Below are 144,179 nucleotides of genomic sequence, written 5' to 3' on the forward strand. Positions count from 1 at the left end.
GCTTCACCAAATGTTGTTAATTGCATTCATTCTCAAAGCTTAAATTAATTAGAACGTATTGAAGTTCAACTATGACTAATGCTCTAGCACTAATATTGGTTGAAAATGATTTATGTATTTCTTTTTATACACTTTTCAAATTTAATTGATCGATTTGCTGCTCAGAAAGCTAAAAAAAAGTTAATCTTCAGTAAATTTTTTTTTTTTAAATGATTTTTTAAAAATAAATCATAATTTATTTGTCTCTAGATTTTTCTTTTTTCAAAATTAATTTTTATTTTTGGCAAATTTTGTTGTATCTGTTTTTCTTTCTTTTTTTTTTTTTTTAAATTCACATTATGTAGCAATTTTATAATAAAATGTCAAAATATTTGTAAATTTTTATGTGCTGGTTGTAGTGTGCAATAATGAAATGTGTCATGTTTTAGGAGAGAATAAATAAATAATAAAAATGATTATTTATCGACTATTCAAAAATTTCGCGCAGGGCCGCTAAAACTCTAAGCACGCCTCTGATTGTCATTAACATATTACTCAAATTTTATAGCAAAATTAAAAGTAATTTAAATAGGTTTTAAACACTTATTTTAACTTCCAACACCATGTTATTTGAAAAAAATATTTTGATCTGTTTCAAAAGTGTTAGCCAATAAGTATGTTGGTTTTTAAAAGTAAATTTCGTGCAATTTTTACTTCTAACACCGAGGAATTGCCTGCGAGTTTTGTGGTTCAACCATAACTGTTTTGAGCATTTAATTCAATCAGTTATTCTGTTTTTATTTTATTATTTTTTTAAGTAGAAGTTTTATTCGTAGATCATAATCAGTAGAATAACTCTTCAGTTTTATGTCAAAATACTGTTGCGAGTAAATTATAATAAACCTATTATATCAACTTATACGTATTCAGTAAATTTTAATCGCTCTTAAATTTTTTAAAAAAAGAATAAGGAACCACCTTTTCACAAATTTTTTCCTTATTTTTCGGGTGCACAATAAAACTGTCCATTAGTTAAGAGCAGTAAACTAGTAGACTGCAAGAGTAGCATGCTCAAGCTGTTTTAAGATGGTTTAGCAATTGGATATCCAGATTCGAGTTTGATGGTGCTATTCTTTGATTGAAATTGTATTTCAAGATCAGAAAATGGGTGCTATTTATTTTTTGATTGAAATTGTATTTCAGGATCAGAAAATCTTGGCAGAACCTTGTAATGTTAGCAATGCTTCCATTAATGGTGAAAGCTCAAGGCAAGTTGCTGTGGATGAGTATGCTGAAGATACTTCAGATGAAGAAGTAAGAATTATTTGCATTTTCTGCTAGATAATGCTTTTAGATAGTTTTTTTTTTTTTTTTTTGTATATGCTTTGATTGATGTCAAATACTCAACATTTTAAATTAATTTGTTGGAGCAGTACAAAAGAAAAGGAGAGGAAGCAAAATAAAGTCAAATAATGGCACTGTCCTAAAATGGTTGTAGTTTTTATGTTTTGATATGGAATGACTTCTATGTAGTTCTTAGCTCTGGCCCCAATAAATTAATTTTCTTACCTCCCATTCAATTGGTTTTCTTGTAAGACACAAAATTTTAAATTGTTTAATTGAAAATAAAAACTGACGTTAAGATAACTTAAAATAATTTTTTCTTCCTCTAATTTCCCTTAATTGTTATAAACATGATGTAAAAATGCCAAAAATTGAAGTTGTTCCATGAGTTTAATTTTCTGAAGTAAAAAAGATTAGAATTACCAGTCCATCACTCGCCTTGCCGTGTGGCGACTAAATTTACAAAATGGTGACCATAAAATATTATCACTTTCCACTTGTTCATCAACTTTTCCCAATTCCACCTGTGTTCTTGATTGATGTTAATGCTATTAATAACTTTTATTTAACTAATAATAGTTACATTTTATGGCAGTTTTAAAGCTGATTTAATTTTGTTTCATTACTGTTAGCTAATTTTTTATTGTTATGTTACTTTTTTTGGTTAACAAGAAAGTGGCGATAGCAAAAAAGGAGTGGCCGCTAATAAATTTATAAATTTTGCTTCTACTCCCCCACTAGTGACCAGAAAAAATTTCCAATTTTGATCTTTATTCTGAGGAATAGTTTTCAGACATTTAGATGGCAAACAGAAGGATGCACATTTCTATCAGGATATCAAAGAAATGAAAATTAGTGATTCTATGAGACTGGCTCTGTTTCATATGTCACTGAAGATGTTGCCACTCAATCAACAAAATCAGGGTATGTTAAGAAAAAAAAATGAGTAAATACTGAAATTAAACTTAAATTAAAAAGAAATTATTGGCAAACTGAAAAAAAAAAACTCCTGTTAACAGTCTTGACAAGTTTGAGCGATCCAAAGAAATTTCAATACTTGTGACAAAATTGCAAATATTTTACACGCTGACATCAAAATTGGATAAAGAAAATTTTTAAGCAAAAGCATTAGCATCATAAAATGAAAATAAATATAAATCTCATATTCTAATAAAAATAATTCACAATTAAAGTATAAAAAACTACAAAAAAGGCTCTTTGGTTTGTATTCTAGAAAGTTTCACTCAAGGTTACGGATACTGTGGGATTGTGCCCCGCACCATTTCCTTCTTTAAATCTCATACCTGTTTATATCAAATAATAAATACTAGCATAAGGCAGAAGATAAAAAAGGTATTTTAAGAAAAAAATAGGGTGTTTTAAAGTTACAATTTTTACAAATTTGGAATTTCCAAAAAATCCCAACCTGATAGAGAAAATAGATGTTAGTTTTAGAATTGACTATTATATAGGAATCAGTCAACAAATTTGGCATTGGACATCACTGGAATTAAGGAAGTTAGTGTAGTGATAGAAAAATAAAATTATTCCATTTTTAAAGATATAGCTTCCATAGAACTTCTTTAGTGGAAAATGCTGATGTAGTAAATATTTTTAGGTGCTTTTTTAAAGATTTTGAAGATAAATGTATCCAAAAGAAGAATTTTATTTTATATGTACGTGTTCAGAAAAATAAAGGAATCTTTGCTTCCATACGTTATTTCATTTTTTCTTCAAAAATTATTTTTCAGGACATTCGAAACACAGTTGGTAATATTCCAATGCAATGGTATGATGATTTCCCTCACATCGGTTATGATATTGAAGGTAAGAAGCTTATGAAGCCTGCAACAAATGATGAAATTGATGAATTCTTGAGCAAGATTGATGATCCTAATTACTGGTAATTTTTCCCTTTTCAATTCTTTTTTTCCCCTTCATTCCCCCTCCTTTTCATTGCTTTTACATTCTAGTTAAAAGATATCCCCCCTCCCCCCATTAAAAAAAATACATCTAGCAACTTCTGTGTTAATAATTACAATTTTAAACATTTAAAAAAATGCCACATGGAAAGAATAGAATGATATTTCATAAACATCATCTTCTTTATCACCTGCATTGACTTTCGAAATTGTCTGTTGGAAAATTGTTTTACTTCCTTCTGCATAGGACTATTGGAAAAAGTACAACGATTATCACTGGCAGTTTTATAGCTAAGCAGTTGTTAGGCGTATTTTGCTACCAAAATTTTCTATTTCATGTCTAAATTTCCAATCCTATTTACCAAATTTGACGTCTTAAATTTTGGATCAAATCAAACCTTTTGTGCATAAAACTTATAGCTACCATAACTCACAGCCAATGTGAAGAAAGATAAGAAGCATTTCTTCAGTCTTGAGACTCTGCATTTTTGCCTTATTTCTATATAGTATTTGATTTTTGGTAACCTCATACATGTTTATTTTATCAAAATTGGTATCTAGATTTTTCACTTTGACCCTCAGACAGCTTGTTTCAGTAGTCACCATGGCACCAAGATTTCAATTCTTATTTCTTACACTGATCATTGGCTAGACAGTCAGTGAATTTCTTATTCCAACAATGAGCTTCAATTTCTGCAAGAAAAAGTCCCTTGTGTAGTAAATTTTACTATTCTCTCCACTCACCTGTGGGCAACACTTTCTCTTACTGACTCTAAACACAAGGAAAAGGAAACCTTATCTTACATTGAAGTATACGAGGGCTGTTTTTTTATCAACTTCCGATGTCGCATAAAAATAAAACAAATGAGAGTAATTAAATAAATTTATTATCAAAAGTTAGGTACATTATTAGTTACTTTTCAACATAATCGCCATTTAAATTGAGGCATTTTTCGTACCTTGGTACAAGCTTCTTAATACCTTCTTCATAGAAGTTTGCCACCAGTGATTTGAGATGGGTTTTCACGCCGTTTTTTGTAGCCTAATTTGTCAGTTACGATACTGTATAGGGCTGACCTTGAATTCTCAGGAAACTGATCGGATAGGTCCGTAACCGTAAACCTCCAATTGCTTCTTACAGTTTGGTCAACTCGATCAGCAAGGTCTTCGTTTGCGACCGACTTTCGTCCTTGACCCCCTTCATCAAGAATATCACCTCGTCCATCTTTAAATTTCCTATACCAATCACCCACTGGGCTCATAAAATTTTCACCGTATACTCGTTTCATTCTACGGTGAATTTCTGCTGCAGATAACCCTTCAACTTGCAAGAAGGGAATGACACTTCGCAACTCACACTTGGCGGGAGACTCTATCATGGTAACCATGTTTATGTGTCGCTAGATAAACTGGTATTGGCGTTGGACGCCCGAAAACGAGTAAGGTTGTAGTGGGAGAGGTGCGCAGTCGACTGCCGCGCATTGCTGGCCGATGCAGCTCGCCCTGCCGTCTAGTGGCACGAAAAAAAACAAAAAAAAAAACAGCCCTCGTACATACTCGCTACATCCAGTTGTACCCAGTGACTCTTTATTTCTTTGAAGCTCAGTTCCCTTGATTTCAGAGTCTTAGTCGATTCTAATGGGAGAAGATAACATGAAATCCATAACATTTCATGTTAACATTTTTTGTTAACATGAACAATTGTTTTGTTTCATGTCATCCAATAACATTTTTTTTCTGCAATGGAGAAACTAAAGAAGTTTTGCCTCCTTTTTCATTTGCATTATTTTGAGTTCTTCATTTTGTAATTTGATTGAATTTCTATATGAACTAATTTTGGAATTAGAAAACCATTCACTGTGCAGGAGAATTTTGTCGTGATGTTTTTGCTAGAAAAAACAAGACTGCCTTTGAAAAAAATCTAATGCAAGAAAGAGAAAAACAGTAAACAAGGTAACTCCAACACAAATAAGCAAATTAATGCAATCAGTATGCTGATTTGTGCTTGAGTTATGCTGTTTACTATTGTTACTTTGTTGCACAAAAGTATTTGTTGCATAAAGACAGAAAATGTTTCAAATTGTATTTCCTGTTATGAAGTAGTCTCATATAATTCTGAATGAACTTAGTATTAATGCTGTCAAAATTCTCGACTGCAGTTTTTTTCTGTGTTTAGCGATACTGTACCTCAATGTTATCTGTATTAAAATAACATTTTTGTGATTTCAAACTTAGAATCCAAAAAAAAGAAAAAAAAAAACACTACCATATAAGAACAACAACGTTGCTGGTAACAATAATTTTTTTAAGGTATAAGGACAAAAAGAGCAATTGACTGTTTTGCTGTGCCACAATTTGAACAAATCTATTTTCCCCCAGAGATTGTAACCAAAAGACTTCAGGGCTACAAGAGTTTTTTAAATACAGTGAAACCTCTCTGGAGCGACCACTCTTCATTCCTGAAAAATGTGGTCGTTAATAAGGTTGGTCGCTCTTGGAGGTCATTTTCGAACATGCAAATATAGCACCCATAGTTGTTATTTACCTTCTTCCTGCAGTGTATTAACCAAGAACATTATCATAAGAATGTATTTAAATAAAGAAACATTTTTTTTAAATTTTAAATATAAAATATACTTTTTACATGATTTTTCTATTTCAAAACTAAAAATAAATTAAAATTTGCCTGCCAGAGTCTTTGTTTTTCCTAAAACAACTTTAGTTTCTAGTTTAGTTTTCAGCTGCAAAAATAAATTAATTAATGTGTCCTTATTATTAGTACAAGGTAAGATTATCTATTTCTGTTAGAGTTTGTTGTGCTGACAGCTTTTTTTTCACTGCTAATTTCCTTTAATTTCCTTTCTGATTTTCCTTTCTTGTGTAAGTTCAAGACTTTTGCATGTTTCTCGAGCGTGAGATTGCTCGGTTTTTCGAAATTCTGACTGCGATGTATGGTATGGTGATGAAAAGCAAAATACAAATTCACTGAAACCAATTCTTGAGCTTTCAAAGGCACTAAAAATAGATTTTGTCCACTCTGATGAAGTAGGAATACTCCCTTCTAACGCCCCTCTCCAGTAAGCAACCAAGAAACAACCTTTTAACAAAGTTCTATTCTTATCAACCTTCCTCAGTGTAAGGTGCACACTTGACTTGCCTTGAGATTTGCATGCGCCACTTTAGCTTCCCTAGGGTCCGAAAAACAACGCCCTCTTTTTTATGACTTGAACGAGGTTCCAAGCAGAGAGAGCAAGAAAGGAACACGTTTGGACCCACTGGAGAATAGATTTTAATCTCTTATTCTGGTTTCTTTCCACCTTTGTTGATATGAGAAAACTGTTATGTGTACATATGAACTTTATTTCCTATTGCTTTTCTTCTGTTGTCTCTCTCTTTTTGAGTTTTCTCTAACAAAAATTCCTGTATTTTTGAATGCTGAGGTTTAGGATTTGCCGGTCATTGTGAGAGGTTTCAATGGTCTTTCCCAGAGGTATTTTAACATTAGTCATATACAGGGGAAATCCGGTGCCTCAGAAAAGTGGTCGTTAATGGAGGTGGTCGCTATGTAGAGGTGGTCACTCATAGAAGTTTCACTGTACTAGAATAACAGTAAAGTGCATGTGGCAGTTCAAAAGTAGAAAAAGAAAAGAGCAAACAACTCTGCTATATATCTATTTAGCTGGAACAGTCTCCAGATATATTTCAGAATTATAACTTTTTCACTAGCTAACTTTGCTTTCAAATTACAGCACTCAGAGTTGGGTATAGTTCACTGTGGGAAAGTTTACAGAAAATCAGGCCCCCCCCCCCCGTCTGATGTTGCTATTCAGATTTCAAGTATTATCATGGGCTTTGACACCAATTTCAGTTGGATATTGTTGTCAAATGGTCGCCAAGCCTTTGTCCAAACACAAAACTTGACAAGCAAAATAAGTAGGAGCTAGCCCTTGTTTTTTAATTTTGCTTCTGAGGCTCTTTGTATTTTCCTACTAAATGTTTCCCTTTTTGGATTGATCAGAAGATTTTAAAATAAAACTATGAGCACTTGTTCAGTATTATTAGTACTGAAAATTATTTTAAGCATTACCATCTTTAATACTGTTAAAAATGTTAATGCTTAAAATACTTTTAAAAGCATTTTTGGTCCAAGGAGGGGGGGGGGGGAGGGTGTAGTATTTTCTTAAACCAAGATTATATTTATGCATTACTGTTATATTTTTTCTGGGTGTTTGATTGTTACTATTTCTTACTAGACATCACTTGAACTTTGTTAAAAAATGCTTTTAGATTAAGTCCTGCTAAATCATGTTTAAACTTTTCTATGTGTGTAAAAGTAACTTCATTTTTTATTTGGATAGGCGAACTGTCAAAAATAAAATGACTGGTGAAAAAGTTTTCCTTACTGATGAAGATGTGGATATTATTCAACGAATTCAGTCTGGCAGGTTTGCGAGTAAGGAAGATCAATATCAAGTAATTTTCTTCATTTTCCCCTTCTTTTTACATGATACATTTTTAGCAGTATTGGGTACTGCTTTCTTTTGCGCCTAGAGTTATTAAAACAAATGCTTGCCTGATTTTATTTTCATTGTATAGTTCCATTAAATTAATATTCATAGCAGTGAAAAATTTTATATTTAATTCAGTATATTTGTTTCTTTTTTCAGCCATTTGAAGATTTCTTCACTTATGAGAAGATGGAGCATCCAGTAACAAACTTTCCTCCCCACAAAAGAAGTTTTATACCATCAAAAATAGAGAAAGAAAAGGCATGTGATCTTTTTATATTTCTTTGCTTAAAATTTGTTCTTAAATTTTATTAAAATGCATATTTGCAGTTCTTTCCTCGAAATCCTCACATAAACTGCACCTGCACTCAAAAGTGCCCAAAGATTTTATTTAATTTTGAGAAAAAATATTAAATATTTCTTTTTGGTAACAATAAGAAAGCATTCATCATACTTTTTGTGCATCATTAATTGAATCCTTATAATTCCATAAAATAAAGTTCTTTTATAAAATTGTTACTATTTTAAACTTTTCAAAACTTTATAAGTATGGGCAACATTTTTTTTATTTATTAGTCATGATATTGTAAATATATATTCAGTTATTTCTAATCTGTAATTTAAAAATGTTTCTTTAATGAAGCATTAAAGCAAAATCTCGACTTGCAGTTTAATTTCAAGACTTTTAATTTTCTTGATGAAGTAATTGATACAGTCTGAGTTGTTAGTGCAAGTATCTATAACAGGAGGGCTCTATCATCATGAAAACAATCAACGACAAAATGTACTAAAGCGCCAGTTTTTATGTATGTGTAATAGAGACGTACCGAGTAGCACTTTGGCCTAGTTTCGAGTCATTTTCATTACTAGGCTGAGTTACTAAGTACAAATTATGTTTTGAGAAGAACCACCCACACACATGTGATGAATTTTGAACTTATTAGAATAGTATTATAGACCTCCTTGCCCATATAATATTTTTTAAAACTAAATTCCTGCTCAAATTTAACTACGCATTATTTAAAAAATTTTGTTTATGTAAAAAATTTTACAAAAAAATTATTTTTAAAATTAAAAATAAATAAATAAAAGGTATGATTAATCAAGTTGGAATAAAAAGAAATTATACCAATCTATTATAGTTCTAGTCTTCCAAACATAAATAATTTTTAAAAGCAAATAAAACAAATGTGCAGGAACACTGCAGACACGTGTTTCTGCGTCACAAGGAACGTCTTTTTCAGTGCATAAAATGTGAGCTAAAGAATGTAAAGATATTCGACAAAAAAATCCGACTTTTGTCGGATGCCTTTATATCTACGACTCACATTTTGTGCATTGAAAAAGGAATTCCTTGTAATGCCAAAACACATGTCTGCACTGTGCTTTTAACGTTGTTTTATAACCTTTTATTTTTTAAGCAAAGGTATTTTTATGTTTCTTATAACTAATTTTTGTTGGTAGCAAAAATCCATTTTTAATATAAAAATTCCATATTTTCTATACTTACCTTTTATTGCACAAATTTTAATAAATAAGTTTTATTAACTTTGGGGACATTAAAATAAAGATTTATGCCATTGAAGCATTGCAAAATTCATTATTCTCAAAATTTAAATTTGGCTTGTAAATTTGAATTGTAATGATTGCAGATTATTATATATGCTTGCGCTTTTTTATAAATTTTAATATCTGTCTTAGACAATATTCAATTTTTTGCAACTACTCGGTATTGGCAGAGTACCGAATACTCGGCAAATTGGCCAAGTAGGATGAGTATCGAGTAGTTACCAAGTACTCGGTACGTCTCTAATGTGTAATTATCTAAAAGTTAAAATTGTGTAAAAACAAGTTCATTAAAGTAATTGCTTTGTTCACCAAGTTAACATTGCGCATATCATTTCATAAAGATTTATAGTCAAACTTCCACATATCAAAATTTTCTATATATTGAAATCCCAGCAAATTCATTACATAGAAAAATTGTTTCTATATATCGAAAAAATCTCTATATATCGAAAAAAAATTTGAGACAATCGTAGATTTTTTTTCCACTTTAAACTGTTTGTCTCATGAAAAATGAAGGTTAGGGGAGAAAATTATGTTCACTAAAGATTGCTACAAAACTCTTAAGGAATCTGGGTTTGATGGGTGTGTAGGTAGGTCGTTGTTCCGTTCTGGAGTTCTTAAATTCCCTCAAGTTTATTTCAAATCTTAGTTATAATCGGTAACACCGTAAAATCAGTTTCAGGCTATCCCTTTTGTCTGTTGATTATCATTCCTAGTCTTTTTAGCTTCAGTAAAAATCATTCAAGTTAATAGATGGATTTTTTACTTTTCTCTCGATTACATTGTCAATATGAAAATCCCCATATGTTGCGGATCAAGTTGAATTGCCGAAGAAAGAGGATGTATAAAGGTAGAAAAATGCAATTTCTGTTTATTTTTCAATTAATAGCTTTCATTTAATCCGATGCTTGTATAAATTGGAAATTGGGTTAAATGCATGAAAATTAGCTTTAATTTTCATGTTTTAGAAGATTTTTATGATAAAATGAGATCGTTTCTATGTATCAAAAATTCTGTATATCAAAGTTTTTCCGGCAATTCGCTACTTCGATATATTTAGGCCCGACTGTATTTCCTGAAGAAAGGTTTAGGTATATATATATCTTGCCAACTCGCCTGCATTAGACAGGGCGTTCCTGCTTATGTGTTCATTCTCTGACCTCCTGCTGCTCAAGAAATTTCTCCTGCATTTTAAAAAATTTAAAAGTTGCAAAACTTTGACTGCTAAACCCTTTCTTTTAATTTTCACTATCATCTCAGTAGTGAAAACTTATTAAACCTGATGATTATTAGATTTGAAGAACCAAATGTTTGTTACAGTAAAAATGGCAAATTTAAGCAAAAAATTTCAAAAGGTTTTTGCTCGCTGCTGTTCTACAACATTTTTTTTCTTATTTAATTATTTATATTTTTCTTGAACATCTATGAAAGCTAGTTTAGTTAGATAATTGTCTTTATAAGGAAAAACTTTAAATACATCAAAAAGAAACAATTACCAGACTGAAAAAGTATACTTCAAATCATGTAGTGAATGATCTTAAAAAATAAAAATAGCCTTAATGTTATTTTGTTCTTAATCTTTTAAATTCAAAAATTTATTCGCTTAAAAACATAAATGCTATATATTGTTGATTAATTTATCTTTAATTCATATTTAAGAACTTGGAAAATTTATTAATTGTTCATCTAGTTCCAAGGCACCAAACATTTTATTTCTTAACTTTGCTTTTCAATTTTGTGAAGTACACATTTTGTGAAGGTTGCATGTATTATTGTATAAGCAGTTTGTCTAGAAATTTTTAGAGATGTATTTCAAACTCTGATTTAGTTTTATACATTGTAATATTTACTTTTTTTAGGGGGGGAGGGGAGGGAAGTGGGGAGTTTAAGGAATGAATGAACTTCCTTCTTCTAAATCAGAAATTTAGAAGTTGGAACTAATGTCATATACCCCACCCTTGGCGACTTTTTTCCTGATGGCGCCAAGAGAGCATCGCCAAGAAAACGATGTATGACGACATATGTCATGCATCGTTCTTAGTAATGCTTTTTCAGTGCCAACAGGAAAAATTCAGATAAAGAAACATGATCAAAGCACTTCAGAACACAATATATATAAAAACAGTATAAAACCACAGCAAAAAACATCGCAAATATTTGCTTCAAAAATATCAGAAACTGGAAAGTTTTTGCACACAAAGAAAAATTATTAGAAGGTATTTAAAATTCTTAAATTAACAAATTACTATCACTGCTCACCAAAGAAATATGTACCAATAGAAATAAAAGCTATTTTCGAACATGCATTTCATTGAACAAAAACTTTTCTCATATGCTACTAAAACAGAACAAAAAGATTCAATATGCTACGTTTAAAGTGGAAAACATCCACAAAATATAATTATTTCAGCCAAAAAAACGCTTAGTTATTCACATTTCGATGTATGAAAAGTAAAAATGTCTCAACAGAACATCCCAAACATAAACCATGCAAAAATTTCATACATTAATTTGCTATCCAGAAATGCTTTCAAAATACCTACCAAAAATATCTACTATATTTTACGTAAAATAACACCTTCATATTTTTATGAAATGCTAGTCCACTTATTTTCAGAAATTCAGTACCCAAAGGAGGCACGTTTACAGAATATGCCTGAATAGTTCTTGGCATCAATAAGAATTAACTTTTAGAATAAAATGACCGTACTATTTTTCACACGCTTTTATTAGCTTCACTTGTATGCTTGTGACAGGGTGGCGACAGATCAGGGAGATCAGGGAAATATCAGGGAATTTTGAAAAAATAACAAAAAATCAGGGAAAATTGATTTTATGAAGGAAAAAAAATGTTTTTTTTTTTGCTTTACAAAATTAAATACTCTAATTCCCTACACATTTTCCGCCAATTGTTTGTTCAAAAAAAGTAAAATTAATGAGGAGCGATTATACACTGCCCCATATTTGTGCATCTTTTTTCCTCAACGTCAAAGTATTGAATCTTACTTATTAACCACAGGATGAACTTATTAAGATCGCTTCTGTGTCTGTTAGGTTGTTTATTTTACCCAGCTTGAAATTTCCTTTTATGCTTTCAATGCTACGTAAAATAAACAACCATACAGGCAAAGAGGAAGGCTTCATTAATGCCTTAGCTCCGTTGCCTTTATCCCACTGTCTCGAAGTAATTAACGTACTGTAATCACGATTTCAAGAAGAAATCTTTGATTTTTAAATTAATACTATAAAAGTTTAAAAGTTATTACTTCTTTGGGTTTTTAATTTAATTGCTAAAATAGAACTTTCAATTAAAAGAACTTTGTTTTTTGCCGTTATACTATTTGTTGTCACCGCAGACAGTGGCGTAGCTAGACCCGACTTTCGGGGGGGGGGGGGGTTACTTCTTTTATATATATATATATATATATATATATATAGTACAGTAAAACCTGTAAAGTTGACCACCTGTCTAAGTTGACCGCTTTTGTCAGGAACGGAATTAGTCCAATCTTATATAATGAAGGAAAACCTCTGTAACTTGACCACCTCTCTATCTTGACCACCTGTCTATCTTGACCATTAATATATACCAGCTTTGGTTTGGAGTAGTGTAAAAAACCCTTTGTAAGTTGACCACTATGCAAAAGCATTAGATTGTACTAAACGTTTCATCATTTGTGCCTCAAATAAGTAACCAGACCCATTTTAGAAAAACATATGAAAATTTATGCTTCCATTGAAAAACATTGGGCTAATGTTAAGTCCCAGAAAATGAGCCAAACTTCAATAAAAAGTTATTTTGTTGAAAAATAGATTACCATGGTTACAAATGTACAAGGAAAAATCAAATGAAGAATTTGAGTCATTTTTGACTTGTTATGAATTTTTAGGAATTGTTAATATCAAGTAAGTACTTTTTCATAAGCAATGAGGCATTTTTTTTTTTTTTTTTTTTTTTGATCGATTCACAAAAGTTTTAATTTTGTATGATACTTAATGCATCATTTTGGTAAATAATCTCAAAAAATATTTAAACAACATTTTTTTCTTACTGTTTTAAAGTAATGTTAAACAATGAAAGTGACTTTAAAGTATTCCAATTAGTTAAAAAATGCATGGGACAAGAAATGACAAAAAAAAAAAAAAGCTTTCATTACTACCCTCTATAAGTTGACCACTAAAGTAGTGCACCGCAAGTGGTCAACTTACACAGGTTTCACTGTATGTGTATATATATATATATATATATATATATATATATATATATATATATATATATATATATATATATATATATATGTGTGTGTGTGTGTGTGTGTGTAATCGCTTGGAATTTTTTCCTTTCTCTTCTCTCTTCTTTTTCTTTTTTTTTTTTTGAGACTAACTTTTCGGGGGGGGGGGGGTTGTCCCCAAACTCCCCCCCCTTAGCTACGCCCCTGACCGCAGATTATAAAGGTTTTCTTTTCTTCAGACTTAAGTAATTTTTTAATTTTATAACCAAGTTGTATTCTTTTCTATATTTTGATATTAACTAATTGCTTTTTTTTTCTTGCATTCAAAGTTGTTTGTTACAAAAGCAATCTAAGATTTTTTTTCGTTACATACTGAAATCCTTTGAAATAGAGTTAACTTGTGAACTTAAGTAAATATTTTTATTTTTTTATTGTTAAAATGCTGTATTCATTCATTAAAACCTATATTTTAGATTAGAGAAAAGCTCCTTATGAATGGATGTCAAATGGTTTCATCTGTTTTGCATAAATATGTCAATTAGTTAGATAAGAATAACTACATTACTTCTATTCTTTCACTATTGTTATTCTTGCAACAATTATTATACTGTTTGAAAACTTAGTTCAAAATAATTTCAATTACTTTTTAGTTCTATCATAAATACACATATGTTTTTAAGAGTAATTTTAATAGTTTCGTAAATTTCTTATGCTAAGTGGTTTCTGGAAGTGAAGTTTTTTTTTTTTTTTTAATTTTCTATAATCTTTCCATGTATAAAAATTTAATATACTGTTTTGTTGGTTTTTCCTTCCTTCCAAAAAAATTGTCTTGTTTTTTTGTTTTTTTTTTTTTAATTATTTTATTAAAAAAGTAGCATCTTTTTAAAATATATCTTTAGTTCAACAACTTTACACAACTTAAAACATTTAAAATACTGCATTTAATACAAACATACAATGGATTTCAAGTAGAGCAAAGAAAGAAAACCATTATCATTGGTAACGTAAATCAGGGAAATTTGGTGAACTTAATCAGGGAAATCAGGGAAAAGTCAGGGAACTTTTTTTCACAGTTCCTGTCGCCACCCTGTGTGAGTAACTCTCCTTTGGACTAAGAGCTAGTGGCTTATTACTGTTAGTACATTCCACCACTTTATGAACATTCGTGGCCGAATGGTTTAAGGTGCGATTCTTTACTGACGTCCACCTCCGGGAATCATTGGGTGTGCGTTCGTATCCCGTCTACACCAAAATTAAATTTATAATCTTGCAACTCAATTTTCGCCCACTTTTTGGGTTTTCGAATTCTTTTAAAATTTGGAATGCAACCTCAGACCTGATTACGATTCAATAATAATCAAATTAATTTATTATAGATAAGTTATTAGTTTATACTTATTAGCTTAACTTGTATGTTTGTGGCTCCAACTTTCCTTTTTACGAATAGCCAGTGGCTTATTAGAATTACAACGTACAAATCAGAGCTGTGGAGTGTAACAATTTTTGCACATGCATGAATTTACCAGAAAACATTTAAAATGTCTGATGCAAATAATGCAATAGAATACTAAGATATATTCCATTATAAAAATCGAATACATGCACAAAGATTTCATTTAAGAGTTAGCAATATTTAGTATCTAAATCTTATTTGAAACAAAATGAACTAAAAAATAAAATAATAGTTTAAAAAACTAAAAAAAAAAAACATACTTTAGTAGCAAAATGAACTAAAAAGTTAAAAATAATCTTTGAATGACAAGTATATAAAGTAAATGACTAAACACTTAATTTTACTGTAATAGAAAAAAAAAAGCATGGGGGCTTCTTATCAGTTGTCTTAAATTTCTTCCACTTGTTATCCATGCAAAAATGTAAATAAGCAGCCCCCATGCTTTTTTTATTACAGTAAAATTAAGTGTTTTGTCAATTACTTTGTCATCCAAAGATTATTTTAAACTTTTTAGTTAATTTTGCTACTGAAGCGTGTTTTTTTTAGTTTTTTAATTGTAAAATAAATTTACATGCAGTAAATATAAAGTTAAAAACTACAAAAAACACACAAGATTTAGTAAAACATGAAGAATTTCGGAAGTGAGAGGTTTTTTTTTTTAATTCTAAAAAAAAAACTTACATTTTTATTGTATAAATCTTCATACTCAGTCTGAAACACAACATCAGCACAAAATAAACTTTCCTATAAGGTATATTGCACGAAAAAACAACAATCTATCCAACGTGAAACTACTAACAAGTAAACAAGTTTGAACAGATCTAAGATTGCCTTCGGGTTGCCAAACACAGGTTAATTTTACCAGGGATGCCATGCTTAAAAAATTATCGCCTCATTGGCAAGAAAATTATTTCAATTTTGTGCAAAAAATCCGATATCGCCAAATTGGGGCGGGGGGGGGGGGGGGGGAGGTATTAGCTTAAACCTCTGTACTGAAGTGTTAATCCACTATGAAATGCATCTGCATTGCATTTCAAGTACATAGCGGGAAAATATGTTTCAAAATTTAGCAATAGCTTCCTTTGTGTACATTTTTTTTCTTCTTAAGTTGAAAACATTCTATGTCATTTAAAAATTACTTTGGTTAAATTCTCTAAGCATTAATGGGTATATTTTTAAAAAATATTTCCAGCTAGCATTTCAATATCCCTTTTTAGATTAACTTTTGAATAGATCATATTTAAAAAAAAACAATTGAATTGAATATCAAAGATCCTTCAGTGGGGGGGGGGGCATTGAAGCATGTACGTCTTACTTAGAAATACGGATACACCAAATTACCTTCTCAATGTTTACTTTTTCTGAACATATATTTTTCATCTGCCACCTGTCCAAATCTTAATAATCGTCATTAACTATCGTCTAGACATTGTGTCAGTATTTAATATAGTTTGTGAAGTGAAATAATGATAACATTTATCGAGCAGGAAATGTTTTACTGACTGGGAAACTAGGTATTTTTTTAAATTGTAGCCAAACTTTGGTACCAACTAAAGTCGTCACAAAGATTTTGCTGTCATTCAGATTTTACCAGGATAAAATATGGTTATTGGTAAAAATGGTAATGCTCATGCCAATTTTCTAATTATTGAAATAATCTCATCAAGTCGGTGGATGAGGAAAAGCTAGCAAAGGACCAACTTATATAAGTTTTTCCTCGGCAACTTTAAAATTTTTTTCTTTCTTTTAAAGTGTTGAATTTATATCAAATGCAATAAAGCATCATGTGTTGAAACTGCAAAGCATACATTATTGTAATATTTTACACCAAGGTTTCCCAAACTGTAGTCCGCGGACCCCTTAAAGGTTCACCAACTTCTAGTAGGGGATCTGTGACTAACCAAGAAAAAAAATAAGAACATATGGTATTGAAATCTGTTTTTGCATTTGAAACTACAAATGCAAACCACTCGGCGAAAAAGCAAATCCTATTTCATTTGCAGCAACTTACATTTCTGAATCCGTATTTTCATTCTTGGAGCCCCTAAAACTAAATAAATGAAGCGGCTTAGATGATATACTTGACATTCGACTCTATATACCAAAAATTAAACCCAATTCATTAAAATTATGTCAGATAAAACTACGAGTCACTTATCAAATTAATTGGGTGCTCAATTTTGAATGTTAAGAGCCATTATTTTGAAATTCAGACAAAAAACGGAAATTTTGGCAGTGACCATTTTTGATTTTCATGATTTTTTTATATGTCAAAGTAGGTCATAAGAAGTGAACATTCTGAAATTTTCAGCCCTCCAAAAATTTTCTTTCGCTCGTTAAAAATTCCCAAAATTTGAGGTTTTGCAGCGCTTTTTTAGAAAAATTCTATAAGTCGCATTTCAGTGCGCTATAGCTCTTTACAGAAACACCACCTAACGGTCATGCTTATATTTATTGGTTATACTGTATCTAGTGATGATGACTTCATAGTTATTTTGGTTGGGGATTGTTGCTTTCTTCAGATAAGGGATCGCAAAGTATGGATTTTATCCGTTTTCGCGCAAGTTTAACCTGTGTTATTTCCCTCCAAAAAGCCACCCCTCGAAAAAAATGTGACATATACTGAAAGTTTATACTATGGAGAGAGTAAATAGCACAAAATTCGTTTGAGGTTTAATTTTTTTTAGGAGAAAAATGCCCTGATATTTTTCAAATTTTCAAAAATTGTGCTTTTTTGATTGCAATTAACTCAAAACAGCATCACTAGGAAAAAAAACCTTTTATATATTATGGTACCTGGCTATGTGTAAAACATCATGAAAAAGAAAACAGCATGGGATCTCTTCTTGTTTTCTAGAAAATAATTTTTTTTGTAGCTCATTTTTATGCGTTTTCTCGTGCGTAAAACGTGTGTCCAGTATGCAGATTAGATCTGCTAAAACTTAAAGGATGTAGTAAGAAATATATATATATATATATATATATATATATATATATATATATATATATATATATATATATATATATATAGATAGATAGATAGATAGATAGATTTATCGTTTTATCGTATCAATCCCAAAATAATTCTTTCTCATTTATTTATTTATGTCCATAGCAATCAGGGTTGCCAGATTTAAGAAAAGTAAATATGGGACAGACTTCTAGGAGCGAAAAGGACTGGGGGGGGGGGGGGTATTTCTGGGACGTCTATTCATTATGAATTGGAAAAATTCAATCACCAATTCATTGTAATTGACGATGTATGCGCACCAATATATATTTTTACACAAGAAAATCGTTGGAGTAAAAATTGCTTCAACATTTGAACGGAGCAATTGCCTGTTTGGGGATATTTTAATAGTTGAAATGGAAACCCTAACATCAGTGGATGAACCCTAAACTCCAGTAGATAGCGTTCATTGTTGACCACTCTTCATTCTCCTCAAATGACAATCTTACCAGTAAAACACTTACGTTATCGAATCCAGTTCAGCCCTGTCAAAATAAAGCATTTCCCTGCATGTCAAACATTACCAAAAAATATTATCAAATTATCATGCCGTGGAGCGAGTTTTATTGTTGATGACGTCAAGAGCGTTATTCAATTATGTGCTATTATATATATATATATATGAAGATTAGTCAATGAGCAAATACAAACCAAAAACAATTTTTGCGTTTGTTGCCACATGATTTTCTTATTGCTCATTATTTCATTTTTTGTTTTACATTATTGTTTTCCCTTAAAATAATGTCTCATTCGGTAAAATATTGTCATCAGTCAGAATACGGGACTTTAGCCGTCCCGTATGGAAGTTCCTCGGGACGTGGGATAATTTTTCAAAATGCGGGACTGTCCCTTGAAATCCAGGACGTCTGGCAACCCTGATAGCAATGGAAGAAATTTCATGAACAATATCTGCTTCACTTTCCTCTAAATGTCTATTTTTATGTTATCTTCAAATACCTCTAAAAGGCTGTCGGTTCTTGATAAATCAATATTATTTGCTTTTTTTTTGCTTTGTATATCGGATAAAAGCAGCTTGAATTTGGCTTTTTGTCAGATATTGTTCGGTTGGAATATTTTTATGTCTTCAATCATCTCTGTTCTCATTGCATGTTCTACTTGGTCGGGCGTCTGATTTCTCCCGGTTTTCTCACCACAAAGGAACTTTTCTTAAAGAAACTCTCTTTGTTTCATTGAAAATCGTGTACTTTTACGAGTTAAGAGAGCCCCACCCCTCACATGAGATTGACAAAACGTTTCTTCTTTGTTTTCTCCTTCTTGACTGGTAGATGCCTGATCAAGACCATAAGAAATAGAACTCTGAACAGGTATTTGAAGATGACATAGAAAATAGACATTTAGAGGAAAGTGAAGCTAAGCAGATATTATAACATAACCGTGGGGTGGTGTTTTCTGTAAAGAGCTAAAGCGCACTGAAATGCGACTTTTAGAATTTTTCTAAAAAAGCGCTGCAAAACCTCAAACTTTGGAAATTTTTAACGAGGCGAAAAAATTTTTTTGGAAGGCTAAAAATTTCAGAATGTTCACCTCTCATGACCTACTTTGACATATAAAGAAATTAGGAAAATCAAAAATGGTCACTGCCACACCTTGTCTGAACTTCAAAATAATGGCTCTTAATAGTTTTGTTTCCAATTGATTTCCGTCTGTTCAATTTGATTTTTGTACTCCAGAAATTCTAAATGAAGTTCAGCAACTGTAAAACTACCCAGCAAGTAATTTTTAAATAGCAAAAGTTACCCTCCAATTAGTACTGGTTCATTTGATTAAGTTAAATTAAGCACAAGTATCGATTCACTTTAATGACGGGTCCGCACTGAATATTCGTCTATAAAAGTGGTCTGCTGGTTAAAACGTTTGAGAAGCCCTGCTTTAAGCTGTTATAAGATCCAGAAATGTTTTGTGAAAACATAATTTTTTTATTGGAATGAAAAAGGATAACTTTTTAATAATGATTTGTTTTAAATTCTAGGTCTCAAAACTTGTTTATGCTATTAAAATGGGTTGGATTAAACCAAGAGTTCCCAAAGAAAAAGAAGAAGACTTTTATTTGATGTGGGACAAAGATGTGGTAATTGTGGTTTCTCAAGTGTGGTTATTGTGCAATTGATTTTTATTGCAGGAGCAGAAATATTTTCTCATTATTACCAGCAGTACATCTAACCTGTTTTGTTTAAATTTTTGTCATGTGTTGTATTTTTGTCTTTAAGCTAGGAGTTTTTAAAATCAAATTATGTGGATTGGTTTATTTATGGAGCTGATAATTTGGTAAAAAATATGATTTTTTTGAAAGCCGTACTTAATTGATAAATTGTGAAATGTCTGATAAATCGTGAAATGTTATCAATGGATTGATGAAAAAAACTTGACTGAAACAGTATGAGCTGTTTTTGCCTTTGAATTTATTGCAGCTGAACCTCTAAAATCCAGACATTTTAGTTTAATTGGAGTTTAAAATAAGATCACTGCATCTAATTCCCACATTTCTCGCAATGTGCAATTAATATCTTTAAACGGAAATCAAAATAACTCCACGCATGTATCATAAATTTCACTGAACTAAAATCAGTGCCGCAACAGCCTCCCCTCCCCCGGGCCTATCTCGGTTTTCATGACCGAGGACTCTAGGGTGCAAAGCAGGTGTTCCAGTAAGGTGGTTAGCCGAAGGCAGAAACCCCCAGGGTTTAGTTCCCAAGCACATTTGGCACTCAATTTATCAACCAACTGAAAGAAGGAAAGGCTGAGTTCACCATGTCCGACCCAGGAATCAAACCTGGGTCTGCAGCGTGAAAGCAACTGACCTTACATAAATTTCACTAACTATCAACAATATCAGTGTAGTTTTCATGCTGATTAAAAATCTCCTCTTTGCACAAGAAAATAGGATACAGTTGAACCTCATTATAAAGACACCTTTGGGACTGTCAACAAAGTGTCGTCATAGCCGGAGCAACGTCATACCCGGAATAATTTAAAAAATTCATATTTAAGTATTAGTTAACCATAAAATTAGATTTAACTAAGAAATTAATACTGTTTATGTTTTTAATTAGATTTAACTAATGTAAATTCGAATTATTGGTGACTATATTAAAAGTTATTCAAAAAAAAAAAAGAAAGCCCTTCACTTATTTTTTTTTTAATTCTACGACACTTTTCAATAAAATGTTTAATAAAATTTTAAATAACATTTGTCACACTCCTTCCTCCACGATTGTCACACTCCTTCCTCCACGAAATTACTAGCAAGAAAGAAACCAATTCAAAACTCTTCACTTTTGTCTGCAATTTGATTAGATTTTGACGGCTAAGCCCCATCTCTCGAAGGTGAAAAAACTCTTTCTAATCCTTTTATCCACTTTAAGTGTTGTGTGTCCCATTGCAATCTAAATGAGGAGCCCATTACAGCCTGAGTAAAAACTCAAAGGCCAGTAAATATTTTTGTGAAAATTAGAAAATAAAACTATATCGATTTTAATGGTGTTGTTGTTCTTGTCGTGTCCAAAGAAGTGCAGAGTGCGAAAGGTTTAAATGGCTCCAAAAGTCTTAAAAACAAGATCCGCTAATTCTGGAGCCCGATGACTGTAAAGGATTTCATGTGGTGGTGCTCCAAGTTGGAGGAGGGAGCAAATAATGGCCTGGCAATTAAAGACATGGTCCAGGGTTAGTTGTGAATAGGGACAGTGCTTGCAGATGGGATAGGATTTAATATTATTTGGTGGAATCTTCATGCCCTTGAAATGTCCAGTACGTAGCCTAGCTATTGTAGAAGAGAGGTTTCTTGGGCAGTGGAGGTTAGGGATTGTTGCCTTGCTGAAAAGCTGATTATAGTTCCTTCGCCTGGCTACAGCATTAACGTCTTTGAAGGTGGCTGTTAGTGGTTAGTCTTGGTCACGTGCCTCCTTTGCAAGGGCATCTGCACACTCATTTCCCTCGATTCTGACATGAGCTGGGATCCACTGGAGAATTCAGGTTGTCTTGAGTGAGTGGAGAAAAAAATTAATTTCTTGTGTCAGTCTTGTCATACCGTTACGTATGGCTTCAAGTGCTGATTCTGAGTCGGAAAAAATCACGATTTCTTCTATTAGATCTTCAGGAGTAGGGGAAGAAAGACAATGAGCAAGAGCCTCTTTAATAGCAACAAGTTCGCTAGTAAAGTTTGAGGCGATTTGGCCAGTGGGTATTTTAAGCTTGACATTATTTCCTGAGGGATAAATGATGGAGATTCCTGCGCCACCTCTATTACAGTCAATGTCAGAGGAACCATCTGTGTAGATTAATACACTGTTTTCTTTTGCAAGTGAACGAATAGTGTCTTCGCCTTTCTGTAATAACATTTGATTTGGTTCCTTCTTAGAGCATGGTTCAAGTAGGTAGGTATTGATTTTAGTACTCTGAGGAGGCCTAAAAGTAGAGAGTGGTTCTTGAGTTATGTCCAGGGAAGAATGGGCAAGATCAATGGCTCTTCTGATATCCCTGTCTAACTGCAGCGTTGATGATCTCTGAAGCCTTGATGTGCCTGTACAGGCGTTGAAGGCTCTGTGGGCAATGTGGTCTTTATTGTGGCTTCTGATTTTATTTGTGAACTTTACAGTAACAAGTTTCCGTCTGTTCTCGAGGGAAAGAAGACCACTTTCGAGTTCAGCCTTGGTGTTATTAGCAGAGGATACTGCACCAATGATGATTTTGGAAGCTCTATATTGGACTGAGTCTAAAGTCTCTTTGGCAGATTCGGATGCATGTGCCCAAATGGGGGAACAGTACTCGAGTACTGGCCTGATGACGGTGCTGTAGGTACTTTTTAACGTTGATGATCTTGAGCCCCAGTTGGTGCCGCAGAGTTTGCGGAGGATGCTCAATTTCTTTAGATTTTTGTTAGCTGTGATGTTTGTATGTTTTGTAAATCTCATTTCGGGATCTAGAAACACTCCCAGGTATTTGGGATTTTCGACGCGCTTAATAACGGAGTCTTCAATTCTTAAGTCCGGTTGGAAGGTTCCACGATTTTTCCGATCAGTTGAAAAAACACAGTAGTTAGACTTATTGGGGTTAATAGTAAGTTTGAGATCTGTAGCCCATGTTGCAATGCCCTTAAGACTAAGATTCAGAAATTTCTGGGAGGTTTTAAGGTCTTGACTTGTACACCAAATGGCAATATCATCTGCATAGCAGGCGATTTTGGTATTCTTATGAATATAGGAATCAACTGTGTTCATGTGAAGGAGAAACAGCAGAGGGCTCAAGACAGAGCCCTGTGGTACACCAGCCCAAGTTTTGCATGTCTTAGAGAGTGCTCCATTGAATCTGACTGCGAAGCGTCTGTTTCTCAAGAAGTCATTTATCCTTACAAGTGCATTGCCCTCGATGCCAGCTTCATGAGCGATGTTGTATTATTAATTATTAATGTTTATTGGTAAGAAATAACTCAACAGACAGGATTTGTAAAGTATGCAATTACCAGAAAAACAGTGATATATTCATAGTTAGTATTTTAGCCTGAGTTAAAACTTTAAGGACACTAGTTTTTTTTTTTTTTTAAACTGCAGGTACATATACTGGAAAAAATATAATTGCAGTTACCAAGATTGTGGAAACCCTTAAATTTGTAGTTTTGTCATTAATTTCTTCAAAGTTTGAGTTATCTTTGTGGAGATACCGAAAGGTAAAAAGTTAACTGTTCATGAAAGAGAGCAGATTGAATATTTTTCTTCAACATGGATGATTAGTCATACTATTGGGAAAAAAATTGGAAGATTGAAAATTGATGTTTTATTTATGCAGCAAAATTGCCTAAACCACAGTTACTGATTAGACACAACATAGGGCATTTGAACTTCAGCCAGGAAATCATAACCTGGGGTAACCAATGGCTGTAAATAATGTTTCTGACAAAAATAAGTGGAATTTGGATGGACCAGACAGATGGAAGCACTATTGGCATGATTTACGAAAAGAAATGGAGATATTCTCCTAGCGCCAATTAAATGGAGACTCTAGCATGACTTGAGAGTACTTTTGCTTAATATGGTGTGTGATCAGTTATGTTTGTTTCAGGTAAAATGAATTCATAAGTATATCAAAATGTCCTTGCAAGCCATCTGTACCAAATGCTGAATTTGCTGCTGGAAAAAATTGAAATATCAACAAGACAGTGCACTTATCCATTCGAGTAACAGTGCAAAAAATTGGTTCCAACTCAACAATGTTAAAACTTAGAAATGACCAACTAAGTCTCCAGAACTTAGCTTAATATAGAACTTATGGGGTAACTTAGATCATTTTATGCCAGTAGGAGACGTTTTGCTTCATCAAACAGAGCTGAAATTTAATAACAAAGATGAATGACATAAAATAGATCTAAATGTTGTCAAAAACTAGTTTTATCCATGAAAACAAGAATATTTGAATAAATGTCTCCTACAGAAGCTTATAAATGTTTAAATTTTTTGTTTTGATATGCTTTTTTTTATATGTTGGCCTTAAAGTTTTTACTCAGGTTCAAATATTGATCTGTAATATTTTCTGATAAAGAAACACTTACAAACGAAATGTTTGGCATTTTTTACTTGTATTTAAGGTTAATAATTATCACTCAAGTGGTTCTTTGATCTGAAGTTAAAGATGTGTCCAATTTCTTACAAAAGTTAACTGGCCTTAAAGTTTTTTCTCAGACTCTCTTTTTTGCTCTCTTGGGAGAAGCTTGTTGTGACCACCTACAGCTTAACATAGCTATGGTCTTATTCTTCTCTTGCTATTTCCCTCGTCCAGTGTGACAATCCACCTGCTTTGAATTCCTTTCTATTGTCTCTTGTCAAAGTACTTTACGAAGAACTTATCTTCTTGCCCCCCACCATTCTCGAGGTGTCATATCTGGTCAAATCTCTTGTCAGAGTTCGAAGTTCCTACAACAAACATTTCCAGATGTCTTCCTTAATTTACTGAACATTTTTCAATTGCAAAGAAATATGTGATCCAGTCTGCGCAGCTCAAAGCATCGTCGTAACCAGAGTTGCCTGAAAAAATCGTAAAATCCAGAGCCACTTAACATTAAAATTATATTGCATAAGTTCGGAACTTTGAAAAAGCGACGTGACATCCGGAGTGTCATGAAATCCGGGTGTAGCCATAATGAGGTTTGACTGTATATTGTTTCAATGTTTTTGAAATTAAATGGAGTATGACACATATGTTTGTGATCTCAAATGTAGTTTCAGTTTTATAGGAAAAGGTTTCAATTTTGTCATCTGAATTTTTGTTAAAGGTTTGTTTCCTCAATAAGACTATAAGTTAATGTTTTTATGCATTTAGATAGAAATTAAATTTTAAAATTAAGTAGGAATAATCACTGTATCCTCTGCAGAGTTGTACTCACATTTCCCTGCTTAATGTATTTTTCATTTTAATAAGTACTTCCCTCAATTTCAAAACCTGCTGCTAAAGTTTGAAAACACAGGAAACAAAGTATATTCTAATTTTAAAATGAATCTTTTAGCTTATATTTTTTAGAATTTATTTAGTTTTTCTAAGAAGCAAACTTAGTTTAAAAAAAATATATTTAAAAAAATTGTTCGATGAAGTAGTTCATGAATTTATAAGAGCATATTTATTCATAATGTTCACAATTTATAAACTGGTATTTATAAGTATTGATTTGATTGCAATTCATATTATTTACACTCATATTTTAAAGAGTTTTGAATTTGGTTCGATTTTTAAATGCATTATTCTTTTTCAGGCTGAAGAGTCCAAGCGTTTGCAGCATTATATACCTGCTCCAAAAAGAAAACTTCCTGGTCATGAAGAGTCTTATAATCCACCACCAGAATATTTGTTTACTGCTGAAGAGGTTTGTTTTATGGAAAAGGAAGTTTAACTTCATTTAATGTTTTTTTTTAAATCTTTGTGTAGGGATATAGATTTTTTTTCAGGGGTTTTTATAGACAATCATTGTTTAAAAATGAAACTGTTTCACTTATGTTACATAGATCACTTCAACATGTATTAAACAACAATTATTCATTATAAATATAAAATCACATCCACCCCAATGAATGGCATAGGTCAATTGAGGCAGAGAGAAGCAAAGGGATGTAAGTGGATTTTCAAGGTTTCTTATAAAATGCGTTTAAAGTTCATATCCTAGTTAGGCTTTCATGGAAATTTTATCTAAGTCACGCTGTACAGCAGCACTTACCAGAGCTATTAGTACCATCTCTTGCCCCGAAACAGAGGCGAGGTTCCCCTATTATTTGCACTGATTGTCTCCAACATTTTAATTTTGGTGCTGACATGCCTTTGCTTCAATTGTCTTTTAGTTTTGGTTTCATTTTTAAACCTGTACTGTATCTTTATTATGCAATGCTGTTTCCATAATCAATCAGAAAGTTAAATTGTAGAATTTATGAGCTAAAATAGCTCTTGTAAAATCCAGACAATGCTATTTTGTGTGTGTGTGTGTGTGTGTGTGTGTGTGTGTTTTTTTTTTAATTAAAACAAAAAGAAAAGAAAAATAATCAATTTCAGCTGATGAACTGGCTATGTTTATCTTCCAACTATTTAAAATGCACTTTTTTAAATTCAGTGACTTTAATTTTAATTTTCTAAATTTTAACATGAAACAAAGTATTTAAGTTCTGTTAATGCACTGTTTTAGTTGATATTGCATACCTACAACCTTTTACTCATTAGATGTAACATTTACATATGTTAATATTATTACGCTTTTGCGTGCCAGTTCTTTTATTTTTTTTGAGATCTAATTGTATCTGCCAGTGTACGCGCTCAACTATCCGTAACATGGGTCCCAGGGACCCATTAATGAAATCGATTTGGTTCCTTTGGTGGAAAAAATGAGTCCCTTAAATTTTAAACAGAAAATCTTAGTGCGTAAATGAATAATATAAAAATATTTATACTTGGGGGGGGGGGAGGCATGAAATAAAATAAATTGGTTATTTTTGCCCTAATTCTTTTGTGATTTTATCATTGTAAAATTATTTTCAAATAATGCACTTGCAAGACTCAGTTATGTGAGAAACTATTTGGTCAGTTACAATGAGATTAACTCAAAATTTACTTTAAAAATGGGTTTTACCATAAAATATAAAACAAGTGCCTCTGATTGATCAAGCAAAAAGCACTCCCTTAACTTTTGTTTTCCTGGAAATTTTTCTTAGGGAAAAAAGCAAACAGACCCCCTTCCCAATTATCATTGGCAATTACATAATAATAATAAATCGCTAGCGAATAAACCCAACGCAAAAATCGCGATCGCAAAAACGAAACATTTTCTCATATGAGTGTGAAAATTGCTCATTTGCAATCTTAAATCAGTATATTTGACTTTATTTTGACTTGTTCAAAATATCTGTTTTGATTTTTGTTCGATTTTTAAAATCGCGCCATTTTGAAAATGGCGCGATCGATTAATACCCGACTTTTGCAAGTCCAAATAAAAATAACCCATCAGAAAGAGATGAATTATTAGAAAAAGAACAAGGTTAAAGTGCTTTTGTATAAAATTCAAGTATTCATAAGCAATTTAACAAGAAAAATGTAAAGTTCCGAACTCTTTGTGTTTAGCGCGATCTGGAAAATATTCGCCATTTTTTCTCCCCTCTTTTTATTGGGGATGCAAAATGATGATTTTCAAAAGTAATTCTGGTTACATGAATACCAAATTGCAATATTTTTACTGTACAATTGTCTTGTATTAATCCTGAAGATTGCATTGAAAACCTCTCTCATTTTTAGTCTTCATTTCTGTTCTTAGGAATTTCCTCAAGACAAAAGTTGAGGGAAAGCTTATTCTTAGAATACAGTACAATGGGCTATTTGTGAACTTGCTCCCTGACTCTGCCCAGGAGGTCACTAAGCTCCAGTCTTATCACTAAAATTCCATTGACTGGTCCACAATTGGGGTGTGTTTTAATAGCTGATAAACAGATAGGGTCATTTTAGTCCCTTTGTTGATTCTCCTGGTCATTTTGAAGCTTAAAAGCATTTACTAAATAGATCTTTAGCATTTTCTCCCATTTTTTTTCTGGTTCTTATCTTTTGGGTTTTCTGGGTCCCTGGGACCCGATTTTTCGCGGAAGTTGCGTCCCTTTCCCGCGAATTTGCGTAAAAAACCCGCTATAGCGCGTAAACACGAACCCTGATCTGCTTCCTTAATGCTCAGTTAATTTTGTCTACAACGAGATGCTACTGCTTAGACATTAATAACTTTGTGTTGACCATTATTTTCAATCCATCCTATGTGTTGTTTTTTGTAATTACTAAAAACATTTTGAATGGTGATAGAAGTCAAGAGATTTTCTTCTGGGAAAAATTCGGCGAAACTCTTTAAAATTTGAGTTACTCAAATGCAAGGATTTTTTTCAGCATTTCTAAAAGTTTTAACAATCAGATCTGCTGTTGTAATTGAAATATGGTCACTTTATTACTAGGTTCCCACAGGCCCTCAAAAGCCTTTATAAAGATCCTAATTTCAAGTGCTGTTTGTAGGGTCCCCTCTAAAGTCAATATTTAGTCTTCAAAAACCCTAAAAGTTGATTAAAGGCCCTATTTATTAAGATATGGCAAACCCATTGACCCTCAATAAACAGCAAAAACATTTGCAAAAAAGCTACAGCCTAATGAACTGATAATTTAGGACATAGTAGGTTTAAGAAAGAATTTTGCTATTTATATACATGCTTATTGTAAACAAAACCTTACGATTGGTTATGAGGACATAGGTCACTTTCACGAAGTTTCAAAGAGTGGCCTTATAGCATCGAGCTCTGACTGTATATCTGTATGTTTCTATTATGTGCTTATAAGCGAAACTCCTTCCACCTTGAAAGGTTTCTTGTTGCGACACTGGCGTGAAGTGGTCCTATAGTTAAAAATTTGCCTTAAAAAGGCCATATAAAGGTCATATTTTTTAATCTGCTGGATGAATAGGGACCCTGTATTAGTAAAAGGAGCTCTGAAAATGTTTTGGAAAAAAAATTTTCAGGGATTTTTTTGTTTTGGTACATGTAAAAAATAGCTCAAGTCATAAAAATAACGAGGAGTGCAATAAAATTTGAAAAAAGTTTCTTGAAAATTGAACATGCAAGTATGTTATTTTCCTACATGAAAATTCACTAAATTAATTACTTTTGTGTGAAACAGTAAATGCTCAAAATGTGATTCTTAAAAATATATTTTATTATTTAAATTAGATATTTTGTATACATATGTTTAGGAAGAAAAATGGAAGGAACAAGAACCAGAAGAAAGAAAATTAGATTTTGTTCCCAAAAAGTTTTCTAGTCTAAGAGAAGTGCCAGCATATTCACAGTACATCAAAGAATGGTTTGAAAGATGCCTGGATTTATATCTCTGTCCAAGACAAAGAAAAATGAGAGTAAGATAATCTTTCGAATCTTTCTTGTTCCATTTGAATAATTGTGTTGTGCTATATCAGTATGATGACATTGTAAAAATGTACTTGAGAATTTGTGAAATTAATGTGTAGGCACTAATAATGTTCTGCATTTGTAAATAAAATAAATCTTTTATGCTCGTGAAAAACAAATCAAGTGATAACTTCAGTTATACAGTTGGGCCTGTTTATAGCAAAGTCGATAGGATCATGTAAAAGTTTAGTTCTAGCGATAATTTTGCAATAAAATGTTAAATAATGAACAGTGACATGTGTTGAAGCAATTGGGTTATAGCCATAAATTTGCTATACACAGTTTTGCTATAAATGGGTTCGACTGCATTACATTCCTGATTGTTCTATTACTTCTACTCCATTTCCAATCTATGTCGATCAAGTTTTTAAATGTTTATTTTCATATTAAGTCCTGATTTGTTTTAAATATTAAGTCCTGATTTTGTCAATCCCCTAGGGGATTGATGACTTTCCTTTATATTTTGTGCTAATTTATATAATTTCATATAGTTATAAGTTTGAGAGTTAAGAGTTATAAGTATTTGTGCCTTGGTATTAAAAGCATAATTTAATAGAAGAGATATTTCAAAAAAACTGTTATACTTGGTAAGTTCCTGACATTACTTTAAATGCACGGATGACACAGATTATGTATATATTATTAGTATAAGATATTTATGCTGGAGCTGATTAAAATGTTATTATTTAATGTATGCTTTTGTTTTTACTTTTAGGCCAATGTGGATCCGAACGATTTAATACCTCAATTGCCAAAGCCGAAAGATTTACAACCTTTCCCTACTACATTGTCTTTGGTAAGTTATTTTTTTCTCCCCATCACAGTACAAAATCACCAACATATTTTTATATATATTTCATCATTAAAACAGTTTCAACAACCATGATTTTATGTTTTATTCTGTCTCCAGGTGTTTTAGAATTACAGAACATTTTTTAACTAAAATATTTTTCAAGCTTAATACAGTAGAGTCTCAAAAATTCGAGGTAATTGGGGCTCATGCCACCTTGGATTACTGAAAACTCGAATTATCCGGAAAATTCTTCCAGATTATTTTTTTTCACTTTTCCGATGACATAAGGAGTAGCCCCTTTTACTTCCTTATACAAAGAAAAGCGGTATTGTTGTCGTGAAAAATTATCACTGAAATTTCAACTTAAATTTCGTTTTTATTTACCTCGAAATGAGTTTGGACTTCTTTCCACGAAGTCTGTATGTACGTATTTACTCAAGCAAATTTCTAGGCAACCAAACATATATTTTGACTGAATCGTTGTCTGAATCCATTTCAATGAGTTTTGTCATAACGTTTGTATATGTGTGCTTGCAAGCATATGTATCTCGCATACCACAAAAACGGTTAGTTGAAGAAGGTTTCTGTTTCGTCTTTTTAAGCATACCTTACTCCTGAAATGTCAAGTTTTGAACCTTCCTTTTTGACTATCATCACATATTCTAATATTCCAAAAGGCATGTTTACACATTCTTTGCGGCAAATCAGTGTTACTTTCACACATCAAGTCATCATCTTCAAGGCATTTCATAATTCATATTGTGCAGTTGAGGGCTACATGTATATCCTGCCTCTTAAGGAGTGTTGTTGGCAACAACCTCACAATGCCTTTTTTTATTAATTACTGTATCTAGTTAAATAAGTGTAATGGCAAAAAAAAAAAAATTCAGATTTTTATGAAAATAATTTTTTTGGAACTAAAAAATGTAAATGAAAATGTAAAGTAAGCACCTCGAATTAAGCGGAACTTTGAACTTTCGAGACTCGGATTATCGAGATTCGACATGTATACATGAGCATAATGACTATGCATGAGCATAAAATTTCTTCCTGCATTTACTGTATAGATATATATGTTACCATGGTTTTTGTACATTTTTCAAAAACTGAAAAGCCTGGGAAAGGGGGGGGGGGGGAGGAATCATTTTCAAGTGCTTGGAAACCTTGAAAATTAAAAATTGTTAATTCAGTCTTGAACTTCAAAATTTCTAACTGGTATAGAAGTAGAAATGAGCCCAATTCAATTTCTTGCTATGTGTTGGTACAAAGAATCCTGCTTTTATGCTTAATTGTACCAAAAATGTTTTCCGCTTCGAAAAATTTCTAATATATTTCTACAAATGAAATTTGTTTAATATTTTCTGAGTATTATAAACTGTATGCTCTTTTCTTATTATACAATAAAATATAATAATAAGTAACGAATGTTAAATTTTTGATTATATGAATTAAATAAGCATTTTGAAAATTCCTTGAATATTGCTTGAGTATTATTACTTATGAATCATGATTACTCATAAATCATGATTGCATAATCAAGGTAATCTGATACATAATGGAGTATTTGTGTAATTATTCTATCAGTCTTCAATATCAGTGAGTTTAGTTATCATACTAACCTTTTATGTTCTAATGGACTTCAATGTATGAATATTAAATAAACTCTAAGTTCATTACTGTGATAAATTTTTGCATGAAAGTAGTCCATTTCTAAACTATATAAGTATCTTTCCATTCTTTTATATTTTTTAAATGTTTTAGTTTTTAATTCTTTCTTCTAGGCTTCAAATGTCATTTAAAATGGCTTCATACTTGTTTGTTGACTATGTATCTGTATTTATTTACTGCCTTTCAAGCCATTTATTCTTAATGATTATAATTGTTATTCATTACTTTATTATCATATTCACGCTACATTGTTTTATAATACATTGTTGCAGCATTTTCAATTTTTTTCGTAGCTTATAAGAAACTTGATATAAAGTTCATAATAGCTTTTATTAATAATGAATACTATATATTTTGTCAAGTCATTAATTTATTTAAATGATTGAATGAATTTCAATCTTGTTGTAACTTTAAAAATTATAAGGCTTTTGTTGTAGTTTGCAAATAAACTGTAGTTTTACTGAGCTATTAGTTTTCCAGCTATTTAAAAAATCTTTATGTATTGTATATAAAGTTGCTATGCATATTTTATTTTTAGGTATTCACTGGTCACACAGCATTAGTTCGATGCATATCTGTGGAGCCATCAGGGCAGTTCTTGGCTTCTGGTAAGTGAAATTATTTCTTTTGTTAGTTAATTAATATTAAAAGCAAAATTTCCCCGAAATTTAAAAATTTGATATGGACTCCCACACTGCTTTGTTTTATGTCTACTGAATAAATGATGATTTTCAATAACTCAAAATAATGTGTGCATCTAGTCATGTAAGCAATGCTTCATAGTTGGGAACTCTTATGTTGTGTGTCACTTGGCTCATTTTTAATCTTGGCAAGCATTTTTCATTTTGTTCATTCATGTCATGTTTAGTCAAAGTTTCATAGAAAAACAAACAAGCTACTGAATAATGTGAAACTTTGGTGCAAAAAGTCTACCAACTTAATTTTAAAAAAAATCAAGAGCAAATGTTAAACAATATTCAACATTTTGCTACATGTATACAAATATATATATACATTTATAGTCATTAACTAATATTGAAAGTCCCATCAAAATGTTAAACCAGAAAAAGAGTACTGAGCATGGCAACAACATATCATTATTTTTCTATTTTTGCATAGGTAGAGAAATTAAAAGAATAATCAGCTCAAGTGATATATGTGTAACTAAAAAGTTCTGAGAATTGTACTTTCAAATGTAAAGAAAGGTTTTTTTTTTTTTTGCGCCTGTGGTATAAAGTTGCATAAAAACTATAAAAAACAAAATAAATGTGGGCAGCTGTCTGATTTTAAGATATCAGCTGTACATATAAAAAGTAGTTGAACTTGTTTTAAAACGATTTGATTTTATGGCTAATTGGAGTAAAAAAAAGAAAAGAAAATCCCCTCTCCTATTTATCATCTCATATAATATTACCCAATTTGTTGATTGTCCTCAATTGTAGTGTACTTCTATGCCATCTACCTATATAAAGTTTGATTTGATTGATGTGCATTTGCATTAAAATTGAGTTTACATCATACCGTGAAGTTTTTTGGTGAAGTAATCCTGAAAATGAAATACGATGTTTCTGTAATTTTTAAAATATCAATTTCAAGAAACTTCTAACAATTTAAATAAAATAAATAACATTTTCAATTTAAAAAAATCTGCTGAAAAATCATTTTTTTTATTCTCTGGAAGAGAGTTACAAATTTTATTTATCTGCAGTAAAAGGGGGACAGTATTGTCTACTCTTGGCAAAGCTCCCTAGAAGAATACTGAAAATGAATGATTTTCTTACTCTTCCTTTGTAATAGAGTAGTACTCTTTTTTTTGTGGTCTTTAAAATTGATATTTTTTAAAAATTTACAGCAAGTGATGATCAAACAATTAAGATCTGGGAAGTTCTAACTGGTAGATGTCTTTCCACAATCAACTTAGGTGGACCAATAAAAAGATTGACATGGTGTCCAACTGAGGCATTGTGTTTGATACTGGCTGCAGTGTAAGTATATTGATGTATTATTATTTTTTTCTTTTTTTTACAGTATTCTATTTTTAAATGTGGCCCAGAGAATCTTTCAATAATATTATAGTGTATCTAGATTTGCTTCAAATCCAGAGTTTTCTCTTTTTTCCTGACTGTATTTATTGCCACAGTTCTTTCATTCAAGAAACACTTAAAAATAAGGCCAAAATATCCGAGAAATATCCAGGCCATGGTTCAAAGAAATCGGGTTTGAGAAATAAAATCAATGAAATCTTATAACTAAGATGATTGAATTGCGAAGTGTAATAAAAACTTTATGTAGAAATTCTCTCATTTTTAAGCACTTTTATTATACTTGACCTGATTGTTACAGAGAAATCTGAAGCCTGGTTTTGCTTATATCTCTGCAACTAGACCACTTACAGACTTCGGAGTTTCACTAAATGATTTGCATAATCTTAAGGTACAACTTAGCGCAAAATTCTAAAATTAAATTATTATTTCAGTTACGATGGAAAACAGCAAAGTTCATTTAATTTCCCTATTAAATGTTTAAATATAAAACCCGTTGTTATAAATTTTGTTGCCTTGTAACAGCAATGTTAATAGTAATCATAATGAAAACTTTGAATCAGTGGCATAACTACGTACCGCGCGACCACGCAACGCGAGGGGACCCAGATTCGGATGGGGCCCAAAAATTTGTAAGCATTGTTTTCATACAATTTTGTAAAAAATTTGCGTAAATCAAACTTAGTTTGAAAAGCTTATATTGGTCCTGGGGCCAATATAAGTCCTGGAAGGTGAAGTTTTGTGATGGTAAAACTATTCTATTTCTGAAATATATGTACACTAAAAAGAATAAAATAACAGAATTATTTAAAAAATACAAAGGACTTTTCATAATGCACTCAAAAGGACAAAATAACTTTTCTGGGTCAGAAAGGACAATTTAAAAATTCCTGTAGTTTTCGAAAATTCCTGGAAAATGACACCACAAACGTAGAAAAGTGTGGTTCTAGTCATTTCAAACCAAATTTTCACAATAAGAAAAATATGCATGCTTCAACACTCAAAGTTATGATTGAAAACTAGATAATGATAAGAAATTCTTTTCATGACTTGAGCCGCACTTTTCTTCGTTTATGGAGTCATTTTCTTGAATTTTCGAAAACTACAGGAATTTTTAAATTGTCCTTTCTGACCCAGAAAAGTTTTGTCCTTTTCCATTCTGTTATTTGTCTAAAATGTGAGAGATAATTTGCTTTCTATTTTTTCCTACCAAAATTTTACTAATCATTTTATTGTTGGCCTGTCAGTTTATCATAGTAGAACTTAATTATTTCAGACCTTTTTTTAATGCTGTAATCTGAACTTTTTTTGTTGGAAGAGGAACATTTTCAGGTTAATCCCACTATATAGAAGGAAGTAGGGGGCACACATCTTTGCTTAGATTTTCTATTAATTGAAGTGCTAAAACTTTTTTGATGCTTATAGAGAAAAAGCTACATGCTTTATCCTCTAAAATATAAATTTTCACAAACATGTGTTTATTTTTTGGGTTTTTCTTACTCGACTAACACCTCTTTGAGAGAAGAATGGATTTTCGATTGGTTTATTCTCAATTTCAAAAATCGAATTCCTCAACAAAATGCCTCAAAAGTAAATTTTAAAAAATATAAAGATGTCTGTACTTCCATTTGTTTCATTTAAGTAAATTTTTATACAGTGTTAAAAAACTAGGGAAATTAGTTTGAAAGTCACTAATTAACTGGTAAAAGCAAGCGGATTTATTCTCGAGAAATGTGTAAGAGATCCATGTAATAGCATTCATCTAATATTTTCTGTAAATAAGTATCTGTATTTTGGTTCTCATTAGTTTTGCAGTGCAATCTTAAGTTGACTAAAAGTGAAAATTAAAAAGTGTTTGCCCCTTTTGATACAAAGCTGCTTGCAAAAAAGGACTATATAAATCATATTATGAAGTGTTCGACATTAACTGAAAAAATATTGAGTCGCCTCTTTATTTTTCCTATGATTTGTAACTGAACCAACTCCAAATTACCTCAAATTTTTCGCGTATGAAGTATTTAAAATCTTCTGATAAATAAACCTATTGTACATTCATTTAGACTTTTTTTTTCTACTTTTCTGAAATTAATTTATCTAGGGATTCAGAAAAACATATGTACAGTTGGCTGTCTGTTTAACAACTTTCAAAAGACCACAAAAAATCGTCTTTAAGTAAAAAAGTCCTTAAATAGAATGCTTTTAACACTCCAGTGGACGATCTGGGACCGTGAAAAGCCGTTGTTAAACAGAGAAAATCGTTAAACAGAGAGCCAACTGTATATATATACCCCAAGTAGAATTTTTTTTCAGCAGTGCTGCAGATCAAAATACTCTGTAAGATGAATCGGCACCAAGAATGCTTAAAAATAAGATAATAGTACAAATGCATGCTATCTGCGGATTTCTCTGAAAATACAGTACAAATTTTCTTAGCTAAAATTTAAGATATTTTTCCTTCCAAAGTTTTAGGTTTTTTGTCCTCCAACTAAGAAATAATCTGCAAAATTTCTCTAGAATCTGCGACATTCTTTGCATTAGCGAGCTGTTTCTGCTTCTAGATATACATATGGGTCATTCTCCTGCAATGTGGAATTTTGCAATCCTGAATTTTTAATTTTTAAACTTTTCAGGAAGGATGCAGTTTGACATTTTTTTGAAAGACTAAATATGTCTCTTAGTAAAACTACAATAGTTCATTAAACGTGTACATTTATTTTGTAGATAATGATGCTTTAGTTTGTAAAAAGGAAAAAAAGTGTCATTACCATCCCATGTTAAAAAATCATGTAGAAATTCCAAAAAAAAAAAAAATTTTGTTAGTGGTTTTAAGGTTTACAATTAAGTACCAGCAATAACCTGACAGAAAATAAGGAACAAATATATCATTTTAAGTCTTTTAATAAATTAAAAATAATTTTGAGATTTTTTTAAAATAAAAAATATACTGTGTATGAATGCATTACATCATTCATTTTCACTCGTTCAAATTAAATCTTATAACCTAAAGTAAATATGGAAAAAAATTGAACATTAATAGTTTGAGGACAAGCAATTCTGTAGTAAGGACGGTAATGACTCTGGAAGGATGATAATGATGTTGGTAGGATGGAAATGACGTATACATGTTTAAAATAACTTTAAGCAAACATACAGTAAAATTAATGTCAAAATGCTATGTTTTTTCAAAACAGAATACTATGACGTTATTATTTATGTATTTATTTTGCATTAAATACAGATACTGAGAGTTTCTCTATGAAATTATGTTTCTCTTTTGCTACACAAAAATATCTACGAGAAATGAGTATAGGAGGATCTTTAATGACGCAAAAAATGTGTTCTATGGCTATCTGGTGCTTGTCCTCTTCTGTGGACCAACAAAATTACTTTTTGTTTTTGATCTGGACCTAAAGTGGATTCTCAGTTTATTACTTTCGTTTGAATCAACAACACCTGCACATTAAGGTCTAAATTAGTTATCATCCTATGACAAATTACATTCAAAACCAATCAATTTAAAATATAATGTACTTTACAAAATGATAGTTAACTGGGAACCACTGACCATTAAAAATAACAGCACCCCACTACCCAACAGATACTTATTATATAAGATAATTTTAAAAAAAGTAAGTTTAAGAACATTTTGCATCTAAAATACGAGGCGTATCCGGAAAGTAAGTACCGTTTTGAAAAAAAAAAAGCTATAATTTTTTTTTAAAGATTATTTAATGTTTACATGAAAGATCATACCTTAAATTCTTTTTCAACATAGTTTCCACCATTGTTGAGGCACTTGTGATAGCGGCTCACCAGCTTATTTATACCTGTCTCAAAGGAACTTGCCGCCAATGAAGAGAGCCATAAATTTACAGCGTTTTTTGCGTCGTCATCACAAGCAAAGCGCCTACCTCCAAGTTCTCGTTTCATGTGCAGGAACAAGTGGAAAACAGACGGTGCCAAGTCTGGGCTGTAGGGCGGGTGATTAAACTACTCCCAACCGAACTGTTCAATTAGTCTTTGAGTGTCACAAGCAGTATGGGGCCGAGCATTGTCATGCAGCAACACAATTCCTTCACTTAGCATTCCTCTACGTTTGCATTCAAAAACCGGATCACAGAACGAATTTCACAGTCTGCGGGATCATCGGTTTTTTTAAACATTATATACGGCCACAGTAAACACAAGACAAATCAGCCATAATGGCGCGAGTTTGTAGCCGATGAACAGAGGAAACAAGTACGCATGCACTGAGCGCCGACAGCAGCGCTGCAGCGGCATTAGAACGAAACGGTACTTACTTTCCGGATACGCCTCATATTAAAAACAATTCAATGTACTGAATTTGAAGGTGAAAATGTATATAAAATTAAAAAAAACAAAGCAAATAATTTTATTCTACCCTCAGTCTGTCATTACCATCCAAATCTTTATACTTTGTGCTGGATGGTCATGATGTGGATGGTAATGATATTTCACTTTATTTTACCTGGCATGAGCTAAGCTGTAGCTACCATTCTAAAAATTTTGTACATTTTGCTCAAAGGTTCATCTAATGTAAGCAAATAAGAAACTAAAATACATAATAATGTTTAAAATAACTATCAATAGGTATGGATGACAGCAATAAGAATTTTTCTACTAAATTTGATAGCTACACATCTTAGCAAGACGCATGAAGATTTCCACCCAGTAAATTTTTGCTTTTCAAACAAACTTGAGGTGGCTACAACTAAAACTGAATACTGTTTGAGTTAATAGTACCACCAAGTGGTCATGAAAGAGTGTAAAAACTGTTGGATGATAATGATGCAAAATGTCTGGGACAAATTAAAACTGTTTCACTAAAATTTAAAAATTGCAATCAAACAAAAAAGAAACTTTGTTTTAAATTTGACTATGTGAGGTAATTATGAAAAAAAATTTTCAAGACATTTTTTAGTTTTATTTGCAGTTTAGTTAGATCACAAAAGACAAACATTGAGTCGAGGGGCAGTGGATGGTAATGACTTTTTAGTATATCTTTTTAGTCTCAACAAAAATAGGTATTGTCTATCACTGTTAAAACCATATTATTTTGTTTGGTAGAAGGTGACAAATAGATAATATTTAAAAAAAAAATTAATTTAAAAAGATTTATGAAGTTGCAGCGAACATGGGACGGAAAATTCCACATTTCTAGAGAATGACCCATATATATATATATATATATATATATATATATATATATATATATATATATATATATATAGAATTTTTCACATGTTGAATGCACATTCTCTTCCTACTCAACTGTACTCAGCTTTACCTATGTATTTTATTTTTGCTTCAAATGTTAATTGCTTTTATTTCTAGGGGAGAGAAAGTATTTATTATCAATCCAAGAGTTGGAGATAAAATTGTCATTAGTAACACAGACACTTTGTTGGCATCCATTCCTGAAAGCTCTGACGAAAAAGGTAAAATCTTAAGAATCAACAGTTTTGTCATTGTGATTTTCAAGTCCCATACATTCTTCAAATAAAAAAGCATCATGAGAGTTTACCAAGTGGTACATGGTGACCTTAGCAACATCAAAATAGACTCTTTCATCACACATATACTCACAGGTTATTATTGATGCTTAACTTTGCAGCATTGTTAGCGAATGTAACCTCTCTGCCACTGCTATCACAAATGTTTCATAAGTCTTTAGTAAGGAAAACAAATAGGTTGCATGACAGCTCCAGCATATTTCTAAATCCTGCATAATTTCTCATTAGCCATCTACAAAGGCCTTATTTTTAAGAATTGTTTCTAGGGGCCCTTCTAAAGGCTGTATTTAGTAGTCAGAAACACTAAATATTTATCAAACACTAAATATTCACTCAAAAACACTAAATATTAAAGGCCCTACTTTGTAGGATTTGTGTCATTCCATGCCAACAGGACTGCAGAGTCGGAAGAAAAATGATAGATTCTGACTCCGGGAATTTCAAAGCCTCTGGCTCTGAGTCCTTTACCCCAAAATCTGTGACTTCGCAAGCACTGGCATAGATGTAGGCTTTGAGGGAAAATTAGTCTCGGACTGTTTTTGTTGATGCTTGATATTACAACTTGAAGCAAGAGAGTAAGGGCAGCAGTTTGAAGGTTTTACCCCGGCTCATAGAACTTAAAGATCCGGCACTGCAAGCCAGGGGGGGGGGGGGAGTCTCCCTAATTTTGATAGTAGCTACCCCAACTTTTTAAATGCAAGCATCCCACTACTTTGAAATTTTATTAACTTATGCTCTTATTTGGAGGCGTCTTCCTACTTTTTCTGCTCTGACTATACCACTGTTTTTTTTTTTCCAGTTGGAAAACTAATTTGTAAAGAAATGTTTTATAAAGTGAATAAAAATTCTTTTTGACTTAATTTGATTATTCTGTAAGATTAATTTATATTAAGTAGGTAATTTTTCAGCATTCCAAACATGTCTTCTTTTAGACTAACTCACATTGAAGGATTAAAATGAAAACAAAATTGCTTTTTAGTTGAGCAAATAATCTATAAACTAACATTTTTTTTAAATTATGGAATGATTGATTTCAACATTTTGATTTTTTTGATGCGAGCAACATTCTTGCTTTGTGAAAGTGTTAAAAAATTTTACTTTCGGTTGAAAAAAAATCTAAAATCTCCTGTTTTTCACTTTGTGAGGTTGGCAACTGTGCTATTTCAATCATGACAATACTCTCTAAAAGTCTCCATTAGAGTAAAGACAACAATTCCTAAGTAACATCAGTAGTCCCCCATTAGGATAAGTACAGCAATCCCTGAAAATTCTCCTTAAAATAAAGACAACAGACTTAAAATTCCCCATTACATTAAGATCATCAATCACAACTCTACTGTGGGCAGGTAAAGGGCAGTAACTGCAAATTTATAATTCTTTCTCGTTTGTTTGTGATCAAGTTGTACGTTAGCTTTATTGTACAAGTTTGCTTATTTTTTTCTGCTGAAAAAAGAGTCAAAAAAGTCAATGTTTTCCTTTTGTCTTAGTATTGAATCCAAAACACACTTCTTCAAATAGCTTGAAAACTCATGTCTGCACATACTGTCATTCCGCTGTCCATGGCAGAACTGTTCATAAATTCTACTGTCCCTCTAATATTCCTAATCAGAAGAAGAACAATTCCTAAAGTGATTAACAGTTAATCAAAATATCCATTCAAATATGATCATCGTTTCCTAAAAATTGTGAGGAACTAGCTCTTTTATTGAAATTGAGTTGCAAAAAAAAAAAAAAAAAAATGAACAAAAAAGCATATGCTGTTGACAAAAAAAAATGTTTTTTATTCCGGGAAACTGTATGCATTCAGACCTACTGAAGTCCTACAGTCAGAAAAGAGAGAAGCCAAGCTGCTAAGAGAGAAAAAGGCCAGCGTGTGGAATATTTTTTATGTACAGCAAAAAAGTTATAATATTAGTCCTTGTATAGGATTGTCATATTAAAAATATTATTTTAAAGCTTTTAATATATATATATATATATATATATATATATATATATATATATATATATATATATATATATATATATATATATATATATATATATATGTTTCAATTTTAAATTAGAAATGCTTACTTTTTTCCTTAATGCATATAGTTAAATTTTACAAAATTAATGATGTATTCCGTTATGACTTATTTCTTTCTTCAGTTGCTGATTGGATGTTGCCCTCAGAAGAACAAAAGAAAATTGGAGTTCGTTTGATCATCACCCACAAGAAAGAAGTGAAGCAAGTTGTTTGGCATGCAAAAGGGGACTATATTGCAGTATTATTATCTGACATTGGTTTTAAGTCTATTGTGTTTCATCAACTATCAAAATTTCGTTCTCAGGTAAGTATTTTGCTTTTATGTCTGGAAAATGTTATTTGAAAGCCTTATGTTTTTACTCAGGCTGGACAGTCTATTACATGGATAAAGCTACTTTATATTTTAACCTATTTGCAAATTTAAATAAGTCACTATTATTATTAGATTTACAAAGAAAATGCTGTTTGCGAAAGTTGGTTTAGTTGTTGAAAAATTGCTGCAATGCATGTTCTACTCAACAAAGGTGTTGATTATTATGCTAACTATCATAACTACCCCCTTAACTGCATAGTAGTTATTGTTACGGTCAATGAGAGGGATCCATGGTAGACTACAACACTATTGAAATTTTTTGTAAGGTTGTTTTAAGTGGCCTTTTTCTCTTTTGGGGGATAGGTACTCCATGGCAGTTGAGGAAGTTCACCATCGCTCTTCGAAGAGATAGTTACCCTTAATTGTGATTAGAAAGCGCTTAAGTTTAAGTGTAGTATGTACTGGACATTTTTTTGAACTAAGTTTTTACAAAAATAATTTAATGACAATGCCATAAAAACAATACCCTTAAAGGCATAAAAGTTAAAATTTTTCTCAAGTTGTCCACAGTTTCACCCCCATATCTTAATGAGCCGTTAAATTTCCAGGTTTAAAGTTGTTAAGATCTAGGAGACGTCGATGGGCGTAACATAATAAGGAATTCTTCTAGTTATAACTGCTGTTGGTGGACTAGGGTATCAATTATACAGCACTTTAACTCCTGTTCCAACTTAATTTCTCTGAATTCTACTTAAAAATCAATGAAAACACAAATTAACCCTTGGGGAAAATGTTTAAGCAGAGACTATTATTGTAATTGTGGCGTTAAAAGCACAGTTGTTTGTTATTTGCAATATGCATTTGTCTGAACCAGACATTTATTGACGTTATAACTGATATGTTGTTAAACACAATTGCTTTTAAGAAATAAATAAATACCTTTTGGCTGAGAAATAACAGGAAATATCCAACGTTTTTTTAGCACAAATAAACAGATTACTGAATACAGTCGGATCTCGACTTAAGCGAGGGATGCGTTCCAAGATTCTTTGCATAAGTTGAAATTTCGTCTTGTGGAAAAGTGTTGTGTATGTGACATTTTAGAAAATTTTAAACACCTTTCAAACTGTTTTCGACCATTTTTTAACTATGTATTACGAATACTCACATAAAGAGCTAAATTTTTACCGTATTTTTTAAAAAGTTGCGTTATTTAAACACTGCGCTGTAAGAGTACTATACAGTAGATACAATAAGTTTCATTTATAACTTAAAAATTGAAGATGATGATTTATGCTGCGTAATCTGATCGTCATTCTAATATCTTTTTAAGTACACTACAGTAGCTTCGCATTTGCTTTTATAACATTTAAATCTATGGTGACACATCTCTTTCAGGCTCTCTGTTCTCTATAATACAAGAGCAGATTCCAATTTTATATTGTTTTCATTTTGCTTAAACATTACTCTGCGAGCTTCATATTAAAACTAAGGTCTGAACTTATATGAATTGCCTTCTCTTGACTTTTAATTATACGTATGAAAGATTCACTCATACCTTATTGTCGTGTTGCCTTTGACCCACTTTCTAGTTAAAGTGTATCAAGAATCTTAAACTTTTCTTATATTGTTGCAAATTTTCGCTTTTTGTTTCCATCTTCAAACTTAAAGTGAAACAGTGTGCTTAGGTGCTACAATATTTCGTCACCTTTCATACTTAGAATAAATAGATGAAAAATGAGGAGTGGTGATTATACGCACAAATAAAGCTATCTTATAGTGCAGTGTGTGGGAACTTGCGCAGTCAGTGAGGATGAAAGGATGAAAGTACATTCACGAAGTCAATGTTTAGTAGTGAATAACAAAGCCGAAACTTAGCATCATGATTCCTTTCCAAATATTTTCGTGTTGAGAGCTAAAAATTCGCTTTAGCTCTAAAATTTGTTGCTCCTGAAAAACTCGTGTTATAGCCTTTTGCATAAGTCGAATCGCGTTGTAGCGGGAGTCGACTGTACACGTGTTTCAAGGTTTCCAGGAACCCCTTTTTTAATTCTAAGTTATGAGCTTTCGGATGTAAAGACATCCGGTAAAAGAAGAATCCTTTTACCAGATATCCTTACATTCAAATATTCACAACTTTAAATTGAAAAAGGGGATCCCGGAAACCTCGAAACACATGCATTCATTAATCTGTTTACATGTACTAATAAACGTTGGATATTTCTTGTTACAATTGCTTTTAGTTCAGGGTTTCTTTTATTAAAAATTGGATCATCATTTAAGCGATTGCATCTTGTTTACTTTGATATTTGGCAATGGCTATTCTGATAAAGAGTGGGATTTTTTCTGTATAATGTATGCAAATTTTACAATATGTGGTAACTGGTTTAGTATTTGAGGTTTTTGCTATAATTATTTTGATTAATTGAATTTGACTGCTTTATTTCTTCTGCTCTTCAACCATTTTAAAATGTTGTTTCAGATGCCTTTCCAGAAATTAAAAGGCAACGTACAAAATGTGTTATTTCATCCTTTACGTCCTATCTTTTTTGTTGCCACTCAGAAGCATATAAAAGTGTATAACCTTCTCAAGCGAGAAGTTTCTAAAATTTTGTTTGGAAATTGCAAATGGATATCAAGTTTGGCTGCTCACCCTCAAGGTAAGTTGCTTTTTAACGATAGTTTATGCTTTTAAGGTTGAAGACAAGGAGCTATATTTTAACGCTGTTTTTGAAGAACATTTCTTACTTAATTATAAACAAGTTCCAACAAATCTCGAGTGACTTGAAAAGAAAGGACAAGTTCTTTTAGAGCCTTCTTTGAGAAGAGTGCCACTCTCTAGAGGAAAAATGTTTTATGTGCCATTTACAGTTTTCTCAACTTAGTGGAAAATATAAAAAAGTGGAAAAATGTTATTCATAGGCCGATCATTTGGTTTTTATTCGAATAGAGCATTTTTTTTCTATGTAAGTCCTAAGCAACATTCACATATCGCCCGCACGTTACGTCAGCGACGATTTTTTCTCCCTAAAACCAGTTTTCTGTCCCCATTGCCATGACAGCAAGCCATATTGTATGGAACCTGTCAACGTGACAAGAAGCTAGACATTTGACGTCCATCCAGTTGGTAGTCGTATTTCATTGATCTCCTCCACAAGATGAGCACACTCTCAATTGGATGAGTGTACTGTCATGTGCTTTATGTGCGTCCACAATATATTAATGCTTGTCCCTTTTCGGAAAACGTACGTCTGTCAGTTTAGCAGGCGAATGTGACGTCTGGATGATGTCTGAATTATGCTTGAGCAGTGGAGAAGCTCCATAAAGGAAAAGCTCTGCCATTCAGATCTCTAACAAACTTACCAAAATATGAGCTAAAACTCGTACTTAGTTCATACAGATCAGAGCAGGGTATTCAACTGAAGACAAGGTTAAGTCCTTGGCACAATGAACTTGAAACTTTTCTTTCCAAATAATTTTCAAGCAACATACCAAAATCTTTTTGACTGCCAATCATGCAAAGCACACCATCTGTGCAAAAAAACTAACTTTATCCACTCAGATTTTTTTAGTTACTTTTCTGAGTTTTTTAAAAATGTCTCCCTGTTGTTGAAACTAGTTGGTACAAATAAAATTCTTTTGCGGTGCTAAAATTATCAATTGTGTAGCTCAGAAATCTGTTTAACCGCGCATTGTCTGTAATGTGCAGTTAATATACAGTTACCCAATTAAAAAATGTTAATAAAACTTCGGATGCCACTCTCAATGCTCCGCCATGCCACAATGTGGCATTTGTGCCACGAGTTGGCCATCCCGGTTTTAGAATAAGTATCTTTCAAAAGCAGTGTCACCCATAATTTTCCTATAAACTCTTAAGAATGTTTTTTTTTTGGGCATTTAAAATTTTTATCCTGGCTCCTGAAATTTTACAATTTTTTTTGGGGGGGGGGGAGTCACTGGTTAAAATATTATAGCTTTGAGTTTTGTGGAAATATGTACACTCAAAATGTAGGAAAAACAAGATTAACAATAAAAAGTGTCAACTTTATTTTGTTAAGTCTAGATTTAAAAAAATGTGCTAATCCTTCTCCTTCCTCAGACAATGCCATTTAAGTAAAAAGATCAAGCTTTGACCACTTTATAGCATTCAAGCAAGCAATAATAATTGCGTAAGGTTGTAACTGTTACTTATGTGAACAAGGTTAAAAAATATATATTCTTTCATAATGAATCATCGTACAAATAATTTGAAGTACCATACGTATATCCTATTTCTCATCAAAAAGTTTTTGTCAAGAGGTAAGTCAGTGCCAACAACAATTAATTGATAGCCTACATTATTATCCAATAATAAAAAAATACAGTACTAATAAAAAACAGTATATGAGGATGATAAAACCTTTTCTGAGTTAAGCTCTTTTCGCTCAATACCTTCTGAAATATACGTATTTCTAGTTCAAAAATGTAATGGGGAAAGAAATCTAGTACCCAAGTTATTCAAACTAAAAGAGCATTCTGTGATGTTTAAGAAACACGTGTATTTAAATCCCTGTTAGAAATTCGTAAGCTCTTAGTTTTTTTAATATTTCTTCTCTTTTTATTTTTAAAAATTAATTGTGACTGTCATCTCAAAAACAGTAAAATTGAAATATTTTGTTGTAATTTACTGTATATTTGATATTTTATGCTAAATTTCTATTGATATGGGCTTGTATATTAACAATGCTTTTGTTTTTAGGAGACAATTTAATTATTGGTAGTTATGACAGCAGACTTAGTTGGTTTGATCTGGAACTTTCTACTAAACCTTACAAAACTCTCAGGTATGTTCACCCCCCCCCCCCACACCCTCTGAAAAAAAAAAAAATCCTATGTGAATTGGATTTTTGCTCCAAACCCTTTGCATGTAATTGATTGTAAAGTATTGGTTATGACTTATATACTATTTTGCAATAGTTCTTTTTTTATCTGACAAAGCTGCGTTTGTATTTTAGGCCGTGAGAAGCAAAGGGATGTAAGTACTGAAGAAGGGACGTAATTTTGAGCTAACCAGTGCAAATGGTATCTATCTTCTGTTTTGGGACAAGAGATAGTACAAGTAGTCCTAGTTGAATTGCTCTACAGCACGATTTAGAAGAAAATTTTAATGAAAACCTACCTAGGATTTGAACTTTAAAACGCTTTAAAGGGCTTAAAGTAGACTTTAAAATATCTACTTAATCAGAATTCCCATGGGCCCTCGAAAGCCCCTACAAAGGCCCTATTTTCAAGTATTGTTTGTAGAGGCTCCTCTAAAAGTCATGTTTAGTCATCAAAAGCACTAAAAATTGGTCGAAGGCCCTATTTTTTAGGATTTGACAAACCCTTCAACCTTTAATAAATGGTAAAGATATTTGCTAAAAAACTACAATCTAATTAGCTCATAATTTGGATCATAGTAGATTCAACAAAGTATTTTGCAATTTATATGCATGCTCATTATTAAAAAAACATATGATTTGGTAATAAAGACACAGGTCACTTTCACGAAGTTTCGAAGAGGGACCTTCTAGCAAGGTCCGACTGTATATCTACATGTTTCTATGTAAACGAAACTCTTTCCACCTTGAAAAGTTTCTTGTTGCGACACTGGCGTGTAGTGGTCCTATATAGTTAAAAATGTGCCTTGAAAAAGACCATATAAAGGCCCTATTTATTAATCTGCTGGAAGAGTGGGAACCCTTTGCTTCTCACAGCCTCATTTGCACTCTAATGAATTCCTACTTTAAAATGTTTGCTATGACTTCTTAGAATTTAAAAAAATATTGCCAAATATATCATATATATTTTGTGTTCTTATTCACAAACTTAAAGTACAATTTAATTTTGCTGTTACATTGCGAGTCACGAAAGTTTTAAATATTTGCCAAATGCATCCGTATTGCACTAATGGTTGTAAATAAAACAATGTTGAAGAAAAGTGCAGATGCTAATTTCCAGTGTTCCAAGAAATTTATTTGTTGTACAAAAATATCCTGTAATCATTCAGGGCTTTTTAATTTCATGGTATTGAAATTGTAGGCATTAAAAACAAAAAACTCTCAACAGCAACAAATAAAGTTGTTGTAAAATTTTCTGTGTTGTGTAGATCAGTTCTTGTTTTACAATTTTGTTGTATTATTTGTAGGAATCACAAAAAGGCAATCAGACAAGTGGCTTTTCACAAGAGATATCCACTCTTTGCTTCCACTTCAGATGATGGTTCAGTCATTATTTGTCATGGAATGGTTTACAGGTATGTTCACTTTATTTTGCTGCTATGAAATGTAAGGACTTTGGAAACATTAAACAATGTTGCTAACAAGATTAAAAGTTTATTAAAAAAAACTCTTTTTTTAAAAGTAAGGATAAAAATGTAAGATTTAAGGATGATTACTAAAACAAGCACCTAGATGTAGTTCATGACATTAAATAAGAGAAGGAGAATATATTCTAAAAGAATATCAGCAAGAAAATTAAATGTAAATGGAGCCCCTGAAGGGACTTGATTTTGAGGACAGCAAGTACCAATCTGATGCAAGAGAGCATGTGCTAGAAGACTGACCTAGAAAAACACATTACAGTGATTAAGAAATGGAGAGGCAACTATCTGACGCACATTAGCCTTGTCATAAGCAATAAGGATTTCTTGAAGAATGTTACCATTCATAGATAACACCGGGGAACAGCAATTTTGTTGTCTTAAATCTGTGACTTGTTTTCAACTAAATTTTAGCCTCTGAATTAAAAAATAATTGCAGTATTTCTCTATCGCGTCAACTTTTCCAACTACAGGATACCTCAAAAGTCATACAAATTAGGTAAAATAAAGTAAAAACTTATCGAATGCACTGTTTACAATGAACAATTTTATTCATACAAAGGCTATAATAGTTAACGCAAGTACATTCTCACTTGATGCTTCAGCAACAGTCAGCCTACCTTATATACACATCCAATCTACCTTGATATTGTGTCTCCATGACCTTCAAATCTTGGTAAAATTGCTCACCCCGTTCATCACAAATTGCACCAAGATTTTTCAGGAAGTTTGCATGATGGCTATGTAAAAAAATGCAATTTGATGCTCATGTGAGAACCAAGCATTTGTAAGCTCTCCACAAGTTGTTGGACACTTTTAGCGTAATTCTGGGCTCGTATATTTCGAAGAAAATTTTTAACAGTGTTTTTGAATGCCAACCAAGCATTCTTTTGAATTTTTAACAATGTTTCACTAAAGTTTCATTTTTCAGAGTCATTTTTTTAAGCTGGATAAAGTGAATGGGGGCCTGATAGTTGACAAATTGTTTTCCTGAAACTTTCAGGATATTTTACTAGTATGGTGATAAGAAAAAGTGAAGCTTCTTTCTTCTCTAATTTGACTTGTTGGCCCTTGAGTGGAGGTCAACTTTTTGGGTTGTGAGAAAAAAGAGCTAAATATATGATTGCTTTGCTTCAAAAGCTTTGAGTGAACCAAACCAATTCTTTTAAATAAGGATACTACTTGATACTACGTACATGCTAGCATAAATATTTTGGTGGCTCACTTGTGGCTTTGAGGGCAAAGGTCAAGTGGAACTGCTACTTTTTTTGCCTTGTTTAGGCCCGGACATCTGCTAAAGCCATGAGCAACCCTCGGAAATAAGTATATGACTAACTACTCAACGCAGTATAGTACTAAGAAAAATATAAAATAGCTTTCGTTTCTCTTAGCTTTAGCAGTTAAACAGTCTCAAAGTCGACAATTTTTTAAAATGCCCAAGGTTTGAGGTCAATAATTTTAATCGGGACGGGTCAACAATTTTGGGACACAGATGTAGTTATAGTCCGATGGTGTAGTTTAAGGTCCAGGTTAGAAACCCATGGCAACTAATAAACTTTTTTAATTACGCGGTCTCAAAGTTGAACATTTGAAACAAAAAGAATCACAGATTTAGATCAATTACTTTAACACGCAGAGTCAATAACTTTGAGCAAGAGCTGTAATTTTGCTCTATGTGGTGTAGTTTTAGACTCATGTCAGAAAACTATGAGATCTAATCATCTTACTTAACTGAACGGTCTCAAGAATGATGATTTCAGTATAAAAGAGTGTTTTTTCACTAGTTTATATGCGTGATACTCAAAATCTTATGAGCTCAAACTCGCATAAATACTAGAACTAATCAACAGCACTAATTTGTTCATATTATACAAATTAGTGCTGTTGATTATGTATCTTAAATATATGATTTATATGATTATGATTTATGTATGTTAAATATATGATTTATTTAACATACTTGAAGCAATTAAAATTTCATGCTTCCAGTGTTATAAAATTTCCTGTAACCTTGACCACAACATGGCAATTCTTTTCACAAAGTTGATCCGCCATTTTGGACACTATATTTTGGATATCATAGATACTCAAGATTTGGATCTCGAAAGCTGTTGGTTCATTCTAGTATTTATGCGAGTTTAACTTCATAACATTTTGAGTAGCACATATATAAAATCATGAAAAAACACTCTTTTGTACTGAAATCATCATTTTTGAGACCGTTTAATTAAGTAAGATGATTAGATCCCATGGTTTTCTGACATGAGTCTAAAAATACACCACACAGAGCATAATTACAGCTCTTGCTCAAAGTTATTGACTCAGGCGTTTTAGAGTCTTTGACCTAAAACTGTGATTTTTTTTGTTTCAAATGATCAACTGTGAGACTGCGTAATTAAAAATATTGATTAGTTGCCATGGGTTTTCTAACCTGGATCTTAAACTACACCACTTGGACTGTAACTACAGCTGTGTCCCAAAGTTGTTGACCCGGTTGCAATTAAAGTTATTGACCTCTAAACTTGGCCATTTTTAAAAAATTATCGAATTAGATACGGTTTAACTATTAAAGCCAAGAGAAACGAAATCTATTTTATATTTTTCTTAGTACTATACTGTGGTGAGTAGTTAATCATATACTTATTACCGGGAGTTACTCATGGCTTTAGCAGATATCTGGACCTAAACAAGGCAAAAAAAGTGAAAAAAGTAGCAGTTTTAATTGACCTTTGCCCTCAAAGCCATGAGTGAGCCACCAAAGTATTTATGCTAGCATGTACCTAGTATCAAGTAGTATCCACATTTAAAATAATTGGCTTGGTTCACTCATTGCTTTTGAAGCAAAGCAATGATATATTTAGCTCTTTTTTTTCATGACCTTAAACTTTGACTCCTATTCAAGGACATACAAATCAGTTTTTTTAGAAAAATAAACTTCACTTTTTCTTATCATAGTACCACTCACTCATCCTGAAATTTTTACGAAAATTGAAGACATCAACTATCAAAAGCATCCAGCTTTAAAAAAAATGACTCAATAAGCTGCAGAATCTGTATCATCAAAAATACCGGCCTATATCTTTTCAAATAGCAGGCTAGGAAATGCGAAAATGAGATACTGAGAAGAACAATAGTGTTTCATATGAGTCATGCAGGAACGGATGTGCAGGGGGGGGGGGGGACAGTCTAAAAAGGCCCAACGGCCCAAGAAAGTGACACAAAAATAATAATAAAAAAAAAACCTACCACTAAGACTTATTAACGTAGCAAATATACTCTGCTGGCCTCTGGGGAGAAGCCCTACAGATTTTGTTGCAGGGGGCCCAAATTTTATAGATCCTGGGACTGGATCCATGCTCAATTCCTTGGAGAGTAGTCACATTCTCTTAAGTTGTAGAGAAAAAAATTTGACATGGTAGAAGAAAACTAAATAGTTTTGAAATCAACATGCCTAATTAACTATAAAACAGCTCAAAAACCAAAACTCAACAGAAATTGTTTTAGAAATTGTTCTCCAGTGTAATAATAACATTAATGAACTAATACGTAGGTTGTAACTACAGACACAAAAACATGGCTGTTTCTTTCAAGTCTCTCGCCAAATGTGAATTGAGAAGTGTTATTCGTTTCTTGCAAGCAGAAGGTAACAGGGCAGCGGAAATTCATCGAAGAATAAGTCGTGAATATGGAGACAAACAACTTAATGAGTGCTGGTGTTCATAATTGGTGCTGAAAATTTAAAGAAGTCGGAACTAATGTGCATGATGAAGGGTGTCAGGGACGCTAGTCTGTGGTTACAGATGACCTTGTTCAACTAGTCGACAAAGCTGTTAATTAAAATCGAAGATTCACGATAAGTGAATTAGCAATGCAATTTCCATAAGTTTCAAAATTGTTCCTACATTCTATAGTTATACAATGGTTGCGCAACAGAAAACTTGGTCTCGCTGGGTCCCAAGGATGTTGACTGATAATCACAAAACTTTCCGAATGGTGCAGCTTTGTCATTTCTTGAGCCTTACAATGTTGATGGAAATGATTTTTTGAAATCCTTTGTGACAGGTGATAAAACATGCGTTCAATATGATCCTCCCGAAATGAAACAACAATCCATGCAATGGATGCACACTAATTCTCCTAATCAACCCATAAAGTTCAAGCAAACCCTCAACAACCGTAACATTATGGCAACTTTTTTGGGACCAAAAAGGTGTGTTACTTCTAGAGTTTATGCAGCCGGGAACAACACTTATGGTAAATTCTTATTGTGAAACGTTGAAACGCTTACGGAGAGCTATTCAAAACCAATAAAGAAGCATGATGAATGACTTCAGGAACTGCTCTGATTCATGATAATGCTCGTCCTCACTGCACACCTCACTGCATATAGAGACCTAGCGCCAAGTGACTTTCATCTTTTCCCTGAACTGAAGCAGTGGCTTGTGAGGCAGCGCTTCCAAATTGACGTGAAACTCAAAGACACCGTCAAAAATTACTTTCAATCATTGGCAGCAATGTTCTATAAGGAGAGTATAGAAAAGCGTGTGCACAGGTATGACAAATGCCTGAATCGTCAAGGTGATTTGTGGAGAAATAATATGCATTTTACCTTACTTTGATAAAAAAAATTTTTTTGTATATTTGCTCATTTTTTTTAATAGCCAAATGGAGCTTGAAAAAAAAAAACAACATAAAGTGGGATGAAACAGTGTTATTTGTTTCTACTATAAAAATATTACCTGTTTTGTTCCTTTGTATGTGTTAGGTTTATCTCCTGTTATTTTTACCATTGCATTTGTAAGTATTTATCATATTAATGTATTTTTTTTTCCATAGTGATCTGCTGCAAAATCCTACAATAATTCCGGTTAAAATACTAAAAGGACATGGCGTGTCTCTGGATTGTATTTTCCATCCTCAAAGACCTTGGATATTTTCTACTTCTGATGATGTTATCAGATTATATTCTTAAATTTTCATTTAATCATTTTTGTAAATAAATACGTTTATTGAATATTACTATTCCTTTTTCTTAGTTAAGATTTAAACACTTCATTATTTTTTTTTTAACAAAAAAGCTTAAAAGAGGGACTAAACATCAATAAGAAGAGCTTTTCAGAATAAAGACACAAATTAATCAACGTTTAGTCTGTTATAAGTATCTATTGAAAGTTTTACAATTGAGGCTGTAAAAGCAGAGGAATGTAAGTGGTCTTCTCAAAGTTTTAAGTAAAATGAGTTTAAAGTTCAGGTCCTAGGTCATTTCATTGAAATTTTTTTCTAAATCTGACTGTTTAGAAACACCTACCAGAGCTACTAGTACCATCTCTTGCCCCATAACAGAGAAGAGGTTCACCTACTGGTTATCGAGATTTTTAGTTTTGGCACTTACATCCCTTTCTTTCTCACTGCCTCAGTTGTGTAAATAAATCAAGATCATACAAAGTGTTTGATTAATGTTGATAACCAGAGACTGGCAAAAATTGTAAATTACTAGAAGCGAGGAAAATTTTTAAGGTGCTAGACAAACTTTTTCTGAGAAAAATGGTGTAATATGACTTCTTAAAGATTCTTTTTTTGAAGGAACTAGTCCCCAAGCAACCTTTCGCTCGGTCTGTCAGCATGTGTCAGACCCTGTTTATACCACATTGAAACTTGAAAAGGCATAAGCAAACTAACCATTGTATGTTTCTGGCGCTGGTAAGAATATATTTGACCCTGGATAAGCTCATTTATCTTTCAGTTGATAGAGGAAATTCTTTGGTTAACACAACATCAATGCTAATTATCAATCATGCAAACCAGCTGTCTTTGCCCAAATTGCTTCAAATGGAATTTTTTAACTTCAGCCTAACGGAAATCAACATATCAGAGCCAGACTGTATACAGCTAAAAATACAATGTATATAGACATACCCCTACATTATTTACCTTTCTCATTGTGAAAAGAGTGGATTTGTGTCCCGGCAAAGGCATGAAACATTTCAAAATATGAATATTTAAAATTAAATCATGGATGGATGATACATTGACCAAAAAATACAGATGCTCTGCAACTTGATTTTTGAATAAATATGTTTTTTTAATCAGGGGTGGCACCCATTGCAAGCCCCCCCCCCCCCCAAAAAAAAAAGCAAGAGCCCCCTCTACCATAAAGAGAAAAATATCCCAAAAAACATTCCCCCCTAAAATTTTCAATGTCGCAGTCTGCGCCATGTCCCACCCTAGGTGGGCACCCCCTGCATATATACATGCATAGTGTCTCTTGCAAGTGATTTTATGGGAAGAGTTATTTCACTTGGGAATCAGTGCCTATGTTTATTAACTTATCACTACGATTTTTGAACAATCTGAACAAAGTTAATAATACATTAAATACTGTTTAAGGCTTTCACGGCCGGCGTCAATATGGGGAGATAACATTTCCGGGCCTGTTGACCGTGGTCTAAGACCACGGTCAATAAGCCCGGAAATGTTATCTCCCCATATTAATAATACATTGTTTTCAAATTAAGCTATAACAAGGAATAATGATTCTTGCATAGAAAATAAAAAACATTGACACTTCAATCCAGATTAATACCAATAAAGTAAAATTTCCTCTTTTCTCCTGATTAATACTGTATTATATCGCATTAGCCAGCATGCCGCAAAAATTGGGGGTCACCAGATTTTTAATAACACTTGCCTGGTCCATTGCCGGAAAAATCGAGGTTAGGACAAAAAAATATATGTACAGCTTTAAAATTAATATAAGGTCTATACATATCTTATAAGGATTAATCAACAGTTTAATTTTATAAAAATAATTACTGACGAGGTTATTTTTTATTTTAACAAGAAAAATGTTGTTTAACAATAAATAATTTTAAGTATAAAAATTAAATTAAAACTAAGCAAACATTTAAGCAGTAAGTTACCGCCCCAAAAGCAGTGCTTAAGAATTTACCATAGCCGTTCAAAAAATAAAAATTAAACTTACCTCTCTAAAAGGAACCTAAAATAATTATTTTAAAAAAATTATGAACAAATCGCAGTGACAATGATTGCTTCTGAATTGATTACTTTATTTGCATATAATTAAATCCGTTAATAATGATCTATCATCAATAACAAGCATATATTTACGCAATACACAATTTTTTTTTGAAAGAAGGTTACTTTCAGGATTTGTTTATTTTTTTCCTTACAGTGTGTTTGTTTTCTGATTGGAATTGAATGGGGAAGTTTATTTTTGTTTTGTTGCAAAATAAACCTCAAATTCTCCGGCATGCCAGAGAATTCAAACTTCCGGGCATGCTGGTCGACCTCACTCTTTTCCGGCATGCTGGCTAATGCTGGGTAACAAAGATTTAAACTGGGGTGTTTATCACTTAACACAAACTGAATAGATCAATTAGGTAGTCTTTCAACCTCTATGCTACAGAAATAGTGTCAGATTGGGGGGGGGGGGGGGGAAGGATTCTGTAAGAATTATGTTCAGGCCCGTTGTTTAAAATTTTTCCAGCAGAGGGGGAAGGGAGAGGCAAAGGGTACATACCAAATGCATATCATTAAAAAAAAGCAACCAACTAAATATGTGCAAAAATATATTAACATAGTTTACCAAAAGTCGGGACGCAACGAAAAATTCAACATTCTTCTACAAACATTTGCAAAGAAAAATAATTTTCCAGAGCTTCAAGAAATCCTTTCTTGCAAGGAAATTTTAGTTGTTGTTGTTATGTCCCAGCTAGGCTGGCAATTTGGGGTGTGCTGTTTCACTTTTCCAACTGTACCGTAATTTAGTGTGAAGTCTGACTTCAACTGTACACACATGCCATAAAGATATAGGGTAGCAACCATTCACAGCATAACAACACATTCACACAAAGGAAGGACAGGAGAGAGGAAGTACATTCATGCTCGAACCCGGGACCTTCCCATCACAGTCACACCCTTCTGACCACTACTAGACAGGGCGGGGTATACGCCCAAAATGTCGCGGGACAAAATGTCGCGGCCAAAATGTCGCCGGCCCAAAATGTCGCCAGTCCAAAATGTCGCCGGTCCAAAATGTCGCCGGCCCGAAATGTCGCCCGTCCAAAATGTCGCCGGTCCAAAATGTCGCCTGTCCAAAATGTCGCCGGTCCAAAATGTCGCCGGTCCAAAATGTCGCCGGTCCAAAACGTCGCCGTCCCAAAATGTCGCCGGTCCAAAATATCGCCGGTCCAAGATGTCGCCGGCCCAAAATGTCGCCGGTCCAAAATGTCGCCGGCCTAAAATTCGCTAGTTCAATTTGTACAAAAAATTTAAATGTACGTCGATGCTTTCCAGCATAAAAGTTGCGAAAGAATATTAATTGCCTTTCAAAGTAAGTTCCTTCAAAAATTCCAAACGTTTTCTCCTGTCTTAATTCGTAAACATCAGATTAATTCCAGAAAATTAATAGTTTTCAGAAAAACATACGTTTTTCTGTATACTATTACAAACGTAAACATGTGAAAGGCTGCTGCAACGGAATTCTCTTTCTCGTTTAATCTGATTAATAATAATACTCAAGATGTAACATAAAGGATCAAGATGTAACGCCAGGATTCAGACAAAAAATTGGTATGGAAGTAAAACTAAACTGTTCTAAACGCGAATAGCGCAATTTGAATATGGCAAGAGAATAGGCGGTTTGTATTTTTTGGCGTAATGAAGTAAAAACAAATAACTCCTTCACTCTAGCATATTATTAAGGTAGCGACAGGTCAGTGATTTAGGGGATCAGGCGGAATGGCCCTCGGCTTTGAATTTTTTTTTATATACAAGTGGGAGTGGTTTTTATAGCAACCCTATGAAATTTGCATTGGTTATACATACGCCCGTTATCCTCCCTCTCCCCTTTCACTGGAAAAATTCGAAGTCACGGGCCAGGGTGGAAATAAAGTAGAAAAGTATCTTAATGAAATTTAATTTTCTCATAGATTTATCAACATTACCCTAAGAACTGTAAAAAAAAAAAAAAAAAAACTACGTTTTCAGTGAGATATACGTTGGTTAAAGTAAGATCAAAACTGCCGTGGGAACTCTCATCTCTTATGAGTAAAATTCTGAAATTACGTCGAAATGTTCACCGTCAAATCTTTTGAAATCAATGAAACCCATAACTGCTAAAACAGATGTCTTTCACTCAGATTTTTGAAAAACGACTCTACGCGATGACAAATATTTTCAATTCTCAACATTCATGAAATTTATATATTCGATAGAACATCAAGGGACAATTTCAGAACAGCTATTTTATTGAAGGTTTTCAAGAGGATACTTTCATGCATGCGAAGTAGCGCTTGTCAGCTAATCACATTTTCCAATTTTAAATAGAAAAGAAAAAAATTCATAATGTAGGGTGAAATAACTGATATCAATGAGATTATTCAGATCAATTTTGACCTAGACTTATTTTTAAAATGAGTTTCAAAAAGTAATAGTTCCAGCTCAATATAGCTTGGTAATTCAGAAAGAAAAGAATATTGATAATAATAAACAAATAAGTTTTTCTCTCTCAGAAAAAATTGCTGTTTTAATTAGTGAATTTTTACTACGCAAATTATATAAGAATGCAAACTCAGTTTTTATTTAACACTCACGCTAGTTAAAGTGCTACAAAAATGAGAGGAATACACGGCTAATTTAGATTTTATTGATATCATGCTCAACCTCTCATATATAAATTCAGTATATTTTTGATTGTTTATTTAATTACACTGACTCACGTAAACGATTACGAAACTCAACTTAGAACAAAAATAAGGCTTGTTTTCGTTTAATTTCACTTGTATACTACATTTTTGTATGAATCCTCGCATTACTTCTTGAGATATAGCAGTCACATAAAACGATAAAAATTATTCTGTGATCCATCCTTTTGGGATGACTGAAGTCAAAAATAAATGAGCAACTCGCCCTTTAAGATATACCTATAGACCAAATTTTGTCTTAACCCTTGTACAGTAGACCCTCGTTTTACGCGGGGGTTATGTTCCACGGAAATGCTGCGTAAATCGAAACCGCGTAAATTGAGACCTAATATTAGTGTCAAAATAGGAATTAGGTTCCGTAGATTAAAAAAATACTTCATTCTAGTGATGACTAATTGTATAATAAGTTTAATGTGTACTTATATCAATTTTTATGCACAATATGCATAAAGAAAACAAACTAATTTCGTGTTGTGTTTATGAAGAAGAGCTGACTATGATAGTAGTCATTAAGAATTTTTCCTCCAATTCTTTGCTTAGCATTAACTCATCCATGATCACTTGCGTCATTTCCATGATAGAATCTTCTTTCACTAACAAATCAGAAAGATCATTCCTATTGTCTACGGATGGTTCGAAAATTTGCAATGTGAGCGTTTTTGGTTGTGTGTCACCGGAGTCGGTATCCGCGTTGGTTTTGACCTCCTTTGTCACTCCTAAAAGCTCTTCTTCCAGTGAGTTCTGAACTGTGTGAGTTTAATCACTTTACTTCTGATGGAAAAAGCTCTGGAACCAATCGCATAAAATGTCTCCTAGGACCCAAGTTCGATTATTAGCACGCCAAAATGCAGTTAGTTACGTGTAATCTGCAATCTTTAGGAGCTTGGGTTTTGAAAGAGAGGAAAATGTTACCTGTTTGCATTGCCGCATCTGCGTAAAACCGAAACTCATCTGCGTAAATAAAATAAAGGTGTCAAATCTTCAACCGCGTAAAATAAACCCGCTGAAAACGAGGGTCTACTGTATTACTTTTTGAGATATATCAATCACAGATAATAAAAAAGAAAGGAAAAAACATTCGATTGCTCCTCCCTCTAGTGTTATTGAGCCCAAAATCTGTCCCCCTGCTGCTTCCTAACATTTTATTTGATTCCTTTCATCATTTTTTTGAGCAATGACAGTCACGCATATCGATGAAAACGTTCAGTTACTCCACTATCCTTTAGCCAACGGCGGTACATATGCTGTACCGACAAAAAGTGCTCTCTTCCTACGGCTGTGGTACAACGTCTGTACCAGTCCTTCCCTTCCCCCTCGAGTTACTTCCCGCAGTTGATAATCCTTTCACACATGCCTACGCAGGGAGAAAATGAATGAAACGCACTACACCCCTTTAGGGGGTCTGTCAATCAGAGGCGTTTGGCATAGTTTTGTTCCCAGTGAAGGAATGTGTGGCGAAGTTTCGAAAAAGAGGGGAGAAAGTTAAGCAGAAGTAAAATACTTGAAGAAAAGAAAAATTTTTGATAGCCTTTTTCTGTTTAATAACCCAATAGTAAGGCTTCCTATAATTAATAACAGCATATTTTACTGAGTACAAAACACCTATTTAGTTTAAGCAGTGTAGATATTTAGGGAGCAGAGCGCAAGAAACATCATTCTCCAAAATATTTCTTTTGTTATGGTTTTATAAAAATAATTAAACACTTGAAAAGCATATCTTATTTTGCTAACTTTTCGAAAATGAATATCATGCTGAATAAGAAACAACTTATCAATTTGCGATTTGCCACGTTTCATTTATTTCTTTATTTACATTTTAACTGAAAATTATTTGTAATACCGTTTCAACAAAACATGGAAAACATTCTAAAATCAATAAATTTGAAAGAGAGGGCCAATTAAGAATCCGTGTCGTGAATCTTTTGGTTTGAAAATTGAAAGTTAGACTAAATGCTCATTTATTTTTATTTTATTTTTTATAAAAAGAGTCACTAGCACAGCCAGAATTATCTTCTGGAGGGGGTTTTCTGTTCAAAACGAGCCTTTTCATATGTAAAAGTTATTGCACTAGGGATGGCAAGAATGTTAAAATCAACAATCAAAGGCGTAGCGAGGGGGGGGGAGGTGTTTATCCCCCCCCCCCTTCGCTACGCCTCAAAATCTATCTAATTGTTCACTTATTGAGTGAAAAGCATAAAAACTTAATTTTGATATTTTAGAAAATATAAATGTATTTCCTTGATATTTTGTCTATAGCAAATATTATTTCAGTAGAAAGTCAAAAGGACTAAGGATATGCTGAATGAAACAAAATAAGTATGGTACACCGGGGCACGTTTACGAGGATTTTTTTTTTTTTTGCTGAATTTTTTAATTTTATGGTTCAACTTAGGAATTCTTAAACGTTATGGCCTTATAAAGCAGTTAATAAAGTATAAATTTGTGCATTCAGTTTTCCCCCTGTTTGAATTTAAGGGGCTTAAAATGTTAATTTTTAAGTCAAAGTCGGTTGCTCCTCTTTCTTCCTTGCGCAAAAAAAAAAAGAGGTTAAGTGAAAAGATTTATAAGAGCACCTGATATATCTTACTCAGTTTTCAATGAGAGTCTAATGTCTGTTTATTTTTTTTTTTTTCTGTTAATTAATTCTTACATTTGGAACTGTTTATGCCAGTAAAAAATGGAAGAAAGAGGTTGGTTTTCTGTTTACTCATGCGAATTTTTTTTTTTACTTATCTTCTCTTACTCACAAATAACAACGTACTGGGTAGTGAAAATGTATTATAAAGATAGTACATAAATAGGAAATGTTGAAAAGAGGAAAGACTTGGAATCTGAAACAAATTTGCCCAGATATTTTTCTTGTGCATTGTGAAGGGAGCGGAACTTAATCCTTCAACAATTACTAGAGGTATTTCAACCACAATTAGAAGAAAGAGTGAATGGGGATATCAGGGGATTTGTAGGCTGTCTCTCCATATTATCTCACTCGACAGTGATTGACTTTGAAACGCCAGCGTCATATACAAAAAAGGGTGCCTTGCATGCTCTAAAAGATAGATAAGCGCTAACGTTCTTTATGTAAATGAATACGGTGTTCAAGCATATTCCGCTTGCACCTGCTCAGAAAAGCAAAGCAAGGAATTGTTCGCTATTATTGTGGATTCTTTCTTGGACACACGTATTAGTGTCATCATTTTTCTGAATAGCCAAGCTGAAAAGCAAAGTTGCCTCCCTTGAATCTAAGGTATTCTACATTGTATTTACAATGGCTTTGGTCTCAGTTGAACGCTATTTACCTCCGCATTTTAGCGCATAGATAAGGACATTTGGCATTTATTGAATCCAGTGGTCTACCTCACAAATAGAGTTTGATATTTATTATTTTGTTGTCGTTAGCCTTAGGTTAGATGAGAAGCGTTATTTCAGTGATTTCAATTTTAAAACTGAACCAAATATACTTACAGAAAATCTAAACCTAGAGAACCTCATAAGGAACAAGGAGGGGAAAAAAATATTTTCAAACCATTGAATAAGTGATGACTAGCCAAGTATAGTGTCCCACTATAGTAACCCTGTATTGCGGAGAGCTCAACGGTCGAAGTGGACATCGCCCCCTTTATGCTGTCCTATTCGGGGGGAAGGAACTAAGAAAGTTTTGAGCCGTAGGGAGAGGGAAAAGATAATTGTATAGTTGCCGTAGCCTAAAGGCTATTTTGAACGAATTGACGCAAAAAACCACGCAGCCCTAAATCATATATGAGTACTTGCGGGTATCGTTCGAATTCTTACTACAGGTTTTGACGTAGAATGTCCCCAAAAAATCGGTCACATACAAACGCACACTATTCTTGAAGAAAAGTTTAAAATAATTTAGCGAACGTCAGAACTGAACGTCGTCAAAACGTTTTACAGTTGGTAGATAGCGAGTCACAAGAAATAAGATAACGTAACGCTTGTATTCTATTTGTTAGCTGAAAAACAGCCGAGGGTTGCGAATCAAAACGGAATAATCTTTTTAGAATTTATCATGAAACTCAGTTAGTCCAGTTCCATTTTTAACGGAGACATTCATTAAAGGCAGTAACCATTTATTCTGCAAATTTGGTGTTAAACATCATTTTTGTACATTTAAATTTTTCTTACCAACTGAATAAACGAATTTTGGATCTACAACATTTTGGACAGGCGACATTTTGGCCCGGCGACATTTTGGCCCGACGACATTTTGGACCGACGACATTTTGGACCGGCGACATTTTGGACCGACGACATTTTGGACCGACGACATTTTGGACCGGCGACATTTTGGACAGGCGACATTTTGGACCGGCGACATTTTGGACCGGCGACATTTTGGACCGGCGATATTTCGGCCCGGCGACATTTTGGGCCGGCGACATTTTGGGCCGGCGACATTTTGGACAGGCGACATTTTGGACAAGCGACATTTTGGCCCGGCAACATTTTGGCCGCGATATTTTGTCCCGCGACATTTCGGTGGCGACATTTTGACCCCAAACCACAGGGCGGGCAGCGGAAATTTTAGTTCTGGGAGAAAAATAACAAGTAAAAACAATGTGTGGATGGAAATGGATGGATGGATGGAAACAAGTGTGTGGATGATTCGCAAATAAATGTCATGACCAGCAATAGAACTTGGGCCCAGCTAGGCTGGTTCTAGGTTGTAAATTATTTTATCATTCCTCGATGACGATCAATAAAATCACTCTTAAAACTATCTGCGCACTTACTCCTTAGAGCCTTTTTTCGGTAAGCCATTCTAAGTGCCTACATCCCAACTGAAGAAGTAATTTTTCCTCATTTTCAGATTAGCTTTAGATTCGAATAGATTAAAACAATAACTTCCAACTGCCTTTCTCTGTCCTGCCTTTTGTAAAACATGAGTTCATCAAGTTTATTGACATTGCTGTGCGTGTATTATGGTAACATACAAATTAAAATGTTTTTTTTAAAGATTTGTTTATATAATTTCAAGTTTTCCGAAAAGATGCTTGAATTTTCTTTGTTTTCGAAACAAAACGAAAGTATTCAAAACTTATTGCATGTATGCTTAAAATGCATCATTTGTCAAATAAGAAGTAAAACAAGTTTTAAAAGACATAAACATTCGGTTACAGATTTAGAATTCTGACATCGTTTCTAAAAACAAAGAAAAATAAATATTTTTTAAAAGTTCAAGCGTGAGAGAACTTAACTTTGGTGCATTATTTTTTTTTCTTCGAATTTCTAATAAAAGTGCCTTCCATTTATCAGAGGCAGTCAAATCGTTCGAATTCATTTAATGTCGATAATATTTGGGTTTGCAGCAATATTGACGACTCTAGAAGGCATTTAAAAGACAAGCTTTAAAGACGACTAAATTTTTTTTATTATTTTTAAATGTTTTTTTTTTTTTTTTTTTTTTTTTTTTTGCATCATTTTTATCCTCTGACATAAAGTTCTCATTGACAATAGTATAATATTGACAAAAAAAAAAAAAAAAAAAAAAGAAAGAAAGATGTAAAAAATGCATTTGAAGAAATTAATGATTTTTCTGTTTTAATAATCATCTGTCCAAACAAAAGTTTTTTATTTGGGCAATACTGCAGCATCATGGTCTCACCCCTCCACTCTGTTTCAGTTATTTACGAACTTCATCCGCTTGACCATAATAGAGAAAACAACTGCCTGCCTGGAGAATTTTTGAGTGAGAATGATTTCATAGAGCCAGTGGGGGGGAGGGGGGACTAATGACTTGTAACAGCTACGACTTCAGCTTCTATTATTCCAAGTAATGTCTGCAAGGATTCGAACCACCATACCTTTTGGTTTTTTAAGATCAAGTACATAGCAGTCGGACCGTTAATCGGTCGTATGAGGAAATGTCTATGACTGGTTTGGGATCCTGCAAACAGCGAACACGTGTTTTCGTCGGAAATCCCATGCGGTGCTTGAGATTTGATTTTTTTTTTTATCCTGTTAAATGTTTCAGTTAATTTCAAAATCGGAAGTTATATAAATCTATGTTACTTTGAATTGTTTTTTTTTTTTAATTTAATTTTATTCTTATTTAAGTAAATATTTTAATTTATACAGCATTTATTTTTAGACTTTTCAGTATGAGAAGAATTGCAGAAATAAACGACAATGCATTGGAAAATAATTTTAAAAAAATTGAAGGTTTGTTTCGCCAGAAATGAGTTCTATTACTAATATGTTTTGGTTTTAAAATCTAGATTATTACAATATTTTCCATAAGTTTTTAAAGATCTACAATAGTTGAACGGCAAACAATAGATTTGGTTGAAATCAAACCATTTTTTCCCAGTACACTCACAAAATTGAAGTTTTAAATATTAAGGAATCAAAGTTATCAGGACTAGTGGACATGGCACCATACGTTTTACCAAAAAACATTTGGTTTTTTTCTGGCATTTTCCCAATATTTCATAGTTCTACAAGAATTAATTTCCTCATTATGAGTTATTTTTCTTACTTTGTTTCTGTTCAAAATTTCTAATACTTAAAATGCTATTTTCTTTTGCAATTAAAAAATAAATAAATAAAATAAATAGAGATAACATTTAGGCTGAGAATTAGCAAACAAAAATAAATACATAAGTAAAAAGCTGCACAGTTGGCAATATCCGAATCTAGTCCTAATAACAAAAATGTAAAAGAAATAATTGAAAGAAAAAATGATAGCTCCAAAAAAACTGAATTAAATACATAAGCATCCTGAAATTTGTTTAGTGATTTCAATCTTTATTGTATTGATAAAAAATATTTAAGGGGTCTATAGATTTTATCCTGAAAGTTTTCGGTGTTTTCCTGAAATTTCTTTGAAATCATGTCCCGAAAGTTTTATTTCTCTACCTAGCTCTACGCATGTACTTTTCTTCTGCTGAAGAGGTCATTGGAATCGAAAATATTACTCACAAAATTGCATAATGTGGCACTTGATGAACTTTTGCTTTTATGAGTTATTTTCTCTTGGATGTTGGTAACTCACTGTTTGTATAGAAACAATATTTTTTTTTCTTTTTTGAGCAATCACGAATTGCTTATTATCTTCATTTGCCCAAGGTTGATGTTGCTCTGATTTTTCAGATTTCCATGACAACGGTTGTTTTTAATATTTATTTAGAGAGCGAAATTTTCGTCGTCAAAGTTACAAATCGTCAGCGGTTTGATTTTATTCATTTTTTTCCCGGGGCTTAACTCAAAGCAGACGTTACTTTAAAAAGTTTTATTTTTTGTGTAAAATAACGTTTTTCGTGTTAAAAACACCTATATCGATGAACTTAAACCGCAAAACTACAGTTGAATACAAAATTTCCAGATTACTAATTCCCATCATTAACATTGATCAGAAAATTTAATACATAACAGTATGCGATCGTAAAAAATCATTATGATAAGTAGATATTGGTCATAGAATCTTCACCTTTATTACCACATCCTAATCACCATTTCTTTTTTAATGGATATGCCTCGTATTACCTATTCTTGAAAATCACCAGTCATTCTATGATGGGCGCAAATTTTTTTGCCATTCCCATTCTATTCCATTTGTGGAAACAAGAAATCCAACGAGTATGGTCCTATCATAATTTGTGATTGCGAAAAACATAATTGAAATTCAAGACATCAAAACTCAAATGTGAATGTCTACTTTACTTTAGCAACTTAGTTTGTCTCATAAATATTGCATCTGAAAAGCCATGTATCGACATAATTGTTAAAATCGAACAATTCCTCTCACTTCAAAGACCCGAAAGATTTTCACACTAAATAATAATGTCACAAGCTCCAGTAAGAAACTCGAGACTTCAGTAATAGAAATACGAAACACGCGTAGAAATTAATTTTTTCAGCAACAACAATATGGAAGTACAACGAGTTTAATGCATTAAACATAATAGTACGATGTTGCTGTCAAAAGAAGTCATCAAACTTACAATCTTGGATTATCGTAAATTAGAATTCGGGACATAGGTGAATTCTTTATCAATGGTATTAACATCGGAAACTTTACTTGTGCACATTGAACAAATGTTAAACTTACAATTACAGCTTAGGATCAGGCTTTTGATAATTTATACGAATGTCTCAACTGAAAGATTCAGTTAAGATTCCGAAAAATGGTAGATTTTTGTGTAACTCCACCCCTCCCCCTCACCAACAGCAATAGTCTATCTCAAAGAGCATTGTAAAGACTATAGTAACAATTCGTACAATTTTGATGGTTGATGGGTTTCCGTTAGAAGTAATTAGATAGAGCTAAATTTGGCAAAGGTTTCAAATTTTTTGGAACAATAATTTATGACAGCAATAATTTTGCTCATATTGTACCAGGAGTAGATACAGACTAGCTTTTTTTTTGGGGGGGGGGGGATATGCAGAAAAATACCGCTTTTGGTACGAAAAATTTCTGGAACTGTTTGAGTGTCATTAAAAAGCACCAAATTGGCCAAGAGTATAGCACCTGGTAGGGCGCCTAAACTTTAACTAATAATTTCAGAAGCAAATGAAAAAAAAAGGAGTATTACCTGTAGCAATTAATTACCTATAATTGGGGCAAACCTTACCTGGCAGCATTGTGAAGGCTATGGAAATCCTAATCACAACATTTCGACACTGCCAGGTTAGGTTCCCCCAACTATAGTGATCGTTAATCCAAATTTACACAAACTGATGGAAACCCATGGGACTAATGTTCTTTTCGTTATAACATGGCACCAATTTTTCGCTTTCGTCGCTTTGATTGACGTTGACATTTTCTTGACAGTATAAATTAATTTAAGCGTTGAACAGTGCCAGAACGGTAGCAGTAAGTAAGGGCCCTTATGCTATGCGGCAATGCCTGAAGAACGGCAAATTCACACTATTTCAGTATTTTTTTTCGTTGAAACGCAATACAAAACTTGAAAGAAGATGGGTTTCATTGTCATTGGTTGAACATGGGGGCAGTTTCTGCCCCAGTCCAGGAAAAATCGAAGATTCATCGTCACTGGCATTGAAATGATATTGGCTAACAGTGGTAGTCAGAAGTAATAAGACAGCAGAAAATTGCACAGATTTTTTTTTTTTTAAATTTCAGTGAAATTTGAGCACAAAGTGTCTTTTTATGATAAAAATAAATGCTTTACCGTGACTAATAAAAAAATGTCATTGTTAAAACTGGAAAAAAATTATAAGGACAACGAGCGTTTTGCCCAGAAAAAACCTAGTAACCATTAATATCCCCTCCCGTTTTTTCAATCACTTTTATCAGTTTTGATGTCATGGAAGGTGAAGAATGTCCTTGGAAATTTTTATCCTTTCTTTTTCGATGTAGAAAATTAGTTTTCATTTGTTTCGATATTGAATACCATTTTTTCATATTTCGGGTGCCAAAATGCCTCACTAAGTTTCCATTAAACTTAGATCGAGCCTTTTGTCCAGCCTACAGTAACTTCATGAGCACAAGCACATAGAAATCATTTTGAGGATCGAGAAGTATGTAATTAGGCATTACCCTACTGCTAGGAAAAAATGTTTAAACTCGTAAATAACCGTGTTTTTGGTTTAAAAAAAAAACGTTGCTCAATGCAGTAACATTATTCTCAGAATTCATTCTGCTCTTAACAAAAAATATTGCTATATTTTCTGTCCGTTGTGAAACTTCCTCAGACCACTAGTAAACCGCCTCCAAAAATGTATGGTAAGAGATTCTTTTTTACTTCACAGGAAATAGTACCGGAAGTAGCAAAAACCATCTAATCCATCCTAATTAAACTTTTTCCCATCAGAAAAGATTACACTATCCCCCCTTTTACCCATAACAACGCATTTTTGGCACGCCCAACACTTTCTCTTACGAACTTTTTTAAAGGTCGGACGTGACATTAGTTTCACGTCATGAAACTTTTTCTCTTTTTGTAAAACATGTTGAACAGTTCAAGAACTGCATCGTAACTTGAATTCTTATCTAATGTCTCTTGATATGTTTGCTTTTTGGAGTAAGCTCGTCTTATTATTATGTTTTCACACTTACATAAGCAGAAGATTTCCTTCCTATTCGTCTGTGTGGTTCTTATTTGCCGAGATTCTTGAGAAAGCTCTAAATGATCGATCTGTATTTATTCCGATTTGTTGGTATTTGACTTACAGTAAGTCGTGAAGATTTTCAAGCAACCACTTTCCGTTTCTAAAATTACTTTCGAGGAGGGGAGGGGGACATATGTCTCTATCGATATTTAATTCGTCCCCATATAAGTGGATTTATGCAAAAATATTGATTTAAACTGGAATAAACTAATAATTAATAGATAATTAATTTAGTTACAGAATATTGCGTTTTCATCGGGTCTGAGGTCGCATGCCAGATTTCAAAAGAATCCGATAGCAAGAAGTGAGCGAAATTTGCTCTGCAAGATTCCGTTACACGATGCATACATACAAGTGAAGCAAATGAAAGCGTGTTAATAATTAAAAATAGCTTCTGCTCTTCCAAAATGATTTAATGTTACAATTAGTTGTGTACAACATTGCTTACTTTTTTTTTTTTGTAAAATAAAGAGTAGAAAATTCATTTCATAACCTTGCCAGGAGGGTGCAGCACTTTTTTAAAAGTCAAATGTACAAAAATATTTGAAGAGGCAGGAAATTAACCACAACGGCTCAAATTTTCCCTGAATAACTGTAAATGTCTTTGAAAAACAGTAATATTGCATATGAAAGTTTAAAAACAATGAAATAAATGCATATTTTTATATACCACGTATTGTCAGGTGACTGTTAGTCGAAAAACTTTTTTTATAAAATCTAAACTCAAGCTCTTAAACTTTCGTCGAAACTTTCAAGAGCTTGAGTATGGTAAAATTACAAGGGTATATGAACAAGGGCATGTTGCAAAAGTTTGAGAAAAAAATCGAATGATAATGACGAGCTGCTATTATTAATAAATGGTTAAATTCTAAGCCAGCGAGTTTTATCTCTAAATGTTACGTAGACGCAAAGGAGAGAATAACCCTAAAAGTCCTATAATTTCAAAATAGTGTAGTACTTCAACATTGTTAGCTGAAAAGCTTTTCCTCGTTTTCCGTCACCTGAGAGTAGCCATATTGATTCTATTATGTTGTTGCATGAAGTCGTTTTGTTTTCGGGTTAGCAAGTGATAAATTGCATTCTAGAGAAATTGTCGATTCTACTCATATGCTGCTAATAATAACTCATTATTTTGTTTAAAAAATGAATAAATAAAATAAGTGTTTTTCCATATTATGAACTCAACATGACAGCATTAAGAAAATTTTTTAGTATAAGCCTGCAAAATAGGATATAAATCTAAACGTATATTTAAATTAAAAACTATAGGTCCTTCTCGGCCTTCTCGGGAACCTGATACAAACCCAGTTAGCATATGTAACGTTTAAACGCTCCGTGAACGTTTTAAAATGCTTGTCACACCGTTGACAACCAGTGTAAAACGTTCATTAAACGAAGTGTGCTGCCTGGGCATCATACTTAAGGTTACTATACCTCTCGCTTTGAACGGGACACTCCCGTTTTGAGGCAGTCTGTCTCGTTGTCCCGCACATTGTTTCGGGATGCAGAAATATCCCGTTTTCTGAAAGTTAGCAATTTACTACAGCAAATTGAAAAAAGAAAGTAAGAAACTTGGACACAGATGATAAACAATGGAGCGGCGATCAAGTTAGTCACATAAGTGAAAACGCAATTAATAGGTAAACTCCCGATTATCCGAGGAATAGGGTGGCGCAGTAATCACGGATAAGCAAATTTGCGGATAATCTGCCGATTAAGTAAAAAACGTTACAAACGTATGTAATGCAATAACTTTAGAAGGATCAATAACTCGCATTAAAAAAAAAAAAAAAAAAAAAAAAAAAAAAAAAAAAAACGCTCAAAGTTGCAAATGGATTGGTGCAAACAGAGTAAATAATATGGATCAAGCTAGGTTATATCAAACATACATAGGGAAGGGGAGTTTTTTGAACAAGACTGGTTCGGTCATTCGATCGCGTGCGTAAGAAGTGTACATCTGAAAATTCGTAAGTAGTGTAGAGTTAAAAATCAGGTTATAACTATAGGTTTCGGCGACCATGAAAGAGTTAATGTCAATGGAAGGGTGGGGTAAGAAAGAAATAAGAATGCTAGAAACAGATTTTGCGCTTGTTTAGTTGAAATGTGTGCATTTATCTACAATCAGTTAATCATCGCCGAAAAAAAACTTTTTTTCTTTGAAGGTGTGAAAGGCCGCGGATTATCGGTAGTTTACTGTATTTGCAAATTTAGTCAAATTAGCTCCTCCCTATAAATCACACTTGGCAAAGTAAAAGAATATCAAATCAGCAGTGGGGTGGTTTCCTTCAGTCAAAAGTACTACTTTTAGACATTGAAATGGATAGAATGAGCAAAAAAAAAAAAAAAAAAAAAAATCATGGACCCAGAAAATACTTTTAATTTTTCCCAACAGTTTTTTTAAAATTAATTTTTTAAAATGTCTGGTTTTTCAAACAAGGCGTGGTCTTTATGACATCACGAATGATGCAATTTGACGCATCTTTCCACTACGTTTCCATGTTATGATAATCAAGCAGCGAATTAAAATTGCGCTCTACGCTTGCTATCAACCATATCGTGGCCAATATACGTGAGTAAAGATGCGAATTAAATATTTTGTTCTGTGAATGGCAACATTGATCATTTATGATGTCACACAACAGAATTGTAAACAATGAAAGCGCACCGATTTAAGTAATTTTTTAAAAATATTAAACTTAAATAAATTATTTAAAAAATGGTCAGATCCTATGTTTTTAAGCATGCTCTTTCAGAAAAAAATACTTTTAAAATTTTGGAAACGACCCCATTCTTGTGTCACTTTAAAAATTTTGTGGCTATATGAGGAATGCGTTATAAATATTCAAATGTCCAAGTACAATCGACGCTTTTAAAATTGTCGAAAGTTGGCGTAGTTCTCACATTGTCAGCCATTTTTAGCTAATTTTTAAGTACTGTTTTGACTATTTTCAAAACTTTTCATTTGACAACTCTGGTCTGAGAAAAAACGGAAATATGTAGAAACACAAAGTGACAGTAGACTTTCGAGTAAAAAAACATCAAAGTCTCAAGATTAGGTTTAATTATTGATGGTGAATGACTAAGTGTATTATTATGTGTTTGTCTATTAAGATCTAAAGTTCTGAAGTTCCATTTTTTTGTTTTTTTATCTGTTCATTTCTGTTCTTAGTAATAAGCACAAACCGTTTTAATGAATTTGTCTATCAGAACACAATTTATGCCTTTTCTTGCGGTGTCGTTTTTTTTCTCACTTTCACAAAAGCGCTGATGCGTCAGATGCAAGGGGGAAAAATGTGTCAAAGTCTAAGATATCAACTACTCAAATTTTGCAAATATTTCCCTCACAGCACTTAAACTATTTTTTCAAATCAACTGTTCAAGTTCAATTGATTCGAACGTATTCGTATTCTTTTAATGTCCACAATAGTTTCTGCTCCATGTATGTTTGTTGACGATGAATCTTAATACAGTAAAACCTGTAAAGTTGACAACCCTTGTAAGTTGACCACCCTTGTAACTTGACCACCTGTCTATGTTGACCGCTTTTGTCGGGAACGGAACTAGTCCTATCATATATATTGAAAGAAAACCTCTATAACTTGACTACCTCTCTATCTTGACCAGTAATGTACACCAAATTTGATTTGGAGTATTGTAAAAACCTCTTTGTAAGTTGACCACTTGATTTATTTTTTTAAAACTTTCTTCAGCAATTATTTTATATTATTTATATATTTTATATTATTATATATTATTATTTATTTATTTATCTTTTTTTTTTTTTGATAGCTTTCCAAGGAAATTTTTAATGCATTTACTAACAGACTAGCCTTTTACTAACTAAATAAAACCGCAACATAAAGCTTATGCTGGTCTTTATTCTCCAAACTTATTTTTCATTTGTTGTTCTATTTAAGATAGCCTATTCTCTGTTCAAAGAAAATAGATGTCAGTACAAAAGTACAAAGTCCCTTTCTTTCAGTTGCAATATGTTGTGGCAACACTGGAATTGTGCTAAAGAGCAGGCCCGGATCTATAAATTTTGGGCCCCCTGCAACAAAAATATGTAGGGCTTCTCCCTAGTATCCAGCAGTGTCTATTTGTAAAGTTAACAAGTCTTAGTACTAGTTTTTTTCAATTTCTAGGACCGTTAGTCCCCTTAAGGACGTGAACCCCCGCACTGCGGGTACGCAGATCTGGGCCTGCTAAAGAGTAAAGTTACATATTTCTGGTCCAAGGAATTGAGAGATAGGACATTTTAATTTTGCCTTTATTAACTGGGAGAGCCGAGCTTGTTGCTCTTTTTGCTATAAGTTTTATATAAAAAGGCTTCAAAAAGAAAATTAACTGAACTTGAGATTAATAAAAAGTATGAAATATGAAAATTAATTGAGAAGGGAGAAAGCTAAAGAAAATTAGCTGGGCACGTATAGAATTTCTAGAATTAGTGTGTAATATGGTTGAAAACAAGGGGAAAATGACAAAATATTTGAATAGTATTTTTAATTAGTGTTTCATAATGTTAACAATGAATGTGAGTTGAACAGAAAGAGTAAGGGGAATTCGTCAAAAAATGAATACATAGTGCAAGAAATGACAAAAAATTAAAAAAAAAATCATTACCGCCCTTTATAAGTTGACCACCTGTCTAAGTTGACCGCCAAAGTACTGCACTGCGAGTGGTCAACATTTACACAGGTTTCACTGTACGTATTATTATTTTCATAATTTGCGACACATTCTTACTCGTTTTACTGTCATGAAAAGAGACAAAACTTTCAGTAAGGATGGCATAAGGGGTATTTCCGTTGAATGACCCTTATGCTTTCCTCGTCCCGCGCAAATGCGGAAAATCGGACATTTTGTTCCACGCGTAACGACTTATATACTTCTCTTAAAACAATAATTTAAATGAGTAATGAACAATACTTTTATGCTTAAGAAATCACATTTAGGTGATTTCTGAAGCGAAAAATTTGTTTATCACCTTTTAAATTTTTTACTTTTTAATGAAATATTTCAGTTGTCACGTGCAGGACAAAATAGTAGCTTTTTAGCGTTATGACTCATAATACTTTCGTATTCGTCAGTAACACAAAAATTTTTTGTATTGTGTATACAGCGTATTTAATTGTTGCTTGCATTAAAAATCTTTCCTTTGTCCAATATTTTTCAATGAGTCTTAAATTTTGTGAATTTGTCACTTTGAATCATAGGAAGCTTAAAAGTTCAAGATTATGAACAAAAACTGAGATCATTTTTGAATTTAGAAGCTATAATTAAGTCAAAAACAATCGTACATCTAAGACAACCAAGTCACTGTACTCCAGTAAAATCATTCTATTTATAAGTACACATTGCATCTGTTTTGCAAGCAAAAGTTTGTGTGCATTTTTTAATGCTTGCAAATGCGAATCATTTTACTCAGCGATCACTTTAAGCTTAATGCTTGCAAATGCGAATCATTTTACTCAGCGATCACTTTAAGCTTTCTTCGGCGAATTTGACGTTGCTCTGAATTTTAACATTACCATGACAACGAGAATATTTATTATTTAATGTTTATTATGAGAATAAATGTTCATCACCATGGTTACAAATCATTTGTGTTCATTCAAGGCTTAACTTAAGAAAATTTTACTTTTAAAAAGGGGGGAGGGGTGCAAAATTGCGTTTTTGTTTTCGGAAAAACATTTACATAGATGAATTTTAAATTGAATTTCGCAATGTATAACATTTTGGTATACATTGCAAATTTAATCTTTATGATGAATATGCGGGTTACCAATTTGCTAAACCAACCAGATCTTTATCACCGCCTCTTAATGATCTTCCTTTTTATGGATATGGCACGTATTACTTAATCTAGAAAATCACAATACGACGGAAGCGAATTTTTTCTCCATTTCCATTCCCGTCCATTTGTAGAAACAAGAAAATCAACGAGTAGGGTCTTATCGCATTCCGTGATTGCGAAAAACATAATTTGAATTCAGGACGTTAAAATTCAAAAGATTTTTTTCATTTTTATTCATTTTTTCACAACGTTTTGCTACATAGAGTAAGTCCGGCGATCTTGCCACGTCTGATAAATTGTTCCAGTAACTGTATTTCACGATTGTAACAACATAGTACGCCTGTGTCAACTTTTTCAAGGGGTTTTGTGTATAAAGAAGCTACACGCATATACTAAAGCCATTTTCAGCAATTTTTCAAAGGTCATTACAGCTTCAGAGCAAAGTGAAAGGTAAGAGTGACATTTTTTAAAGCTTGATCTAAGATTTTACTTTTAAGAAATTTGTTTAATTAACTAGAGTTCAAATATTATGTCCAATTATCGGTTTATGCAGTAAAAGAGTACCATAAAGAAGGCTGTTACTATTAATTGCAGCCATATTGGCTTGCTGTTTGAACAAGAGATGGTGGGGCAATTAACCTTACCAAAAAGGTAATATTCCCCACCTGAATAAAGTTTATTTGCCCCACTGATGACTTGGCAGGGTAATATGACCCACATTTAATATGTTTTACTTTGGCTGAAGCATTATTTATTATGACAAAAATCTAATATAGCTATGTATTATTTAGGTACGTGACTGCATTTAAGGGGGGGGGGGAGCGGTGTTTGTATGTACAAAGAAAAAAAAATTGTTCCTAGCATACTTGTTATTAGTTGAACTGGGACAGTTCTGTCAAAAGTTTAGAAAATGTTATAAAAACTGAAGAATAAAAACAAGCCTTTGCAAAAATGTGATTAATAAAGTGCTAATTCAACGTGCTTTATAAAAATTTACTGTTTGACTATTACAGAAAAACACCATACTCTGGAGAAATGCATCGCTCCCTTTCATGGATTCTTTAATATTTAGACAATTTGCGTCATTTACGATTCATTCTTAGCTGAGTCAGAAATCAATTACGATTTTTTTTTCAATTTGACGAAACATTTACGCAATTTGACAACAACATCAATCTGAGCATTATTCTCAAAGTCATTTCGTCAAATAGGGTGAAATTTTAGTGACATTTGAAGATTATTTTCTGATTGTAATTGCATAACATTAAAATATATTTATATTTTTTCTGTGCAATGAAAATTATCTTATTTAATTGCCAAAAACGTTGCTTCAAATTATTGTATTTTCCAACCATTGAATCGCAACAGCAGGTGGGTTCGTAACTTTATTCTTACCTTTCAGATGTACAATACCGTAATGCCTCAAAGTTGCGCGTTGATGGTACCAAATTAGGAGATTGTAATTCGAATTCGCGTAAGTCGAGGGGTGTTATTTTAATTTCCATTATTATTGTTTATATAAAGATTAAATGGAAACAAAACGATTAAATAAAGAATAGATGATTGAGGCAAATATTTGGCGTTATTGCGAGTTAAATATATGTGCATTTAAGGAAATCATGAATTATTTCTTAGCTACGAGATAAAAAAAATAAGAAACCACGTTACTCCGAGACCTTGTATTTTGGCGAAGCTTAAGTAGGGGAATTACTTATTACACAGTTTAAAACCTTTTACGTAAGGGGGGAAAAACGTTATTTTCCTTTGTAGCAATGGTAATTGCGGTTAATCTTTTTGATAAAAATGTACAGTTTAAATCTAGGTTAATATAGGTACTGCAAATATAGGTTAAAAAATATTTTAACCTATATTTGCAGTTTAGAATTAAATTGAGTTTGATTTTTCATTTAGTTGCCCACATTATAATTTGTATTTATTTCAACTAATTTAGTCAATTAATACACTTTCTTACTAATAGCAGCAAGTTTTGCAATGCTGCTCAAGTGGGGCATTTTACCTGTTGTAGTGGGGCGAATTGTCGGACTGTCAAGGTAATAAGCCACAAAGCTGCAGTTTTGTTTTTTTGCAATAAAAACTTTTATTCGTAGTTTTTAGCCACGATAAATTTTACACAGCATCTGGACCTACATTAAGAGAGGTGAGGGGTATTATCTTTTAATTTTCGTTAACACATATTTTTTTTTTAAAGTTTCTGCTTAGGTGGGGCAAGATCGCCGAACTTTTTCTAATAACAACCACTCAATTTCGAAATTAACGATTAACTGAAAAAAAGTCAATAAAAATCTTCTTTTCTTTTTTTTTGAATGAAAAACCTTTACTGTATATTTTTTTGAAACTTTCTCAGCTCATCAATAATTGCTCGTTTTGCAATAAAAAACGCTCCATTAGTTCAGGCGCACGCTTGTGTCCCATTACACCTGTTAAAAGAGATTTCATTCCAGGTAGTTTAGAAACATTTCAATGACTTCGACTGACAAGCAAGCGTTCTAGAAATAGTTATTTCATTCAATAAACAAATGTTTCTTAAAAATTTCCCTAAATTGTTGATTATTTATGAATAAGAAGAAAACAAGTTTCGTTATTCATTTTGCAGCTATAAATAGACACCACGCAATAAATTTCAACGACGGGAAAGTTTTAAGAAGAGCGCGCAAAACGTAATCATAACTCTGAGCTCGCACGGCGTCTTTGTCATATTGTAACATCTATTGCTTAATTAAATGTGGGTAAAGTAGCTCTTCCGTCTTCGAGAGCCTGCTGCTTCTGTAGTATTTAATTAACGAATAAATTCTTGCATGTTTGACACGGAGCCGAGAGTGTCGCGAGTGCTTGCCGTCGTGTTCCGAGTGCGCAAGGAAAAGTATAGTTATGGAAGATATTTCTTACGCTTCCCTCATTCTTTGGTGATTATTGTACGGAAGTAGGTGGCAATGATAAAATTAGCTCAGTTCGAAAGTATTTTTCGTGAACAGAGTTTGTCTGGTAACTCATTAATTCTGCTTTTACCGACCAGGGATCCCTGAAACCCTGGGGTTTGTGAAATATTGTTAAAGACTCCGTAAGTAATCAAGAAATTATATTGATTGTACTAACTAGTACATGAGTGTTAGGATTCTTTGGAACCTAAGCAGTGTCAAAAGAGGGAAAAGATTAGGAAACTTTGTTCTAAATGTTAGCATCTTAACTCAAAGGCCACAAAAGCATCATTAAAATTGTGAATCTATGCAACGTTTCCCATGTTCATGCAACAATCCGTATACCTTCGCCATAATTAATTTCTATGTGTGTCTGCCTCAGGGGGCGAACGAGGTTGACCAGCGAAGTGATCAGGGGGCGGAGCCCCCCCTTTCTAGTAGTAATTAAAATATTCAAAATTTTATTGGTTATACTCAGGGCCCAATTTAGATATTGGGGACCTAGGGCAAACGCTTTTTTGGGACCCCCTGTGATCAAACCTTACAACTGGCTAAAACAACTTTAGCCATTTTGGGGCCCCTAAAAAGTGGAGCCAAGGCCTAGTTGGCCTATTTGGTAATCAAGTCCCGGTACTAGTTCTTTTTAGCAAAAAACTAAACTTTAACTTTACTTTGGGTTAACATGGTGTTTTATTTTTAATATAATATGCTATTTATCTTAACTGTTCAGGAATTTTTGCAGTTTCTATTGAGTGATTCATTCTTGCAGAGAAGGGAAAAACTCTGACGTTCTGAATTTTTCATTTTGAGGCAGCTTAAAATGCGTTTGATATAAAAAGATTCCTTTTTTGCATCATTATTTTATAATAATGGTGTTGACTCTAAAAATATAAATATTGGTAGGGTAGACAGGAGCTCGTTTACCCAGTGCCCTTTTTCAAAACGAATTATTACTGGAGAGCCAGCAGTCATAACAAATTGATGCTGCTTCGTAGCAAATATATTGACAAGTTTTTGAGCATCAGTCGAGCTTCGACATAGCATGCAGAAAGAATAATCTGTTTTCTACCGAGTCGAGTAAATTTTGAGTTGAACATTTTGAAGCTTATTGTGAATAAACTTAGTTAAGAGAGAACAAATACATAAAATTCAGCAGAATTTTATCCTTTTTTGAGAATTGTATTTTTTTTTTAAGAATTGTAAATGTTATTAATTTTTTTACACGTTAAAAATAAATCCAAATTTGGCGGCGGGGAAAGTTTACGCGTTGACATCTAAGAACCTTTACGCACGTTCTTACTGTGTCTTACTTCTAAACGTGCTTTGATGTTTCTTTTGCTCCAAACTGACCTCAAAACCTTTTAGTATTTTCAGGCTGTTTAGTTTTGAAAATCAACATTTAATTTGTAATTTAGTTACAAATTCGTACCTTATAGCTTACAACATTGTAATGCTGTCTTCATGCCCGTTCAGCTTTTACTTAATACACTATTCAGTCTGTAATAAATTTGCTTTATTTTAACTATGGTAAGACATTATGTTCAAAACACTAACAGAACCACGTTAGGTGTCATAATGAGTATCCGTAAACATTTCCCGTGTCTGAGGAAAGCTTACTCAACCGATTTGGACTTAAAAATAATTTTTTTAACTGTTAAAAGTACAAACTGAGCAACAACTGAATATACCAAGTTGACTCCATTAACTGCTTCATCAAACTACAATGTCAAAAATTTCCTAAGTTAAAACATAAAATTTAGAAAATTCATTGAAAAAAATCCACGTAAACGTACCCCAGTCTACCCTACATGAGCTTTAGGGTTCCTTTTTTTTTCACGCATCACAGTGAACGATTGCAAGCAACTATTACGAACTTGCGAACTACCCCTCACGGTTCATAACCTACCCAAGAATTATTGAAATTTGGCTAATTAGATCGCTGATAACGTTCTGAATTTTTAAGATACTGAACTGCAATTTTTTTAATGAGTTGAAGACGTTAGTTGGATTTTAGATTATGAAAGTTTTAAATTGCTATCTTTCGCGCATGCGCAGTAAAAATTAATTGTTTTAATTGTCCATTTTTTTTGTCAAATTTTCAAAATTTTAATTTCCAATTCTAGTATTATGCTTCTCTTGTATGCTTTTAAGTTTTCTGAAAGTTTCGTAAGCTTTGATGAAAAACTTTGCGTGTTATGAGACAAAGACCTTCAAATAAAATTTGTAGTTTTGAAAGAAATGCTTATATTTTCGATAATATCAGTGATACCTCCTCATAAGTATGAAAAATGATTGCTCATAGTAAGCTAACTAATTTCTGAAATTTACAGCTTATTCTAAGCTGTTTATGATGAACGATGACCAAAAAACATTTTTGTTCTCCTCAATTTGTTACTGACCCCCGAAACGCCAGCGTGATATAATTTTTATTGGAAATTGACAGCTGGAGCATACTTTTTATGTGAAAAAAGTTTCAAAGCAATTGGTCTCTTATTTCTTGAGAAATTCTTTAAAATGTTAAATTTTGAAAGTGTCCCAATACTTTTGGTCATAAGTGTATGTACCCATGCGCTTTTATCCAAAAAATTATGCTATGTATTTATACACCAAAACGTATTTACCCACTTTGCTCCCTAAATTCGTGCACTAAATGCCTATAAAAAGTGCCTCGTGTGCTCTTTAAATCGAAAAATGTACGCATTCATCCACCGATCCGTGCGTTTCCATACGGATGTTTTTCATTCGTCCCCCCCCCCCATAACGTTTCTGTGAAAACCGTTTCTCTACAAACGCAGTCTCAATGCAACGAAAACAACTGCTCACCGCCTCACTAGCACAGTCGAACCTCGTTTATCCGTTTCTGGTTTATCTGGATCTCCGGATTATCTGGATCAACTGTGTTGAAGTTTTAAAAACTTTATGTTCACATAAATAATTTTGAATTATGACAGCAAGAACATAGTTTTAAGTGCTCGAAACATTCGCATTGATCTATGAAAGGTATTATTTCCTTGGCCGTGCTTTATTCAAACGCCTCACGTGTTAGAATCAAAAGACAATAGTAGACCAATACTTTGTTGCGAAATGATGCAAAAAAATTATCGTTTTATATTTTCATTCTTGTGATTTTGTAAACGATTGGGTAATATTGTACCCATTTTTCAAAGGTGGGAAACATAGATTAAGTTATTTTTTTTTCTTAATTTTGACTTAAAATTTTTTTTTTACAAAATAATCTTACAAAACGTTCAGTTGCTGTTTTTATTTTCGCTGCTGACGTCACAAATGATCGAGTCGCTGAGATTACTAGAACAAAGTTTCAGAACATTTTCAAACGTCGCCAAATGAATATCCCTCCCCCCCCCCCCTACAATTCTCATTCTGCTAATAATTGCTCGCAGTGAAAAATCACCGAAAGGGCGATTCTCGAAAAAATGTCCCGTACGTAACGCTATGTTTTTTATTTTTTCCAGCTAACCAAAGCCTTCAAAAATAATGCTGTTGGAGAGTAAAACATGCTTTGATATAAACAAAGCATAACAGTTAATCCCATATTTAATTAATACTTACTTGAATAAAATAAAAAACTTAGCGTTACGCAGACGGGACACTTTCGAGAATCGCCCAAAAGCTGATATCTTGCCAGAAAAGACAACCACGCGCGATTCGACACGCGTCACACAATGAAACATATTGTTTTAGAAACCAGACGTTTTAAAAGAATAATCAAAAATTAAATGTTGGGAAAATAAAAATATTTTCTGGTTGCATATATATGTATATATATATTTTTAAATTCTATCTATTTCAGTTACATTAGTTACTAAAATGATAGTATAGTAGTAATTTAGACTGAAGGAAACACCCTAATTCTATGCAGTTTTTTTTTAAATACAAAATATGGTTTTTTGTCGCAATGAAGTGCAAATTTAGTTATTTTAAGATCTGTGTTGCTTATTTCTCGGATGAGCAGGATTTTCGACTTTCTGGATTGATTTTTGTCCTAGTTAATTCTGTTAAAAATTTGTGAAGGAATTTCACTGTCCGGAGAGGCATTTTTTAAACACAAACTTAACTTGGTATTAAAGAAATGAAACATCAGCTAATTTCGAGTTTTTATTACGATTCGCTTACAATAATATATGTCTATAAAGATAAGTAGTTATTGTAATTAGTATTTATAACCAAAACGAAATCTTTGAGAAAAATCACAAAAAATAATCAAAAACAACCACAAAATTAACGGAAGTTATCGAATAAAACGTCATAACTTGCAACCCATTTCCAAGGGTGTCCCATTTTCACGTATATATTCCCCCTTTCTTGTGGGAATTTTAAATTTTTGCTTTTTAATCCTTATATATATAATAGCGAATTTACTGATTGAGTAAAGCTCCTGACACCATTTAGTCTAGTCAATGAACGGTTTAAAAAAAACAAAAACACATGTAGTTTTGAAAATTGGCACACACGTACAGTAAGGACTCCTGAAGAACATACTAAAAGTCCCCGGTGGTAGGGGACTTTTAGTATGTTCTTCAGGCGCTCACAGGGTGGGGGCTCTTCAGGCTCTTCAGGGTGGCACTCGCAGCGCCACCTAGGATTTTTATTTAGGTATCGTTTTTCAGTTTCCGTCTTATATCTCAAAAACTATTCACTTAAGAACAAAATTGCCTTCTAATTTCAAGAAATAAAGTCCTCCTAATTACCTGCACTACTTCAGACCGAAGAGAGGAAAGAATCACATCAAACAAGCCCTTGAGAAGCTCCAAAAATTGAAAAAAGCGAAAAAATGGTCAATTTTCCGAAAATTCACTAACTTTGAAATTTAGTTTCTCGTCAACTGTTATAGACACAATAAAAGTAAAGAAAGCTTTTTAAAAATAATTATACGTTCTTTAATTCATCGAATAACAACTTTGTTTAAAAGTAAATAGTTTTTGAGAAATAAGACAAAAATTGAAAACACGTACTTTAATTTCAAGATCGTTGTGCGACGTCCTAGTACCCTCACTTGCTTTCCAGTTTCATGAAATCGAATTACCATAATGACCTTCACTACTTCTGACTGAAAACAGAAAATAATCACATCAAATCAAGTACGGAAGAGACTCCAAAAATGGAAAAGAACGAAAAAATGGTCAGTTTTTCAAAAATTCACAAGTTTTGAAATTCAATATCTCGGAAACTATTATACTACAATAAAAAAATTAAAAAAGCTTTTTAAAGATAATTTTACGCTTCTTAATTCCACAACCAACAATTTTGTTCTTAAGTGAATAGTTTTTGAGATATAAGAAGAAAACTTACAAAAAAAAAAAAAACCACCACCTTAAATCCTAGGTGGCGCTGAGAGCTCCTCCCCTACCATCGGGGAATTTTAGTATGTTCTTCAGGATCCCTTCCTGTACGTGTTTGTCAATTTTCAAAACTACATGGTTTTTTTTTTTTTAAACCCTGATTTTGGCCTTTGTTTACTAGATTAATCAACAATAAAGCTTGTTCCCCATCATGATAGTTTGATGATATTTTTTGGTAATGTTTGACATGCAGGGAAATGCTTTACTTTGACGAGGCTGAACTGGATCCGGTCACTTAACTGCTTTACTGGTAAGACTCATTTGAGGAGAATGAAGAAACGAAAAAGGGGATCAACAATGAACGCTTTAGAGTTAAAATGTCAACAATCAAAATATCACCAAACTGGCAATTTCTTAGTTCAGATGTAAAATCAATTTTCACCCGTCATACCTTGACGGTGATTTTATAGTTGTTATATATTTGTCACCATTATGCATCATAATAGTATTTATACTATAAATGATGTCGCCTGCCTTGTCTAGTGGTCAGAGAAGTCTGACTGCGACAGGAAGATCCGAATTTGAATCCCTGTTCGGGCATGGACGTACTTTCCCTCTCCTGTCCTTTCTTTGTGTGAATGTGTTGTGTTTTGAATGGTTGCCTACCCTATAAAACGGGTCCTTATGGCATGTGGGAACTGTAGAAGTCGAACTTCACACCGAATTAAGGAGCATTCGAAAAAGTGAAGCAGCGCACCCCAAATTGTTAACCTAGCTGGAACAGGACGACAACTATATGTGATACATAATCAAATTTAGAAAAAAATTGTACTTAAGAAATAATGATTTGTATGTGCTGCAGGTGTGATAGTACTGTACAGTTACACACGCAACGTGTACAAATACCGTAAAAAGTAATTTTAATTGCCAGACAAATTATTTCACAATGTTTTTTGGAAAATTCCGAATGACGTAGCTTCTGAAAGACTCTTGCTCAAAAATAACTAGTCTCCACCGAATTTTTTTTATTCGCCTGGCGTTCATCGAACCTTGTATACGCATATATAATTTTGATCGATCATTCAAAGAGGGCAAGAAGAATTGAACATTGCCCTGGACAGGGAAACTTGTAAGTCGCGCCCAAGCCAAAAAAAAAAAAAAATCTTGAGCTGTATGTGACGCGCTTTTGTGTCTCCCCACCCCTTTATTATTTTTTAAATCTTTGTCTTTCTCTAGCCATGTAACTTGAGGTTGAAACAATGACGCATTATTAAAAAGATAAATTTGTCGTAAGAATTGCAAATCGATTCCCTTTTTCAGTAAAAGGAAATGAAAAGGAAAGTTATGAAACAAAATAGCCTATTATATAGCACAACTTCATTCTCTTTCACTAAATAATGGGCTCCTTGTAGCTCTGAAAAACGAAAACGCAGTTTGTAGTAACAAATTTACTCCATATAAAGTTAAATTTCTTCAGCTATATCACTTATGTGTTCAATCATCCGTACTTTTAATCTTTCGAACTTGCCCTGTTTTGAAATTCTATAGTTGTAAAGAAATGAATAAAATGCTCAAATATCAGTATTTTGTATGTTTATATAGTTATCACATACTTTTATAAATCGTAATATTCTGGGCTAAATTCTTATTATTCTGTACTTACGCCTGAAAAAAAAAAGAAACATAATACGACTTTGATAGTCGAAATACTTCTATGGGAATAGAACGGCAAAAAAAGAAAAAATCCAGCAGCTGTTGGATAGTAATAATATTCGGATTTCACCGTCGAGTCGGAAAAAAATTCCATATCAACCACTTGCGACTAATCCACGTTGATATTTCAAAATCTATTCGAAAATCTGTCCGCTGCGGGCCACAAAATAAATATTTCTAGCCTCAAATCTTCTTTTCGTTTTTGAGAAACGCTTCAAGATCATGCGCACTTTGCTGAAAAGTTTCTTTAAGCCTGAAAGCACATTATGCGCCGAATTCGTACAGTATTTTTCCATTTAGTTTGCCATTGAATATAGAAGCTCATAACTTCTCCCGGGTCTTATTTTTTTCCTGAAATATGCTTTGAATTTTGTACTTAAAATAGAAATTGCTAACGGAGTTCTTAGTATTAATAATGAAATAAATTTTGAAAGCATTTGAGATGCTTTTAGAAGAAAACGGTTAACGTTTTTTTTTTTTTTTACTTGAAAGTTTTGAAAACAACCTAAGTTAAGATTAAAAGCTAATTGAGCTTTTAATATATAAAAGCACTTTTGGAAAATTTTACGACATTTAAAAGAGGTTTTTTTTAAAAATATGTTCTGTTTTTATACATAACTAAAAATATGGGACTACACTAAGCATGGTTGCGGAGTCAGAAGGAAACTTTTCGACTCCGACTCTGGAAATTTTCGATCTTTTGACTCTGACTCCGAATCTTTTACCCCAAAATCTTCCGGAGTCCGACTTTAACTCCAACTCTTTTCCCCCAAACTATGCCATACTCCGTCTCTGACTCTTTTACCTCAAAATCTGCGAGACTCCGACTCCACAAGCACTAGCAGAGTTACAGACTAGCAAAGTTGAGGGGAAATGTCCGACTCCAAGTCTAGGAACTTTAAACCTTCGACTATGATTCCTTTACCCCAAAATCAGTCCGACTCTGACTCCTCGACTCCAACTCCAAAAACCTGCTACTAAGATATGCTTATTAGTATATATACACATACACACACTAAAAAATATAAAATCAAGAATGAAAGGTCAAAAATTAAAAGTAAAGTATTTTTGGAAATACCGTATAAAAACATAGTACATGTAAGGAAGTATCCAAATCATAACAGATCCAAAAAATAGTTCAAGTTAAAAATTATTAAAAAGCAAGAAAGTAACTGTTTATAGGAGGGACTTACAAATAAAAATCCAAGCCTTACAATAAATAGAATAGATGCCAGTATTGAAAATTGAAAATTTGGGACACTTAAGCGCAAATTCGGGAAACTTTGTATGAAAAAAAATTAACGCCAACAATTTGGAGTGTGAAAGAGATTTTTAAAAAATTAAGTAAGGATTTTTTATAGTTGGTCTGTAAGGAACCCGAAATTCCGCGTTCAGTGATAGGGCAGTGTCTGAAATTTGGAAAATGAGATCATTATCATCACTTTTTTAAAGTTGAAAACTACAGTTTTTAGGTTTGAAAAACATTTTAATATAGTTAGAAGTTTGTTTTCTCTTATAAGTGATAATAAACAATCCTCGGAGCTGGTGAAGATTTAGGAAATTCAGAGAAAAATAGGAAACGTTTGATTGCAGTTTTTGGTAAATACAAATTTTAAAAGAAGTAAAATGCAACGAACGCATCAAAAATGACCTTTACCATATTCGTGTATGAAAAGATTTCGCTTTTGCGATCGCGACCTGAACCAGTTGTCATCGCAAAAACGAATCCTTTTCATAGAGATTTTTTAAGAAAGTACAAGAAAGTTTCTGTGAAGATTTTTTTCGAAATCCTAATCACTTAAAAGTCCCTTTTTTTAGAGAATTTCGTTGTTTCGATGAAAATTCGTGAGATATTTACATTTTTAGGAAGTTCGAGAGAAGGTATAAAAATTTTGGGAATCTCCTGAGCACATCGGGAAAGTTGGCAGCCAAAACATGTTTGCTGGTTTTTTAAAATGCATCTGTTTTATTGGGTAATTCTCCACTTTTTATTTTGAGGCAACTCTTTATAACACTCAAGCTCAGACGACATTTAAATGCTCTTATATTCTCTCCCCTTCAAAAGAACGTGACAGTAATAAATATTCATGTGAGGTCCATTATGAACCAAGAATCCATCCCAGAAGAGAATTTTAGTTGTACCACTGACAGAGTCGTGCATAAGCACAAGCAGGTTTTGTTTGCTGAGCGAATGGTGTCTGCGAATAATGCCAGCAAACGCACTACGTGAATTGTAGAGACCTTAATTTCGTTTGCTTTATTATTGTGGCATCACTTAATCAGTTTGCATGAGGCTCAAGAAATCATTTTACATTCCCAAAGATAGAAAAATATTGTTCGGGTATATTTTTTGCCTGAAGTTTGAGGTGTTCCAGTTTTGTTGAAAAGGCAAAGCATTGGCTTACTGTAATTAAGATTGAAATCACTGAGCTAATTGGACCTAAGAAGTCGAACTGAACAAAACATTAGAAATAACTTTTGGACTGTTTAATAAAAAAAGGAGAAAGGTTAATTGCACAATTTTTTTTTACTGAGGACCTCTTTTGTGGGTATTATTTAAAATAATGCTTGTATAGAGCTCTGGTAAATGAACCATCAGATTTCAAAGACTTTTTTTTTTCATAAGAAATTTAAATACACTGACCGAAATAGAAAATGCATCAGCCTTCGGTTAAACTATCTCTCCCGAAAATGAAAGTCGAAACCTAACGATGTATAAATTCAGTTATCAAGCTATCTACTTTATACTTACAAATAGCTTTATTTTTCCTAAAGGAGACAGTATTTATTTTAGGAAGCAGTTTTAAATATTAAAAAAAAAAAAAATGCTTGAAGTCACTTTGCACACAAAATAATTGAGAGACATATTTACCTGAAATTAGAAAATCGATGCTGGTATGCGGGAAGGCTGGTTTCTTTAGCTCTAGATGAAATTGCGCGTTCATAATTAGCCGTCATAAAAAATCGAATTTCCTAGTTTTCCCCAAATTTCTCCTTCTTCCGAAATTGAAAATTTTGCGCAAAACTTCTTAAATATTAATTTACTATACCAAATATTTTTTGGGGGGAATTCAACTAGCAACGGCTCTTACTTTTGTGACATTATAATGAAAATTAATGAGCGCAAAATTTGAGCTTTTCATCCAATAACAACACGTGCCCCCTGAGATATTGAAATTACTAAGTATCATCTGAGAAATTTTCCCCAAATCCTTATTTATTTATTTGTTATTTTTTTACTTTATGCACAATATATCTTTTTTTAAGATTTAAAAAATACTTCCCAAATGAACACTAAAATTAAACTTATTAACTACTTCGTGTACTACAGGATTTGTATTGAATAATGTAACAGAAAAAGAACTTAGAATCTTTGTCTTAGTGATGTGCTTTTCTTGATGATTTTCGTGTCTGATTTAGATATGTCTTCCGATAGTCTTGCCTTGCAATGCAAATAAATTGTTTATTCGACTCATCTTCAGTAAACTGTATCTCAACGACTAGTGATCAAAACTTATGAATAACTTGCATAGATCTTACAGTTCCTTTTATTTTTTACATGTCCACTGCAAGATAAAATTAAATTTTCTTGTGGTATCGATTTTTTTTAATGTTTTTATTTAGTGTTTTTTATGCTCAATAAATATATTTATGTATAATAGTGTTCGAATTAATTTTTACAAAGCTATTATTTTGCAGACTTTCAAGATGATTGCCAGGTAGCTCCAGCAGGTCCCACTAATCTGTTCGCGGTCTGGATGTCAGTTTTGATTGCTTAGAACTAGTTTAGATGACAAATTACGAACATTAACAATTCTTCAGATTTTTTCTGTGTGAAAAAGAAGTTAAATTTTGCATTATTTCCTTTTAGTACGCTAAAAAAGGATATAACTCCTAGAAAGTTAGCAAAGATAATCGTACTAAAGTTACGCATCCATAGCTGTAAAAAATACAGCGTCCATGATTAGTATGAGAAAATCGAGTTTCTCCGGGCGTCTGAAGAAATGACCAATGTAACTGAACCATTTTCTCCTCGAAGAAAGGGAAAATGTGAAGGAAAAAAGAAAAAACTCTAAAATAGGATCCTACTCTGAAATAGCATTATTAGACCTATAAGAACTGGGTAATACCTAACCTTATGAGGTATGTATTGCCTATTGATATTGATGTCCATTGTTTGAGATTGCAGCAGAGTTCTCTCACTGTTGATCAGAAGAGAAGTTGTCAAAAGTTCGATTTTCCAATACCAACCACAGAATTTTCTTTTACCTCCATGAGTTTGTGTCAGTTTAGTCCGATTATCATTGGCGTTGTTCCCTTGTAATTCACAGCAGAGAGTTAATGAGCAAGGGAGTAGATAGTTTTAAGAGGACCATTGATATTGTAAATTGACTAGGACCAGTCTTAGCTGGGCCCAGAGCCTGTTGCTGGTCGTCACTTTTGTATTTGTATCCCTATGTTTTACACTATATTGAAAGAATGGAAAATGCTACTTTGTCCTCCCACAGAAACAAACTAAGAATTTTTCAATAATCCAAAATTGTCATTTAAAATAGTTTAAGTAGTCAAAGCTGACATCCATATGACATTAAGACAGACAGAAATGCTTAGAGGAGCCCACTTCAGCCAGCTGACAACCAAGCTGAAAGTCCTCGAAAAATATCTTTGCCCCAATTAATTCGAACACCATCTAAATATATAAAAGTGACGGTGTTTCTTTTTTTCTTTGTTTGTTTGTACTCGAGGGCTAGAAGACCCCATAGCCACCTACAGCGCTGAAATTCAGCACAAAAATTCGAACGTACCCGGAGCCCGTGCACCTCGAAGCCGGAATTCTAAATTTCGAATTAGTTTTTTTCTAATTAACTAATTAAGCTAAATTTTGCCTAATTAGGGGGTAAAAAATCCCCCACCCCCTAACATTATATATCGTAGGAAAGGGTTTTCATTTAAGAACAAGATGATGTTTGTTCCATTTCTCTCGATTAATTAGAACAGTAGATATAAGCGATTCTAATTGAGCCGATTTTCAAGGTTTTTCTTTCAAGAAAAAGCTATAACACTAGGTCCATTTTCTAGACAATTTTGAATTACTTCTTTTTAAACATTTTGCGGAATATTGTCATATTTCTTATGAATGTTTTACTGTTATTACTCTAGGTTGAATTCATTGTGCGTTTGTTAATTGAATTTCTTTTTAATTAAAAAGTCGCTCGGCGAATTTGGAGATGAATTATGGAGTTGCGGAACTATTTTACCCTTGAAAGTTTTAATATATTTTTTGTTTATTTGGCAAAATAGTTTGAATTGCAAAGGATTGTACAGTAGACCCTCATTTTATGTGGGGGTTACGTTCCACTGAAATGTCGCGTAAATCGAAACCGCGTAAATTGAGACCTAATACTAGTGTTAAAATAGAAGTTTGGTTCCGTAGATAACAAAATACTTCATTCTAGTAATGACTAACTGTATAATAAGTTTAATGTGTAAAGAAAACATAAATGAATTTCGTGTTCTGTTTATAAAGAGAAGATGATAGTCTTTTGGCAGTCATTAAGATTTTTTTTCTGTAGTTCTTTGCAGAGCAATAACGCATCCATGATAACTTGCGTCACACACACACACACACACACATTTCCATGCTAGAATCTTCCTTCTCTAACAAATCAGAAAAATCATTTCTATTGTCTAGGAATGGCTCAAAATTTTCAATGTGAACGTTTTTGGTTGTGCGTCACCGACGTCGGCATCTTCGTTGGTTTTGGCCTCCTTTGTCACTCCTAAAAGCTCTTCTTCCAGTGAGTTCTGAACTGTGTGAGTTTAATAACTTTACTTCTAGAAAGAGCTCTGGAATCAATCGCATAAAATGTCCCCAGTGGCTCAAGCTCGATTATTAGCACGTCAAAATGCAGTTGTTTACGCGTAATTTGCAATCTTTAGGAGTTTGGATTTTGAAACAGGGGAAAATTTTATCTGTTTACATTGCCGCATCCGCGTAAAACTAAAACTCATCCGCATAAAATAAAATAAAGGTGTCAAATCTTAAACCGAGTATAATCGAAACTGGGTAAAATAAGCCCACGAAAAACGAGGGTCTACTGTATTTAGGTTTTCAAAGGGTGTTTACGCATTTTAGTTAAAGAATATTGTTATTGAGTATTTGACAAAAGTTTTCCCCCCTTTTCTCAAACGATAGCTTTTCTATAGATAAATTCTTTGCCACACAAAGTACGGGATTTCTTTTTTGTCCTAGATGTACCGTGTTTTTAAATTACGTTGTTTTTCTGCTGGGGGAATTTTCGTTTAAACGTTTTTGTTAAAAGATTGGATCGCTTATCGGCAGGAGTTCACTTAGCTCGGAAATCGGATGTGATACTGTAGCGCGGTCGCCTTGGCGATAAACAATAGATTTGCGGGATCCCAAATATGGAAATATCCCCGTAAGTCACTCACTTGGCGCTGAGCAACCCAGGCTAGGATTATTGTTATAAATCAACCATAAATGTAATTCAATGTTTTGGCGAATTGTTTTGAATTACAAAGAAATTTTGATTTGCTTTTAACCGAATGAAACATGCGACTTCTTCGTCTCTTTCTTTTTCTGATGATAATTTTCGAATGTCCCCCGTGTTTTATTTTATTTTTCGTTGGGCGGATGGGGTAGCCAATTATTCGGAGTTCGCTTCGCACGCCAACAACTGGGTTACGGTAAGGTTGGTCGCTGGGCGAGTTGAGCAATAAGCAATAGAGTAGTGGAATTATTTTACATTTGAAAGATACTATTTGATGTGTTTTTTGTTTATTTGGTGAAAAATTTTAAATCGCAGAAGAAACCGCTTCACTCACTAAAAAGTTTTAAATCAACTGTAAATCTAATTTAATATTTAATGTTTTGGCGAATAGTCTTAAATTCCAAAAAAACTTTAATAGGTTTTTTCTGAAAAGGCGTGTACGGAATTTAGAAAAAAAAATGATAATTTCACATCAAGGGGGGGGGGGGTGCGTCCATTTTATTTTATTCAACGGACTTCCTTTAATTTTTAGCACGGGTATCGCCGTGCGGGTACTGCTAGTAGTATATAAAATGCATCAACAATTTCATTAAATTCAATTAAATAGACTCATTTTACAGCATTTTCTAAAATAAATAAATAAATAAAAAATAAATGAATAAACAAAAGCTAGATTTTGTCCCCCGATTTCCTCGCGTTGTTTTAACTTTTCAGAACAACTCTTATCATTGCCACGATCATAAAATTAAATTTTCGTTTAAAATAAGCATGAAATAGTGTCCGCAATAATACACTAAGCATCAAACATGTCTTCCCCCCACATAATTTTGCGTTGAAATTTAAAAAAGAAATAACGAGCTCCATGTATAATGTCATCAAATTCCTTTTCAATAATGTTAACATATCAGAAATTTATTTAGCTTGGGTTCTTAATTAAATACTGTCAGATAAAAGAATCGCGTTTACGAAAAGAGTCTGAGGTAACCATTTAATTAAGGGCCCCAGAAAGTGCTGCATAACAACAAAGTCTCGGTAAAAGTTATGATTCCCTTGTATATCTTGCATTTCCTTGGCTCAGATTTATTATTCGAAATGCATAGATAAAGGTGAGCTAATTAAAGGAGGCCGATCGATAAAATCGTATCCAAACAGAAATTGAATCTTCAAAATTTTGCAAGGAGTGACTAAGTATACCTGAAGGCAAACAACTTTTAAAAACTGAATTTTCCTGGAAGTTAAGACGGCTGAAATCTGTTTCATGAAATAGCGGAATTTATTTACATCCGTGAAAATCCTTTGGATATAGAGGATGGTGAAGCATAAAGTGCTTTATTAATCATGAAAATTTTAAATAAGGTGCTAATGCAGATGATGCTTTTGAGGTGAATCTTTTATAGTGAACTTGGATTTAACGAGAATGCCATTTTACCGAGCAGAAAACATTTAGGAGAGTAGAGTAAAGTTCCTTATACCGCTCTTCGGTATACCATGGAATGTGACACAAACAGCGGTGCTGTGACATGGCAGCACAATGTGTCACGGCAAAGTTGCACAGACGCAACTACGAGTCACAACAATCACTGTCACAAAGTGTTAGAATTGTTTATACGTCACATTAGTCACTCCGTGACATATTTGTGACATGTATCAAAGAGTCACAACAAACTCACATGACTTCACATGAGTAGCAACGACCACAGTCACAAAGTTTTAGTATTGTTATACCTCACATGAGTCACTCCGTTACGCATTAGGGACATGTGTCAAGGAGTCACAATGACCACAAATACAAAGTATTAGAATTGTTCCACTTCAAATGAGTCACTCCGTACTCCGTGACACATATATTGTGACATGTTTCGCATGACTTCACAGCGACGTTGCTTCAACAATTTAATTTGTGACTGGTTACTTTGCGACCAGGGCTGTGGAGTCGGAGTCGTTCGAAACAACGACTCTGTTTTTTTTTCTTTAATTTTCACTGACTCTCCTTGCATTTTTTTAAAAAAACTGACTACCTATTAATTTGATTACATGCTACTAATAAGAAAATATTTGTCATTGTGGCAACGAACTGGCTTGATTGTTTATCGAGCTTTCTGTAACAGCTATCTAAGCCGTCTCCTAGTTTGCTTATTTTTAAACTTTATTTAAGTGATAGCAACTGTCAGCAAACAGTTTTGTTGCCTAACATTTCTTAAGTAATCACTTTAAAATAAAAATAATAATATATATATATTTTAACCTCGATCTCAGTTATAAAATAGTGAAAGGAATGTATAAATCGCTTGAGCAAGTCGGGAAACTTCTGTGGGTGCTTGGTAAATTCAAATAAGTGTTGATTCGGCCCGAAAGCGCAAATCCGATAAGATATAAATGTTTTTTTTTTAATCTAAAGACTTTATCTAAGAAAGCTTGGTTGTCACTAAAAAGTTCAAAATAAAATCAGTGCATGATTTCTTGGTTACAACACTCAATAATTGCAGTTTATCCTAAAATCTTCTTATTAAGGTTAATTCTAAAGCTGCCAATAAAACTAAAATTAAAAATTGAGCCAAGAATTGCAGCTATATCGTACAAAGCTGTATACCGCCGCATTTTGGGTAAAATTAGCTCCAGACGTACAGGTACCCGACCACTCCCCGCAGTATAGTGCAATATTTTCGTTGAAATTTTTAAGATGAAATTTAAGATTTAGGGGAGATATTATTGGAGAAATTTTTCAGAGTTAAAGTATTTCAATTTTTATAAACTCTGAGATTAAGTTGAGGTGGTACCCACCAGACGGGTGTCACCCGGGAGGGGGGAGGACCGCCCCCTGTCAAGAAAAGTTTTTTGACTAAGAATCCTCCCCCTCAAGTTACAGCTTTTAATAATTGGAAGCACAGGATTTAATCAATATCTGTTAGTTAAACATTAAAAGGGAGCAAATTAATCCTATTGCATTTTTTTAAAATGGGATTTTTATGTAATCTCACTTTAGAAATCGCAACTATCAGATAATTTGATTTTCAAACTGAATTTCTAACGTTGTATACATCTTAGGTGTACAGTAAAATACAACGCGAAAATTTCATAAAAAGGAGTTAATATTTCAATCTTTGTTTAGGGGTTCCTCCCCTTCCCATGAGGAAGGGGGATTTGAAAAAAAAAAAAATAAATAGAAAAGCCAGAGTCGGAAGACGTTTCAAAATCCAGGAGTCGGAGTCGGCAATTTTTCTTCCGACTCCGCAGCCCTGTTTGCGACATTATGAAAATGTCCCTGCAACGTAACTTTGTGACGTCACGACGGACTGATACATATTCCTAAAATGCTATAACCTGTTGATGATTTTACAGTAACGTTTCGTGAGCGTCATGAGAAGGATACCCTAAAGTGACCGTCACTCGATTCTCACATAAGAGTGCCATTTTAGTCACTGCACTGTTAGGGTCATTTGACATTTGGACACTAATAAATGTATTTTAAAGAAACAGAGCAATTTCACCAAACTAAACTGAGCTAATCAAGCAGTAAATTATCAGCCCTAAGCTAGGGCTTAAGGCAGAACTACATGCAACATACAAGCAGCTCGGTCATCACATTCCTTTTGTCCTTGTTGTGGATTCATCAGTCTGGAATAGTGAATACTGAGTTGGTGGCAGATGTCATCTCAATGAAGCTGAGAGTGTCAACAAACTGATAAATAAAATAAACTGATCTCACCCGTGAGAATACACAGCCATTGTGCGGTTCAACTCGTAAATTGAAGGCAAAGCTAGGGTATGAAGCAGTAAGTTACCAACGCCTAAGCCAGGGGTAAGGCAGAAACTGAGATGACATTTTCCTCCAACTCGGTTATTCACTATTCCAGATAGAGGATTCCACAACAAGGACGATAACGCAGTCTCTGGATGTGATACAGGGCTGTCGTTATTTTGCATGTATAAATAAACTGAGCTATTTCTTCCAAAGAAAGGAGTAAAAATGAATATGCGTGTGGAACTGTACTTTTACTCCAATAAGTGAAAAATATTACATATGTAATCAAAATTTTATTTTTTCTTAAAATGACAAATTTATTCTTATAGGACGTCAAACTTTATATAGTACTAGACTGCTCATGATAGAGTTTGTGCTGTCGAGGTTTTTTTTTTCTTAATTGCTCAAAAGTGTAATAAGACTAGAGCTGAAATTTTGAAGCATCCCAAGAATCGATTAAGCTAATTAAGGTATAGATTCAGTGCATTTTGTTTATTTCAGTAATAATGTTTATTTTTTGTTAATGAGTATGCCGGAATTTTAAGAAAAGTTTCCAAATTTAGCGAGTTTCTGTGAGCAGTGGAAGACATCTTTCACAGGATTTTTAGATGGATGCAGATGGTGAAATTGCGTGATAAATTACTTCCAAAGTCTTTAATTTTGGAGCTTTTCTTTAAATTTCTGAAAACTTTAAACTTTATATCTGGATGGCGGGCAGGAGAGGGCAAATAATTTTTGCGTCAAAAATAAGTCGCAAAACGCACTTTCGATTACGACTTATTTAGACTTTTTTCGTTATTACACTGTTCGAGCGGTTCCTAAGTCAGCTCCAATGACACGACACCTGCTTCCAGCTCGGTTATTGACTATCTCAGACTGTTAAGTTAATAACAAGGACGATACTGCAGTCTCTGGATGCCATAACCGGGCTGTCGGTTTGTGCTTATTTGTACTGTATCAATTTACTCACTTATTTTAACACCATTGCTTTTTTTTCATCAATCTGGTACATTGTTTGTTCAATCTGGCAGCCCAAACGAGCGTGTACACACACACACACACACACATTAATACATGAGAATCTTGACCGAAACTTAAGTCCAAAAATTATTCAATGAACATTAAAATTTGTTCGGTGTTCAAAGAGATTTTGTGTTCCTTGTAGCGAAGTAAAACTTTAGTGTTTAGCTGCTTTTCCAGTTGCTCTCATTTTTTGATCCAATTTTATTTTTCAGACATCAGATAAGCTTTACAGCATAGTTTTTCATTTAAGTTTCGTCTAGTATTCTTTCACACAAATATAAACTCTGCTTTCTTAAAATTCATGTGATATATATGTACCACAACAACAAATCTTAACATACGTAAAGTATTTAGGCAAGAGTATCCACTAAAATAGAAAAAAAAAAAATCCTTAAACAGTTTTTTCTTAATGTTTACGAAGATAACTTTAACTTCCTTTTGTAAGAAGACAATAGGGGTCAAAATATTTACTCACTAAGAAAATAAGTAAATTCTTTTTTCTTATTGGTATGCTGCAGTACTTTTGCAGTTCTACTCTTACCAGAAAAGGATCGGTAGGAATACTTTCTGTCAGTTTCAAAAAAATGTGCTAAAACTTTGAACCCACTGTTTTTAGATAATTTATTATGATATTAAGGAAAATATGCAGATAATTCTGCTTTTTTCTCCTAATAGTTTATAAGAATGCACTATTGCTTTTGGTTTTAACGTATAGATGGGATATCTCTCGGCTAAAGAATGATATCTGTGCAATCAGACACAATTAGAAAATATGGTTAGTTTACTTTGAAGTAGATGAAAAGTGTTCCATGAAAATATCATAAATGTAAAAGGCAAAAAGTGAAACTGTCTAGCGAGCCAAACCAGGGTTAGAAAAAAATCTTAGCATGCGTAAAAATGAGAACTAATTGAAGCACGGAAGCGAAGAGGCAGATGGAAAATTGAGAACAGTTTGTCGCAAAGCTTTGCGTTGGAAGTTTTGTGACAAATCGTTCAATCAAGCGTTGCGACAAAGGATCGGTTAGTTTGTGTAATTACATTCATAACTTATTAAAAATTAAAAAATAATAGGGTAATAAATAAAGAATTTTTTAAAGTGCATGAACATTTCAAACTTAAAGAAACAAAATTTACAAGGAAGAATTGAGTACGTAAAAAAGCAAGTGAACGAATTGGTCCCAGATCGATGAAAATAAATATTTATAGTCCCGGTAGTAAAATATGTATCAGTAGCCTGCGACTCAGATTAAAAAACCTCAAAATAGTCTGCAAAGTAAACCAGCATTAGATTAGTCGTAATACTATAATTACAATTATTATTATAAAATATCCCATTAGAATGCTTGAAAATAAAATACTAAATTTAAAATTTACTTTCAAAATGCAGATTCAAAAGCTTCAAAATAAAATAAGAAACTGAGGCGTAGGTAGCTACCAGAGCAAATATGTTTGACCTCTCATCCGGCAGGGACTACAATATAGATTTAGGAGGAGGGAGCAATATTATCAAGATGGAACTGGGTGCAGGCATACTAGATAATTAATTCTCTTAATGCAACAGGAGATTACGTGGCGTATTAGTATCGTGGTAGAGTACAGATCATCCTTACAGAACAAAAACATAAATAAAACATAAAGGTATAATTATATGAAAATTATTTTCAAGAACAGATTAATCCCATTGTTTTACAAATTCATTTCACGAATATGTTCGTTGTGTGAGAAAGATTTTCCTCCTTTTAATTTCTTGATCAGAATAGTTTTAGCTTAGCAAATTGCTGATCTAAAAAAAAAAAAAATGAATAAAACTCATTAGGGGAAATTTATTAATTACGTAAGGGTCCCGAAGAGGAGGGGTGTTAGAAGAATCTCTACATACCCTTACTTGGGGGAGGGGAGGGTCCTAACCCATTCTTACGTAATATTTTCGAAGTCGATATTTTATAGTAAAAGTCGTGCTGTCAAGTGGAGCGGAGTGGTGGTTTGGCATTGAACTTCATTTGCGTCTGAAAAGTAGAAAGGTATTAGAATGAGCTGTTTTTTACTTGTTTTACAAAGAATGAATAGTGTAAAAAATAGTAAAAGTATCGCACTATGTCTGGCAAGTTTGATTTTTAATTAGTATGTATGCATCATGTAATATATTTGAAAAATAAAAATCATTGATTTAAGTCAAACTGGGAATTTTAGTGCAACTGATAGTTTTCTAATAGCATTTAAGATAGTTTTCTAATAGCATTTCATTGTTTTGAAAAACAAAATGGAAGCGTAAGAGTGGTGGGAGGGGGTGGGTGGTTTGAAAAATCTTACGTACCCTTGCGGGCGGGGGGAGGGGGGGGGTCAAAAATTGCCAAAATCATCCATACGTATTTAATGAATAAAAATCATGGAAATTCAAACGCACTTGCTTTGTGTAATTTTTATTTTTGTACAATTCCAAAGAAGTGAGTTAATACGCTTTGAATGTTTTATTGTCTCTTTTTTGCTTCACTGTTTTTCAAGAAATGCACATGACTCGAAAAATATTGCCACTTACACCCCCGATTTCCAAAGTAGTTGAAGCTTATTGCATATTTAAAGCCAAGCTACGTTGAGCGTGGTTCAGCTGAAATTCTTCACATTTGTGGTTATCCTCTTGCATGATTTTTTTTCATCTGCTTTAGTTTGAATTACAGCTACAATAACCTCGGAAGTATCTCGGAAGTTACAAGGTTGGTAGCAAGTAATCAACAAATATTTTTTAAATGCTCCTCTACTCAGTGCAGTCATCACTTGTTCTCAAGATTTTTGACTAATCACTAACTTTCCGTTGACTTCCGAATGTTGAAGTAATTTTTCCATGAAAGGATAAACTGAGCTGGAAATCAGTAGAAATTTTATTTATCACAAAATATTGCTCGCTTAAAGCGGGGTTTGCTCGTTAAGAGCAAGTTATGATCCCATAGAATTATCATTGTACCAACTAAATCTATGATTTCCTCGTAAAATCCGGGATCTCGCTAAATTAGGGCTCGTTACAAGCGAGTGCAGCTGTATTGTTTTCTCATTTAAGATTTTTTTCTGCAATCAAGAGGTAAAAATATGAATAGCCAATGGCTTGAGGAAGTTCCATTCATTCCTCTTTCATCAAAACGCAACTCATTCTTTCGCATTCCGTTGTTATCGTTTTTGCTTAAAAATTTCACGTCCATGAAAAATTTCTAATACATCAAATTCATAGAATATGTTTATTACTTTATTCTATGGCTGTGCGGAATACGTTCAACGGAATCCCGTTTGCGAAGCGATTGTATCTAGTTTTGAGAAGCAAATTGAAAATTTAAACTTCTCTCTAAATTCAGCTAAATGTGCTCTTTTCATGTGGCTCAGCGAGAAATCTGCGAAAGTTTCGAACTTCGGGAAAAAAGAAGGGGAAAAAAAATAACATTTTTCCATTTGCAATCGTTGCCACCTAGGGATAAATAATTTCATTTCCTTTCGAAGGTTAAGTTTCCGGGCGAAAATATTTACCTATATCTTGAACAGTGAACGCGGAAAAGCTTTTTTCCCAGAGATCCAAGTGGGGCATTAAATCCCACCAGATTGAGCAAAGGGGAGACGTGGGAAAAATTCTAATAAAATTGGCATCCATTGAGAGCTCTTTTTTCGTTTCGAGCTTGCATAGAACAGTCCACTTGTAAGGTTGCAACATTTATAACACACACACACACACACAAAAAAAAAAAAAAAAGAAAGAAAATGTCAATTCTAGTCTTAAGAGCAAAGAACAAAATGAAATAACCTGTTTTCAAGTTTCTAAGGAATTTTGAAATAAATAATTTTTCTAAATTACTGGAGGCTAGAGTCCTTCAAAATTGCTTCTTACATCCTTTTCTAGCTAAGGGGTACTTAGCTAGGAAAATAGCTTTTACAGCATATGCAATATAGGTGCACTTACCTTAATGATTACTTTTAACAACTAGAAAATCTCTCGTCAAGAAATGACGAATGAAAATTGTTTTTACACTTGAAAGAAGGAATTGCCTGTTTGGTGATATTTTGTTAGTTTACATTTCAAAATTAACACCAGTGGATTAATCCTAAACTCCAGTAGATAGCATTTATTGTTGGACACTTTTTCGTTTTTTCATTCTCCTAAAATTAGGTTTACCAGCAAAGCAGTTAAGTTACTGGATCCAGATTAGCCTTGTCAAAATAAAGTATTTTCCTGCACATCAAACATTGTCAGAAAACATTATCAAATTATCATGATGTGGCACGAGTTTCATTGTTGGTAATGTCAGCGTTACTCGATCAGTGAATTGGCTATTGTGTTAATGAGGATTACAACCCTATAAATTATTCTCATATATATATAATAGCGAACTCACGGATCCAGTAATGCTCTGATATCACCAACAACGAGGCTCGCGTCATTGCATGATAACGTGATAATATTTTTTTGGTAATGTTTGACATGCGTGGAAATGCTTTATTTTGACAAGGCTAAACTGGATGCGGTCACTTAACTGTTTTACTGGTAAGACTGTCATTTTAGGAAAATGAAAAAAACGAAAAAGGGGTCAACAATGAACGCTATTTACTGGAGTTTAGGGATAACCCTCTGGAGTTAAGGTTAAAATTTCAACTATCATAATAGGCATATATCCACAGGCAATAGCTTCCTTCAAATGTAAAAGCAATTTTCACCCGTCATACCTTGGCGGGCAATTTTCTAGTTTATTATAAGCGACGAGAGTAATGGAGCTATGAACTAGGCGGTGAAGCTCTTATGAGGGTTTCTAGTTGCTAATAATGCATACTATATTCTCGTGTAGCATTTATTTATTTATTTATTTATTTAAAAATTATTGCACACCACAGAAAAAATCCAGTTACAGTAGCAAATAACAGAAAAAAAAAGAAACACAATTGAAACAAATTACGCATTTAAAATTTTAAAACACTTAAAATTATAGAATGACATGTTGAAATATATCTAAATCGTGAAAGTAAATGTTAAAATACTTAGTAAATTTTAAAGAGACAAAAATTATCAACATAGTTAAATTTGGTAAAAATTAATTAAAAACACGAATGACTCCTAAGAATCCAATTTGGAACAGCAAATTGGATGGAATTAACAATATCGGAGCAGTCAGTTTAATTATGTAGAACCTTATAGAAAATAAAAGAAGGCACAAAAGTTCATGGCGTGATTTAAGACTGAGAGCAGTAGTACTTTACAGCAGCAGTACTTTAACAGCAGTACTTTTACAGCAGCGTTTTCCAGCAATAGTCTCGTTATTTAATAATACGAGGTGTGGCTATTAAATAACGAGACTATTGCTGTAAAACATTTTATTTTAAATTAATACATATTTAGTTTTTATCACCTTCAATATACACCCCTCCTCTGTCCTTACAACGCTCCATGTGACTTTTTCATTGTTCGAAACAGAGCTGGAAGTCTTGTTCTGTGAGCTCCTGCATGACGCATGCCGCTTTTTCTTTCACAGATTCAACGGATTGAAATCTTGTTCTTTTTAATGTTAATTTGACCTTGGGGAATAGATAAAAGTCACATAGGGTCAGGTCAGGAGAGTAAGCCGGATAGTTTAAATCTGGGATGTTGTACTTGACTAGAAACGTCTTGACAGACAATGCGGAATGTGCCGGCGCATTGTCTTGATGGAGAACCCACGATTTGTTCTTCCACAGTTTAGGTCGTTTTTTCTTTACTCTTTCACGGAGTTGAGAAAGCACCTAATGGTAGTAACGTTGATTAGTTCGATATTAGGATTCAATATTTTCGTCCGTTTTGGACGTGGAAGGGCGACCCAGGCGCTTCTCGGCCATCTTAGGAAACGCTTGAATCACTCAAAAACTTGGGCACGTGATAAACAATCATAGCCATAAACTTCTTTTAATAAACGATGAGTTACATAATCGATTTTAGCAAGTTTCATCTGAAATTTCACGACAATTCGTTGCTTTATTATTACACTTATCATGTTTTTCGGCAAAACGAAACGAACACCTCTTACATAAAGAATGGTTACGGCCAAACTGATTTCTCTACAAAACATGGGAGTTGTTGCAATCGAAAGAGAAGGCTTTACGCTGCGCAGCTGTCAGTCGTTCGGATTTGGCGCATGCATGGTTCTTCTGTAGCAGCATCAGTCTCGTTATTTAATAGCCACACCTCGTAAATATTACACAAAAAGAGTGAATAAGTCAAAAAATCGTGATTTGAAGCTCTGTAACACAGTAAATGAATTTGAATGCGCTGGAATTTTAGCTTTCAATTCAATTTATAGACATCGTAGAATCATAGACATTATGTATAGTAGAAAAGTAACTAAAAAAAAAGTTCCAAAAATATTTTGTTTGATGAATTGGGAACAGCTAACTTTCTTCACGAAAAAGAAACATCTTTTGAAACCTAATTATTATTTTTTAAAATTACTGTTCATTCACTGACGCGTGTTCATTAGGGTGGTTCGAAAAAATCGATTTTTTTTTAATTTTGGAATTGCTTTATCTCTCTAAAGTTGCAGTTTGGTATCCTCAATTGGAGAAAAATTAAAAAAAAAATCATAAGTTGACATCTTCAATTCGCGCATAAGGCTGAAAATTTGAAAAAATGTTAAAAATTGAAATTTTCTGAAAATAATATATATTTTTTTGTATTTTTTCATAACGCAACAGCCGTAAATTGTCAGTGTATAGTGTAGTTTGAACCTGAAAAAAATATTTTATAGCTTTTAAATAAGAGCTTTCGTTTGTGCGTACGCCTTAAATTGGGCTTCAAGTTTCAGGAGATTTTAGCACAATTTAAGGTGTATGCGCAAACGAAAGATCTTATGTAAAAGCTATAAAATATTTTTTTATGTTCAAACTACCCTATATACTGACAATTTATAGCTGCTGCCGTACAAATAATAATAAAAAAAAACTAATTTTATTATTTTTTCAAAAACTAATTTTTTCAAATTTTCAGCCTCCTGCGCGAACTGAAGGTGTCAACTTAGAATGTTTTTATATTTTTCTCCAATTGAGGATACCAAACTACAACTTTTGAGAGATAACGCGATTCCGAAACAAAGAAATCGTTTTTACTTCCTTTTACGAAAAAAAAAAAAAAAAAAAAGGAAGAATTGTATTCGCGAAAAAAATTTCACTCAAAAATCGGCCTTAATTTCCATTTTGCTCGCCCTCGAATGAATATTGATTTTTTTTTCAACCCGACCACACGTGAATACATGCCTAAGAACGTATAGACACCTGAAGAATCCATTTTGACGATCATCGAGTTAATAACAACGATTTTTCTCGTGACGTCCGTATGTACGTATGTATGTGTGTATGTATCTCGTATAACTCAAGAACGGTATGTCCTAGAAAATTGAAATTTGGTACATAGATTCCAAGTAGGGTCTAGTTGTGCACCTTCTCTTTTGGTTGCATTCGGATGTTCCAAAGTGGACCTTTTTGGGGTAACACCTTTTTGGGGTAAAATCATTGTTAATTTCAATGTAAACTCAAGCGGTATTATAATTTGGCAAACACTTGGCGATATATCGCCAGTCTTTTGGTCGCCAAGTTTTGTCGCCAACTTGGCGACGAATTTGGCGTTTTTTTTTAAAATCTGGTTTTAATTTGGTCATATTTAGAGAGTTAACTATTGAATCACATTAAAACTGCCAATATTGCGAAAATTTATCTGTATAAAACCTTTTCTTTGCTTCGGTTCGCAACAAACTTGGGATGAAAATATTTAAAGTATTTCTTTGTTCACTCCAAGGTTTTCAATTGGAGTAAAAGGAAGTCATGTGATATGCACACATTAGCTCGTTTTGTTCAAACCATCCTAGAGTCTATTTACTAGTTTTGCGAACAGAGTTACGAACTGGTCAATGAAGCACTGATGAGGGAGGTTAGCTTCCTATGATGTATTTTCTCGTAGAATTCATAGATATTATCTATGGCAGATCAGTAACTAAAAAATTTTGGAAAAAAAATAGAACCGACTTCAAAATTGCTCTAAAAAGTGAAAAATAATTTTATTCTTTAAACACCAGCGATAATACTTTTAAACATAATTTTTGAAGTTGGCGCAAAAGCGAGCCATATAACTCAATCATAAATTTAACCGGGCTCAGTTTCTTCACTACCACATACATTATGCATATGTGAGTAACTATATAAATGCTTCGTTCCTAACTTTGGATGATTTTCTGAAAAAAATATAAACGAAGCATGGTTACATTGGATTTCACTTTCAGTTTTTGCGCCAACTTCAAAAATTATGTTTAAAAGTATTATCGCTGGTGTTTAAAGAATAAAATTACTTTTCACTTTTTAGAGCAATTTTGAAGTCGGTTCTATTTTTTTCCAAAATTTTTTTATTTCATTCTTTTTTCTATTGCAAATTGGAGCGTAATGTTTTGAATAACGTGTCACAAAATGTTTTCTATTAATGGGGTCGTTTCCAAAATTTTAAAAGTATTTTTTTCTGAACGAGCATGCTTAAAAACATAGAATCTGACCATTTTTAAATAATTTCTTTAAGTTTAATATTTTAAAAAAATTACTTAAATCGGCACTTTTTCATCGTTTGACGCTTCGGCCGATGACATCACAAACGATGAAATGCCACTCAGAGCTGCCATTCACGATCCAAAATATTTAATTCGCATCTTTACTCACGTCAATTGGCACGATATGGTTGATAGCAAGCGTAGAGCGCAATTATAATTCCCTTCTTGATTATCATAACATGGAAATGCGGTAGAAAGATGCGCCTTAGTGCATCATTTGTGACGTCATAAAGACCACGCCTTGTTTGAAGAATCGGACATTTTAAAAAATTAATTAAAAAATAACTGTTGGGAAAATGAAAGTATTTTCTGAGTCCATGTTATTATTATTATTTTTTGCTTATTCTATCAATTTCAGTGACAAAAAGTACTACTTTTGACTGAAGGAAACAACCCCATTGTCATTTTAGTTGATGCTTATTGTTATGTAAAGCTACAAATTATTGTCCCGTTGTCAGAGCTAAGATATAATTGGAAGCAACTACGAACTGCGAAAAGTGGGGGCAAACCTAGTCTTACAACGTCGTAATAGTGTGATCAGGATCTGCGTAGCCTTCACAGCGCTGCAAGGTTAAGTTTTCCCGACTAAAGTTACAGCATCCAGAGACTGCAGTTTCGTTCTTATTTGGGGCTCATCATTGTGGATCATTAGCCATAACCTTGATGAAGGCAATTAACCTCATATAAACGCTGAATGCATCTTCATACTTTTAGCAGAAGTCATACAAATTTCTGTCTAAACCGTAGCTTTGATCCTTATTTTTTCGAGGTGAAGCCGAACCTAGACACCTCCGCTGGTTTTCTAAAGTAATTTCAGCTACACTAGTGAAAACATACTCAGCGTTTATAAAAGCTTATTTCCTGCAGCTCCAATATAACTAGTCCAGACTGATGAGCCCAAACTAAGAGCGAATTAGATGCTGTAAATAAACTGTTCGGTACTGCTTCTTATTGTTATCGGTTCACACGTTACATACTGTTTTTCATTTTTTGGCTTTTTGAGCAATCACGATTGCTTATTGTTCTCACTTGACAGTCCTTGATGTTCCGGTTCCTTTTTGAGCTTGGACCAGGCCTGCAGCACCACCGTCCACCGGCGGCGGCGCGGCTGGTCCTGAGCACTGTCCCCCGGAATCCACTTTTGCTGGGCGGTGGCGTCCATGTCCTACACACGCATGCTCATACACAGTCGCCTACGCCCGCACGCCTTTACACACATACACAAGCCTACGTGCACACACGTAAGCCTACGCACACACGCACACAACTATATACACGTAAGCACCCAGGAGGAGGGACATGCTTGGGCGGGGGAGCCATTTCTAGAAACAATAACTCTAACCAGTAGAGTCTTGTCGCAACTCGTGATTGCGAAAAACATAATTTGAATTCAAAGTTTCGGAATTCAAATTAGTTTTTTTTTCTTTTTTATTTTTGTGCCAATTGATGTCAATACTGCATTGCTTCCCTCTACTGTTACTTATCTTGGAACATACTGTAGTTTTGTCATTTCATTTTCATTTTTGAAGCTTTTTCTACCAGTAAACCTTCTTCAATTTTTGTAATTTGGGGAATCACAGTATTGGTTTACGCTCTGCCTGTAGTTGACCACAATGAGAATAAACTAGAAAATGCTAGACATAGCATTTTCTAGAATATGCATTAGAATAGATGTTAGAAAATGCATTCACATATCCTATTCTTAAGTAGTATAGGGTTCTGCAGTCAAAAAATATTTGAGATAAAAAGTAATGTTCCAAAACAGATAGATCGACTTGAAATCGAGAACTTAGAATCTCGAAAGCAAGAATTTGTATGTGTGTGTGTGTGTTTTGGATGAAGTATGTGATTTTGTCTGTAAGCGAAATTATAACAGGGGGACACGTGTCCGCGTGCCCTCCCCCCCCCCCCGGTCACTGACTAGAGCCATATAAAGGCTATTCTTACTTATTCAATGTTGGTGAATGGGAAAGAAGCCTCTTCGCATTTTGCAAGAACTTCTGGTTTATTACTGTACTAGTGTTAATGTTTATTCTGCAGAATAAAAGTTAAACAAAGTAAACCACTTTTGAATATGAAATGTTTTGTGGTTAAAAAGAAATGTAAAACAAGTGTTTAAAAAGAGACTTGATTAATTAACCTGTTCATGCTGAAGAACTGAAAACCTTCACGAAATTATCAAGAGAAATTCTTATGTACCTTTCTAATTCTACACTAAAACAGAGTTATTAACTTTATTTCATCGTTATTAAGTCACATATTACAACATTATAACAAAATCAGAGACAAATCTTAGACCAAAAACTAATTTATTTGGAGAAATTTGTTGTATTACATTTTTTGAGTTTTATCGGTTATGCAATCACATTTCTGATAGGATGCTCTACAAATCGTTCTAAAAAAAGTCTATCTTGATTTTAATTGATCTATTTTTGTCGCCGAAACGTGTGTTTACTGTGGAAAAGGCAGCAAGAAATGGAAAACTAGACAAGAGAACGAGCTTTGAAGAGGCGAAGAAGCAGCAAATTCCGAGTCATTCGACCGGTAGTCAGCAGTAATCATCATCATAATTAAACATCACCAGGCACTACAAGTGAATAGTCGTCATTTTCGTCACTTGGAAGTCACCAACATCAGAGAATAGTCGTCGTAGTTGCCTTGTCGCTATCAGTCAGTCAGTAAAGTCATCAATTCGGTTCCGTAATAAGTCATTGTTAGTATTCACGGCCCATTGGACCCGAGGTGATTGATCAAGTATTCACACAGTCAATAGTTTGGTGATTGATCAAGTATTCACACAGTCAATAGTTTGGTGATGGATCAAACATTCACATAGTCAGTAGTTTCTGCGATTGATCAAACATTTACATAGTCAATAGTTTGGTCATCAATCAAATATTCACATAGTCAATTGTTTGGTGATTGATCAAATATTCATAGTCAATAGTTTGGTGATCGATCAAATATTCACATAGAAAACAGTTTTGTAATCTATCAAACTTGAACATAGTCAATAATTTGGTAATCAAATATTCATAGTCAATAGTTTGATGATCGATCAAACATTTACATAACAGTCACAGTGTCACTATCTTCATAGTAAGCAAACATTTCATCTTTTTCAAATCAACATTAATAATTACATAGATTTTTCAAAATAATCACTTTTCAAGAAATTCATAAGCAAAGGCGTCAACTAATTTAAAAATAAATATGTACAAATTCTATTTACACTATATACAGTCACAATAAGTTGATATCCATCCATTTTAAGGTATTGTAACGGATTCGGTGCGACTTCCACTTTCTTGAAATGAAGACACAGTTCTTGATAAAAACACAGGAAATTTATTTACACTATGTACAGGAAAGATCTTCAACCACTGCTAAATTATTCATCAGCAATTAAGCAATTATCACACAACACCGTAAACTCAACGTTTACACACGTATTTACTTCCAAATACGAAAACAACACAGCGAAATGCCTCGCTATAAACAGAGCTAATACACACTCTCAGTTCGGAATCTGAATCGAAACTAACTGTTTATCCATCGCTAACGGCTTATATACAACGAAAAGAATTTTCCACAACATTCTTACCTCTTCGCGAAATGCGTAGACCGTTATCAAATTTTATCAATGAAAAGAAAAGAAATAGGGGTCGTATACTTTAGCCATATGAAAAAGGGGTTGTATATTCATTACGGAAAACTATTTACAGGTTACGTTCCTACAATAATTACTATTTACAGAATTTGTAACATTGCCCCCTTCCTAAGGACTGCACGTCCCGGGCAGTACAATCCCCAGAAAGGGTGCCAAACTTCTATCACAAGTTCACAATTACACACATTAAATAATAACTAACAGATACAGAAAACACAATAATAACAAGAAATATTACTAAACATTAAAAGCAAAAAATTATCTACAACTTTTATGTTATCAACCATGGTTGTTTACGTAATACTCAAGAACTATGGCCATAGTATGGGGCTAACCGATCATAATGTACAACCCTAGGTTTTGCATTAGGTGATTTTTGGATCCTCACTACGACGTCATTTAGTCGGTTAAGGACTTTGTAGGGTCCATCCCAATGCGACTGCAATTTGGGTGACAGACCTTTCCGTCGGATGGGATTCCATAACCAAACCTTGTCGCCTTCGTTGAATTCATGTCCAGTAGACCTTGTGTCGTATCGGGTCTTCATCTTCTCCGCCGCGATGTTGATTCGCTCTCGTGCGAAGTTATGAACGTCTTCCAACCGGGCCTGGAGATCCTGGATGTACTCCTCAGGCGATGCAGGCGCATCCGGAGGACGACCGAAGACGAGTTCATAAGGTAGCCGAAGCTCTCGTCCGAAGAGCATCTGAGATGGGGCATATCCGGTGGTCTCGTGGACAGCACTGCGGTAAGCCAGCAGGAACAAAGGTAGCTTCTTGTCCCAATCCTGTTGATTTGTGGATACCATAAGCGAGAGATTATTCAGGATTGTGCGGTTAAATCTCTCCACCATGCCGTCCGATTGTGGGTGTAGTGGTGTTGTCCTAGTTTTCTCAATTCCGAGAATTTCACATAGGCCCTTAAACACAGCAGAGATGAAATTCCTCCCTTGATCGGAATGAATCTGCAAAGGTGTTCCATATCTCGAGATCCAATGTTGGACTAGAGTCTCTGCTACGGTGGTAGCCTCTTGATCTGGAATGGGATATGCTTCCGGCCATTTGGTGAAGTAGTCGATGGAAACAAGAATGTATTTGTTCCCATCAGCAGTTCTTGGTAGAGGACCCAGGATGTCGATCCCAATTCGTTCGAAAGGAGCTCCAACGTTGTACAGATGTAGCTTCCCTCTGCTTCTCTTCTTCGGTCCTTTACGAGCAGTACAGGCGTCACAAGAATGGCACCACTTCTCCTCGTCATCCTTCGCCTTGCTCCAGAAGAAGCGCTCCCGAACTTTATTGAGGGTTTTCAAGACACCAAAATGTCCTCCAGTCGCACTACTATGTATTTCTTTCAGAACATCTGAAATCCTTGATCGGGGAAGTAGTAACTGCCACCTAGACGTTTTGCCGTCATCAGATTCCCATTTTCGGTGTAGCACGCCGTTCCGTAAATGGAGCGAGTTCCATAAAACCCAGTATCTTTTTGTTGAAGGACTGAAGATGGAAACGTCCTGCCAGCTAGGTCGCCGACTGTCACTTTCCATGAACTCCAAAATTGGTTTTATGTCGGGGTCTTCAAGTTGATCTTTTCGAACTTGGTCGTCACTCCATGGATCAGGTTCTGATGATGTTGGAGTCACTGTCACCTGATAGGCGGTAGGGCTAGTCGTTCCATACTGTTTCTCGATTCGGGAACAATAGTGGCAGTTCTCAGGACAGGGTCTCCTTGATAAAGCGTCAGCATTACCGTGAGATAACCCTTTTCGATGCTTGATCTCCATGTCATATTCCTGGAGCCGCTGTATCCATCTGGCTATCTGGCCTTCCGGATTTTTGAAGTTCAAAAGCCAAGTTAATGAGGCATGATCTGTCCGAAGCAGAAATTTTCGGCCGTAGAGGTAATGATGGAAGTGTTCTACAGCTTTCACTATGGCCAGTAACTCCTTTCTGGTGACGCAGTAATTTCGCTCCGACTTTGATAAGCATTTGCTCCAGTAAGCGATGACATGTTCATTTCCGTCAATTTCTTGGGATAAAACAGCTCCGATGCCCTCGTTGCTCGCATCAGTGTCCAGGATGAAGGATTTTTCAGGCTGAGGATAGGCGAGGATAGGCGTTGATGTTAAAGCCTCCTTCAGTCGTAGAAATGCATCTTCGCATTCTTTGGACCATTCGAACTTTTGCTTGCTCTCCGTCAGCTTATGCAAAGGTCGTGCAATGTTGGAAAAACCCTTTACAAACTTCCTGTAGTAGGTGCAGAGCCCCAGGAAACTTCGCAGCTGATGGATGTTTTCGGACGACCTGGAATCAGACTCATCAGCTTCCAGAGTTCGGATGGGATGGCGATCCACACGGGTTGCTTGCTGGGCAGCCTCCAACTTCATCGCATACACAACAGCAGAATTCAGGTCTTTGACATCCGCCATCCGTAGAGCTTTCTGGATTTCCGGATCTCGAACCCCGTCGATGTAGTAGTTGAGTGCCAGGTTGTCTCGAACATCCGCAGGACAGTCGCAAAAAGCAAGATGAGACAGTCTCTCGACGTCCGCCGCTAGCTCTTGCAGGGTTTCCCCGGTTTTCTGGAAACGGGACTTCAACTGGAGTCGGCTGAAATCTTTCTGGCACTTCTCACCGAAGCGAAGTTCCAACGCAGATGTGAGGGCGGCGAAATCCAGGCGCAGGCTGTCCGGAAGGGTCTGGAGAATGTCCGCTGCGTCACCTCTCAGGGATGCTGCAAGATGACAGGCCTTGGTAGCAGAGTCCCATCCGTTCGCTTCCGCCACTATCATGAGTTGAGTTTTGTAAACCTGCCACGAAGTTTTCCCATCAAATGTGGCAAGTTTAATGGACGGTCGAGCAACCAACCGATGTGGGAGCGCCAAACTGTACAGAGCTGCTTTCCGCGGTCGCCAATCTCCTTTCCAGGTCTTTAAAGATGTCTTCTTTAAGTTGATGAAATTTTCTATCTTCTTCTTCCAGTTTATTTTCTACAGCATTGCATCGGCCTTCAACGGAACTTAATTTTTCTTCAAATTTCTCTTCATTTTATTTTCCACTGCGATGAATCGGCCTTCAACTGCCTCAAACTTTCCTTCAATAGCATCAACTCGATGCTCTATCTCATTAAATTTATTTTCCATCACAGTCTTTACCGAAGTAAGATCGTTTTTAATTTCCTCTTGGTTAGAAACTCGGTCATTTTTCAGCACCGTTAAATCACTTTTCAATTGGTTTTGATTAGCCGCCATATCATTTTTTAATTGTTCTTGATTAGCTGCCATATCATTTTTTAATTGTTCTTGATTAGCTGCCATATCATTTTTTAATTGTTCTTGATTAGCCGCCAAACTTTCGGTCAAGTCACTTTTCACAGCATTAATTGCTTCCAGAAGTTGTTTTAATTGGTCATCCATTGCGCGAGTAATCACCATAAAAACAAAGTCTATGAATTCAAACAGTCTTTATGAAAAAAAATGTCCAGAGTCACACTTACTCCAAGAAAGTCCAGAAGAAGCTCCACGTTGGGCGCCAAATTGTAACGGATTCGGTGCGACTTCCACTTTCTTGAAATGAAGACACAGTTCTTTATAAAAACACAGGAAATTTATTTACACTATGTACAGGAAAGATCTTCTACCACTGCTAAATTATTCATCAGCAATTAAGCAATTATCACACAACACCGTAAACTCAACGTTTACACACGTATTTACTTCCAAATACGAAAACAACACAGCGAAATGCCTCGCTATAAACAGAGCTAATACACACTCTCAGTTCGGAATCTGAATCGAAACTAACTGTTTATCCATCGCTAACGGCTTATATACACCGAAAAGAATTTTCCACATTATTCTTACCTCTTCGCGAAATGCGTAGACCGTTATCAAATTTTATCAATGAAAAGAAAAGAAATAGGGGTCGTATACTTTAGCCATATGAAAAAGGGGTTGTATATTCATTACGGGAAACTATTTACTGGTTACGTTCCTACAATAATTACTATTTACAGAATTTGTAACAGTATTTTTTTGTTAACCGCAGATTTTCTTGGCGGTTTTGGTGGCGGAGTTTGAGTAGCCACAGTATTTTTGTTGTAAATGGGTTTGCAAATTATAAATATAACGTGGAGTTTGTGTCCACTTATTTGCGTAGCCACATTTGTTTTGTTGATGACAGGCTTCGTGAGAAGCACGTTGAGGTGTTTCCTCAAGCAATCCAATGCATGAAGTAATAGTAAGGCCGAGACGCTGTATAAGAATCCCGACACATCGTGGTAACCAATGTAGTCGGTGAGTTTAGCTCCGAAATAGATATAAAGAGCAAGAGTAAGAAATAGACTAACCATCCTCGTCATCTTAGAGGTAGCTAGACTTTAATAGTTCTAAAATAAATCACAATTCAAACAGCAATTCGAAAGAAAGCAATCTTTTTAACCTTTAATCTATACAACTTTAAAACAAATGAAACGAATTTGTCAATAATGAGAAGACTTCAATTGTTGTGGCTAATAAAAATTCATTGTTACGTTTGAGGGTTTTCAATATTGTAACACTGCAAAAATGTTATTGTTGTAGCAATTGAATTTCAAAAGACAACAATGATTTATAATAATATTACCCGGAGTACAATAAAAATAATAAAAGAAAAAAGCAGAACTTCCACGTGTCTTGCAATTTTTCAAACTATTTTCTTTTGAATTACGATGTGTTACGCAAATTTGAGTTTAACTATTAATATTTTGTTTGTTGTTTACCTATCATCATAAACATTATACTAATATTATATTTTAAAGATTTCGTGGGAACAAACTAATGTTTATTTTCAGTAAGTTACAGCCCTATAGCCAGGGCTAAGGCAGAAATACATGAAATACACCGCCAACTCAGTCAATTCCAGCCGAGGACTGCAGTTTCGTGCTTATCAGCACTCATCAGCCCGGCATAGGAATGACTGAGCTGGAGGTGGAAAACCTCTTAAGGATGATAGAGAGAGGTTCTTTCCCTGGCTATAGGGCTGTAACTTACTGAATATACCTGCCTTGCCTTCAATCTTCGAGTTGAACCGAACCATTGCTTCGGTCACTCGTCTGGTCAGTGCTAATTCTTGTACTAGCTACCAGTTTGTTTGGCACTCTTGGCAAACAAACTGGCTAGTTTGTTTGGAATTTAAAGTGTTTCCTTGCTTACTCTAAGGTGCTATTATCATTAAATTAGTGTAAAAAGGAAGTCATGTGAGGTACACATCAGCTCGTTTTGTTTCTTATTCAGCCACCACAATCTATACTTCTCGCACCACGATTATTACCAAACCCTGGTACAGCTCTTAACTTTATAGTACGACATAGGTAACTTTGTTTTTTAATTTTATTTGTTTCTTCAACACTGTATTAGAGATCAATGTTTTTACAAAAAAAAAAAAAAATAATAATAATTTTCTCAAATCATCATTATTGGTTTGTCTTCTAAAAAATTTACGATCAATATGTATTTAAAATTTTAAAATGTGATTAAATTTAATCAATTGAATTGCTATGTAAAATTTGAATTTTGAGAAAAATAATTTTTTTTCTTCCCCCAAAATTCTCCAGAAAGGAATTCAAAAATTATGTTTAAAAGCATTATCGATGGTGTTTAAAGAATAAAATTATTTTTCACTTTTTAGAGCAATTTTGAAGTCTGTTCTATTTTTTTCTTCAAATTTTTTTTATTTCATTCTTTTTAGTGTAAATGTAGATATTTCAGAAATAGTAAGAAGTTATCATCACGAAACTTCGCCTTATTTTTTTCATAAAAATTCCATACTAAAAAAAAAAAACTATAAGCACGCATTAAACTTTAGGCGATTGGCACTAAAAACTTATCTTTGTTCCTCTCTGGAATTCATGTGTAGTTAATTTAATTATAACCATTTAAGTATTACGTTTTCGCTAACTAGTTTCCATTTCACAGCATACAAGTTGCTTGTTATGCAATCCTGTATTTTCTTACTTATCCCTGATCATCTGTTATTGGCGTAGATGATAACGATAAAAATACTACTGTGTAGTTGAGGCAAACCAAATGGTAGCATTGTGAAAGCTAAGCAGATCCTAATCACTGCATCACCTCGCTTCCAGGTTAGGTTTACCACCACTATGGCGCAATAGCACTGAAGAAGGGAAGATTTCGATAATTCACATAGGCTTACTATAAATCAGCAGGATTACCAAAATCAAGTTATTTATGCCAAAAATGAGACGTCAGCGCCAGATTCCCGATTATCGAAATATCCCCCTGAAGAAATTTGATGCTTGCTTCAGAGAAGCCTTCATTCAAAATTATCGCTACAATTACTATTAATGTTACTGTCGTATGGCACCAAACTTTCATAACAATGGGTTTTATATTTAATCATTTAATAGGGAAATTGCATGAAATTCGTTGTTTTTTGCCCATAACTTTTTTTCTAAAGGACAATTATGGTCAAGCAAAGTAATGGGACCTAAGTTGAGCCATCCCCTATCCATTAAAAAAAGAATCATCAAAATCGGTTCACTAGGTGAGACGCTGTGAGCGGACAAACAAAAAGAAAAAACATACATACGGTATGAACTGATAACCGCCTCCTTTTTGAAGTCGGTTAAAAAAGGAAACTGGTTTCAAAAGTTTTTTGTTTAATGAATTAAAAGCAGTTAACTTTCTTCTATAGAATTCTAAAAACAAACAAGAAAAATTTGCGTTGGTTACCCGGTTAGCGATTGTTATTTATTGGTTGCTGCACCATTTAACTCCACAAAAAACCTGAAGCATAAACAATCTGAATGAAAAAAAAAAAGTGCATATATACTGCCGTGGGCAGGTAAAAAGCAACAACCGTAAATTTTTCATTTTCTTTTCTTTTTTGCATTTTTATCATCTATTGTACGTTAGTTTGATTGTAGAAGCTTGCTTATTTGATTTTCGCTGAAAAAAATGGGCAGATAAACCGTCAATTCCAACATTTTCTATTTTTAGTATTGAAACCAAAACGCATGTTTTTATGTTGTGCAGAAACTGCCATTAACCTGCCCACGGCAGTATATTAATAAGTTTTGGCTTTCACGTACCAAATGCTGCAGTCTTTAATGATATTAAGAATTTCAAAAATTGCAGTATTTTTCTCCACATTCTAAATCCCTTTTTTTTCCTTGAACGAGGTCGTCGTAGTTCAATTTTTCTAAAGTTTTGATTCGTTTAACTTAAAATTAATTTCTTGTATAAAAAACAGCATTTAGGTTTCGTGCTAAAAATGACGATTTTATTTTTTTTGAAGTGAAAATTTCTTTAGACGCTTTGAACATTTTTGATGCGGAAAAAAACCCCATTCATTTCGCGACACCGTCCCCTCACCAACATTTGGAATACAGCGCATGCGCGGCTTCTCTCATTTCCTTTACTAAGTTGCTTTCGTTGGGAACTGCTAACCTCAGTAGCGCTGTAAGCAGCGTGTGAGTCTCATAATCCGATTCCTGAGTAATCTCATGGAGCGTGAAATCGATCCTTACCCGAGTCAGTGCATTTTTTCTCCAGAAGAAAACAGTTTAAAGCTTAAATAACATTTTTGAAGTGAAAACTTTTTTTACTCGCTTTGGGCATTTTTTTAAGATGGGAAAAACAATAATGTTTCTGATATCGGTGATATGTGTTTGTCGTTGCCACTCTGCAAATGGACAATTAATTGTAATGGTTGCTGTTTATATTTCAACGGCTAAGTCTACAAACGCAATACAAGAATTTTTGAATGAAAGTTTATTTATCTTTTTCTAAAGACGCTTCTGCATTACTTCAAAATAAAATTGGGAAGAGTTTTGATGGTTTGCGAATGATTTTGAGTTGGGGATTTTAACATCAACTTTGCAGATGATAAAAATCTACCATTAATTTAATTTTTAAATAGAGATTTAATTTTAACGATGTCCAATGATTGCAATCTTAGCGCAAAAAGATATAAACTACACTTGATGTGGTCTTTGTAAGATATTTAAATAGATTCTAATCGAAATTGTTCATTTCCCATTTTGGTTACCATAAACCTTTAGTATCAGTTTTGGAAAATAATGATCATAATCAGTGTGTGTAAAAAAATCATGTTTTTTTTCTTTGAAAAAAAAAATGAATTTATTTAATTTTAATTAGACTTTTTTAATTTGAATCGGATTTTTTTATTTTTTAAAAGGTTTTATAAACTTTCATTATTGATTCATTTATACTTTTATCAAACATAGAAATCGATGTGTTAAAATTTTAAAAGAAATAAAATTCAAATAACACGTCACCAAAACGTTTTCATGCCAACATGAAAAACCAGTTTAATGCTGCTGCATATGATTCATGTCAAACCTCAAATAGATTGCATAGTTTTACATGTAAATGCATGAAAACATGGCAAACAAATCAGCATTTGGCTTTTACCAAATGTCTTTTCATCCATAAGCTCACTTTCTCTCTCTCTCTCTCTCTTTTTTTTTTTTCAAAATGAACCCCGAGTTATCTGGTACGCCTCGAAAATTCGAATTTCCTGGCATGCTGGGTTGGTCAATCTCACGGCATGTCGGTTAAAGAGGGGTAATACAGTAACTTGATTACCTGGAAAGTTCAGTATGTATGTCGTTTATCATTTTTATGCATGAAAAACTGAATAACACAAATTAAAATATTTCCTACAAAACGAACTGAAATACAGCATACACAAATGTATATAATTCATGCTCGGATTGCTGATAAACGGGAAAACTAGACCGTAGCTGATATTTTGAATTTACAAATTATAAAATTTTAATTTTTGAAACTACTATTAATTTTAAATGGAAATTAAACACACACCAGGCACACAGGTACGCGCGCGCACAAACACACCAAATTTATTTGGTAGCTTTAAGTTTTCACTTCCGTAGGCAGTCCCATGATTGCCTTTTTTTTCCGGCAGCTTTATAGCAGCAGATGATTTAAAGAAGCAGCAAACGCAATGAAACTTTTAAACTGTTAATGAAATTTCATCCGAGTTGCTTTTCTTGTGAAATTTATTTCTAGTAAAATTATTTTCGTAATGTTTGGAAATCTTTTTTTATTAAAATTCCAATTTTTAATTATTGATTATGTTCTTATTTTATTATTAAAACAATAAGTTTGAAATAGTTATAAGCTCAGCTTACATTAAAGACTTTTATCCATAGCAAATATTATAGTTCAACGATTTTTACCTAAGCTATCACAATTCAGACGCTTCATATAAAGTATACAGAGAAAACCCCTATAATGCAATAATGTTATACAACGATTACCTCAGTTATCTTTTTTGCAGTAAAAGCAAGATGAGGAGGTTTTGAAAGTTTTTGGAAAGATAAGATGACATTACAGATTTTTCTTCTTATCAGATACGTATTTTTCAGCAACTAACGCTCTAATGTTGTCGTTTTGCTTTTTAGAAATTCTGATGGAAGAACACGAAATGCGTTTTTTTTCTCAGTATTGGTCAGAATAAAAATATAATTTTCACTGAATAATTTTAGCCCTTGATGATATTGTGATTGTCTTGACGATCGTTTAGATAAAATTTTTTTCTATACCAGCAGATTATGTAATAGAAATTGCGCAAAGCTAAAGTGATCCAAGTCCATGACAAAATGTTTTCAGGAATTCAACTTTCATGGATTTTAGAGAATTATTTTGTTAATAGCTTGAGAAAAAGGTGCTATCCTAATTATATATAGAGAAATAAGCATTTATATTTAGTTCACACTGGACTAGACATACGGACTAGAAACACTAGACGGCAACATGGTTGCAAAATTTCATCCAACTTTTTGATATAGCCATGTACGAATTTCCTCTTCGATTTTGAGTTTTTGAAATGGGTCATTTCCATGTCAAGGGATCTAAAGATTTTTCATCACATTTTTGTATTTCTTTGAAATTTGGCTCATCGATTGTACCCTTCAAAGTCATCAAAAGTCCAAATTTTTAGATTTTTATCTCTTTTATTTTTTTATTTATGAGACTTTGATTTTTAGAAAAACCCTCTTTTTTTTCAAGGATGCTTGAACATAAAATGGACGATAACTCAGCACCAAACATAGATAGAAAGATTTGGTAAAAATTCTTTTAAAGTACATTAGTTACTGTGTAATATGATATGCAACATGACCAATTTTATAAAAAAAAATAATTTTTAAAATTAAAATTTAAAATTTAAATTTTTTAGAAAACTTGTAATGGATTTTTTAATAAAATTCTAAAAGCAATTTGTGTATTTTATCTTTATTTGTTCGAAATTTCAAGTTGGGATCTCAATGGGATCATATTTTTATGAATTTTTGAATAAATTTGACTAAAGAAATAATAATGATACTTTTCTCACTATATTTAGTTAAATACGGAATTATCTACTCTTACTAGTGATCGTCTAGTGAGCAGTAAGTAAGCATGACTATGCTTGAAATCAGCTGACATGAACTTGTTCCCCCGCACCACTATTTTTTATCTTTTTATTTTTTTCGAAACTGCTTTCAAAATTAAAAAAAAAAAAAAGAAGCTGGTACGTAAGAGTAATAAGCATATAAAAATTTTTTTGAAAAAAAAAAAAAAAAAGAACCGACTTCAAAATTGCTCTAAAAAGTGAAAAATAATTTTATTCTTTAAACACCATCGATAATACTTTTAAACATAATTTTTGAAGTTGGCGCAAAAACGATCGATAAAATCATTCACAGCCATAACTCAACTACAAGTATAAATTTTACCAGGTCCAGTTTCTTCACTACCACATGCATTACGCATTGATGACAGCATATTTGAGTAACGATATAACTGTTTCGTTCCTAACTTTGGATGATTTTTTGATAAAAATATGAACGAAGCATGGTTACAATGGATTTTACTTTTTGTTTTTGCGCCAACTTCAAAAATTATGTTTAAAAGTATTATCGATGGTGTTTAAAGAATAAAATTATTTTTCACTTTTTAGAGCAATTTTAAAGTCGGTTCTATTTTTTTTTTTTCAAAAATTTTTTATTTCATTCTTTTTAGTGTAAATGTAGATATTTCAGTAAAAGTAAGAAGTTACCTAGTAAGAAGTTCGGCTCTATATCACTGTATTGCTTTAGAAAAGCCTTTATTCAAAATCATCATTACAATTACTATTAATGTTACTGTTATATGGCACCAAACTTTTATAACAATGAGTTTCATATTGTCGCGTGGATGAAGATAGCGAAGACAATGTGAAAGCCAAATGAAGCGAATACTCGTTAGTCTCAACTCGAGATCTTTATTCAGAACCACGAATGAACGTTACATCTCCTTATATACAACTTGAGAAAGTGCTGGAACTTTCCAGACTTGGAAAGATACAGAAATTAATAGAACATTCGAGAAAATGCGGGAAACAGTAGAAACAAAATTTTAGTAAAACTCACTTTATCCTAGTCGAGATTTGAAACCGGGTCGCTCGTGTGGGAGGCGAGAATTCTACCACTCAGCCACCGTTATCCACGAATGAAAAGTGCGAACTTTGCTACAATATCATTTTAATTGCATAAAATTTACTGTTTTTTGCCCATAACTTTTTTTCTAAAAAACAAATATGGTCAAACAAAGTAATGGGACCTAAGTTGAGCCATCCCCTATCCATTAAAAAAAGAATCATCAAAATCGGTTCACTAGGTGAGACGCTATGAGTGGACAAAAAAAAAAAAAAAAACATACATACGGTATGAACTGATAACCGCCTCCTTTTTGAAGTCGGTTAAAAAAGCTGCCAAACATAAGTAGTGGCTGAGGCTTATAAATGGGGGGGGGGGGAGGATCACAAACACTAAAAGTGGGGAAAACGTTAAAAGACAAATGGAACCAGGGGTATACTCCATATACGCCGCAGACTGTTAAACATTTTTTAGAAATCTTTGTACATAAAGGTGACGGTGTTTCTTTGTTTCTTTTTTTTGTATCCGATAGCCAGAAGACCCCATAGCACCTACAGCCCTGAAAAATTCGGACGTATCCCGGGCCCGTACATCTCGAAGCCAAAATTCTAAATTTCGAATTAGTTTTTTTCTAATTAACTACTTAAGATAAATTTCGGCTAATTAGGGGGTAAAAATTCCCCCACCCCCCAGACATTATATATCGTTGGAAAGTGTTTTCCTTCTCAAAGAAGATGATGTTTGTTCCATTTTTCACAGTTAATTAGAGCAGGAGTTAAAAACGATTCTAATTGAGCCAATTTTCAAGACTTCTCTTTCGAGAAATTGCTATAACACTAGGTACATTTTCCAGACAATTTTTCAACTACTTTCTTTTTAAACATTTTGTGGGAAGTTTCCTTTGTTATTATGAATTTTTTACTGTTATTACTTTATTTTAAATTCATTGTGCGTATGTTAAATGATTTTCTTTTTAATTAGAAAATCGCTTGGCGAATTTGTCGATGAATTATGGAGTTTTTTACGTTTGAAAGCTACCGCAAATGTAATTTTGAGTAATTTGTTTTTCTTTAATTCAACGGATTTTTTTAAAATTTTTATCATAGGCATCGTTGTGCGGGTACTGCTAGAATTATGTATATGATGCATACACATATTGTGAATAATGGATTACTGGGAGCATACCCTCAGAAAAATTGATGGAAACATCACTGAATAGAATCACTCTCATTTACAACTTCTTTTTTTTTCGGAAAGTGGGATGGGTGGGGGGGGGGGAGCAATCTGGAATGAAGCTTAACAATTTTTAAACTTTGGAAGTGCAAGTCAAAAAAGCAAAGTTAGTTTGAGCAACAACTGCTTTTAATATATGTATAGATATATCTCGTTCCACTACTCTCCTTTACAACAGAAATTAAAAAAAAAAAAACCAGCAATAAAGAAAAGAGAGAAAAAAAAACCCAGCTGCACTCCAGATGTTGTAGAAAGACAGCTACATGTGGACAGACACATGATCTGATAAGATAAATAAATACCTTTGTGCTGAAAAGTAAAGTAATAAATAATAACGCCAAAAAAGCACAAATTGCAAATTACTGCAGACACGTGTTTCGGGGTTACAAGGAACGCCTTTTTCAATGGAAAAAGGAATGAGCTTATGAATGAAAAGACATCCGACAAAAGCCAAGAGCTAGATAAACAAACAGCTTGAAAGATAAAAATGACGGATTAACCAAACACACAATGAGAAAATTATAAACCAATAAAGAACCTGTAGGAATGCGAACAAAGGGCAAGAGCTCTCTCACAGGCACAGTCAAACCCAGAAAGTACCTTTGTTTTATGGGCACTTTTTTTAACAACGAATTTTATATTTAATCGTTTAATAGTGAAATTAAATGAAGTTTATTATATTGACTCTTTAACTTTTTTCTAAAGAACAAATACGGTGAAGCAAAGGTTTGGGATCTAAGTTAAATTACTCCTATCCATTAAACAAAAAAAAAAACCATAAATATCGTTTCACTAAGTGAAGCGTTATGAATTTACGAACAAGAAAGCGTGAATACGAAATTTGAAGAGTTCTTTCGATTTCTCCAAGATCCCTCATTCCCGGACTTGAAGACCAGTAGACGACCAGGAGAAGAACACCGTTTCAAACAGAAAAAGAATTTTCCTAATCGGTCCAGGTGTCTTCTAGTAATCGAGGAGCATAGTACATAAAAAATTCCAACGAAGTCTGTTAATTAGTATTGACATAACTGCATATTAAACTGACGGTGTCATGAAATATTAAATCTAGAATACTTGTCAAGCTTCAGAAATCGGACACCAGTTACGATATATTTATTAAGGAACATAAACTGAATCGTCGGAGGGGGTGAGGGGTGGGGATGATTTTTGTCTTCAATTCCCCTTGAATTGAACACTAAATATATTTCAGAACTGAAATATTTAAAAATAAATTTAAAAACTTTAATGACTAAATGCAGTTATTTATTAGCAAAACTTTTTTTATACTAAATTAAGTAATTCAACTATTTTTGTAGCAAAATACATTTAATTTACTGATTTGATATATGAGTAATAAATACATTAGTAAGACTATAATAAAAATTTACAGACGACACTGTGAAAATCAAACATCCCGATGCGTGAGAATTAAATATTGTTCAGGACAAGACTCCTCCGTCGAAAAAAATGCGCCGGTCACACTAAATCCACGTGACTTGTGACGTATCGTACAGCTGACGAAAGCTAGTCTACGTAGCTACAACGCATGTAATTTAAAGTTTCTTAGATTTCACCGAGACCCCTCATCAGTTCCAGACAAAATTAACATGGGACCAACTAGAAAGTATACCGTTCCAAACAAAAAAAGAATTTTTCAAATCGGTCCAGTATTCTAGGTATAATACGAAAACATACATGAAAAGCCACAATACGAAATCATAACCTCCTCTTTTGCAGTCGGTTAAAAAATGAAGAACAGAAAGGGGAAAATACGGTTGATATGAAGAACTCAAAGTTAGTAATTTTTTACTTATACACCGACTGAGAACAGTTATTGCCAACATATTTCTATAATAAACAATCACATAACGAAAGCATATTCAAAGGAATCTAAATTCAGTAAAGCGTATTTGAAGTAATAACTTTTCTAATTAAATTCGAAGAAATCTAATCCAAGTAATAATTTTTTTTGAATTAAGTTTTTTAATTCATTCTGCCAATCCTCAAAATTGCGTACGTTATTATAGCGTCAAGAAGCGCAAAACATTTTTGTTATGATATAAAAGTTCCTGGTAACCTCAAAACACGTGAATGCAATATTCTTTGCAAATTTTTCTGTACAAAATTGATTCGATCACTTATAATTTTAACGTGATTTTGTGACATTTTCTCCTCTATCATGATTGATTGTTAATTAAATTTTAGCAACGCAAAGAAACTGCGATTAAATTTCAAGCAATCTAGCTTTAGAATTTGAGTAATATAAATCAATGAAGCTTTAAGATGCTCTCGCTCATTAAATTTCATAAGTACTCATTAAGATGATGTTATTCAGTTTCAAAATCCTGAGATCACAAGTGTACGACTTAGACGCAAAATTAAATGGAATCTTAATCCTGAAGACTTGAACCACTATTTCTCCGAAGTTCTCAAACATTTTATGTCTCAGAAAATTTAATCCATTAGTAGTTCGTAATCGTTTAAATCATAGAAGAAATCTGAGACCTCGTTTTGAGCGCACAAGATAATGGCGAAAATATTTCTTACAACTATTAAAAAGCAATGCTCTGAAAATCTTTTCAGAAGTTTTAAAGTCCACGTTAATAAAAATCTTAACCACTTGAAGTACAATAATCAGAAAATCAGTTGCGTATTTTTTTTTTCTAATGGAGCAGTTTTTTTTTCAAAAGGCTCACCTTGGGACACGGTAGGCCTCAGGCCAACTTAATTTTTTGTTCTAGATTTCAAATTGACTCTCAGTTCTTGCATATGTAGATGCATGGAAGTTCTATCTAACTTAAGTTTTAATTCAATAGATAAAACAGATAAGAATTCATCAAACATAGGTTATTAAGTATTTACAACTATGTCAAGTAACTTTCATATAAATGTTTGATAAGCTCAACAGGGGAACTGAAATGAAAACATTGTTACAAATTCTGTAAATAGTAATTATTGTAATAACGTAACCTGTAAATAGTTTCCCGTAATGAATATACAACCTCTATACATTCGACTGAAGTATACGTTCCCCCTATTTCTTTTTTGTTCATTGATAAAATTTGATAACGGTCTACTATTTTCCAGAAGCGTTTGGAATCTTGTGGAATATTTGAGAGATTTCTTTCGATGTTTATAAAAGCGTCCCGTGTGATAAAAAGTGAGTTTCGATTGAGAATTCGAACTGAGAGTGTATTAGCTCTGTTTATTGCGAGGAATTTCGCTGTGTTGTTTTTCGTATTTGGAAGTAAATACGTGTGTAACCGTTGAGTTTACGGTGTTGAGTGATATTTGTTTAATTGCTGATGATTAATTTAGCAGTTGTTAACGATTTCTCCTGTACATAGCGTAAATAAAGCTCCTGTGTTTTTATCAAGAACTGTGTCGTCCTTTCAAGAAAGTTGGAAGTCTCGCCGGATCCGTTACAATTTGCGCCCAACGTGGGGCTTCTTCTGGACTTTCTTGGAGTAAGTGTGACTTAGGATATTTTTTCATAAAGACTTTTTGAATGTGGACTTTATTTTTATGTGATTACTCGCGCAATGGATGAACAATTAAAACAACTTCTTGACGCAATCAACTCTGTGAAGAGTGATATGGCGGCTAATCAAGAACAATTAAAAAATGATATGGCGGCTAATCAAAAACAATGGAAAAGTGATTTAATGGTGCTGAAAAATGATTTAGCTTCTAACCAAGAGGAAATTAAAAACGACCTTACTTCGGTAAAGACTGTGATGGAAAATAAATTTAATGAGATAGAGCATCGGGTTGATGCTTTTGATGAAAAATTTGAAACAGTAGAAAACCGTATCGCAACAGTTGAAAATCATCTGGATGAGAAAATTAAAAACATGGAAAGGAGATTGGTTACCGCGGAAAGCAGCTCTGTACAGTTTGGCGCTCCCACATCGGTTGCTCGACCGTCCATTAAACTTGCCACATTTAATGGGAAAACTTCGTGGCAGGTTTACAAAACTCAATTCATGAGAGTGGCGGAAGCGAACGGATGGGACTCTGCTACCAAGGCCTGCCATCTTGCAGCATCCCTGAGAGGTGACGCAGCGGACATTCTTCAGACCCTTCCGTACAGCCAGCGCCTGGATTTCGCCGCCCTCACATCTGCGTTCGAGCTTCGCTTTGGTGAGAAGTGCCAGAAAGATTTCAGCCGACTCCAGTTGAAGTCCCGTTTCCAGAAAACCGGGGAAACCCTGCAAGAGCTTGCGGCGGACATCCAGAGACTGTCTCATCTTGCTTTTTGCGACTGCCCTGCGAATGTTCGAAACAACTTGGCACTCAACGACTACATCGACGGGGTTCGAGATCCGGAAATCCAGAAAGCTCTACGGATGGCGGATGTCAAAGACCTGAATTCTGCTGTTGTGTATGCGATGAAGTTGGAGGCTGCCCAGCAAGCAACCCGTGTGGATCGCCATCCCATCCGGACTCTGGAAGCTGATGAGTCTGATTTTAGGTCGTCCCATCTCGCTGAACTTGAGAGACAACTCGGTGACTTGGCAAGACATCTGAACAGCATAACAGCCCAAAAGAAACAAGAGCAGAAGTGCTGGAAATGCGGTAGAGAAGGGCACCTGCGAAGGAGTTGTCCGGCTCGCCAAGCTACGCGAGGGAAAGAAATCACCTCCACCAGAGCTCTGCAGATTTCCTCTACTAGTAGTGGCAGTGATGGACTTTCCATTTACGCACATGTAAATGGGAATCCTTGCAAACTGATTGTCGACACTGGAGCCAATGTGACAATCGTTAGGACAGATGTGGCTCGTGAATTTGGATTGAAACTGTTGTGGACATCGCCACGCGTAACTCTCCAGACTGTGACAGGTGACAAAATTGAGATTGAGGGTAAAGTGGACTTGGAAATAGTGTTTGGGTATGGCACCTACCATCATACGGCATTCGTTGCTGATATCACGGACCCCTTCATTCTCGGATTGGACTTTTTAAAGAAATACGACTTCACCCTTGACTTCAAGACTAATGAACTGCACTCGATGAGAGAAGACATAGCCATCTTCAACGTTGAAAATGATGTAAAATCCGCTCATCAAATAATTGCCCAAACAGATTTATCAATTCCCTCAAGGTCAGAATCATTAATACCTGGCTCCATTGAAGTAAGCAATAGTTTTCGATTTGGACTCATTGAATACCCTAACCTAAGCAATAACCTAAAAGGAGTGCTGGTAGCATCTACGCTTGTGGACCTTTCTAGGGATGTAATTCCTGTGAGAGTCGCCAATGTGAGTGAAAGGCCAAGGAATGTCCGGAAAGGTGAAGTGTTAGCAACTTGTACTCCAGTCAACTGCATCATTAGAAGAATCAATTCCCCCGAGACTGTGTCTTCTGAGTCCTTGACATCGAAGTTAATTGGGAGTGCGCCATTATCGAAAGATCAAAGAACTGCTGCGGAACAATTGGTGGACGACTTCAAGCATCTGTTTTCATCTACATCGGAGGATGTGGGCCGGACGAATTTAACGCAGCATAGGATCTACACTGGGGAACACCCCCCTATTAAACAGCATCCAAGACGACTACCGTTTGTCAAGAAGGAAGAGGTTGAGACCCTCCTGAAAGAGATGCAGGAGAATGATGTCATCGAACCCTCGTCCAGTCCTTGGGCCTCTCCCATCGTCTTGGTCCGCAAGAAAGATGGCTCCACCAGATTTTGTGTCGATTACCGGCGGCTGAATGAAATCACCAAGAAAGACAGTTTCCCTCTTCCACGGATAGACGACACCTTGGACACTCTTTCCGGACACAAGTGGTTTTCGACCCTGGACTTGAAGAGCGGCTACTGGCAGGTTGAGATACACCCTGATGACCGAGAGAAAACAGCGTTTACAACTGGACAAGGCTTATGGCAGTTTAAAGTGATGCTCTTCGGTCTCTGCAATGCACCAGCTACTTTCGAGCGTCTTATGGAGACAGTGTTAAGAGGACTTTCCTACGAATCCTGTCTGGTCTACTTAGACGATATCATCATCGTGGGACGCAGTTTCGAAGAACATCTGGCAAATCTTAGGAAGGTGCTGCAAAAGCTTAAAAAAGCCAATCTGAAGTTAAGCCCGTCCAAATGTAATTTGTTCCGCCGGGAAGTGAACTATCTTGGTCACATCATCTCTTCTGAAGGTGTACAAACCGATCCAGAAAAGGTGTCTGCGGTCAAGAGTTGGAGTCGTCCCGAAAACATCCATCAGCTGCGAAGTTTCCTTGTGCTCTGCACGTACTACAGGAAGTTTGTAAAGGGTTTTTGCAACATTGCACGACCTTTCCATAAGCTGACGGAGAGCAAGCAAAAGTTTGAATGGTCCAAAGAATGCGAAGATGCATTTCTACGACTGAAGGAGGCTTTAACATCAACGCCTATCCTCGCCTATCCTCAGCCCGAAAAATCCTTCATCCTGGACAATGATGCGAGCAACGAGGGCATCGGAGCTGTTTTATCCCAAGAAATTGATGGCAATGAACATGTCATCGCTTACTGGAGCAAATGCTTATCAAAGTCGGAGCGAAATTACTGCGTCACCAGAATGGAGTTACTGGCCATAGTGAAAGCTGTAGAACACTTCCATCATTACCTCTACGGCCGAAAATTTCTGCTTCGGACAGATCATGCCTCATTAACTAGGCTTTTGAACTTCAAGAATCCAGAAGGCCAGATAGCCAGGTGGATACAGCAGCTCCAGGAATATGACATGGAGATCAAGAACCGAAAAGGGTTGTCTCACGGTAATGTAGACGCTTTATCAAGGAGACCCTGTCCTGAGAACTGCAATTATTGTTCCCAAATCGAGAAACAGTATGGAACGACTAGCCCTACTGCCTATCAGGTGACAGTGACTTCAACATCATCAGAACATGATCCATGGAGTGATGACCAAGTTCGAAAAGATCAACGTGAAGACCCCGACATAAAACCAATTTTGGAGTTCATGGAAAGTGACAGTCGGCGCCCTAGCTGGCAGGACGTTTTCATCTTCAGCCCTGCAAAAAAGAGATACTGGGCTTTATGGAACTCACTCCATTTACGGAACGGCGTACTGTACCGAAAATGGGAATCTGATGACGGCAAAACATCTAGGTGGCAGTTACTACTTCCCCGATCAAGGATTTCAGATGTTCTGAAAGAAATACATAGTAGTGCGACCGGAGGACATTTTGGTGTCTTGAAAACCCTCAATAAAGTTCGGGAGCGCTTCTTCTGGAGTAAGGCGAAGGATGACGTGGAGAAGTGCTGCCATTCTTGTGACGCCTGTGCTGCTCGTGAAGGACCGAAGAAAAGAAGCAGAAGGAAGCTACATCTATACAACGTTGGAGACCCTTTCGAACGAATTGGGATCGACATCCTGGGTCCTCTACCAAGAGCTGCTGATGGGAGCAAATACATTCTTGTTTCCATCGACTATTTCACCAAATGGCCCGAAGCGTATCCCATTCCAGATCAAGAAGCTACCACCGTAGCAGAGACTCTAGTCCAACATTGGATCTCGAGATAGGGAACACCTTTGCAGATTCATTCTGATCAAGGGAGGACTTTAATCTCTGCTGTGTTTAAGGGCCTATGTCAAATTTTCGGAATTGAGAAAACTAGGACAACACCACTACACCCACAATCGGACGGCATGGTGGAGAGATTTAACCGCACAATCCTGAATAATCTCTCGCTTATGGTATCCAGAAATCAACAGGATTGGGACAAGAAGCTACCTTTGTTCCTGCTGGCCTACCGCAGTGCTGTCCACGAGACTACCGGATTTGTCCCATCTCAGATGCTCCTCGGACGAGAGCTTCGGCTACCTTGTGATCTCGTCTTCGGTCGTCCTCCGGATGCGCCTTCATCGCCTGAGGAGTACATCCAGGATCTCCAGGCCCGGTTGGAAGACGTTCATAACTTCGCACGAGAGCGAATCAACATCGCGACGGAGAAGATGAAGACCCGATACGACACAAGGTCTACTGGACATGAATTCAACGAAGGCGACAAGGTTTGGTTATGGAATCCCATCCGACGGAAAGGTCTTTCACACAAATTGCAGTCGCATTGGGATGGACCCTACAAAGTCCTTAACGGACTGAATGACGTCGTAGTGAGGATCCAAAAATCACCTAATGCAAAACCTAGGGTTGTACATTATGATCGGTTAGCCCCATACTATGGCCATAGTTCATGAGTATTACGTAAACAACCATGGTTCATAACATAAAAGTTGTAGATAACTTTTTTTTTTGCTTTTAATGTTTAGTAATATTTCTAGTTATTATTGTGTTTCCTATGCATTATTGGTTATTATTTAATGTGTGTATTTGTGAACTTGTGATAGAAGTTTGGCACCCTTTCTGGCGACTGTATTGCCCGGGACGTGCAGTCCTTAGGAATTGGGCAGTGTTACAAATTCTGTAAATAGTAATTATTGTAGTAACGAAACCTGTAAATAGTTTTCCGCAATGAATATACAACCCCTATACATTCGGCTAAAGTATACCATCCCCTATTTCTTTTTTGTTCATTGATAAAATTTGATAACGGTCTACTATTTTCCAGAAGCATTTGGAATCTTGTGGAATATTTGAGAGATTTCTTTCGATGTTTATAAAAGCGTCCCGCGTGATAAAAAGTGAGTTTCGATTGAGAATTCGAACTGCGAGTGTATTAGCTCTGTTTATTGCGAGGAATTTCGCTGTGTTGTTTTTCGTATTTGAAAATAAATACGTGTGTAACCGTTGAGTTTACGGTGTTGAGTGATATTTGTTTAATTGCTGATGATTAATTTAGCAGTTGTTAACGATTTCTCCTGTACATAGTGTAAATAAAGCTCCTGTGCTTTTATCAAGAACTGTGTCGTCCTTTCAAGAAAGTTGGAAGTCTCGCCGGATCCGTTACAATATTTTGAATCGAAAGGTAATATCGGGAAATTTAAAACTTTTCTACGAAGCTGGTACATAGCAATAATTTCAATAGCATTTAACTCGCAATTTTTTTTAGGGTGTACGGTGCACCTTAGGATAGGTGGAGCTGGGGCACCCGACGACACAAGATGTGCCTTGTCGACTTTACTCAAAATGTTTTAGCAAAAAATATTGCATTAAAACATTTGTGCCTGCGAGTGTTATTCATAATTACTATTACTAGCAACCCGGCGTTGCCTTGGTCAGTAATAATTATGAGAAACGATTGCTACTTTAATTCTTGTTCTGTTTTAACTGAAAGAACTCATAACACACCGGTTTGACGTGATTAAAAATTGAGCTTTTTCCTTACCTAAAGAAAAATAGCAATAAGTATAAAGAACGAAATAGTATTCAGTTAGAAACGAAAGCACGACATTTAAGCATATAAAAATTTGAAGAATTTCCAAAATATGAACTAACAAAGATCACTAAAAAAAACATGCGCTTTATTTATTAAAAAAATAGTACCCACAAACCCCCACGCACACACGAAAAAAAAAGAAGCTCTTTACTATGTTTCGCTAAGTGTTCGAAAAGTTGGGTGTCCGAATATTTAAAATACTTTAAATTCATGTTTGCTTCGGAGAAGCCTTGATTTAAAATGTTCATTGTGATTACTATTAATATTGCTGTTGTAAGGCAACGAATTTTTGTAACAATTTTTTTTTTCACCATTTAATGTGGAAATTACATGACATTTACTGTTTTCGATCACGACCTTTTGAAACTAAGATTTTTAGCGATGAATTATAGCCTAAGTTGTTCCCTGATAATGTAGCTATCTATGTGGAAAATATGGTTAAAATCCGTCTAGTAGTTTTGAAGTTTACCCCGGACATCCGGACAGAAGTAGCCCTTTATGTATAAAGATGAGGATAAAAATCCCAGGAAAGCAATAAATGTCATTCTTGCTTCAGAGAAACCTTGATTCAAAATTTTCATTATGATTACTATTAATGTTGCTGTTGTAAGGCAACGAATTTTTGTAACAATAAGTTTTATATTTAATCATTCAACTGGGGAATTGCATGAATTTTACTGTTTTCCGTAATACCTTTTTAAAACTAAGCTTTTTTGAAATAAATTATAGCCTGTGTTGCTTCCTGATAATAAAGCTATCTGTGGTGAAAATTTTTTTAAAATCGGTCCAGTAGTTTTGAAGTTTACCCCGGACATCCTTACATAAAAAAGTAGCCGTTTATGGAGATGAGGATACAAATCCTAAGAAAGCAATAAATGTCATGTTTGCTTCAGAGAAGACTTGATTTAAAATTCTTCATGATTACTTTTAATATTGCTGTTGTTAGGCAAAGAATTTTTGTAACAATGGATTTAATATTTAATCATTAAATGGGGAAATTACATTAAATTTACTATTTTCCATCATAACTTTTTTAAAAGAAATAAATTATAGCCTAAGTTGCTTCCTGATAATGTAGCTATCTATGGTGAAAAAATGGTTAAAATCCGTCCAGTAGTTTTGATGATTACCCCGGACATCCCTATAGACAGAAGTAGCCATCAATGTATATAGATTACTGAAAAGACGCCCGTCAAGGTATGACGGGTGAAATTTACTTCTACTCTTATGCATTTTAGAGAAGAAATTGCCTGTTTGGGGACATTTTGATAGTTGAAACTGTAGCCCTAACACCAGCGGATTAACCTTAAACTCTAGTAGAAAGCGTTCATAGTTTACCGCTTTTTCGTTTCTTTATTCCCCTGAAATGACAGTCTTACCAGTAAAACAGTTAAGTTTCCGGATCGAGTTCAGCCTTGTTGCAATAAAGCCTTTCCCTGCATGTTAACCATTACCAAAACACATTATCAAGTTATCATGCCGCCGCGCGAGTTTCATTGTTGAAACACGTAGGGTATTCGATCATTGACTATTATACATGGTGTTCCGTTTTAACTTGCAATGCCTTTATTTTCACAACAGTTAGTCCTAGATGCATACTTCCAATTGCAAAAATGTTCAAAATCAGATGCAGAGTTAAGATATTAAAAATTTGAAGTGAAAATAAAAATGAGTCAAAAAATACGAAAAGAAACGTTTTATACGGGCCCCAGGTGCCCTAACTTTTATTTAGAGAAATAATCTCCATTGAAAACATTTCCAACACAAGACGTTTGAAATGAGTACAATCAATATTCACCGAGATATGATACGCAGCGTTTTGTGACTTACACCACTTTACACTCTCGCCGTCAGCAACACCTTTTTGGAGGAAAATATAGCAGTTAACAAGTGTTTATATTTGTGCAGAGTGTGTTTTTTCAAATTGTTCAAGGTTTTGTGGTGTGTTTTTGCACATCATGGCATAACATTTGCATTAGTTTTACGTATAGCAATAAAAAATATAAATACCTTTTTTTTTTTTTAAATTTGACAACCTGTCATTTTTCTGAAAGGACGATAAGTTCCAATCTCATCTTCTGTATGGTCCCTTAAAACTTTGAACTGGAAAATCTCCTTGAGTTTTGGTCGCACAAAGGTTAAGATTTTGTGTCAGCAATAGCTGTCAATGGAGATTATTTATCTAAATATAGGTTAGGGAACCTAGGGCCAGTATAAAAAGTTAAATTATGAATTTTTTGACTCATTTTTATTTTTGCTTCAAACTTTGAATATCTTAAGTCTGCACCTAATTTTGAACGTTTTTGCAATTGGAATTATGCGTCTAGGACTAACAGTTGCGAAAATAGAGGTCTTGCAGGTTAAAACGAAACACTCTGTAAATATGAGGATTATTATTGCTATTTGTTTGGCTGAAAATCCAAGTGGTGATTACCACAGTAAATACTTATACTTTATCTCAAGTGCTTTGTAAAACATGTCAAAACATCCATCATTTACTGAACAAATAGTTCCATGCATATTGTAATTTAAACATAGAACTTTTAACCACACCAAGGTGCCCCACCTGGCACCAGGTAGTACACACCATGAGACAATGTATAAGTTAACTAAATGATTTTTTTTTACTACAAGTAAAAGATTGAACAGTTTTTAATAATGTAGGCAAATATAAAAGGAATATCAGATAAAAGTTTGACAATAATTGATTACTATCAAAACATATACAGTGGATCCTCGGTAACTCGAAACCCCAAGGAAACATGAAATCATTTCGGCTTAAGCGGATGTCAACTTACTGAGGTTCCGTTACTTTAATTCCTAAGGAGTTTCCGTATCACCTACTTACTTATGTTAACATTCACACTATAAAAATTAATTTTAGTAAATAAATTTTCTTTTTGCTTTCTTTGTTTGAAAAGTAAATAATAAAATCTGTTCCAAAGGTGACGGGATAACGAGGTTCGACTGTATGTTTATAATAATGAATGTGAACAGTAAAAAATCCTGTTACATTGACCAATGAAGTATTAACAGTGAAATTACATTGACCACAAGTGGTCAACTTCGACAGGTTTCACTGTATACCTAAAAATGCACCAAAATTTTAGTTTTCATTGAAGTAAATTTGAGATCTCAAAAGTTTATTCCAAATAATCAGAGTAAAATAAAGAATGCGGAAAGCTTTTTAAGGAGAATTTTACTTATTCATAAAAACTCCCAAAATGTAATCCTCTAAAAAAGTCAATGTTTTCTGACCGGACTTTCTAAATGGAAAAGTCGATTTTGCTTGTTCTGCTTTTAACCATTTGAATTTTGTTTCGTGAAAGATTTTAAGTTTTCTAAAATGTTTTCGTTATAAAGGAAGAACGTTTTTTTTTCCATCGATATAAACTGAAAGAAAAACTGAATTTTGCACAAAATAAGATCTTCTTCGCCAAACGCAGAAACGTTACACAAAACACTTTATTTTTAAGCACTCTTATTATACTCGGTCTGTTTGTCACGGAGTAATCTGAGGCCTGCTTTTGCTTATATCTTAGCAGCTAAACCAATTAGATACTTCGGGATTTCACTAAATGATTTGCTTAATCTTTAGGTACAACTTTGTTACGAAAGGAAGTAAATTATTTTCCAAAAGTGTTGTCAACCTTAATTTGCATTAGGTTTTTTTCTCATTCGTTCATTCCTTCTTGCAACAAGATCGCGTCAGCAGAATATGCAAATTGCCGGTAGCATTTAAGCTCCCGGCAGTTTGCTTCATTCTTTTCCCTTTCAGTTTCAACCCAAGTCAGACTTGGTTGTTTTCTTTCGGCAGCTCAGTTGAATCTGTCCGTTTTTTTGCCGATAGTTTCGGCTTACTGCTCTTGCCATGACTATCATAGCTCAATATGCTTAACATGTCATTGTATATATCATAGCCATAATAAACAAGTTACATTTTAAATTTGGCTCTTCATGATGTTGCACAAGATAAATATGTTTTTTTCAAGAAGTATCATACGTCCTGGTTGAGCTTCCACTTAAAGTTAATAAGCTGAGCACTTTTAAAAGCTCACAGTTTAACACGCTGAACATTTAAAGTTCTAAAATAAAATTAATATTTCAGTTAGGATGGAAAACAGCAAATTTCATGTATTTTCCCCATTAAATGTTTAAATATAAAACCCATTGTTACAAATTTTGTTGCCTTGCAACAGTAATGTTAAAAGCAATCTTAATGAACATTTTGTCTCAAGGCTTCTCTGAAGCATGCATGAAATTAGAAAGCATAAATCTCAGAGGAACAAGAATTAATTTTTAGTGCCAACTGCTTAAAGTTTTAGACACGTATATAGATTTTTTCCCTTTTACTACCGAGCATTTATATGAAATAATGTTATGGTAATAGCATTCTATTTCTGAAATACATTTACACAAAAAAGAATAAAATAACAGAATTTTTTAAAACATACTAAGCACTTTTCATAATGCACTCAAAAGGACAAAATAACTTTTCTGGGTCAGAAAGGACAATTTAAGAATTCCTGCAGTTTTCGAAAATTCCAAGAAAATGACACCACAAACGAAGAAAAGTGCGGTTCAAGTCATTTCAAACCAAACTTTTCCAATAAGAAAAATATGCATGTTTTAACACTCAAAGTTATGATTGAAAGCTAGATAATGATAAGAAATTCTCTTCATGACTTGAGCCTCACTTTTCTTCGTTTGTGGTGTCATTTTCTTGGAATTTTCGAAAACTGCAGGAATTCTTAAATTGTCCTTTCTGATCCAGAAAAGTTATTTTGTCCTTTTGAAATTTTTTTTTGTCCATTAGGAAAAGTATTTAGTATTTTTTAAAAAATTCTGTTATTCTCTTTTGTAGTAACACGAATTAGTAATTTTGAAATGAAAATGAATTAAATGAAATATACAAATAATAGAGCACAATTTTTAGAAGATCGGAATTATTTTTTCAAAGCAACTTTCTAAAAATATATTATTTGTAGCAGAGTTAAAATTTGTTTTAGTAGGTATCGTTAAATGTTTTTTAAAAGAAATCAGATGGCAGTTTTAACTGAGCAAGTTAACATAGAGCCACTATATAGATAGGGGCCTTAAGTTAATAAGACTACAGATAGTACGTCATCCACCCAATTTTACGCAAGTAACGCAAACGCACTAATTGGGTTGCTTGATCAATAACCAGAAAATTCTATAAAAGGCAATATCTTACCATAAAAGACAGCCACGCTCTCCTACTTAAAAGGCTTTCTTCACTTGTGACGTCCTACGATGAAACATTTTGTTTTCGAAATCTGACAATAATATATATATATATATATATATATATATATATATATATATATATATATATATCTTATACATATAAAATCTGAGTATCTATCTATCTATCTATCTATCTATGTCCAAGCTTCTTCTCCCGAACGACAGTGAACTGACCATCGAACCAGGTATCAATGGATTCGTCATCTTCCCGTCTTCATGTTTGGCTATTTAACATAATCCTCCGATAATAATTAGCGGGGATATCAATTAAAAATTATTAATTATGACTCTTAGATTTCAAAATAAAATCCATATTTTTCGAAGGCTTTCCTCCATTCAAATTATTATTCAGTGCTTCAACTCAACTTTCCGGATGAACGCTTTTATTAAAATTTACAGCGTGAAGAAAATCATTGAGATGAAAGATCTGTTGCCATTTCTTTTTCTCGAATATAAAGAAATAAAATTAGGCTTTTGTTTTAAGGCTTTTCCTGTAATCAGGGTGTTTAAGTTGTTTACTTTTCGATTATTTTGCCGTAATCTGCAGCAAAATTTTGCTGTTTTTTTTTTTTTTTTTTTTCAAGCCTGATTGTTAAATACGCGTCACATGACATAACTTTCATTTTCGAGGAGGACCGTGCACGTCGTAAAGTAAATGAGTGATTTACAAGTTATTTGAGTTCTTTGAGGGTTTGTACCTGGAAAACGGATTGATGTAATTCTTGTACGACCATGTGGATAGAATCCATCCAAATATTTATCTGAGTGGTATGTTGCATTAATAAACACCCGGGCAACGCCGGGTAGTAGACTATTTTATGTAAAAAGCGGATTGTTATTGTGCATAAATATTTCCGATATAGTCTATCAGATGTAATTCAGTTTAACGTGAGTAAAGATTATAGTTGATAATGCATATATTTTCCCCTTTTGTGCTGACTGAAAATGTACTCATAACTTGTATCATTGATAACGATTATTAACGTTGATGAGGTGTTTTGGCAAAAATATGTTTTACTGGTGTTTTGCAAACCTTGCTTTACGCGCATTTATTTATTCCTTAACGCGTTAGAAACTAGTGTCAGTGTACTACAAAAGCATCAACTGGACTGCTCTTACATTTTTTAGGTAGCCCGTGCAACGCCGGGCACGCAGCTAGTATATAGATTAAAAATTAAATCCTCAGAAAAATAATCCTCATATAAAATATCATATATAGTATCATACGAGTAACCCGCGTGTTTCAACAATGAAACTCGCGCCACGGCATGATCATTTGATAATGTGTTTTGGTAATCTTTAACACGCAGGGAAAGGTTTTATTGTGCCAAGGCTGAACTCGCTCCGGTCACTTAACTGTTTTACTGGTAAGACTGTGTCATTTCAGGGGAATGAAGAAACGAAAAAACGGTCAACAATGAACACTACCTACTGGTTTAGGGTTAATGCACTGGAGTTAGGATTACATTTTCAACTGTCAAAATATATCACCAAACAGGCAATGGCTTCGTTAAAATGAAGAAGCAATTTTCACCCGTCATACCTTGACGAGCGATTTTCTGGTGTTGGGAAAAATAATCGTATTTTTCGGTTCCGTGTTATTATTATTGTTATTATTATTTTTGCTTATTCTATCAATTTCAGTGATTTGTAGTATTTTTGACTGAAGGAAACGACCCCATTATGGACCACTTAAGGACAAAATAAAAATTATCTTGTAATTGTACAGCACGCCCAGTAATGAACAGTAGAATAACACACGATTCCAAAATAGTCCACTATTAAATACTAGTATACAGTCAACTCTCGATAACTCAAAGTCTCAAGAGACCGGCTAAACCTTTGAGTAATCGGAAGATTTTCTTCCAGCCTTCAGAAAAATTATTTTTATTTTCTTTTTCTGAAATAGCACAGGTGTATAGACTATTACACTTATAGTTTGGATAAAATTAATAATTAGCACTGCTTGCAAATATTTTTACAGAGAATAAATTTTATAAAAATACTTCGAAAAAGGAAGTTATTTTTGACTGCTTACATTTTTTCATTGCATATTAACACATCATTAAGTTCAAGACTCTCAAGCATTAACCAACAATAAAATTTTAGGTCGTCAGCCATGGCAAAAAGAAGCCCAGTCGGCTACTTCTCGCGTAATCTTGCAACCCTGTGTGAATTGAGGAGCACTACCGTAAATAAATTATCTTCCTTCCACAAGCTAATTAGCAAAGCAATGTGTTAAAAGGGAATTTTTTTAAAGTTAATTTGGCTGTATTTTTATGCATGAAGTGGAAACGAAACCATCGAAAAACTTCGACGACAACGGAGTACTTGCCAGATATAAAGACTACTTTGCATTGGAAATGTAAATTTTTTGGGGATCGAATGAAAACTTCGAGGTAAAAAAAATATTCGAGTAAAAAGTTTCGAGTTCTCGAGCGTCAACTGCCTTGTTGTGAGAAGGTAGAGAGCAATATGTACAAATATCTCATATACATAATAATTGAAGTGAATAACAAAAATAGAAATTGTAATTCTAATTTCTTAGACTTCTACTAAGCACTTTGAATCTAAGAAACAATAACAGCTAACACATACATTCACAAGAAATTTTGTTATTTTACCGTTAATCTTTCAACAGGAAAACAACGCCTTGACGCGTTGTTTAAGGCGACAAAATTCTTCTTAAGTAAGGTTTTAATTAAAATATGTCAAACAGCAGTAGATTCTTACTTGAGGAAGGATTAATTCTTTTTAAATAGACCTTTTGTTTGACAGGAAGATCTGGGTTTAACGCGGAAGCCGACTTAACATTGTTCAAGTTTTCGAATTCAGATTAGGTGTTCAGATTTTGTAAGTTGAGATGAGGCATTATCGCTGAAATTCATAGAATGCTTTAATTAAGATTGAAATTAATTATGAAGATGGAAGTAGAGAATACATTTTTTCCTTAGAGCTTTAAATGGGGAATTTTTAAGATTATTTTAGTTTACTAAGTATTTATTGTCATTATGGCACTATGAGTCAAAAATTTTCCAACTAAAAACTCCAAAAAGAAGCTTAATGTTTGGGTGGGTTAGAATGATAGTGGTGGAAGTCAAAAAAATTTCAACTGAAAATTCCAAAAAGAAGCTGAATATTTGTGTGGTTGAGAATGATAGTGGAGTAAGTCAAAAAATTTCCAACTAAAAACTCTAAACATATGCTTAATATTTAGGCGGGTTACAATGATGGTGGTGTAAGTGAAAAAATTTCCAACTAAAAATTCCAAAACTATGCTTAATATTTTGGCGTTTTACAATGACAATGGTGTAAGTCAAAAGTTTTCCAACTAAAAATTCCAAAAGTTTAATATTTAGGAGGGTCACAGTGATAGTGGTGTAAGTCAAAAATTTCCTAACTAAAAATTCCGAAAAGAAGCTTAATATTTAGGTGGGTTAGAATAGTAGTGGTGTAAGTCAAAAATTTACCAATCAAAAAGTCTAAAAGAAGCCTAATATTTGAGCGGGTTAGAATGACAGTGGTGTAAGTCAAAAATTTACCAACTTAAAATTTCGAAAAAGGAGCGTAATATTTGGGCGGGTTTGAATCATAGTGGTGTAAATCAACTATTTTATTGGCTTAAGTTAAGCGTGGACTTACGTTTTTCTTTTGTTCCTCTAATTAAATGTACTAACTTCACAAAACGAAATACTAAAGTATAGTGGCCTCTAGGAGCTTCCAAAAATTGTCCATTTACCTGAACTATTGTTTTAGTAAGAATGATAGTGGTATAAGTTAGTTTCTATGAAACGAATTGGACCAACAGCCTTAACTTTCTGCTATGTTTTGATTTATAACAGCCCTTGGACGAGTAAGACATTATTTGAGTAGAAACATCGCAAATGTTGAATGACAGGGGTTAAGTTATTTAAAGTTGCTTTATATATACTTACAAAATATAATTTTACATAACAAATAGCTTTCGATTTTTGTATATACGAAATTTACGAAACATAATTTTTCACCAAAAACGATGGTTTATTATTTTAGATTCAATTGGTGGGGGGGGGGGGGGATAAAAATAGTGACATCACACTTTTTTCTCCAAAAATATGTTAATGCCAAGAGAATTGAAGGGATCTGGCGAAGTGTGACACTTTGTGAGAAAACTTGGAAGAGGGGGTTCAAACATGTTGAAAATTAGTGTAACCTCATTTATAGTTGCTTAAGGAAATTACTCTGCTTATTGCATTTAATATTCACTTCTAAAATAAGCACATCTCTTCTAGCTTTCTAAATTACTTACATAAACCGTTAAAGTATTCGTTATTAGATAAAGTGCAACGAGAAATTACTGCTCTAAAATTTCCAACTTCCAAATGATCAGCTTTTTAAAATCAACTTACTTTCAGTATTGGCGCAAGTTTCACTGAGGCTCGTTTATAAGTATTCTAATATGTTATCTGAGTGCACAGAATAATTTCATAGACCGAAACCTTTCAATAGCAGCAGAAATTCTGGTTAACTACAGTCTTCGTCTATTGTACAGTCACTAAAGTATATTTGATCATAAAAGCCAGGTAATCATTAATGGGAAAAATAATAGTTCATTTTTTGAAGTAGTGAAGTTTTATTATTGCGTCATTCACTTTTATCTCGTAGGGAGAGGGAAGAGATTATACTTTCATTGAAAGAAAATATTCTTATAAATAAAAGAATTGTATGAAAAGGCGGAAAAAAGAAGTAAAAAGTCCTTAACTGACACTTAAAGTTTTCAAACTTCAATAAACATTAAAATGCGTCAACTCGACTTTCAAAACGAACCTATAACTGTTAAGTATAGCTAAACTGACATCGGATTTGACATTTCCTTTGTGTCGCGAAATTGTCTACAAATTTTGCTTTAAGAAAAATAATGGCAGTGGCAATAGATCGCCAAGTAGTTGCGAATGTGTGAGATTTATAAGCTTAAGTTGAAATAAACACTGACTTGCAACAAGAAACGTGGAGAAAAACCCTTTTGGAACAAGAAAAGGAATTCAATTTTTCTTTATTACTAATAATAAAGCAGAAAGTCTCTGTCTGGATGTATCTCTGTCTGTCAGGATCTCTGTGACGCGCATAGCGCCTTGACCGTTTGGCCGATTTTCATGAAATTTGGCACAGAATTAGTTTGTAGCACTGGGTTGTGCACCTCAAAGCGATTTTACGAAAATTCGATTTTGTTCTTTTTCTATTCTAATTTTAAGAAAATTTTCCCGAGCAAAATTATCATAAGATGGACAAGTAAATTACCAAGTTATCATAACGTGGAACCGTAACATGGGCATGCCAATTGGCGAGAAATTCACCATCCATTATTTGTAAATATATAAGCGAACCAAAAGGCCTTTTAATTTTCTACTACGGGCAAAACCGTGCGGGTGCCACTAGTAATAAAGAAACAAATCCTTAAAAAGTTACATTATGAAAAGGGTGGACATGAAAGTAAAATAGTCCTTATCGATATTTTAAAACAAGTTATCGACAAAACGGGAGGCTGGTGCTGGTTGAGACAGGGGTTGGTTGTTGCAGTGATAACTGTGGCTAAACAAATAACGCTACTGTCAATTAGAAAACGGATAAATGGTCATGCTAGCAAAGGCCAACACGTACCACGCACCAGTGACACTGGAATTTTTCTAAAAAGAGAAACTAGAGGAAGGTGATGTCAAAACTGCATGTTTGTAACATTTCCATTTTATTGGTAACTAGCCGCCTGCGGCGACCAGCTGGTCCGCCTTTTTACGCCATTCGCCTTTTTGCGCCAGAGTTGCCGCCTTCGACGGTATTAATCAATGTTTTTCTCTTTTTTCTCAATATTATCATTCGCCTTTTTACACCGATGTTGCCGCCTTCGGCGACTGCTTAAACAAATTTCGTGGCGGTATCAATCAATCTATATCTCTGTATATCATTAGTAGTATGAATAAAATATTTTCTAGATCTATCTCCAGTTCCGTCGTTTGGAATATTTTTAAAGGAGGGGGAGACACAAACGACGTACTCTTCATGCAAATTTTGTCGAAAAATAACAAAAAGCACTTCCACTTTTATGTGAAAGCATTGTTTTTTCAAAGTCATGGTGTGTGTGGGGGGGGGGCACTGACACCCCGTTGAAATTCCTTAAATGACGGGCACGCCTCTTTCTTGCTATCCATCTGCTATATCGAACTCTATATTTGTCTATCTATCAATCTATAGGATCTGCGCATATCTACCTCCTGACAGTACAATCTTTTTTTATTTTTATAAGTATTAATTCGAAAACAAAAACATTTTTTGTCTACTCAACCTCTATCTATCTCTGTATCTACCTAACCTAACCGCCAATTCGTAACAGAAACGAAGATCATGCAAAAAATCGCGGGCTTTACTTATTTAATCAAAATAGCCCTTTAAAATTGTAAAAAAAAAACTATTGCGTATTTTTCAAAACTTTTTTCTTCTGAAGGGGGTGGAATGTTTTTACTATTACCAACTAAAATTTTAGAACTGAGGGTTTAATACTTGTCGCAGGATGGGTTTCGAAAAAAACTAAACCCAGAAAAAAATGTAAAATAAAGATTTTTTCAAAAATCTATAAAAAATACAAAAATTGCTCTATCTTCAAAATTTTTTCATTCGTCATATTTAAAATTAAATTTCTACACAATAGTACAAAAAATATCCGTCTGGCGTAATTAGTTCGGGATCTGTGAGGTCAAAAGTACTAAAAAGTGCTAAAAATAACATAAAACATTAAATAACTTCTTTTCTAATTAAAATATCAAAAATCGAAGCCCGAGGTGCACATTTTCAGCAAAAACTGCACCTGTGTACCAAATTTCATCTTTCTAGGCCTTACCGTTTTCCCAGGATGCGCGCCACAAACACACACACACACAAACATCTTGTTTTATTATGTGTATAGATATTAGCCCACAGCGTGTTTTCATAAAATCAAAGCTGTAAGTACTGTCTAACCACGGATTGCATGGAATTTTCAAACGTCCAGATAAGACGAATCTATGTGAATAAAGGGGAAAAGTAAAAATTTGATGCGCGTGTGCCGCTATTTGAATGAGACTTTGCTTCTGCAAAAGCTGACATCGGTAAAAAATAATAGATTTGTCCATTTCCGGCTGTAAAATGGATGTTTGTCTTTCCATTCAATCCGTGGTCAGACAGTAGGTGTTATGTTTATACCTTAGATGTTTCATTGTGCAATACGTTTACGTTTGGTTAGTGTTCTTAGGCTGATTTTTTTCTATTACACCCAGAAAGATGGATTTTGGAGTTGGGGCTAGAAGTGAGCACACCCTCATGCTACAAACTAACTTTGTGCCAAATTTCACGAAAATTGGCCGAACGTTCTAGGCGCTATGCGCGTCACAGAGATCCAGACAGACATGCAGACAGAGAGACTTTCAGCTTTATTATTAGTAAAGAAAATTAAAATAATAAAGACAACTAAGGAATTAAAGATATCTAAGCAGTGAAGAAAGAAGAATAACAAAACAAGGAAGTACAAGAAAGGGAGGTAAACCAGCTAAGAAAACGGGAGACGGATCCAAGGGGAAAGTGTTTCATGACTCTGACGAAGAAAGCTTTAGTTAATTTTATCTGACAAGTTGTGAAAAAGGAAATAAAAGGAATGGTCACACGAGAAATGGGCTAAAAGAAATGTATCTTGCATATGCTTGAATTGCGAAAGTGATTCTTCAGATTATAATGACTAAACTGATGTATTTTTAGCTTTATTTAATTGTAAATATTTTGATTCAAGAGTTGTTTATTTTGGTTCAAGGTATGTTTTATGTATCATTCATAAGGCATTGACTCACGCTTTATCAATTTTTATTAAGTTTTTGTTAAAAAATTAACAGTAGTATAATAATCTTCAAGTTTAGTAGTAACCTATGTTTTTCTTATGAGGAGTAAGACCTTAATAAAATGCACCAGAGTTTTTGTTTGGTTTAAATTCAAAATTTTGTTTTAGGTCAGAATTAACAAACATTTGTTTCAATGAGGCACGATGCTGCTAGACTGCTTTGTCTCGGTTGGCTTCAGGTCACATTAGATCTGTAAGATTCTACCATGGTATTTAGGTTTCCTTGAGATGTACCAAGTACAATGAAAGCGAGGCTACTGAGGAGCACCTGCTCTTGTGTTGCCTTGTCACATGAGGGCATACTGGATATACCTTGTCTGGTGTTGGAGAGGTCGAGGGATCAGCGAGGATTAGAAAAGAAAAAGAAGACAGTCCCGTAGACGTGGACTCAATTCTCGTAGTATGCTCTTATTAGGGGTGAATTCATAAATTTTTAGAAGCGGAACGCCAATGAAAAATAACTGAATCTCGAGTCACGCACAATTTTAGGAAGAGAAAATAATTTGTACAGGAAAGCAGTACCGAAAAGGTATTTAAGCACCAAACCATCCCAGTCTCATTACATCAGTAAAGTTTAGGCATCAATGTCTTCGGCTTTGCGAATCCTGCCAAAATAAAATGATAATTGTCCAAAATTTGGTGATTTGCGTAAATTCTCAAGTGTCAAAAGATCTCATTTACATTATTTAGTTTAATTTCCGATGATTTTGTTGAAATGAAAAACACTTTTTTTATAGAATAAATTCCTGTAGCTGTTAATCTAGTCTTATTTAAATGTACTGCTAACTGTAACATATGATCTATTTTAGCCTCTGCTTGAATGTTTATATGTTGATTATGAGGTTCAGTGGGATTTTCTACGTCTTTTTTGATGTTACGACATCATAATTATTTATTTTTTTAAATGTGATAATAAGATACATTTCGTATAACGTTAAATATATCTTTCTTTAAAAAAATACCTTTTAAATAAAGTCTTATTGGCACTAAAAGGTATTTTCGGTATTAGACTTTTTCAAACAATAGTACATATAATTTCGTATTTCATTTTAAATGAACACTAGTACATATAATTTTGTTTTTCACTTTAAATGAATTGAAGACGATATTTAAGTCGATACAATAAGTGTCAGCTACAGTTGCCACTTCATGAGACAATATCGAATTTTTTTGACAGCCTCTCGGTTAGTTCGAAGAACGAATTCACATAGCACTGCAGGAAATGATGTGAAAAATGAACGCTTTTTGAATTATTTGTATCCGGAATCGGCTTCAAAAACAGAAACTGCTAAGTGGATAGCAATTTCTCTTAATCTTTACTCTTTATCACTTCGTATTGGGCAAAATGAAGCAGGATTATTTTAAAAAGAATTGTTCAATTTTTCGGGATGTCGAAGAAAGTTCGATAAAGTGATTTTATAACAGGAAATATTTGAAGAAAATATGTATTAAGTTTATTTATTTTTGTTTTTTCGACTTATGCCAATAGAATAATGGTGGAAAATATATTAAACTTTTGTTACACTTTCATAGAATGATATAAATTTTTTTTGGTCCTTTATTTTTCTTGGTAAGCATCTACAGTAGTTAGTCAAGACGATTTCTTGAAGAGTTTATGAGTTCAAAAATTTTATCGCTTAATTTACCTTTTTAAAAAAAGTTTATATGTGGCGTCTTTTTTAACTGCTTGCATTGGGAATGGTTTCAATGTAAAACAC

At 33.7% G+C, this 144,179-nt stretch overlaps 1 protein-coding gene across 1 annotated transcript; it reads left to right on the forward strand.

Annotated features, from left to right (window-relative positions):
• The first annotated feature begins 1,188 nt into the window (after nt 1-1,188).
• LOC129219702 (ribosome biogenesis protein bop1-like) lies at nt 1,189-53,217 on the forward strand. The gene is made up of 16 exons (XM_054853984.1): nt 1,189-1,293; nt 3,075-3,226; nt 7,604-7,718; nt 7,913-8,014; nt 20,008-20,106; nt 25,771-25,881; nt 29,269-29,430; nt 30,198-30,278; nt 32,482-32,551; nt 33,796-33,928; nt 39,341-39,444; nt 41,671-41,852; nt 44,344-44,521; nt 46,600-46,684; nt 48,028-48,135; nt 53,038-53,217. The coding sequence occupies exons 2-16, from the start codon at nt 3,105-3,107 to the stop codon at nt 53,171-53,173; spliced, it is 1,788 nt and encodes a 595-aa protein (XP_054709959.1). The 5' UTR covers nt 1,189-1,293; nt 3,075-3,104; the 3' UTR covers nt 53,174-53,217.
• The last annotated feature ends 90,962 nt before the right edge of the window (nt 53,218-144,179 follow it).

The sequence above is a fragment of the Uloborus diversus genome, chromosome 4 (genome assembly GCF_026930045.1).
Source record: "Uloborus diversus isolate 005 chromosome 4, Udiv.v.3.1, whole genome shotgun sequence".
NCBI lineage: Eukaryota > Metazoa > Arthropoda > Arachnida > Araneae > Uloboridae > Uloborus > Uloborus diversus.

What these genes read in the sequence shown, in the direction of transcription:
- LOC129219702 (XM_054853984.1), top strand. Translation starts at nt 3,105, where the DNA reads ATGCAATGGTATGATGATTTCCCTCACATCGGTTATGATATTGAAGGT. An exon ending in GTAAGGAAGATCAATATCAA is followed by an intron (nt 7,719 to 7,912) that starts GTAATTTTCTTC and finishes TTCTTTTTTCAG; the next exon opens with CCATTTGAAGATTTCTTCAC. An exon ending in CAAGACAAAGAAAAATGAGA is followed by an intron (nt 29,431 to 30,197) that starts GTAAGATAATCT and finishes TTTTACTTTTAG; the next exon opens with GCCAATGTGGATCCGAACGA.